The 144,179-nt window shown below is 43.4% G+C and overlaps 3 protein-coding genes and 1 long non-coding RNA gene across 6 annotated transcripts; 3 read left to right on the forward strand and 1 right to left on the reverse strand.

The window, feature by feature from the left end:
• The first annotated feature begins 1,503 nt into the window (after window positions 1-1,503).
• Window positions 1,504-9,862, forward strand: LOC124007959 (ras-related protein Rab-1B). Its single transcript, XM_046318863.1, has 6 exons — window positions 1,504-1,824; window positions 3,274-3,346; window positions 3,476-3,571; window positions 4,262-4,357; window positions 5,192-5,323; window positions 8,443-9,862. Exons 1-6 carry the CDS (start codon window positions 1,811-1,813, stop codon window positions 8,635-8,637), a joined length of 606 nt encoding a protein of 201 aa, XP_046174819.1. The 5' UTR covers window positions 1,504-1,810; the 3' UTR covers window positions 8,638-9,862.
• Window positions 9,863-14,531: 4,669 nt separating this feature from the next.
• LOC124007624 (E3 ubiquitin-protein ligase pellino homolog 1-like) lies at window positions 14,532-35,897 on the reverse strand. Of its 3 annotated transcripts, none has more exons than XM_046318260.1 (8): window positions 35,521-35,897; window positions 29,827-29,869; window positions 27,422-27,622; window positions 26,250-26,379; window positions 25,884-25,994; window positions 24,921-25,172; window positions 20,281-20,469; window positions 14,532-15,364 (listed from the first exon to the last, which is right to left on the reverse strand). In XM_046318260.1, the coding sequence occupies exons 3-8, from the start codon at window positions 27,592-27,594 to the stop codon at window positions 14,762-14,764; spliced, it is 1,458 nt and encodes a 485-aa protein (XP_046174216.1). In that variant the 5' UTR covers window positions 27,595-27,622; window positions 29,827-29,869; window positions 35,521-35,897; the 3' UTR covers window positions 14,532-14,761. The 3 variants fall into 3 exon arrangements, with proteins under 3 accessions (XP_046174216.1, XP_046174218.1, XP_046174217.1); XM_046318262.1 differs by having other exon boundaries at window positions 25,884-25,985; window positions 35,521-35,896; XM_046318261.1 differs by lacking the exon at window positions 29,827-29,869.
• LOC124007626 lies at window positions 19,898-21,401 on the forward strand. Its single transcript, XR_006833980.1, has 2 exons — window positions 19,898-20,509; window positions 20,993-21,401. It is a non-coding gene; the product is annotated as an uncharacterized LOC124007626 (long non-coding RNA).
• Window positions 35,898-41,575: 5,678 nt separating the features above from the next.
• On the forward strand, window positions 41,576-53,504 carry LOC124008544 (CAAX prenyl protease 2-like). Its single transcript, XM_046319899.1, has 8 exons — window positions 41,576-41,917; window positions 43,201-43,303; window positions 48,235-48,318; window positions 48,394-48,472; window positions 48,792-48,959; window positions 49,292-49,363; window positions 49,503-49,565; window positions 49,784-53,504. The coding sequence occupies exons 1-8, from the start codon at window positions 41,748-41,750 to the stop codon at window positions 50,011-50,013; spliced, it is 969 nt and encodes a 322-aa protein (XP_046175855.1). The 5' UTR covers window positions 41,576-41,747; the 3' UTR covers window positions 50,014-53,504.
• The last annotated feature ends 90,675 nt before the right edge of the window (window positions 53,505-144,179 follow it).

Here is a 144,179-nt window from a genome sequence, read left to right on the forward strand (position 1 = left end):
CACCGTGCTTCTACACCTGCATTGCTTGCTGTTTGGGGTTTTAGGCTCGGTTTCTGTACAGCACTTTGAGATATCAGTTGATGTACGAAGGGCTATATAAATACATTTGATTTGATTTGATCACTAAGCTAAGGACCCTGGGACTAAACATCTCCCTCCGCAACTGTATCCTGGACCTCCTGACGGGCAACCCCCAGGTGGTAAGGGTAGGTAACAACACATCTGCCACACTGATCATCAACACGGGGGCCCCTCAGGGGTGCGTGATCAGTCCCCTCCTGTAATCCCTGTTCACCCATGACTGCATGGACAAGCACGACTCCAACACCATCATTAAGTTTTCCGATGTCACAACAGTGGTAGGCCTGATCACCGACAACGATGAGACAGCCTATAGGAGGAGGTCAGAGACCTGGCAGTGTGGTGCTAGGATAACAACCTCTCCCTCAACATGATCATGACAAAGGAGATGATCGTGAACTACAGGAAAACTACAGGAAACGGAGGGCCGAGCACACCCCTATTCTCATAAACGGGGCTGTAGTGGAGCAGGTTGAGAACTCCAAGTTCCTTGGTACCCACATCACCAACGAGCTATCATGGTCCAAACACATCAAGACAGTCATGAAGAGGGCACTACAATGCCTATTCCTGACAAGATTTGGCATGGGTCCTCACATCCTCAAAAGGTTCTACAGTTGCACTATCGAGAGCATCACTGCCTGGTGTGGCAACTGTTCGGCCTCCAACTGCAAGGCACTACAGAGGGTAGTGCGTACAACCCCAGTACATCACTGGGGCCAAGTTTCCTCCCCTCCAGGACCACTATACCAGGCGGTGTCAGAGGATGCATAAAAAATTGCCAGACTCCAACCACCCTAGTCACAGACTGTTCTTTCTGCTACCTCACGGCAAGAGGTACTGGAGCACCAACTCTTCTTAACAGCTTCTACCCCCAAGCCATAAGACTCCTGAACAGCTAACAAAATGGCTACCCAGACTATCCCCCATGTTTACGTTGCTGCTACTCTCTGTTTATTATCTATGCATAGTCACTGTACCTACATGTACATATTACCTCAATTACCTCGACTAACCGGTGCCCCCGCACATTGACTCTGTACCGGTACCACCTGTATATAGCCTCGTTACTGTTATTTTATTGTTGCTCTTTAATTATTTTACATTTTTGTTTTTTCTTCTTCTTTTCTTTTTTTTCTTATTGTTTACGTCAGTTTATTTAGTAAATAGTTTCTTAACACTGATTACATGTTGTTTTCGGCGCATGTGACAATATTTTTACTTAATTTATTTTTACATTTTAATCCCAGCCCCCCAGCCTTTTGGTAGGCAGTCATTGTAAATAATAATTTGTTCTTAACTGACTTGCCTTGTTAAATAAAGGTTAAATAAATACAAAGTCCCCCATGTCTAGGCAGACTTTGAACTACAACTTCCAGCATTCAGACACATTCTAGATTTCTCCGTAGTGCCACGTCATTTGATGTCACTGCCGCACCTGCGCAGCCATCTTGTACTTTGAGCGAAGAGCGGACACATAAAGAAAGAAAAAGAAGAAAATAACCTGTCAAATCAGACGAAAATAGGAATGTCTGTAAACGTTATACAGCCTCGTAACGATTAGACAGCCAAGAAGGACAAGGGGAGTTAGAAAATACGGTGAAAGACATCCAAGTGCCTTGGATATTGAGACCGACAATCCATATTTGCCTGTGAAAGCGGAGTGAGAGAGAGGAGGAAGGAACAGTGAAATCGCCGATAGAAACATATCCCGAACGTCAGTCAAATCATGAATCCAGAATAGTGAGTAGACTCTACCGCCAACACAACAACTCGTATATTTTACACTCCCTTTCCTTTTGTAATCTTATATGCATATAGATCGAACACGTTATTGTAGTTTTATTGTATTAGGGCAATTCCTAAAATGCGAGTCGAGCGTTATTTAACTAATATTCAGCCAACGTCAGGTGATCGCTTGTTCGTGCCACATTGTCGGATAACGATAGATGGCTAGCTAGCATACGTTTTACATACAAATAGCTAGCTAGAATGTAATTGTTGTCAATGGGCACATCTGTCACGTGTGTGTGTGTGTGTGTGTGTGTGTGTGTGTGTGTGTGTGTGTGTGTGTGTGTGTGTGTGTGTGTGTGTGTGTGTGTGTGTGTGTGTGTGTGTGTGTGTGTGTGTGTGTGTGTGTGTGTGTGTGTGTGTGTGTGTGGCCCTGAAATGAGAGAACGTGCGCACAGATCCCCTGCTCTGTGCGGTAGCGACCGGAGGAATAGGACGTGGTGCTGAAACGTCATACCGGCCCACTAACTTACAGTAGCAAAGCTGTCTTGCTGCTTTTGGAGATCTAGCTAACAAACACCAATGCTTGCTTTGAGATTGCTTTGTCATTAACAAACACACACCCTCCGTTCTGTGATGGCGCTCTCTCCTTTGTCTCTAACGTTGGTGTGTAACGTTAGCTAGCTAGCTAACTAACGTTATGTTAGGGCCAAAACATAGGTTTCTACTTGCTAACTTTACGAATAGATTGGCTATGTGCCGGGTGATAGCAATTTAGCCAGCATATGCCGTCTCGGTACATAGAAAGCTGATGGACGCCGACTCAGAAAGCATAGGTGATTTGTTGTAGAAGCCTCTGAATAACGTTAACGTTACCTATCTTCGTGAATGTGGGAGACATCGCCACATCACATCAAAGGCTGCGTTTGGGGAAGAGATTGCCACATACATGCAGCCTGTTAGTTTCCATAGCATTGGACGTTCTTTGGCAGAAAAACATGCCACATCTCAATTTCAGTAGACACAAGAATAGCTCTGTCATTGCGCCACTTCTGTGCAGTGGAAGTGTGTCAAATGCATGTGACCTTGTTTTGCTGAGAGAGTTGATGTGAAAGTACTACAGCATAATATTTACTTGCTCACAAACATTTCTGAGAGTTCCGTATTGGTGAATGAGTTCACCGTGTACTGGCTGTGGCCCTGCTAAATGTCCTATTTAGAAGTAGTTGCTTGAACACAACTTGATATTGGTCAATCGGTTGGTTGCCTCGGGAGTGTTTCTCCGGCGTGTATTTCCCCACACTTCCTCTCTTCCTCTCTATTGGGCCTTAGCCTAGAATTCTGTCCGAAGTGGAAGAAACTGACACAACATAACATCAGTAGGGCTTATGACTGGAGTTAAGTAGCAACACTGTTTAGTATGTCTAGTCTTTGGTCTAATGCTGGATGCTTTAATTTCAGTGACTACCTGTTCAAGCTCCTCCTTATTGGTGACTCCGGTGTTGGAAAGTCCTGTCTTCTGCTCCGGTTTGCTGTAAGTATCTTCACCGTATGCTCTGAATGTACACAGTTATTTAGTAAGTGTCGTGTCTGGGGCTTTTGTCAAAATGCAGCTTCCAGAATCTCTCTCTTCTGCCATCTGTAACTCCTTCCTCTTCTTCAGGATGACACCTACACGGAGAGCTACATCAGCACCATCGGCGTGGACTTCAAGATCCGCACCATCGAGCTGGACGGCAAGACCATCAAACTGCAGATTGTGAGTCTGACACGATCAACACTGCAATGTGCCGCTACCCACACCACCAACTACAAATAAGGGGTGGCTGTTGGGAACGCTTCGTTTTAATTCGGAAGCGCCAGCTATTGCTGTTATGATGAACATTTGAGGCTTTTGCACCGCTCACAGCCGTGTGATCTATTTTGCACCGCTCGCGTGATTGTGTGAACAATTATAGTCTAATAGGATGTAATCGGATACTGTTTTGGTAGGAGAAAAGGCTGTACCATTCCAAACGAATACATCTGGTAAAACAGGAGGAGCGGCTCCCACCCCCCCCTGCCAACTCCTGATGATATAAAGGCTTGATTAGATTTGAGAAACGGTTCAGTAACCTAGTTATGTTGCTTAGTTTTACGTCCTGTGTTTGGTGTGTAGTTTAACACCTCGCCCTAAGGCTAAACAGGCCTGGGATCCAGTTCTGTTCCCACCATGGCTCTTTTAATGCAAGGAGTCGAACTATAGATGTTAGTGTGGTATTCTAATGTCCATAGATGCCTAACTAGTGCTATTCCAAGTGTTTTCAAGACAGGAATGAATGGAACTTGGGTGATGACAGGTGTGTGTGTGTGTTTAGTTATTTAAATGAGCCTGTTTCGTTGGTTTGCATTAAACGACTATCTCACCCCTCCTGCTCTCTTTCGTAATTCTCCACTCCCTCTCTTCCAGTGGGACACTGCTGGTCAGGAGAGGTTCCGCACCATCACCTCCAGCTACTACAGGGGCGCCCACGGCATCATCGTGGTCTATGATGTCACAGATCAGGTGGGTTATTAGTTCAAGGGGGATTAATGTTTAGAACTAAGCTTAATACTCTGTGTGTTTTTGTAGTCAAATATTGTACTTCCCAAGTTCTTTTGACTTTCTAAAAGGTCTAATTGGCCTAATAAAATAAGAAATCCCTATAAAAAATCTTTCAATTTAAGCTAGCATTGGATGCCTCTCAATCCACCGCATCCGCCGATGTCGCACTTCCGCATCTGCGGTGAAAGGTGATACGGAGCTAGAGCGGTGTTTGTCAGACCACGAGAGGTCCCCGAAAATCAGTCATTCTTACAAAGTCAACTGTATCGTCCGAACGGTTTCGCCCACACTCTTTTACAAGACTCTTTTGAATGTCTCCCTGTACCAGTTGAAAAATGAATGGAAGTATATATGGAAACTGTTTAGTGCCAAAAACAAGGGTTAAATAAATTAACAAAAAAAAGTATATAAAATGTTTCCTGATCTTTTTTAAAATGTCTCTCAGATATAAAACAGACACTTCAGAACTAAGTTCCTTTTTTTGGGAGACTGTGTCTGTTGTTCTATGTAGTGAATATGTTATTCAATGCATTTGTATGGGCTAATAGCAGTAAGGACAAATACAATTTATTACATTTGAAAGAGAGGTCTTACATTTCAAAATAAAATATCAAAATGATCATTGGTATGACCTTCTTAAAACAATTCCATATAGCTTAGTAGAACCCTTCCCTAGACAGGGCTTAGACTCTTATGGGTAAAAATCACAAAAAAATATCCTCTGTTTATCACCTGCCTGTAGGATAGGCAGCCATACACTGTGTGACTAATCTCATTCTGTCCTGTGTGCTGTAGGAGTCCTACAACAACGTGAAGCAGTGGCTGCAGGAGATCGACCGCTACGCGAGCGAGAACGTCAACAAGCTGTTGGTGGGGAACAAGTGTGACCTCACCACCAAGAAAGTGGTGGACTACACAACAGCCAAGGTATGGCTACAGGGGCATTTCTATGATTTGAGGACATTGGGGGCTTACCCCTAAGCCAGAGGGGGAACCCTAATAGAGGGTTCTGGAGGCATCCCCCAGAAGAAAAATGTAATTTCAACTGCTGCATGAATGCATCCATCAGGTGCACTTTGGGATGAACATTAAGAGATTAGATCTACTCAGAATTGTGTGGGGGGGGGGAAGACACACATTTTAAAATAATAATGTGGGTGAACAATCCCTTTAAAAATAGGGCTTGAAGAAAGTCCTGTAGGGAGGTGTGTTTCCCAAGTGGAAGGGATTTTAAAATATTCACGCTATAACAATGAATTACTTCAAGTCGCCTCACTTTCAACAAACATCTAAAGGTGGTTGAGGCTGACATGTTGTGTCAAAATGTGTCATCTTACTGTATATAGGCAAGATATTTTACTTTTACGAGCTTTTGAGTTCCCTTACCATATCTGCATAGCAGCTTGTGCACACGACTAAAATGACAGAATAATTGTGGCAAGGGACATTTCAGTATAGCCTATTCTCCTTTTTATGACATACAATCAACACGAATGGCAAAAAAATGCATAGTAGATTAATAGATTTCAAAGAAGTAGCTACATCAGCAAAACAGTGAAGAAGTGACATACTAAAAAGTAAGGAATAACAGTACCGTTCTTGCTGATAAGCACACTAATTATCCTATAATAGGATATCCCATCGTAAGTCAATGGAACATCTATTCCTTATATCAACTAATGTGAAGGAAATCCATTCAACAGAAAATCTCCTGAAGACAACATGGCATAGCCTAAGTCTTTCCAGGGCTACACCCTACCCAAATCATGTTTATTTATTTTATTAGAATAAAAGGGATACTTTTGGGTTCACAATCTCTTTGTGCCATCTTAAAACAAACGTGTGCCTGTCCAGTTACCAGATTGTTAGCTAATATGGTAACATGACTGAACAAGCTCGTTTGTTACACTACCTGGATACAAAAGTGTGTGGACACCTGTTTGTCGAACATTTCATTCCAAAATCAGGGGCATTAATGTGGATCCCCCCCCCCCCTTTGCTGCTATAACAGCCTCCACTCTTCTGGGAAGGTTTTTCACTAGATGTTGGAACATTGCTGTGGGGACTTGTGCGATTAGGCCTGGCTCGTAGTAGGCTTTCCAATTCATCCCAAAGGTGTTCGATGGTGTTAAGGCCAGGGCTCTGTGCAGGCCAATAAAGTTATTCCACGCTGATCTCGACACTGATCTCATTTCAGTATGGACCTCGCTTTCTGCATGGGGGCGTTGTCCTGCTGAAACCGGAAAGGGCCTTCTCCAAATTGTTGCCACTAAGTTGGAAGCACAGAATCGTCTAGAATGCAATTGAATGCTGTAGCGTTAAGATTTCCCTTCAGTGGAACTAAGGGGTCTAGCCTGAACCATGAAACACGGCTGCAGACCATTATTCTTCCTCCACCAAACTTGACATTTGGCGCTATGCATTTGGGCAGGTAGCGTTGGCCTGGCATCCACCAAACCCAGACTTGCCCGTCGGACTGCCAGATGGTGACGCGTGATTTGTCACTCCAAAGAATGTTTCCACTGCTCCAGGGTCCAATGGCGACGACCTTTGCACTACTCCAGCCGACGCTTGGCGCTGCGCATGGTGATCTTAGGCTTGTGTGGGGCTTTTCGGCCATGGAGACCCATTTCATGAGGCCCCCGACGACCGGTTCTTGTGTTAACGTTGCTTCCAGAGGCAGTTTGGAACTCGGTAGTGAGTGTTGCAACCGAGGACAGATGATTTTTACATACTACGTTCTTCAGCACTCAGCGTTCCCGTTCTGTGAGCTTGTGTGGCTTACCACTTCGCGGCTGAGCCGTTGTTGCTCTTCGGCATTTCCACTTCACAATAACAGCACTTACAGTTGACTGGGGCAGCTCTAGCAGGGCAGAAATTTGACAAACTGACTTGTTGGAAAGGTGGCATCCTATGACGGTGCCACGTGAAACTCACAGAGCTCTTCAATAAGGCCATTCTACTGTCAATGTTTGTCTATGGAGATTGCATGACTGTGTACTTCATTTTGAACATGTGGCTGAAATGGCCTAATCCACTCATTTGAAGGTGTCCACATACTTTTGTGTATATATGGTGTATCAAACAAATAGGCTTCTCGCAGTCCGCTATTTTATTATATTTTTCTCCCCAATATCGTGATATCCAATTACGATCTTGTCTCATCGCTGCAACTCACCAACGGGCTCGGTCGTGTCATGCGTCCTCCGAAACATGACCCGCCAAACCGCGCTTAACACCGTTCAACTGATGACCGAAGCGCCTGCAGGCTGACATGGACCGCCTCAAGGAGTCGCTAGAGCGCGATGAGCCAAGTAAAACCCCGCCAAACGCTCCCCTAACCCGAATGATGCTGAGCCAATTGTGCGCAGCCCTCTGGGACTCTCAGTCAAGGCCGGTTGTGACACCGCCTGGGATCGAACCCGGGTCTGTGGTGACGCCTCAAGCAAAGAAGATATTATCTCCGGTCAAATGTATCATATCTTTTGAAAGGTTTGGGCGCACACAGTTTTCAGGAAAGTAATAGCGAAACCATATCCCGAAGGCATACTACCTAGCTTGTAAGTTATGGAAACTCATATCAGACGTACAGCCTGCAATTTTGGAATGATTCATCAATCAAAAGGTTCTGGGCACTTCACAAAACATACTACATTTCAGGCACTACACAAAACAGTTAATTTTGTTGTTTTGAGCAGTCGATTTCTCTAGAAAGCTTTTTCCTCATCAATGTGGGAATACAAAATCGAGTTGGCTCCTGAGGTGATCAATAGCGTAATATTGGATATTTAACTTTATTTACAATTTTCATTCATGCAAAATTACAGAACGTGCTGTTCACATTGAGACACTTCACACAATACCTACATTTAAAATCCTTTCTGTCCCTCCCTGCAGTATCATATTGCTTTATATTTAATGAACATAATACGTTTTTAAATTTTTATGATTATTTTCCACATGCCCAGCTGTTGTAGCAATGACCATTACCTTGTATGTTTTTATGTTTAACCCCTATCTATTCTCTTCCTGTCTGCTGCCTGCAGGAGTTTGCCGACTCCCTGGCCATCCCATTCCTGGAGACCAGTGCCAAGAACGCCACCAACGTGGAGCAGGCCTTCATGACCATGGCTGCTGAGATTAAGAAGAGGATGGGACCCGGGGCCACGGCCGGCGGGGACAAGCCCAACCTGAAGATAGACAGCACCCCGGTTAGGCAGTCTGGCGGGGGATGCTGTTAAACCAGACCCGGTTCTGGATGCTCACCACCTCCTCCCGTCCCTCTCTGCCCGGGGCTTCACCTCCTCTCCCTCCACTCTTCACCCCTCAGCCTCCCTTCCATCTCCCTTTGTCTTACCCTACAGAGAACCAATGGGAACAGGGTGAAGTGAGGGATGGGTGGTCAGGGAGAGGTTGAGAGAAAGGGATGAAGGGGAGGAGTTGAAGGGCTAGAACTGCAGACTGACTTAAACTCTCTCCCCTAACAAAGTGAATGGGGAAAAATAGTTAGGTAGGTAGGGGTGAGGGGGGGTTTGAAGATTATTATTATTTTTTTCATTTTTGTTGAGTGATGAGGCAGGAAGGTAAACAGATATGAGAAAAGATTGGTATTGATTTAGAGGGAACTGGGTGATAGAAGATTAGGTTTTAGATTCTGGCGAGCGCTTATCGCTCACACACACACACACACATTGAAAGTGGGTCGGAGTGATTCTCCCATTCGCGATAGTCACAGGTATGGGTCTCTTTCCTTCAGGCTATGTCTTTCATTGCAACCCAGTGGAAGTCATATAGCAAAATTAAGTTTAGTGTGCTACAGTAGTCATCTGTCTATTGGGCCTATTTTATATGTTGGGGGACCTTGTAGTCATCTTAAGTCTGTCTACAGCATAGATTGAGTCACGGGCACCGTCTGGTCCACGTTTTATTGCTCAAATGCAATAGTAACACTCATGTATTTATGACTATCCATCCGTTATACAAACTGAATTGGCATTGGAACAGAAAGCAGACAGTTGTGTGCCACTATCAGCGTACTAACATTATAGTGAGGCGGTGGTGAGTCATCGATGTTATTGAATGATGGGGATGCCCATTTGTTGTGCTTTCCCCCAAGCACCTCTAATCGTTCTCTTTTTCTGCCTCTGAATGAAGGCATCAGCAGACTGGGGGGGGGAAGAGACACATACACTGCAGTCTGTGTGAAGAGGGTATTCTGGGGGTGGTGGGACTTCTCGTAGGCTGACTGATTTAGGTTGATTTGACACTCCATGCAGATCATGAGAGCTTTTGGTCAAACTTGGAATCACTCCATTCCCTCTCCCTCCACATGCAGAATGGAGGCTGTAGTGAGCGAAAGGGAGCGCGCAAGACATTTCTTTTCGGTTCTGTAGTATATGGTGTTAGTTAGCCCACATCACTCCTGTTAGGATTTCACATATTTAAGAATAAAAAAATAACACGTGAGATACGCTTAGGTCATGTTTGTATGTCTTTAAGTCGTCATGACACTATATTTGACATTATAAATCAGCCCTGAATGCTGATTTGCTGACAGCTGTGGAGAATCAGACCGTCTGCCACGGGTATGACAAAACATTTATTTTTACTGCTCTAATTACGTTGGTATCCAGTTTTATAATAGCAATGAGGCACCTCTGGGGTTTGTGACATGGCCAATATACCACGGCTAAGGGCTGTGTCCAGGGACTCTGCGTTGCGTCTTGCCTAGAACAGCCCTCGCCGTGATATATTGGCCATATACCACAACCCCTCGGGCCTCATTGCTTAAATATACCCAAGTGGTTCTTCAACATACACAGACAGTACACACACACACAGATAACAGGGCATGACATACTGTAGTACTAGGTTAAGGGCGGGCGTAGATGGGGGCTTGGGCAATGCAACTGATATTCAACAACGATTTAATAGGACATTACTCTGACACCACAAATTGGCAATAGCCTACATTCTGTGTTCATCTTAATAGATTGTTAGTCATATTGTTTCATAGGTATTATTACAATGATTTTATTTGATATTTCTTTTTGCTTGAAATGCTGTCAAACTTACGTTATTGGGTGGGTGGGTCGGTTGGGATGTTTTTTGGTTGTTGCTCGGTTTGACCGGGTCGGGGGAGTTTGTCTATGAAAGCTACTGTTCCCTCCTGTGCCTTACTGGTCTCCTTAAAGATACTGACCGCATGCTTAACTTGTGTAGCATGTCACAGTCGCACCACAGGTTCTCTTTGCCTTGGCCACGACCGACTTCTCAGACCGTGTTTCCACCCCCCTCTCTGTCGTCACGTGTCCCACAGTGCATTTCCTTTCTGGTTGTCACGGTTTCATGTCAGTTCGTGTGGTTGTTAAGAAGCGTAGCCAGTGCGTGACTGTTTAAATGGCCCAAGGTGTCCTGACCTAGCTAATTATGTTCAAGTGGAGTCCCTACTCAGACCGAAGTGTCAATACTGCACTATGACCACATGTCAACTCATTACCTCAAGCGCTCTCTTTAGATCATTGCGCGAATAGTGTTCTTCATTGTCAACCGCTGGTTCCTGTAGCCTCTATATAGCCTAAGACATTAAGTGTTCCGCGAGTCAGAATGTGTGTTCATGGTTCCGGCTGTCCTGATCTCCCCCTCCTACAGTATCCTGCCCTGCGCCGTTCCCTTCCCAGTCTGTCCGCATGGTTCTCATGGCAGTGTGTTATTTTTCAGCGACATTCCTATGGAACTATGGGTCCTTGCAGGGATGTGGAGAAAACCCTTCAACCCCTGACCTTAACCAACACTGGTGGTTTTTAATTTAATAGCGCTGCAGTAGAGTGAACAAGGCCTCTAAGCGTTTGTGTTCTAGACAACAAAGGCAATTGGCATTCGTTGATTATTACAACCTCAGTTTTCAACCCTTTTTCTTTTTCAAGACCGTTTACGACTGTAGAAGTAGGCACGGTTACAATCGGACTTATGGAAAATCTATTCTCTGCCTTTGGTGGGAATTAGGGTGACATGCTGAGAACCTGGACTAGACCTGGAAAGTGATATTCCTTTTGTCTTTATGGTTTTCCCTTGTCTTGGTCTTGACAGTCTGAAATCATCCAGTAGTTGTGTGTGTGTGTGTGTGTGTAACAGTTCTAATCTTGTACCTGTATAGCTTTATAGCTATGTAAAGTGCAGACAGAGGTTCTTACTTTTACGACAACTATATAAGCATGTTATGGTCATGCTATTTGGTCATTGGGTTTGATCGTGTTACGTCATCATGGTTACGTTCCTAGAGCACGGTCGCGGTCCTAGGTTCTGGTTCATTGGGGTGAAGTGTTCGACTGTGTGCTTGAGCGTTCGGGGTTAAGAGGGACTGACTGGTCTTGCCATGCAGACCGGATATGAACTCCCATCAACCTCTTAAAGCCAATCCATTTATTCAAACTCAATGAATCCAACGATGTTCTTAGTGACCCGGTTCCAGCTACTCATCATTGATAACGGAATCTCGCTTGGACTTTGGGAGCATTCCTGGTGTTCCCGGGTTGGTCTTCGAGAGAGACTTGAAATTCCTCAGCACTTAAGGTGGCACGGCCTTGTCCTCCGGGCTCAGAGCTCCAGGTAGTGAGGTATGCTATGCATTCCCCATGCAATTGCAAAGTGCAGTTTCAGCCTCTACAAACGGCGATGTCCAATTAATACCGATGAGGTAGTGAGCTCTTGCTGTCTGCAGCATATGGCTACCAAACCAGTCTATGGCATTCATGTCTAGAAGAGTGATGTTAGGGCAGAATGCAGAATCTGAGTAAGTGTGAACAGCAGGTTTAGAGAAGTTGTGACTCTTTTTATATGTAGGGTAGTAGATACAGTAGCCTTAGCCCTTGTATTTTTAGAAGAGCCCTTACAGATAGGGTGGGAACTAGGCTAAACCCCCGTGACACAATGCAAGACTCAACCGGACTGGATTGTGCAGGCTCATTTTATGCTTAGGCAGTTTGGTGTGATGAATTTGAGAATCTGGTAGTAATCAGCTGACTGTCACTGGTAGGAAGGGAGGGAGGGATCAGTAGTAAGTAGGTGAGGGGGGTTGTGTGTGTGTGTGTAACATTCCTGCTCTCTGAACACAGGCTTGCTTTCTGGCTTTTCCCTCAAATCTTACATGAGCCTTTCTGCGATTGAAACGATTGTTTGAAACTCCACAAACAAGACGCACGCACACTTGGTCACACGGACATGCTAAAATGGACATAAAATTGACTTGATTTGGTCTGAATGTGCTTTTTCCTTCCACGACGTCTTCATATTCTACTGATTTTAATATATGAATTGAAAATATACTGTGGTAATATTGTGTCGTCTGGTCTGTCGAAAGATAAGAGGGTTTAGGAAATGTGGGTGGGACAACACATGGGGTGTGGAGTTAGGGGCGGGCTCTGGTTTGGAGCTTGCTCGTGAATGTGATTATGCCGGAACTATAATTCCTAGAATGTTTTTCCATGTCATTGTCACACTACTTTGTCGCTCTTCCGTGGCTTAATAAAAGAACACGCGCTGTTCTTTTTAATACCGAGCATCGTGCGGGTCCTCTCCTGGTCGTCTGCACTTTTTTTTTTTTTTTTTTTTTTCCTTTTCTGTTTTTCGCTTGTCCACTTTGGTGCTCTGTCTCACTGCTGATTTTCATCGCGTTTTTTTTCTTCTGTACATATTATAAATATATATATAATAATAATAATTAAAAAAAGATCAATGTCAACATGGGTAAACTGTCCCTTTTTTTCATTTCCCACATGTACTCTGTGTTATCAGCGCACTGGTGTTGTTAGGTGTGAATGTGTACGTGTTAATACATAAGTCCATGTCTGCTAGTGTGTGTCTCCTCTGCATGTGGTCGCTCAGTACCCTGAACACATCCAGTATCTGCCTCGCAGCCTGCCTGTCATCTCTACTTTGTCCTTGACTTGTATCATATATACACCCACACACAAATAAACAGTCAGACTGAAGAAGACCCAGGCAGCTTCTCATCTAAAGGTGTACTCTACTTTAACACTGCATGAGTATGAAGGAATGCGTTCAATATGGAGATGCTTCAAATGGAATAATTCACATATTGCTGGGGAGGAGTGTTTGCGCTGTGGGCAGGGAAATGCTGGCTCTTTTATTTTAGTTGGTCTAATATAAAGTACTGCAGACATCCCTCTTAGGACTACTGCTGCAGTCGGCAGTGTCTGCAGTAAGAAGACCCTCTCAGCAAAAACATACCAGCTAATCCCTTTCCAGCGCTATTTGCATCACATAATGATAAAGCTAGAAGTCATTACAGTAGAGAATTGCAGGAATGTGTGTACAAAACTTCATATTGTATGTTGAATTCAATGACGCTACTGTATGGTTGTGTGATATGGCAAATGCATCATTTTCACCCAGACATTGGTCTAAATGTATAGGATTTCAGGCTTAGAATTAGTCCATTATTTAAAATAATTCTAGTGCAATTTGTACTGATTTTGAGCGTGATGTGCTCAGTGACCTGACCTACAGTATGTGGAATCTCATTACTAAACTGACCCATTGTCCTTCGTCCTCCCCCCTCCCTCCATCCATTCCTCCCTCTCTTCTCCTGACGTGGCCCTGTGGTGGTGGGGCGCTGGTGACCTTGAGTGAGTTATTTATAGCGTTGGTGTTGGTGGCGGCGCTGCAGACTGGGAGCTGGGTACCAGACGCTCTTCAGGGGAGACAAAGAGAGATGGACCCTGGCGAAGGTTAAAATCAAACCTCACTGGATGGCAATCACGTCATCAATTAGCTGATTTTGGTGACCTGGAGTAGGAATTCAGATGAATCCGATCTAAGGAGTCAATCAGCAGGATATAAACAGTTTGCAGATCGAGCTCTAACATGGAGTCAATGGGGATTCAAGTGCTTTAAACCCATTGTTTTAGATCTGTAAACACTGATACAATGGATCGTTTTATCATGAGATCTGATTCATCTGGATTAACTGAAACAAAAGCTAGTTCACCATCAATTTCACATTTTCAAATTTTGAAATCTCATCTAATGATGAAACTATGCGTCGGATGACAGTTTTTTTTAACCTACAATCAGTATTCCAAAGATCACCAAACACCAGTCACGTATTCATTTCAACACCTTTTATTTACATCCCCCCCCCCCCCCCCAATACAACTCAAATGCCATTTATGCATCATCTACTTCCATCACGTTTGCCTCTCTTCTTCCGTTCAGGCCATCGTCATTTCGACAGTCTTGGCTATTTTTGTCCCTTCACGTTTCCTTACAGACAGTCCTTTTAGACATTTCCCCAGTCCACCTTCCCTCTAGCCTGCCCCCTATCTCAGCCACTCAGCTCCGGCCTCAGTCGACGGGCCCCTGAAAGATGAGTTTGATGTGCCCCTGCTCGCCCGTCAGCCAGGTGCCGCAGAAGGGGCATGCGGCATGGAAGGCGTGCGTTCCGTGCGGCAGCGGGATTTGGCTCCAGCCCGCCACAGTTTTTTCAGAGCACACGTGGCCGCAGGGGCAGAAGGCGTGCGTCGGTGGCCCAGCGTCCAGGTACAGCCCGCCCTCGCAGCCAAGCCACAGGGGCACGTAGGGGCCCACGCGCCGGCACATGGGGCACTCCCTCTCCCCGGTACTCGCCGGAGCCGTCCCCCCGGGGCCCACGTTGTGGCCCTTGTCTTTCCGGTAGCCCCAGTTGTGGTAGCCGTGCACGTGACCACAGTTGACATAGACCCAGGGCTGCTTCTTGTCAACAATCTCTCGCCGGGCCAGGCTGGGGAAGGCCAGGGTGTTAAAACCCACGGGGCACTGGGGCCGGGCGGCATTCAGCTCCTGGCGGAGGGACTCCAGCTGCTTGAGGGTGGGGGTGCGGCGCAGGCCCGTCGGGGTACGCCACAGGAGGGTGGCACCGCACAGGTCAATCAAAGAGCCGTCCTGCAGGGTGTTGGACTCGTTCTCCACCTGGAGGGAAACGGGGTGGGGAGGAGGATTAAGAGGAGGATTCGTAAACAGGTACAGACAATACTGTAACTGTCAAACCATAATTATTTGCATACATTGTTTCCTTTTTCTGTGCCTTTGACTAATACATTTAGTTTTGTTTCCCTATCCTACGACCACTTTATGGCACTGTATTCATCCTACCCTGTCGCATACCATCAAGAATCGAAACAAACTTTAATGATTGATTCACAAAACATCATAACTCATAATTGGGAAACTCTAAAGCTCATCAGATGTTTAGCCTGACTGTGGAGTCCGTAATTTAACCACAAACACACACACACACATATATATATATATATATATATATATATATATATATATATATATATATATATATATATATATATATATATATATATATACATACATATATATATATATATATATATATATATATACATATACATATATATATATATATATATATATATATATACATATACATATACATATATATATATATATACATATACATATATATATATATACATATATATATATATATATATATATATATATATATATATATATATATATATATATACATATATATATATATATATATATATATACATATATATATATATATATATATATATATATATATATATATATATACATACAGTACCAGTCAAAAGTTGGGACACACGTACTCATTCAAGGGTCTTTCTTTATTTGACTATTTTCTACATTGCAGAAAAGTAGAGAAGACATCAAAACTATGAAATAACACATGGAATCATGTAGTAACCAAAAAAGTGTTTAACAAATTAAAATAGATTTTGAGATTCTTCAAAGTAGCTACCCTTTGCATTGATGACAACTGCACACTCTTGGCATTCTCTCAACCAGCTTCCTGAGGTAGTCGCCTGGAATGCATTTAAATTGACAGGTGTGCCTGTTCAATTGTGGAATATCTTTCCCTCATAATGCATTGGAGCCAATCAGTTGTGTTGTGACAAGGTAGGGGTGGTAGACAGAAGATAGCCCTATTTGGTAAAACACCAAGTCCATATTATGGCAAGAACAGCTCAAATAGGGAAAGAGAAACGACAATCCATCATTACATTAAGACATGAAGGTCAGTCAATCCAGAACATTTCAAGAACTTTGAATGTTTCTTCCAGTTCAGTCGCAAAAACCATCAAGCGCGATGATGAAACTGTCTCTCATGAGGACTGCCACAGGAAAGGAAGACCCAGAGTTACCTCTGCTGCAGAGGATAAGTTCATTAGAGTTGCCAGACTCAGAAAATGCAGCCCAAATAAATTCTTCACAGAGTTCAAGTAACAGACATCTCAACATCAACTGTTAAGAGGAGACTGTGTGAATCAGGCCTTTATGGTCAAATTGCTGAAAAGAAACCACTACCGAAGGACCAATAAGAAGAAGAGACTTGCTTGGGCCAAGAAACACGAGCAATGGACATTAGACCGGTGGAAATCTGTCCTTTGGTCTGATGAGTACAAATTTGAGATTCTTGATTTCAACCACCAGAGTAGGTGAACAGATGATCTCCGCATGTGTTGTTCCCACCTTGAAGCATGGAGGTGTGATGGTGTGGGGGTGCTTTTCTGGTAACACTGTCTGTGATTTACATAGAATTCAAGTCACACTTAACCAGCATGGCTACCACAGCATTCTGCAGGGATACGCCATCCCATCTGGTTTGCGCTTAGATCATTTGTTTTTCAACAGGACAATGACCCAACACACCTCCAGGGTGTGTAAGGGCTATTTGACAACGAAGGAGAGTGATGGAGTGCTGCATCAGGTGACCTGGCCTCCACAATCACCCAACCTCAACCCAATTGAGATAGTTTGGGATAAGTTTGACCACAGAGTGAAGGGCCAAAAGCGGCCAACAAGTGCTCAGCATATGTGGGAACTCCTTCAAGACTGTTGGAAAAGCATTCCAGGTGAAGCTGGTTGAGAGAATGCTAAGAGTGTGCAAAGCTGTTATCAAGGCAAAGGGTGGCTACTTGATTCCATATGTGTTATTTCATAGTTTTGATGTTTTCACTATTATTCTACAATATATACACACACACACACACACACACACACACACACACACACACACACACACACACACACACACACACACACACACACACACACACACACACAGTCGTGGGCAAACGTTTTGAGAATGACACATATTAATTTTCACAAAATCTGCTGCCTCGGTTTGTATGATGGCAATTTGCATTTACTCCAGAATGTTATGAAGAGTGATCAGATGAAGAGTGATCATAATCGCCAACGATAAAATACAGTACTGTGCAGCCATCTTCATCGACCTGGCCAAGGCTTTTGACTCTGTCAATCACCGTATTCTTATCGGCAGACTCAATACCCGACTAGCATCACCACCCTGGACGGTTCCGACCTAGAATATGTGGACAACTATAAACACCTAGGTGCCTGGCTAGACTGTGAACTCTCTTTCCAGACTCATATTAAACATCTCCAATCAAAAATCAAATCGGCTTTCTATTTCGCAACAAAGCCTCCTTCACTCGCACAGCCCTAATAAAATTGACTATCCTACCGATCCTCGACATCAGCGATGTCATCTACAAAATAGCTTCCAACACTCTACTCAGCAAACTGGATGCATTCTATCACAGTGCCATCCGTTTTGTTACCAAATCACCTCATACCACCCACCACTGCGACCTTATTGCTTTAGTCGGCTGGCCCTCGCTAGATATTCATCGCCAGACCCACTGGCTCCAGGTCATCTATAAGTCTATGCTAGGTAAAGCTCCGCCTTATATCAGTTCACTGGTCACGATAACACCCACCCGTAGCACACGTTCCAGCAGGTATATCTCACTGATCATTCTCTGCTGCCAGTGACTGGAACGAATTGCAAATCGCTGAAGTTGGAGACTTATATTTCCCTCACCAACTTTAAACATCAACTATCTGAGCAGCTAACCGATCACTGTAGCTGTACATAGTCCATCTGTAAATAGCCCACCCAATCTACCTTCCTCATCCCCATACTGTTTTTATTTTATTTACTTTTCTGCTCTTTTGCACACCAGTATCTCTACTTGCACATCAAAATCTGCTCATTTATCACTCCAGTGTTAATCTGCTAAATTGTAATTATTCGCTCCTATGGCCTATTTATTGCCTACCTCCTCATGCCTTTTGCACACACTGTATATATACTTTATTTTTTCTACTCTGTCATTGACCCATTTATTGTGTTATTGGCTTGTTTATTGTTTACTCCATGCGTAACTCTGATGTCTGTGTCACACTGCTTTGCTTTATCTTGGCCAGGTCGCAGTTGCAAATGAGAACTTGTTCTCAACAAGCCTACCTGGTTAAATAAAGGTGAAAAAAAAATAATAATTTGCAATTAATTGCAATTTGCAATAATTTGCAATTAATTGAAAAGTCCCTCTTTGCCATGCAAATGAACTGAATCCCCCCCAAAACATTTCCACTGCCTTTCAGCCCTGCCACAAAAGGACCAGCTGACATCCTGTCAGCGATTCTCTCGTTAACACAGGTGTGAATGTTGACGAGGACAAGGCTGGAGATCACTCTGTTATGCTGATTGAGTTAGAATAACACACTGGAAGCTTCAAAAGGAGGGTGGTGTCTTCCTCTGTCAACCATAGTTACCTGCAAGGAAACACGTGTGGTCATCATTGATTTGCACAAAAAGGGCTTCACAGGCAAGGATATTGCTGCCAGTAAGATTGCACCTAAATCAACCATTTATCGGATCATCAAGAACTTCAAGGAGAGCGGATCAATTGTTGTGAAGAAGGCTTCAGGGAACCCAAGAAAGTCCAGCAAGCTCCAGGACCGTCTCCTAAAGTTGATTCAGCTGCGGGATCAGGGCACCACCAATACAGAGCTTGCTCAGGAATGGCAGCAGGCAGGTGTGAGTGCATCTGCATGCACAGTGAGGCGAAGACATTTGGAGGATGGCCTGGTGTCAAGAAGGGCCGCAAAGAAGCCCCTTCTCTCCAGGAAAAACATCAGTGACAGACTGATATTCTGCAAAAGGTATGTACTGGGGTAAAGTGATTTTCTCTGATTTAATCCCCTTTCTGATTATTTGGGGCATCCGGAAAAAAGCTTGTCCGGAGAAGACAATGTTGAGCATTACCATCAGTCTTGTGTCATGCTAACAGTAAAGCATCCTGAGACCATTCATGTGTGGGCTTGCTTCTCAGCCAAGGGAGTGGGCTTACTCACAATTTTGCAGAAGAACACAGTCATGAATAAAAAATGGAACACATCCTCCGAGAGCAACTTCTCCCAACCATCCAGGAACAGTTTGGTGACGAGCAATGCCTTTTCCAGCATGATGGAGCACCTTGTCATAAGGCAAAAGTGATAACTAAGTGGCTCGGGGAACAAAACATCGATATTTTGGGTCCATGGCAAGGAAACTCCCCAGACCCTAATCCCATTGAAAACTTGTGGTCAATCCTCAAGAGGCGGTTAGACAAACAAAAACCCACAAATTCTGACAAACTCCAAGCATTGATTATGCAAGAATGGGCTGCCATCAGTCAGGATGTGGCCCAGAAGTTAATTGACAGCATGCCAGGGTGAATTGCAGAGGACTTGAAAAAGAAGAGTCAACATTGCAAATATTGACTCTTTGCATCAGTATCCATAGTAACATCTGACAAAAATATCTAAAGACACTGAAGCAGCAAACTTTGTGGAAATTAATATTTGTGTCATTCTCAAAACTTTTGGCCACGACTATACACACACGTGATTATCAGATAACAGATAACTGCAGATATAACAGTAGTCCTGATAACCAGACAGGTTTGAGGCTTTATTCCCCCCCCCACCCCCACTGATGACGACCTCCCCCTCACCAATTTTCCCCTCTGTTGGGCCGAGCGCGTCTCCCGCAGGGCGAAGACGTTCCCGCACACCGAGATCTCCCGCCACACGCCTGGCGCCGGCTCCGACTCAAAGTCTCCCGCCGGGTGCATCACCAGCACGCCATTGGTGGTCAGGCCGTCCATCAAGCCGTCTGACGTTCGCCATTTGGCAGCCCGCTCCTGAGAGACCCACACACAAACAGACAAACAGAGAGCCAAGGTGAGGGACAGTGATGGATAAAAGCAGAGACAGATAAAGAGAGAGAGAAGGGGGTAGAAGGAGAGGAAGAGGCAGAAAGAGAGTAAGGGAGAGGGAGAGAGAGAGATGGGTGGGGGAGAGAGAGAGAGAAAATAAACAGCTAACATTGCTTTTCTGCACTGCTATATTTAGACCAGAGTAGGACCACTATACGGACGAACACACAGCAATGCACACGCACACAAACATTGCAGGGCATTCAGTCCCTGCAGTGACAGTGTTATGATATTTTCTGTCAGTGGGCATACCTTTCAAAGCAGGCTTGACGACAAGCCATTCAACCAGTGTTATTGTATAAGCCTTTCAGAACATTTATGTCCTAATATTTTGAATAAACTTCCTTTCTGCCTTTCTACCTACCTCCATCCATCCATCTATCTCTCTCTCCCGCTCTCCATCCCTCCCACTCTCTCTCCATCCCGCGCTCCCTCTCCACCTCCACAGTAGCAGTGGGCCGAGCTGCCTGCCCGACTCCGCTGTCTGCCAAGGACATTGTGTGTGTGCCAGTTGTAGAGGAGGGAGCCGTGCGGAGGTTATTCAGCCTTCGCTTCATTGACAGCAGCTAGCAGCTATTGAGGGCTCTGAGGTTTCTCTCCTGTATGTCTTGCACCGGCCACATGCTACGATGCTACGATGAATTACGCAAGTCTATGTGGTGGGGTTAGGTTAGTCATCTGGATGTTATCGCATGATGATGTCACGACGTGGACACATTGTCTTATTTGTTTGTCCTTTGCAGTGTCAAAAGGTCGCATGTGGTGTCATGCTATCGTTGTCATCGATGCCATCGTCTGTAGTCAACGAAAAGCATTTAAAAGAATAAACACTTATTTCTTGTGTGATATCCACTAAAGCATATGTAAGTATATCATAACTCTGTCTGGTATATGAACTATCCTGTCATTGCCCTTGGTCACTGTTGGCACGCGACGAACATTGACCAGTTAATCGTTTCAAAAACATTACCACCTTCCTTCATCTAATCCAATATGGCCGCCATTCCTGCCCCTCATAATCAAATGCTAGTAGAGGTCAGTGGCAGACTGGCGGTGTGGCAGCACAGTGTGTCTGACTCTGACCCTAGGGCCGACTCCCATCGATGGAGATGAGTACAGCTGGACTCCTGCCTCCAATGTCTTCCACAATGACAATGGCCCCTCTCCCTCCCTCTCCCTTCACCCCCCCCCCCCAAATGGCCTCCCCATCTCTCCCGTGCCAACTCTCTCTCTTTCTCCATTTACACTCCATGTTCATCTCGCAGAACCCCTTCGATAACTCATTCCCTGTATGGGCGAGGGGGATGGGGGAAGACAGGGAGAAGGGGGGGGAACTGAGTGCCTCTGCCAGAATGGATCAAACACAAGCAACCCCCCTCTACTTCACTGCACTGGACCACTGCACTGTAATTTTAATGCAGTGTATTGTTGTGTTTGCTGATTGAAGTGGTTTTCAGCAAACACTCACACTCCCATGCACACGTGCGGGCAAGCACACGCACACACACAAACACAAGCGTATGTGCACATACTTGCACGGAGATATAGACAGAAGTGTTTGACGGATACAGTTACATATCAGGATATTATTTTTGCACTAGTTGGCTGTAGCGGCACCAAAGCTGCAGCATTTTTCCTTCATAGCTTGTTCTTCATCTTCTTTTTAAATTAGGGAGCCAATTTGTTTTCAGCACTTTTATATCCGTGACTGATCAACACTAGTTTTCTAATGGCTCTCTCTTGTCCCCCTGCAGCGGAGGGAAATAGGTTTGGGACATCAGATCGCAATAATATCACAGTATTGAATCATAACACAGGACATACAGAAGTGTGAGAGTCGTGAGCATCACAACACATAACGTATCGGCGCCGAAGTACCGTGATTGTATTGTATCGTGAGGTCGCTGGCAATTCCCAGCTCTAACACACACGTCACTCACATACCCCAATAAACGACTTACTGCATGTGCGTATCTGTACTTAACTATTTATATTTTGGACAACTTTTTACTCAACTATATTCCTAAAGAAGATTATGTACCTTTTTATTCCCATACCTTTTCTTGACACTCAAAAGTACTTGTTACATTTCAAATGCTCAGGGAGGACAGCAATATTGTCCAATTCACACATCTATCAATATAACACGTTGTCATCCCTACTGCCTATGATCTGGCGGACTCACTAAACACAAATACTTCATTTGTAAATGATGTCTGGGTGTTGGAGTGTGCCCCTGGCTGTCCGTAAATTAAGACAATTGTGCTGTCTAGTTTACTTAAAACTTCTTCTTTTCACTGTTGGATGAATAGCGTGCCCAGAGTGAACTGCCTCCTACTCAGTCCCAGATGCTAATATATGCATTTGAATGATGTCTGTGAGTATAACAGAACTCATATGGCAGGCAAAAACCTGAGAAAAAGTTTGTAGTTTTTGAACTTATCCCTATCGAATACACAGTGAGATATGGTTAAATTGCACTTCCTAAGGCTTCCACTAGATGTCAACCATCTTTAGAACGTTGTTTCAGGCTCTTACTCTGAAGTGGGACCGGATGAGAGCTCTTTGAGTCAGTGGTCTGGCAGAGTGTCACAGGCTCAAGACGCCCGGTCACGAGAGAGTTAGCTCTCGTTCCATGGCTTTTCTACAGACGATGGAATTCTCTGGTTGGAACATTATTGAACTTTTATGATAAAAACATCCTAAAGATTGATTCTGTACTTAGAATCTGACAAGTTTCTTCGACCTGTAATATAACTTTTTGAACGTTTCGTCCGAATGGACCAGATCGCGCTTTGGATTTGTTTACCAAACACCCTAGCAAAAGAAGCTATTGGGCATAAATGATGGACATTATCGAACAAAACAAGCATTTATTGTGGAACTGCGATTCCTGGGAGTGCATTCTGATGAAGATCATCAAAGGTAAGTGAATATTTATAATAATGTTGACTACCCAACATGGTGGATATTTCTCTGGCTGGTATGGGCTCTGAGCGCTGTTCTCAGATTATGCTTTTTCTGTAAAGTTTTTGTTGAAATCTGACACAGCGGTTGCATTAAGGAGAAGTGTATCTAAAGTTCCCTGTATAATAGTTGTATTTTCATCAACATTTATTATGAGTATTTCTGTGAATTCATATGGCTCTCTGCAATATCACTGCATGTTTTAGAACTATTGAACGTAACATACCAATGTAAAATAAGATTTTTGGATATAAATATGAACTTTACCAAACAAAACATACATGTATTGTGTAACATGAAGTCCTATGAGTGTCATCTGATGAAGATCATCAAAGGTTAGTGATTCATTTTATCTCTATTTCTGCCTTCTGTGACTCCACTCTTTGGCTGGAAAAATGGTAGGGTTTTTCTGTGAGTTGGTGGTGACCTAACATAATCGTGGCTGGATTAAAGAGAATTTTATCTTTAAAATGGTACCTAATACTTGTATGTTTGAGAAATTGGATTTATGAGATGTCTGTTGATTTGTATTTGGCGCCCTGCAATTTCATTGATTTGGCGAGGGATTCCGGCTAGTGGAACAGGGTTCCCCTGGAATTTGAAGTCTAGCATTTACTTTTACTCTAGTATGACAATTTAGTACTTTTTCCACCACTGTACATTTAAAACCAGATACTTCTATACTTTTACTCAAGTAGTATTTTACTGGTTGACTTTCACTTTTACTCGACTCATTTTCTATTAAGCAATCTTTACATTTCCTCAAGTATGACAATTGAGTACTTTTCCCACCACTGCACACATACACTGTATCAATTTAATCACGGCTCTTTGATTCCCATAATTCCCATTTCTCTGCAGTTTGTGGGAACGTGTGTGTATAGAATCCAACAATGCTGTCATAAATCCAATCCATTAAAAAAGCTGTGGCCCTCAGAGCCTGAAAGCAAATGCGGCCTGGCAGTCCAGGACGTGTGTCTATTGATATTTACCATTGATAGTCTTATCTCTAAACAAAGTGAGGCTAGGGCTGTTTTTGTGGTTGGGTGCTGGGCCAACCAGCCAATGAGAGGCAATAGCCCTAAGGCGAAGAAGACGCACCAGTGGTGTGTGTGTGTGTGTGTGTGCATAGGATGGGGCCAAGAGATTTCTAATTTGTTTGTCCAGTACAGACGGGTAATTTGTGTATGAATATACACCTCGAATAAATATTGCCCAAGAAGCAGACCACATGGTGAACATTCACACACCCACTAACAACTCCTACACACCACACCACCATTTCCTCCCGGACTTCAAGCAACCTCCACAGTATATCACACGTGGTGACGCTCATCACTGCGATGACATGGTCGGGGTGTGATGTCGCCCATGCTGTCACTCACACTGTGGCCATCACCGCGACTCACCCCCAGGAAGATGTTTTTGGAGGAGTCGAAGCCGGCGGCGTAGATGCGGGCCGTGTAAGGGGCGTTGCGCTCGCACATTATGCGGCACGCGTAGCGGGAGATTGTGCTCTGGGCCGACTGCCCCCCTCCTCCTCCTCCGACCCCCTCGCCTGCCGCCCCCTGGACCTGCCACCCACCGCCACCACCACTGGTGCTGGTGCCCGCTGTGTCCGTCACCACAAAGTCAATCATGCTCTCTGTAGATCGCCCGATCTGTAGGGCGAGGTAGGCCATAGGAGATAGAGGGAGATTCATGGTTAATAGAATTATAGAATAAAGTACAGTAGAATAGAATAGGGTATATGAGTGGAAACATGTCTTTGGGGAGGAGGGTGGTAGAAAAACTCAATTCCATTTCAATCCCACTGAAGGGATCAGGGTATCATCTGGAGTGTTGTGGAGAAATGCCCACAACATACCAGCAAACAAGTTTTGTTTCCTCCCAGGCTGCCAGGAGATAAAATGGCAGCCTTGTCACAGCCCCTGGTTGGAGAGAGAGAGCAGACAGATGAACAGATGGGACCGCAGCCCTGGAGCCTGCAGCACCTCAGATCCATTCTTCCCGCAGGAGTTTGGACTCCTTCATTCATCACTGGGATGAGAGATAGACAGCTAGAGCAGTCTGTCGCTGTCCGAAAGGAGAGGGGGAAGGGAGAGCGGGAGTCTGCTATCTAACACACAGGAAATAAACCCTCTCCTCTCTCCTCTTCTGACGGTGTGCGCCCCCAAACGGTACCCTTATTCCTTATGTGATGCACAGACGTTGACCCCAATGGGCACTGGTCAAAAGTAGAGCACTAAATAGGAAATGTCATTTAGGATGCACACACTCGGCTGACGGTTTCCAGGTCATTGTCGTGCTGAAGTGTTGGGGCTCTGGCTGACTTGGCATGTCATGTGTAGGTAATATAAAAGAATACTCACCTGAAACATGTCTGTGTTGGTGTCATGAGTGTACTCTACAATGACCGAGTGACTCCTGGACAGGGTGTAAGAGATGCTGTGCTGGCTTTTGTTGCTGAGGGCCTGTCGATGCAGAACACACACATACACAGGAACCAGGTCATATAGCCAGCTACTCAGGAAAGGGCATCCCAAAAGTTTTGCCTGCTTGGGAATGTATTAGTACCATATGTGGTAAGCGTTGATATAAACAGAGTCGTACATACAGTTTGTACTTTTCATTCCTGCACACAGAACATTTCTAGAGTTAATGAGTAAACATTTCTAGAATTATTAATTAGTGTTTCAAACTGTGAAAGACTGTCTAAATCGAGAGTCACCTCTCACCTTTGACACCAGAGGGGTGGAGACATTGTGGATGACATCAGGTTTGACCCCGTTGGCTTTGGGTCTCTTGTAGAGGGCCAGGCGACTTCTCCTTCGCCCCTTGTCCCCATTGGCCAAGGAACCATTGTGCCTGAGTAGAGTATGGACCATCATATAAAACACTTTTTCAATATACAACCAAATATACTTTACATTTGTATTAGTTGGCAGCCTATCTTCCCCATTCAGTTGGGATTGAGGCTTGCATGTATTGTCCTAATACATATAGTTGGATCTACACAACAAATTAGACAAAAACTTTAGATTACCTATGAGATGTGAACATGTGACACACTTTGGGGTAAACTATTCCTTTAAAACTGGACCAAATGGCTTGAATCTCAATCCATAAAGATTCATTTGGTTCTGAGGGGAATATTCCCTATATGGGTTAGTCTGCCTATTACCTGCCCATGTCATGATTGGATAGGGCTCATAAAATGTCTGCAGCTGGCATTACACTCCCTCTTAATAAAATCCATAGAATAGTCAGCCTTACTCGTTATCCACAATTATTATATACCATCACTGTATGAGTGAGTAAGACGAGTCTACAATTCTCTCTCTCTCTCTCTCTCTCTCTCTCTCTCTCTCTCTCTCTCTCTCTCTCTCTCTCTCTCTCTCTCTCTCTCTCTCTCTCTCTCTCTCTCTCTCTCTCTCTCTCTCTCCCCCTCTCTCCCTCTCCCCCCCCCTCTCTCTCCCTCTCTCTCTCTCTCGGCAGTTGAGGGTGTAATTTGCCTATTCTGCCCCAAGACTCTTACAATGGCATCATTGTAAGGGAGTCAAATGAGCTCTTTTTTTATGAGCCACTGAAACGGAAAGAAAGATACTGTGTGTGTCTAGGAGCTGCAAGGGCTAGTCTTTTTGGCTTTATAAAGAAGGTAGGAAGGGGGGTTTCTTCTAACTGACAAGGATAGCTTAAGAGTGTACACACAACCACTGAGACTTATGAGTCCATATAAATAACGCTTCTTCAAGGCATGGCGTGTATAACACAGTCTGGGATGAGATGAATGGTATGGGCAACTGTTGTACATATTAACCACTGTTGAAGACACATAAGCAAACACGCACAGAAACACCCACCCACCCACCAACACACCAACACACACACAGAGGGACAGGTAACCCACCCTAAGACGATGAGCTCCCCGTATTTGACGGGCTCCTTGTCCCCGGGGAAGAGTCCGTCGTGGGGCGTGGAGCATGAGCCCAGGGGAGGCGAGGGCTGGCTCTTGTTGCAGGACGGGCGCAGCTCCAGTGAGGGCGGGGGACACAGGGCCTCCGAGCTACCCTCCAAAACCATGCCCGCCGGCCACAATGTGGGCTCACAGCTGGGAGGGAGAGAAGGGGGAGGGAGCGAAAGGCGAGGGAGAGAGCGAGAGAGACAGAAAGAGATATAAGAGACACTCAAGACAATCAGTGCACCAAGACAAGGATACAGCTGTAGGCAGTCACCAATGTATCATCAGCGCATCAAAGAGTTCAATATTCAAATATACATGGCCTTTAAACAAAGACGCAGCATTTGTGGTCCTACTCAGACAGTCATCATGATGATGTCGCTATACTTAGAAGTTTATTTGTCATACTGCATTATGTGACAAAACAGAAGTACTCTCTCTTCTTTGCTGACTTGGTGCATTTGCAGAGTGTGTGCGTGCGGGCGTGCATGCCTGTGTGTGTGTGTGTGTGTGTGTGTGCAGGCGTGCGGGAGTGCATGCCTGTGTGTGTGTGTGCGTGCATGCCTGTGTGTGTGTGTGTGTGCAGGCGTGCGGGAGTGCATGCCTGTGGGTGTGGGTGTGTGTGTGTGTGTGTGTGTGTACGCGCACGCTAGACAGGCAAAATGAATAGGACTAGATGGGTACAAGTGAGCCAAGCATTTTCACGCAGGCAGTTAAATGCCTAAATCTACAGCCTCAGCTTGTACCACATTGTGTCTCTGTCTGACATATCCTACCATTGTTAAATGAACTCAAGTTCTATGGCCATTGGCAAGTGTTACTATAGTCCTTTGTAGGGCCAAGAATCACTCAAAACAAGAGAACATGTTTCCCAAAGCTTTTAAAGTTAACAACCAGATAACCATCAATCGATGTTCTGTCGTGTCCGAGATTCTTAACAAACCCTGTGAGAGCTGCAACTTTTCTCTGGGTTCAACATGATTGGTTTTCAGTTTTTACAAAAGGTTTATGGCTGCCTGGCTGGCTGTGGCATTTCAGTGGTTCGATTGGGAGCACTGTCAAATGAAAATAAGCACTTGGCATTAAAGGAATTGGACTAAAGATATGTTTTTATGATAGTCTAATGCAATTGTATAATAGCACAGGGATACATTCCAGTGGTGCTTTACAGAAACAAGCATCACATCACATGAATTGTGAATAAAGGAAAGATGATTATCTCCTCAAACAGTGGGTGCACATATACAGTAAAATGTCTATTTACATTTAAATCCCTTGACATTTGCAAATGTACACAAGTCAAAAGAATCTCTGCATTCCCTGTCTGTGTTGGCAATGAGGCAAACACAGGTTATATGCCAATGTTTATTCTAAATACCCTATTATCAATCAAAAGTGGGCGAGACCACCTACACCACGAATTCCAATGAAGCCAGTGACATCACACAGCCAGCCATAATAGACCAATGCCTTGTTCACTCTTTATGGATCATGAACATGACATACCTACACAACAACAAAAAAACATGTTATGGTTATAAACAGACTGGAATTCCAACTCCAGCTATATGTTATCTTCCCCCAGAAGTAAAAATAGTCTGATCACAGAAATAGATTAACTAGAACTGACATTATCATTCTGTCTATGTGTCCGATATCCTATATAATCTTGAGTTTGGGCAGTCCAACCTCAAAGCCCCATCCCTCAAAATGAACGGCCAGACCAGACAAGAGCATGGGGACCACAGCTGTTCCGGCGAGATGTCAATTGCATCACGACGTGAACATTAGACTTTATTCGATATAAACACGTCTAATCGGAGGCCAACACAGAGAACATCTCCTCGTAATGAGATGATGGACGACAGAGAGCAGATTTAGGCAGGCGGTCGCCATTTCATTACGGCTCTCCATTGCTATGGCTGGGAGATGGAGTGTTATAGGAGTAGGATGGAGAGAAAGAATGGACACAGGGGAGGTAAAGGGAGTGAAAGAAAGAGGGAGGGGAGGGGTTGAGTAGGGAGGGGAGGATGAGACTGAAATAGAAAAACCATGGCGGCATGGCCGGATGGATGGATGGAGGAGGAGGATTGAGAGGTGGAGAGAAACGAGAGGTGGAGATACAAGGTACCTTGCACTGATGTGTACAAGCACAGACAGACCTAAAGCATGACACTAAAACCAAAGGGCAAAATGGGAAACCAGAGATGGACAATGAGAATAGGAGGGATGGAGGCAGACAGACGACGGGACTGAGAGAGGGGACACACGGTGTGCGTGGGCGGTGTGTGTGTGAGACAGTGTGTGTGTGCGCATGCTCGCCGGTGCAGGGGTTTGGCAGGGTGATGGATTACCTGTTCTCTGCCACGCACTTTCTAATCAACCCACTGCCACAACCTGGGAGTGGTGAGAGACAGAGAGAGAGAGAAAGAGAGAGAGAGAGAAAGAGAGAGAGAGGTAGAGGGTGGGAGGGGGTTATTGAGAGAAAGAGACAGAGGAACAAAGAAAATCTGTGTGACAAAGGAAGACAAAGGGAAATGGAATAATAGAGAGAGAGAGATAAAGAGAGATAGAAATTCAGTCCACAGTAAAAGACTGGGATGGTAGCTATAGGGACCGGAAAGGAATAGCGACCACCGATAATACACAGGTCAACAGACACAAAGGAAAACAATGAAACATAGTGATGTGTTTCACGATTTCCATTGCAGTTATTACACAGGGTATCACAACGTAATCCAACGTTTGTTATATTATCTTTGGTTGGTTTCATTAAGAACATTCTTCAACCTTAGCTCCCCCTTTCTCCAAATGTCTCCCTCCCTCCCTATTCTTCACCACAATTCACCCACAATTCTCTCTCCTCCTACTGCAGAGGAAGGGTGAGTGTGTGTGGGTGAGAGAGAGAGAGAGAGAGAGAGAGAGAGAGAGAGAGAGAAGAGAGAGAGAAAATGAGAGAGAGAGAGAGAGAGAGAGAGAGAGAGAGAGAGAGAGAGAGAGAGAGAGAGAGAGAGAGAGAATATGAGAGAGGAGTGAAATGGTGGGGTGAAGCTCTTCTATCTCCATCCAGTAACAAATGAACAGAGAGCTAAATATACACACCAGGAAGTGATCTCAGGAATAAAATATGAATTCCTGACAACATTGATCACATTTTACTCCTTTCCAGACATCTTTTTGCTCTTATTTTTTTAAAATATTTTCTCCCATATCTGGAGGAATGTAGCCACCATCATATCAATTGCATACGATTATAGAGGCAACCATTTCCATTCAGTGATGGTTTGTGGTTTAACATTTGTAGCAGTGGTGAAACCAAAAAAGAGAGTTCTTCTACCTGGAACCAAAAGGGGTTATTCAAAGGGTTATCCAAGGGGGACAGCCAAATAACCCGTTTTGGTTCTAGATAGCACCTTTTATTCTCTCAGAGTGTACTGCAGTGAACTCCATGGTATTGCCTCGTGTCAGCTTCTTCCTGATACTGGATATCACTGGGAATACATTTCCGCTGCACATGACCGTACTGTCAGGGTAGCTGTGATACTATCTGCAACATTTTATCTTGGTATGCAACACGACGAAAACATGACAACGAGGGACTCAGATTTAGCACCTTGCTAAGAAAAGCAAGATGTTTTGGCAGGAGATAAACTGAGGTATGCCGTAACTCTACTCTACTGGTATGTTTAAATTCATATCACACACCACAATTCCCAAACATGCCCAATGCTAGCTGACAGAGGCTATCTAACCTACACAGTATGCACAGGCACATGAGGACATACGACTCTGTCGGAAAAACCTGAGTTATTGCATTGATTGCCAGTCAATTGTCGGTCATGGTCTATGGTGGCCAAGGTGTCACCTGTTATCGAAGCAGACACAAAGCCCGATAGCACTGGTGTTGTGTACTAATGGGCCTGCCTGATAAAGTCTGTGACCGGGCTAGTGCTGTGCAGTGCAGTGGGTGCTATGTTGCCATTAATGGAGAGGGAACAACATACTACCTCAGAGACTGAGAGAAAGTGTGTGTGTGTGTGTGTGTGTGTGTGTGCGCGCGTGTGAGATTGTGTGTGTCTTTCCAACAAACTTCAAGAGGGTTCCACCTTCACCAGGTTAGAAAAATCACTCACACAATATTCTACACTAGGAGACAAATATTCTGAGTAAAGAAATCCTCCTTTCACATCAAGCTGGCACACAGGCATAATAGAGCCTGTGGTATCCCAATAGAGTGCTTAGTCAAACTCTGAGACAACAACAACATCATCCATTACCAGGTTCAACCATCCATCCCATACTACATCTTAGTCCAAGTTTTTTTGTCTGTATCTTCTCGGAAAAGGGGCCCTTGTTCAGTGACAACCCATTGTATTCCCCCAGAGTCACATTGGGGTATCTTTGCCAGGTGCTATTTACATTTTGCCAGGTAATTGATTTTCGGTTCCAAACACCCTTTTTACATGTTCAGAGTTGAGGATGTTCTCTTCCTTTACTGAGACTACTTCTTGTCAGGTTCATATCTCAATAGCTAAAATGCACAGGTTAATATACGTATATCTCAATGGTTCAAATGGCTTCGGCCTACACTTGGCCTAAGGTTCCCCTTAAGACTTTATAGTATTTTGTCGGTAAGTATACGTTATGTAATCTCTCTGTGTTATTGCCACCTCCACCTACCTGCTTGACCCCTCTGGCTTTACAAGAAGACACACAGGTGGGCCGCTCAGTTACCTCATCACCTCTTCACCGGTACCACACACACTCTGACTCACCCTCTCTTTTTCTCCTTTCCTCATTACTCACCCTCTTGCTATCCCACTCTCCTCTCTTCCTCTCTCCCCCGTCACTCATCCTCACCGTCTTTCTCTTTCTCTATCCCTCCCTCTCTCTCTCTTTCTCTCAGTCTCTCTCTCTCTCTCTCTCTTTCTCCCACGTGTCACAGCAGACAACCAGCTTACGGACTGCCTGTATGAGTAAGCATCAGTCATGCAAGATTCATCTGTGCGACTGTAGACAGAAGTCCATTTAAGACTGAAGCACGCATTTTGAATGGGATTATGCTTAAGTGTGAGGAATTTACTCATTAGGATTGTCTGTATTTACTCTTTGAAGTTGTAAACAGTATTAATGAAGTTGTGTATTTACCCTATAGGGGGAAGAGGAAGAATAGGAGGAAGAACAGGGGCAGGCAAAAGAGAAACAAAACAGACAGATTCCCAGTAGGCTCTAGCGGGGACACAGCAGGAGAACATCGAGGCCTCTTTAACAAGCACAGCAAGACCACAGCAAAACTACAGTACATGATGGGGAATAGGAAACTGGTTATATGGAACATACAAATTGAGAATGAGATGCTGCAAACCTGTTGTTTTTGTGTGTGTGTGTCTCCATAATGTCTACTGTATACACACCATCATATACATGTAAACAGTACCAGTCCACCTTCTCATTCAAGGGTTTTTCTTTATTTTTATTATTTTCTACATTGTAGAATAATAGTGAAAACATCAAACTATGAAATAACACATATATGGAATCATGTAGTAACCAATGAAGTGTTAAAAAAATCTACAAATATTTTATATTTGAGATTCGTCAAAGTAGCCACCGTTTGCCTTGATGACAACTTTGCACACTCTTGGCATGCTCTCATCCAGCATCACCTGGAATGATTTTCCAACAGTCTTGTAGTAGTTCCCACATATGCTGAGCGCTTGTTAGCTGATTTTTCTTCACTCTGTGGTCCAACTTATCCCAAACCAACTCAATTGGGTTGAGGTCGGGTGATTGTGGAGGCCAGGTAATCTGATGCAGCACTCCATCACTCTCCTTCTTGATCAAATAGCCCTCACACAGCCTGGAGGGATGTTGGGTCATTGTCCTGTTGAAAAACAAATGATAGTCCCACTAAGCGCAAGCCAGATGGGATGGGGTATTGCTGCGGAATGCTGTGGTAGCCATGCTGATTAAGCGTGTCTTGAATTCTAAATAAATCACAGACCCCAACACCATCACACCTCCTCCTCCATGATTCACGTTGGGAACCACACATGCGGAGATCATCCGTTCACCTACTCGGCGTCTCACAAAAACACAGCGGTTGGAAACAAAAATCGCAAATTTGGACTCATCAGATTTCCACCGGTCTAATATCCATTGCTTGTGTTTCTTGGCCCAAGCAAGTCTCTTCTTCTTATTGGTGTCCTTTAGTAGTTTTTTCCCCCAGCAATTCGACCATGAGTTGACATTTTCCAGATTGACTGACCTTTATGTCTTAAAGTAATAATGGACTGTCGTTTCTCTTTGCTTATTTGAGCTGTTCTTGCCATAATATGGACTTTTACCAAACAGGGCTATCTTCTGTATACCACCCCTACCTTGTCACACAAATGATTGGCTCAAAGCATTAAGGAAAGAAATTTTACAAATGGACTTTTAACAAGGCACACCTGTTAATTGAAATGCATTCCAGGTTGAGAGAATGCCAAGAGTGTGCAAAGCTGTCATCAAGGCAAAGGGTGGCAACTTTGAAGAATCTCAAATATAATCTTTTAATTTGTTTAACACTTTTTTGGTTGCTATGTGATTCCATATGTGTTATTTCATAGTTTTGATGTTTTCACTATTATTCTACAATGTAGAAAATTGTAAAAAATAATGAATAACCCTGGAACGAGTAGGTGTGTCCAAACTTTTGACTGGTACTGTATTTATATTCCAGACTCTGACATTGCTCGTTCTAATATTTTTTTATATTTCTTAAGTCTATGCTTTGTATTGTTAGGTAGGCTATTACTGCACTGTTGGAGCTAGGAACAAAAGCATTTCACTAAACCTGCGATAACATTTGCAAAAAATGTGTACGAGACCAATACATTTGGATTTGATTTGTGTGTGAGTGTGTGTGTGTGTGTGTGAGTGTTTGTGTTATACTGTACACATAATACAGTATATGGCAAATGAACACAGATTTGTTAGACTGGGACCTTTGTTAATTTCTAAGATCTTTATCTATACAACTTATTTTATCTTAAACAATTATATATATTTTTGTGTATGTTGGACAAGAGGCCATAATGGAACCAAACCTGCTCAATAATATTTTTACACTTCCAGGTTCCACAATGTATACTTGCACTCCAAAGTCTGAGGGAGTTGTGAGCCATCTTGTTCCCCATTATCATCATGCGTATAGGATTTTGTTTTCTCAGCAAGCAGGCCTCCCCAAATAACATAATTTGCCAAACACCTAATCAGAATAAATAGGCTATGCTCAGAGTCCTTCAGCTATGCGATAAGGCTAAGCGAAACATATTTTGATATGTAATATAAACCAACGAAGCTACACACTGACTTGGGCACTGAGAACATGATCATGGCTGGTTCTGCTCTGTGCCTTCAAGGGCCAGATTGCAGAGGATTGCGTGTCCCTCTGTTATGCTCACGACGGACGCCTATGATCGCTATAGCCAAGGAGACGCAATCATTTTAATCAAGGACTTGTCATTTTGCTCATTATAATCATAGCCGATATAGCATGGAAGATGACATTTCAGTTGGATATAAAAATTGCAGCTATTAAAACCTTGTTTAATGTAGGCTTGCTGAAAGAATCATCGCAGGAAAAAAATATGTTGGGCTATATTAAAAAAATGACATGTTATGGTGAAAAGTGATTATGATGGGCAGGTAATTACAATATATTTGGGCCTACTGAGGTTAGTGTTTTTTTAATAGCCTACCCATTGTAATAATTGCTTATTTGTTTTAACGTTTCTCTGCTCCATAGCACAGCAGTCTTTGAGGCAGGGAAGTACACGAGGGAATCCACTGCACAGACAATAAATACTACAATAACAAGACATCGCCACGCACGCAAGCACACACGCAGAGACAACAGCATAGCCTATACGATCTGCTACCATGAATGTAAGAAAATAAAAAAAGACATAAGACGGGCCAATTGTCAAACCACTTCAGCACCGAAACACACATTGATGGACAGTAGCCTAATTGAACAGGTTGGCAAATGAATCAATAAATACCCGCTAATGTGTGCCGAAGGAGGTCCGTTAGATTTTTTTATTCCCTTTGGGATTGTGTCAATCCCCGTGCGGCCTCAATATCGGACGTCGTGCCGTTGTTAAAACACCACCTGCGAAGGTATGTTGGATGGAACAACCATTGGACCGGACAGTCGGCATTGCCTCTCCGTTGTCATCGGGTACATCGGAGACTGCGAGATGCTCTTTCCTCCCGGAGACTATTCGTGGTCCAGACAGCCCGTTGTCACGCCCATCTCTCTTTAGCACTCTACCTTGGAAAAAACACAGGAGTAACGCCGACACACCATCGCCCACATTATTGCCTCTCTGCGGTTGATCAGGATTCCGAGATTCTTGCGTAAGATTTGCACAATGTGCTGGCTCCACCTACCTGCTGATCCCAGCCCATGCGCATGATGCTTGTACATTACAGTTGGTAGGCTACTGTAAAGAGGCGCTGTTCAGGAAGGTACAGTTGCCAAGGCAGTGTGTAGATTATTCTGTGTGAATGATCATGTATTTTATTTTTTAAAGAAACACCTCCAGCTCTATATTATAGGGAGATGTGATAATAGAGGTTGTAAAATTGAAGAAAGAGCAATCTGTTGACTTGCTTAAAAACGTATGTGCTTCCACTTTCCAAGGAAAAATAACAGAAAATACACTACATGGCCAAAAGTCTACATTTCAACAAGTCAGTTCGTCAAATTTCTGCCCTGCTACAGCTTCCCAGGTCACCTGTAAGTGCTGTTATTGTGATATGGAAATGTATAGGAGCAACAACGGCTCAGCCCTGAAGTGGTAGGCCACACAAGCTCACAGAACGAGTGTTGAGTGTTAAAGCGTTTAGCGTGTAAAAAAATAATCTGTTCTCGGTTGCAACACTCACTACAGAGTTCCAAACTGCCTCTGGAAACAACGTGTTTGTCCTGACCTTCATGAAATGGGTTCCAGGTGAAGCTGGTTGAGAGAATGCCAAGAGTGTGCAAAGCTGTCATCAAGGCAAAGGGTGGCAACTTTGAAGAATCTCAAATATAATCTTTTAATTTGTTTAACACTTTTTTTGGTTGCTATGTGATTCCATATGTGTTATTTCATAGTTTTGATGTCTTCACTATTATTCTACAATGTAGAAAATTGTAAAAAAAAATAATGAATAACCTTGGAATGAGTAGGTGTGTCCAAACTTTTGACTGGTACTGTATTTATATTCCAGACTCTGACATTGTTCGTTCTAATATTTTTTTTTATATTTCTTAAGTCTATGCTTTGTATTGTTAGGTAGGCTATTACTGCACTGTTGAAGGTAGGAACAAAAGCATTTCACTAAACCTGCGATAACATTTGCAAAATATGTGTACGAGACCAATAAATGTGGATTTGATTTGTGTGTGAATGAGTGTGTGTGTGTGTGTGTGTGTTTGTGTTATACTGTGAACATAATACAGTATATAGCAAATTAACACAGATTTGTTAGACTGGGACCTTTGTTAATTTCTAAGATCTTTATCTATACAGCTTATTTTATCTTAAACAATTATATATATTTTTTTGTGTGTTGGACAAGAGGCCATAATGGAACCAAACCTGCTCAATAATATTTTTACACTTCCAGGTTCCACAATGTATACTTGCACTCCAAAGTCTGAGGGAGTTGTGAGCCATCTTGTTCCCCATTATCATCATGCGTATATAGGATTTTGTTTTCTCAGCAAGCAGGCCTCCCCAAATAACATAATTTGCCAAACACCTAACCAGAATAAATAGGCTATGGTCGGAGTCCTTCAGCTATGCGATAAGGCTAAGCTAAACATATTTTGATATGTAATATAAACCAACGAAGCTACACACTGACTTGGGCACTGAGAACATGATCATGGCTGGTTCTTTTGCTTACTACATGATTCCATTTGTGTTATTTCATAGTTTTGATGTCTTCACTATTATTCTACAATGTAGAAAACAGTAAAACATTAAGAAAAACCCTGAAATGAGTAGATGTGTCCAAACTTTTGACTGGTACTGTATAAAAAGCATACCAGTTTCATTTTATGGACCACAAAATGTACAGCTGTTTTTCAATTGAATTATTATACAATATTCTTGCAAACATTATAATGTTATTTATATGGGGGATACAACCATCCTGTCCTGAAGATTTTGCGGTGAAGAGACAGAATCATTAGATAAAGTCTTGTTTTGGTACTGTCCAAAATGTATGTAGCTTGTTTTTGGTCTCAGGTTCGGGAATGGCTGAAGAATTGCAACATTTACCTGGAGTCTTCTTGGGTATGACACTCCAAGCTTGGCACACCTGTATTTGGGGAGTTTCTCCCATTCTTCTCTGCAGATCCTCTCAAGCGCTGTCAGGTAGGATTGGGAGCGTTGATGCACAGCTATTTTAAGGTCTCTCCAGAGTAGAGGTCGACTGATTAATCGGAATGGCCGATTAATTTTTGGACACCTTTATTTAACTAGGCAAGTCAGTTAAGAACACATTCTTATTTTCAATGACGGCCTAGGAACGGTGGGTTAACTGCCTTGTTCAGGGGCAGAACGACAGATTTTTACCTTGTCAGCTCCGGGATTCTAGTCCAACGCTCTAACCACCTGCCTCTCAATGCACACCACGAGGAGCCTGCCTGTTATACGAATGCAGTAGAAGCCAAGGTAAGTTGCTGGCTAGCATTAAACTTATCTTATAAAAAACAATCAATCAATAAATCATAATCACTAGTTAACTACACGTGGTTAAAATAAGTGTTCATTCAGTATTGTTGTAATTGTCATTATTACAAATGCATTTAAAATTGTCCGATTAATCGGTATCGGCTTTTTTTTTGGTCCTCCAATAATCGGTATCTGTATCGGCGTTGAAAAATCATAATCGGCCGACCTCTACTCCAGGCTTAAGTCTGGGCTCTGGCTGGGCCACTCAAGGACATTCAGAGTCTTGTCCCGAAGCCACTCCTGTTTTGTCTTGGCTGTGTGCTTAGGTTCGTTGTCCTGTTGGAATGTGAACCGTCACCCCAGTCTGAGGTCCTGAAAGCTCTGGAGCAGGTTTTCATCAAGGATCTCTCTGTACTTTGCGCTGTTCATCTTTGACTCGATACTGACTAGTCTCCCAGCCCCTACTGCTGAAAAACATGCCCACAGCATAATTCTGCCACCACCATGCTTCACCGTAGTGATGGTGCCAGGTTTCCTCCAGATGTGACGCTTGGCACTGTAAAAATGTTTTTGGTACCCTTCCCCAGATCTGTGCCTCGGCACAATCCTGTCTTGGAGCTCTACGGACAATTCCTTCGACCTCATGGCTTGGCGTTTGCTCTGATATGCACTGTCAACTGTGGGACCTTATATAGACAGGTATGTGCCTTCCAAATCATGTCCAATCAATTGAATTTACCGCAGGTGGACTACAAACAAATAAAATGTTATTTGTCACATGTGCTGAATACAACAGGTAGACCTTACAGTGAAATGCTTACAAGCCCTTACCCAACAATAATTTCAGTTTAAAAAAGTGTTAAGTAAATTAAAACAAAAATAATAATAATTAAACAGCAGCAGTAAAATAACAATAGAGAGACTATATACAGGGGGTACCGGTACAGAGTCAATGTACGGGGGCACCGGTTAGTCAAGGTTATTGAGGTAATATGTACATGTAGGTATAGTTAAGATGAATATGCATAGATAATAAACAGAGAGTATCAGCAGCGTAAAACAGGGGCCTTGTTAGGCCTTTGATTAGCTGTTCAGGTGTCTTATGGCTTTAGGGTAGAAGCTGTTAAGAAGTCTCTTGGACCTATACTTGGCGCTTCGGTACCGGTTGCCGTGCAGTAGCAGAGAGAACAGTCCATGACTAGGGTGGCTGGCGTCTTGACAATTTTTAGGGCCATCCTCCGACACCGACTGGTATAGAGGTCCTGGATGGCAAGAAGCTTGGCCCCAGTGATGTACTGGGCCGTACGCACTACCCTCTGGAGAGCCTTGCGGTCAGAGGCCGAGCAGTTACCATACCAGGCAGTGATGCAACCAGTCAGGATGCTCTCGATGATGTAGCTGTAAAACCTTTGAGGATCTGAGGACCCATGCCAAATCTTTTCATTCTCCTGGGCATTGTCGTGCCCTCTTGAAAAATGAAACGCTAATTAGCTGCTAATGTGGCTATCATAAAGAACTACAAATGCCATGATGATCTGGACAAGACTGCCAAATTGAGGAAAAGGTAAGAATCTTTGGATGAACTAACGTTAGCTAAATGTAGCAATGAATACATTTGCTACGTTTTTTAAAATGCACAATTCTGTGAAGTGTCTTATGCAAGTTTTAAGTTGACACAATACCTGTTAGCAAAGGTGCCAGCTAGAGATGATGTGCAGGAGCTTGCAGGGATTTGTAGTTTTGCATGATGTCTGCTTTGATGCTAATTAGCATTTTTGAATCTGAGAGTAAATAAAAGTCACCTTGTCCGAGAGAGATTTACACGGTTATTAAAACATCACATTAGGGGAAGCCTACACTCGACACAGCCCTTATTTTAAGTGTTTCTAAAATACCATGTCGGAAACATGAATGGTGGAAAACATTTGGAACCATTTCCCTGTTTGACAGCTAGGTTTTATGGGTATTATGACATCTCAGTTGTGTTCGAATATTCATACTAACTGCACTAACCGTGCTATGTCTGACGTAATTTGAGTACATAGTATGCTTATTGGTCATAGAATGGATATAGTTAGTATGCCAAAAGTTCCCAGATGTCATAATTCATTCTCCAAAATATGAAGTACACAAGCAGTGGACACTATTTCTGTGCTTTTAGGGCCCATAATACAATTTTTCAGAAAAGGCGTGGCTTCACATCGTTTTCAGATTTGAAGAAAATGGGGAAAAATATGCAGCCAAAGTCTAACGAGAGAGGAATTCAATTGTATTAATTAATTATGATAAAATGTTAAGAAAATGTTGAGCAATGTAATAAATTAATGACTTTTCAAATAAGTTACCTTACACGTTATGTTGGCTGACAATTTGTTAGCTATGCTATCCTTGCGAACCATCCTAGCATATCATTACAGCAGTATGTACAGGTGTGTTAGCTAGCTACCTAACGTTAGTTGACTACTAATACATCAAACTTGCCAGTATATTAACTATATGCTATCTAATTAACTACCCAATGTTTATTGACTTGATTACTCCAGTCATTCTTCGCTAAGTGGTGTAGCCATCGTGCGTTCTCAATGGACACTCGGTGCTTCGTAAATTCACTTTTTCTAACACACCCAGTCATAAAATGTCTTGCTAGTAATTTGTTACGCTAACAAGCTAGCAAGAGGTTGCATAGCAACAGCATCAACTTCCGGTAGACAGGGGAAGCTGGTATGCTCAATTGAAAGCATCTCTGCATGTCTGGCAGGCATATCAGTGTGGATGACGGATCACCACCTCAAGCTTGCAAGAGGATACCGTTCGTTTACAGTATACCAAAATGAACTAATACTCATTAAGTATGTAGTATACCGTTTGTTAGTATGGGTATTCGAGCACAGCATTCCTCTGTGGGACTCGATGGGTTCGTTCATAAATTCACTCTGGCTATCTACTCCGATTTCAGAGCACTCGTCTGAGTGTACCAGAGCGCAGAATAACTGATGAATTTATGAACGCTCAACACCGGTTGAATATGGCCTGTGTCAGTAATCGTCAGCAAAAAAACGTAATTACAGTCACCAACGCTCTGGATAACATGAAAACTGCCTAACCAGCTCTGCCAAGGCGAGCAAAATGGTCAGGGTGAGGGAGATGTTCTCTCATATATGTCTGGAGTTATCTTGGGTGCTTGATTGCCGTTGAGATCAGAACCCTCGGATCAACCCTACTCCTCGGCCAGAGCGTCCAGTGTGCGCTCTGAATTTACGAACTGACAATCTGACAATGCTCTGAATGTACGAACGCCCAGAGCGCGCTCTCTAGCACTCCAAAGTGAATTTACGAACGCACCCTATGATTGATCCTCAGTGCATTGATAATGGGAAGTTGTGCAGCCGACGCAACGTGATGACGTTATATTATACCGCCAGGATATGTGATCGAGAACTGACATTTTTCTTATCTTGCTTTTATGAATCTTTTCACGAATTAAAGTGTTCAAGGAATTACTACACCACGACATAAACTCGTCGTTTAAACACAACCATTGACCCTGTCTCCTCGCCATGGTAGAGGATGACGATTTAACGCCAAATCTTATGTCAAACCAAGTGTGGCGTGGCAATGGCGAGTTTGTACCTCCAGACGGAATATGCTGGGTGTCTGTACTGTCCTGTTTGTTGCTTGCCTGCTCCTACGTCGGGAGTTTATACGTATGGAGAAGTGACTTACCCAGGTAAGCCTTGAGTTTATTACATTTCTTTACTTTCTTGATTCGTAGAAAATGCAGTAAAGGAATGTGGGAGCTGTAGTAAGCTAGGCTGTCGGCGCATGTTAGGTGGTAGCTAGCTAAATTAGGGAACTAAATAGCTAGCATGACTTTCGTGCAGCAGTCTGGGGGAAATTCCATCGTAACAGAATGACGCTGAGGCTCAAATGAAATGTTATTGGTCACATACACATGGTTAGCAGACGTTAATGCGCGTGGAGCGAAAGGCTTGTGCTTCTAGTTCCGACCATGCAGTAATATCTAACAAGTAATCTAACAATTTCACAACAGCTATTTTATACACACAAGTGTAAAGGAATAAATATGTACATACAAATATATGGATGAGCGATGGCCGAACTCCGATGTTTCACCTTGAAATGCATGCCAAACACCAATAACTGATTCCAAAGTTTAAAGAAGCCATACAACTCTATGCAGAAGGACTGCTTTTAACAATTTCCCCTGAACATTTTACAAAAACACTTAATTTAAGAACAGTGCAGATGCAAAGTTTTGTAACAGAATGACATAATCTCCCTCAGTTTGTGACCCACATAAAAAAAAACTCTTAAATATCTACTCTGAATTAAGATTAAAAGATGTCAGCAGAAATAATAGGGTGTCAGCTATAAAATGACACTGTGTGTTTAAAAAAGAAACTATTTTGGTTATATACTACAGTAAGTGAAGTGGATTAACACCCGTGGAAGGGAGGACAGTTGCAGGTGACCCAACTGGTTGGTGACTGTCATTCTATTAGGTGACTGTCATTCTATTAAAGATTTATTCAGTTGCGTATTTTGTAACAGAATGACGCATTTGAATCACTTAAGAAATCATAAACAAAATTGATAGTTAGACCTACCAACTAGTATTTTTTTCTATCATGTGGGAGAGAAATTAGGAAATATCTTCAAGACAGAACAGAATGACAAGACACTAGGCAATATTTCTTAAACTTACCGAATGCAAATCATTTAAGCAAAATTAAATACATGTTGATATTAGTTATCGGGGGTCTTAACTTCAACATTTATTCTGTTTTTACATGTTTTTAATAGGCCAATCTTAAGACTTTTTCTGGTAGATGTTATCTAAGAACCCTTTTACACCCTTTTTCATCTACATATATTTTGTTTCCTGCTGAACTACAGTGTTCTTGTACTAGCTTCTTGAGGAGTTTGTTTGTTTACAAAATGTAATTTTGACACATGTCTGTTTGTGTCCATCACATGCTTGCCCCCCAGAGACCACCCGGCCGTTATCAAGAGGCGATTCACGAGTGTCCTGATCGTATCTGCCGTGTCGCCTGTCTTCGTGTGGGCATGGAAAATGTACACTGGCGTGATGGTGAGTCACAGCACAGCACTGTCTCAGCAACCTTTATTTAACTAGGCAAGTCAGTTAACAACACATTTTTACTTACAATGACGGAATACCCCGGCCAAACCCGGACATCGCAGGGCCAATTGTGCGCTGCTTTATGGAGCCCAGCTATAGGCTGACTGATATACTGCCCTACAAAGGCAAAGTGCATTGACTACGAATTTGGTTAAAAAAATCTTTGATCTGTTTTAATCAGGGGAGAGCGACCCTTCTCGTTGAGTCCATGGAAGTTCAGGGCCGACCGTATTAATGCAGGCATTGTTTGCAGAAAACAGAACCCCCTCCCAAAAAAATACACTAAGATTGCAATTTTTCTTTTCACTATAATGGGGGAGGAATGATAGAACCAATAATTGCTTCTAATACACCTGTTGACCTTTTGAAAAAGGTCAAGGGAATGGAGGAGAGGGAAAGTGGACGAAAATACATTTGTTGGAAATGAGACTGCCCTTCTCCAATCGCGTGTAATCAGGCAAATAACGTTTACAGGGTGGAATCACAAAATATGTATAATGTAATAAAAAATAAAATTGCAAGTTGTAAAATACATTTTATAGAAGGATAAGTAGAATATAATTATTCAATGTTAGAGAAAACGGATTTCAAAACTTTTCTGCAAAGGACTCTGGTTGGAAACACTTCCTTGCCAAAAGGAGACTATCATGAGGGGAGGACCGTCTTCCATTTGCCTACTTAATGTATTGACACTCTCCTCAACCACTTATCGGTTTATGGGTCACATCTGAGGGAAACTGACTTTTGGCCAAATGAGAAAAGGCCCTGGAGTAGCTCAAACTGCACATGCTATGTCTCCATGAGTCGCCATTTCAACCGACTTAATTTGGCTTCAATGCGCTAATGAGACTTTACATAGGAATGAGTGGTGTCACGTGATCAATAGCTTTGTGTGTGTATATATGTATGTATGTACAGTTGAAGTTTACACACTTAGTTTGGAGTCATTAAAACTTGTTTTTCAATCACTCCACAAATTTCTTGTTAACATACTATAGTTTTGGCAAGTCAGTCAGGACATCTATTTTGTGCATGACACAAGTCATTTTTCCAACAATTGTTTCCGGACAGATAATTTAACTTAATTCACTGTATCACAATTCCAGTGGGTCAGAAGTTTACATACACTAAGTTGACTGTGCCTTTTAAACAGCTTGGAAAATTCCAGAAAATGACGTCATGGCTTTAGAAGCTTCTGATAGAAGAAATCAGCCAAGACCTCAGAAAATAAATTGTAGACCATCACAATTCTGGTTCATCCTTGGGAGCAATTTCCAAACACCTGAAGGTTTTGTCTCCTAGAGAGGACCTTACTTTGGTGCGAAAAGTGCAAATCAATCTCAGAACAACAGCAAAAGACCTTGTGGAGATGCTGGAAGAAACAGGTTCAAAAGTATCTGTATCCACAGCAAAACAAATCCTATATCGACATAACCTTAAAAGGCCACTCGGCAAGGAAGAAGCCACTGTTCCAAAACCGCCATAAAAAGCCAGACTACGGTTTGCAACTGCACATGGGCACAAAGATTGTACTTTTGGAGAAATGTCCTCTGGTCTGATGAAACAAAAATAGAACTGTTTGGCCATAATGACCATCGCTATGTTTGGAGGGAAAAGGGGAGGCTTGCAAGCCAAAGAATACCATCCCAACTTTGAAACATGGGGTGGCAGCATCATGTTGTGGGGGTGCTTTGCTGCAGGAGGGACTGGTGGTCTTTAAAGCTTGTTAAAGCGTGGTCACAAATGGGTCTTCCAAATGGACAATAACCCCAAGCCTACTTTAAAAGTTGTGGCAAAATTGCTTAAGAACAACAAAGTCAAGGTATTTGAGGGGCCATCACAAAGCCCTGACCTCAATCCTATAGAACATTTATGGGCAGAACTGAAAAAGCGTGTGCGAGCAAGGAGGCCTACAAACCTGGCTCAGTTACATCAGCTCTGTCAAGAGGAATGGCACAAAATTCACCCAACTTATTGTGGAAGGCTACCTGAAATGTTTGACCCAAGTTAAACCATTTAAAGGCAATGCTACCAAATACTAATTGAGTGTATGTAAACTTCTGACCCACAGGGAATGAGATGAAATAAATCATTCTCTCTACTATTATTCTGACATTTCACGTTCTTAAAATAAAGTGGTGATCCTAACTGACCGAAGACGGGGCATTTTACTATGATTAAATGTCAGGAATTGTGAAAAGCTGAGTTTAAATGTATTTGGCTAAGGTGTATGCAAACTTATATATACACACACACACACACACACATACACATACACACACACACACACACACACACACACACACACACACACACACACACACACACACACACACACACACACACACACACACACACACACACACACACACACACACACACACACACACACACACACACTGGGGAGAACAAGTATTCATCCTAGATCTGAATGAATTAAATATTCTTATGAAATACTTTTTTCTTTACATAGTTGGAATGTGCTGACAACAAAATCACACAAAAATGATCAATGGAAATCAAATTTATCAACCCATGGAGGTCTGGATTTGGAGTCACGCTCAAAATTAAAGTGGAAAACCACACTACAGGCTGATCCAACGTTGATGTAATGTCCTTAAAACAAGTTAAAATGAGGCTCAGTAGTGTGTGTGGCCTCCATGTGCCTGTATGACCTCCCTACAACGCCTGGGCATGCTCCTGATGAGGTGGCGGATGATCTCCTGAGGGATCTCCTCCCAGACCTGGACTAAAGCATCCGCCAACTCCTGGACAGTCTGTGGTGCAACATGGAGTTGGTGGATGGAGTGAGACATGTGAGACATGATGTGCTCAATTGGATTCAGGTCTGGGGAACGGGCGGGCGGGCCAGGTCTGGGGAACGGGCGGGCCAGTCCATGGGGAACGGGCGGGCCAGTCCATGGGGAACGGGCGGGCCAGTCCATGGGGAACGGGCGGGCCAGTCCATGGGGAACGGGCGGGCCAGGTACCTAATGGCAGTCAGGCTACCTCTGGCGAGCACATGGAGGGCTATGCAGCAGAACGTTCTCCACGGCGTCTCCAGACTGTCACGTCTGTCACGTGCTCAGTGTGAACCTGCTTTCATCTGTGAAGAGCACAAGGCGCCAGTGGCAAATTTGCCAATCTTGGTGTTCTCTGGCAAATGCCAAACGTCCTGCACAGTGTTGGGCTGTAAGCACAACCCCCACCTGTGGACGTCGTGCCCTCATACCACCCTCATGGAGTCTGTTTCTGACCGTTTTGAGCAGACACATGCACATTTGTGGCCTGTTGGGGGTCATTTTGCAGGGCTCTGGCAGTAATCCTCCTGCTCCTCCTTGCACAAAGGCGGAGGTAGTGGTCCTTCTGCTGGGTTGTTGCCCTCCTACGGCCTCCTCCATGTCTCCTGATGTACTGGCCTGTCTTCTGGTAGTGCCTCCATGCTCTGGACACTACGCTGACAGACACAGCAAACCTTCTTGCCACAGCTCGCATTGATGTGCCATCCTGGATGAGGTGCACTACCTGAGCCACTTGTGTGGGTTGTAGACTCCGTCTCATGCTACCACTAGAGTGAAAGCACCGCCAGCATTCAAAAGTGACCAAAACATCAGCCAGGAAGCATAGGAACTGAGAAGCGGTCTGTGGTCACCACCTGCAGAACCACTCCTTTATTGGGGGTGTCTTGCTATTTGCTTATAATTGCCACCTGTTGTCTATTCCATTTTCACAACAGCGTGTGAAATGTATTGTCAATCAGTGTTGCTTCCTAAGTGGACAGTTTGATTTCACAGGGTGATTGACTTGGAGTTACATTGTGTTGTTTAAGTGTTCCCTTTATTTTTTTTGAGCAGTGTATATATAAAATCGTCAGATTTAATCGGTATCGGCTTTTTTTGGTCCTCCAATAATCTGTATTGGCGTTGAAAAATCAGTCGGTCGACCTCTAATTAGAACAGGGATAGGGTAGGCCGCCTTCTCGTTGGAGTGTGCAGCTGCGTCTCCTGCACTGTGGGCACAGTTGTTATCTGACTTGTAGATCATTGTCATATGCATTTACATGCATACATGTTAGGCTGAAGGAGAGGACTCAACAATTCCGTCACTACAGATTCAAGTCATCTAAAAAAAAAGATTTCTAACGTTTGAATAATTTTTCTTAGGGCTGCATGCCTTTTATGGATTGGTTTAGGCGCCCGCTAACCGATGCACTGGCGTCTTAAACTTTGGATGACGTAATGGTGGAGTGTCGACTCAAGTAATTGATTCCTCGACTCCTTGCACAATGACTCCCATTTCTTTGTGTCCATATTAGATTCCACTAGGAATTCAGTATTTTTGAAACTGAAGCGACTGATTTAGTTGCCGTATTTCCGAGAACACACACTCGCATCTTTCACAGTGAGCGAGGGACGGAGATAGTGGGGCACAGTATAGGCAGGTCGGCCACCAGGCAGACTGAGTCAAAACCATGCACTAGTCCTATCATGAATCAAAAGCTGTATCTTGCAATTCTTTTGGCTTGTAATGTCTCAACCTCAGTAAAGCAGGGCCTAGGATACTGAGATGTTAGTTGTTGTGGAAATTGACCCACAATGCTGTTTACTTTTCTACCTTTAAATTACACAACTTTCCCCAGGCCTTAATAGCCTAGCGTCTAGTTAGGCTATAACACAGAATATAAGGTTTTGGGATTTACTGCACTGTGCTTTTTAATTTTTCGGGGGAAGAAAAACATCAAAGCTGTTTTTCGGGTTTGCGAATTTTCTTAACGTTAAGGATCCCAATTTTGTTTAAAACGTTTAAACGTTCACATCCCTAATACACATGAAAACAATTCCATGAATTCCATCAGTATGTCTCCTTTTGTTCTTCCACAGCCTGGTCCCTCGTTGCTGGCTCTGATGGGCATTCGCTTTGAGGGCCTCATCCCAGCCATCATACTGCCTCTGCTCCTCACCATGGTAATAGAAACTCGCTTTGATCAACCTCTGCCTATGGTCAGACCGTTAGTTGACCTCTGACCTTTGCTCTGGTAGGTGCTATTCGTTGGCCCCCTGATCCAGCTGGCTATGGACTGCCCCTGGGGCTTCATAGATGGGATACGGGTGACCTTTGGTGAGATACTGTCTGGAGATTATTATTCACCCAATATGTATATTACTGTGTTATCCTGGAGTGGAGATGATTCATTTCTGCTATATGTCAAATTTAGATTATGGCCTAAATCTTAACCTAAGATTTGCACGCTTAACTTGAGTTGTGTTCAAACTTCCCACTGACACCAATGCATGATTTATAAGTTAAGTGTGCCAATCTCAAAGTAGGATTCAGCCCTAAGTGCATCCATTTTTCCTGGACATGTACAGTATCTCTCTCACATGCACATTATCGCGTACATCATCATCATCTCTGAAGCTTTCTCTCCCTTCCACAGACCCGTGGTTCTGGGCTCTGTGCCTCAGTGACATGCGCTGGCTGAGGAACCAGGTGGTGGCCCCTCTGACTGAGGAGCTGGTGTTCAGGGCCTGTATGCTGCCCATGCTGGTACCCTGCACCAGTCCTTCCACTGCCATCTTCACCTGCCCCCTCTTCTTCGGAGTTGGTGAGTCCCACCTAAAAACAGCACAGGGGGATCTTCTAGATCTTTCCTTGATACCAACTGAAAGAAATAGCAAATCAATTAGAACAGCTCTTAAACTGTGTGTCTATGTAAGTATATGTCAGTGCCATGTACTCCATTTAAATTTGCAGTGTACATATGTGAAGATGAGCGTTTATAAGGGGAATATGATTGAACCTGTGTTTTGTAAACTGCTGGATGCAATCAATTGAGTTGCACTATTCTGAACTCTCATAGGATAATGTGCCCTTCTCATCTATTTGAAATATAATGGTTATTTTGCTTGTGCAAAATATCAACCGTTTTCTTCGCAGCCCACTTCCATCATGTGATCGAGCTGCTGCGTTTCAGACAGGGCACCCTGTCAGGGATCTTTCTCGCTGCAGGTAAGGACCATACGATATTCATTGTTCCTCTACCTTCACTTCCATGTGCTGCTAGTTTGTTATGCCTTTATTTTCCCATGCACCATTAGATTGTATAGGAGGGGTTAGTTAATGGCTTGTTGTGCTGTTTGCTTTGCAGTATTCCAGTTCTCCTACACCGCTGTCTTTGGAGCTTACACTGCCTTCATATTCATCAGGACAGGTGAGCCTACAGCTTCTCTCTTTCTGGTGTACAGAAAACACACACACGCCTAATATATGATTTATTTTAGGTGGTGAAAGCTCTACATAAATGCTGTGTCTCAAGGTGCTTCACATTGTTTGGGGCTAACTCACCCCATCCGCCACTACTGTGTACTGTAATACCAACCTGTATGCATTATATGCAGTCTTGTCATTCCCTTCCCCTCTGGTCATCAGGTCACCTGGTGGGGCCGGTGCTGTGCCACTCGTTCTGTAACCACATGGGCTTCCCTGCCCTTGGCATGGCCCTGGAGCACCCCCACCGTCTCACGGTCCTGTCCTGCTACTTGCTGGGGGTCCTCCTTTTCCTTCTTCTCCTCTTCCCCCTCACAGACCCCATCTTCTACGGCCTTCCCACCCCCGTCTGCACCCTGGCCTCCGTCCCCAGTTCCCTCTGCGTCTCCTGATCCCACCCCCACCAAACACCCCTCTGTATTAGATGGACCGATCCACTGAGCGGGTCGCCACCACCAGCCGAAAGGAGGAGCGGTCCAAGAACGAGGGGTGTTTTAGCTCTTCGGTCATGCCCGCTTGAGTCTGATTTCTCTGGTGGCATGTGGGAAGGTGAGCAGAGGTGAGGGTTTAGGGTATGTCAGGTATGGACACTCAATGCTATGGGTTGTCTCTACTATATATGCTGCTGGGGGGTGAGCAGGGTAACTTAAATAGCCATTCCTTATGTTCAGGTCGCATTGGCTTTCAGTCAGTCAGTTAGCCAGTCAGTCAATAGGCTGGCCTACGTGGTCTGTAGTGTAGACTCAACAAGGAACACTATCTGGCTGTGACGCGAGGCGCTGTAGTAGTAATACTCTAGAGATTCGTGGTGAATACATCAGTGTTTTCATAGGTCCTAGATGCTGTATACGAGTATTTATTTACACATCTGCATGTTCTATAATGTAATGTTTATTTGTTTTATTGGTGGGGGATGTTGAGGTTTGGGCAGGATTGTTACTGTTGTAAAGGGTTGGACGTGCAGACTTTTTCCCCCCCCATTACCTCTTCTATGACAGTTTAGCCATGATTCTCTCAGCTTTTAGCTTTTAGCTCAAGCTGATATGTGAATTGGCTGCAAAGCCTTTCTATCCAACTGTTTAAGACGCCAGACAATTCGTGTTAGGCGACATCACAAAGTCTTTTACCCAGCCCCGTGTTCAATCATTCACTCTAGTTGACGCTCATTCCAAATATCCATTCCAAGTCATGCAGACAGAAGCCTATAATCACTAAGCTAACAATACCATTGCTCATTTGTTGGGCCAGGAGTATTTCCCTGACCATGTGAACCTGGTCAGGAAAAACTCTGGGCCCCTACCATTCGCTTCACACACAGTTCTACCCAGGGTTATCCATGTTAATTTTATTTGAGTGTTTAAAGGGGGAATAACCTTAAGCTGGGGTGCGATGACAGACCGTTTCCCCCTCAAGGGACTCAAACCCTCTAGAACACTCAGGTGTTTTCATATATATGTAGTTTTGAATGCTATCTACCCACTACTTAGCATGCTGCTACACGGTGCAATACGGATGTCAGACAAGACGGCGCGTTTACATTCTTCGCGCACACCGAGCTATACTCCAAAAGAAGATAATGTACAGACTATGACAGTGTTACATCGCAATGTTTATCCACTTACTCACTCATCTCAACTGAAACTTTGCATAGTTAAAAAAATGCTTTACTTAATTGACCAGGCTGTGAACATTGTAGTCCATTTCACTGTATAGACAGCTGGTTTAGGTGAAAATGTTGCTTTTATTATTTTTTTAAATCAAATTTTACACTTATTTAGCAGATGTTACTGCGGGTGTAGCGAAATGCTTGATGGTTTGTGGATTTTTACGGGGGAACGCTACTGGACTTTTTCCCCTTTTTATGAACCCGGCGCAATACTATGTAACAACTCCAGTTGACTAGACCAGAAGTGTAGAGTGGTTTATAAACTAGAAGATTGCATCACACTGAATGTATTGAAATGTGATGTCAAGGTAAATGGATTAACTAATAATTTTGTAAACCGACTCCACTGTGTAAATTGGATCCATATTTTTCAAGAGGCCCTTGCAAAAGGCTCTTAACATTCACTGACAGAAAGATGGATCTGTGAAGCTTTCTACCACAGCAGCGAGGAGTTGTCAGTCAGCATGTGTACTGTATAATCTATGAAGTAGTTACATTACGCTCTTCAGCAATAACTTAGTGGATGGAAAAGGACCAAAATCAGGGAATTATCTGAAATAGCTGTATATATGTGAATAAAAAAGTAGATATGCCCATTTCTGTTGTTTAGAGATGAAATGTTAAATACTATGGTGCTTGGAGGTTTTGACATCAGAATAATGATCAGCCAGTATTTTGAGTAGATTGTTTGTTTAAGCCGACCTCAGATGGGCCATATATCCCCAAGTTGAAGGTTTTAATATACATTCTCTTGAATGAACCTACAAGGTGCATGCATCCAGACCAGCTGTAATGATCTAAAATGTACGCCAGAGAGCGCCAGAGTACCATGTCTGGGTGTTGTGCTGTAGAAATGTGAATCACAGGAACCTGGGCCCTTCGCACATCTGTTCATTAAGTTACTCTGATGGGTGGTCATCCGTCACTTGAAAAACCAATCAGTTATTTTTTTATTCTGTTATTTCCTCTTCCTCTCATCAGACGGCTCCCCGTCCCAATAGAGAAGTTGGATATAGTCCTAGAGAGGAAAGGGGAGTTTGACCCGAAGAACTTAGATAGCTACCTGTCTCTCTGTTGCGCATTCTCTCTGATAAATTAAACAAAGACTCTAGCCTTTCTTTTTCGAGTCAAACTCTAAACTATCTTGCTGTCTGTCTCACATCCAAAATGATGCCCTTGAATGTTTTGGCCTGAGGCGTTGGCCTAGCCCCTACAAAACCATTTTGGGAGTTCAATCAATCACCGGTACGCAGAATCAGAGATGTTTACCCCTACAGAGACAGGCTTGTCAGGTTGAGGTAGCTGATAGGTTTACTTTGTTGTCGAAATTCACACATTCACGCCTCAATGTCGAAGCTGTGTTGAATTTGTATTCGGTAGGGTCAGAAGAAGCACACGTAGAGAGATGTTTCAATACAATCACGTTTCATCTGCGCTCAACCGTTGTTTATCATTCTCCCACATCATCAACATTGTCCCCTTTTGGAAAATAGATTTTTCGTGACGATTGTCCCTGACTCGTATTGTATGGATCCTGCCTTAGGATTCACACTTCAGGCTACTTCTCACCACTGCTTTTACTTCCTTTTCCTGTCATTGACTTGACTTGAAATCCGGTAGACATAACTAGGCTTCAGAAATGTTGACTCCACTTTCCTGCTGAAAAAATTGTCACGTTGTATATGTTTTTTTTCTTCATTTTTCTCTCAAATGTCCTAGCAAAACAATCGTATCAACAGTACTCTTAAGTAGTGACTTAGAGTATATGCATAGAGCAGAAATACAGCAGTGGATACAGGAATATATATATATATATATTTTTGTAACTGAATATGTAGCTCTGCTATTTTAGTAAAACCACACAACAGAATGATTTTGAAGCTTGGATTTTTCACTCGTCGAATACGTGCTGTGACTCTGACCTGGTTGTAAAAAAAACACACACACACACAAAAAAAACAATATTCAGATGTTTTTATTGAAGACTTTATTTTGTAAATCAAATCTATTTTGGTGACATGGACTTGAATGTACTGATATGTGCATGTGTATTTTGTGTGTGCAATGCCATTTTATTTTTTTGGAGACTTACCAATCTTGAATGGCCAGTGATTTTATGATGACAATCTTTTATGAGATCTTATAGAAATCGCACACTGCAACAACAAAAAAAATCTCAGCCATTCAGAAATAAACTAGCTAATTTTATAAATCCTCTCTGGGTGTTTTGTCGTGTTTTTGTGCCCGATGTTGTGCTTTTCACTTAAATCAATGACTGAATGGTTGAATTCCTATATCTGTCCCAAGTCGTTGAGTGCTCTAGGTACTGAGTAATGATTGTATTGAGTCTGTTTCTGATGTCAGATTTCCTAACGTCCTTTTGGGTGCTAAAAGTTAGCCAACCATATAAGCTCGACCTATAGTCCATATGGTATTGATCATCAAATTTAATTTGTCTTGATTTTCTTATAATGACCAGGTAAGACATCTTTCCTCTCAGTCCTTATACAAATACTTTAGTTGTGTAACTAAAATCTATGTGTATATTGTTCCTGGCATACTTAATAACACACTTGTGTCATCACAAGAACAGCCCAGCAAATGATTGAATCATTAGTTCAAGGCCAGGCTCCATTCAGTGGTGCTGCAGACACTTTTACACGATGGAAAGTTGTTGTCGCTTTGTTATAGTCATCCTGGGGATGAGTAGACGCATAGACGGCCTGAGGTTTTGAGCATGGTAATCAGCCATTGCAGAAGGGGGATGTGAGGACACCTTGTTGGCTGAAACTATAGCTTGCTGAAAGTAGTATCCATTATACTGTAGTAGCTCCCCTGAGAGTGTGTGTGTATGTGATGGTGTGTGCGGTATGCTGATTTATTTACTTTGTCATCCCCACACAGTTATTTTGAATTTAACAATATGTCCAATATGTGCTGGGAGGAGGATTCCCTATCTTTATTTCTGTGGTCTGGATCCATCAAGCATGGATTCTTTATGTTTTCTGATGGTGTTCTAGTTATTCCACCTGCGCAGTTTCTGCGCCACACTCAAGTCCCCCGTGGCCTTTATCGTACTGTGCCTCACCCATTTCTTTATCTGTTGTCGTACACTTTGCACAACTCTATTTCTCTAAGGCTGCCCATGTTCAAGGGCTGTGAATCAGGCATCGGGAAAAACGTCTCAAGGGAGAGCGAACATTACTCGGTCTCTACATTTTAAAAATGTTTTTGTTTGTTTTTAAACGGATCTGAATGGGGCGGTGTGGGCGCAAGCAAGCAGCCTCTCTGACGCAATCAGCACTGCGTCCTCCAACGTTGATCTCTATGTTAATTTTAATCTAAATGAATTAGCGCTAGAGGCGAAGCTAGCTGGCTGTAGAGTGAGTGTGTGTCATACGCGTGGATGTAGGCCTACATGAGACTCCCATCATGTTTTTATTTATTTTTATGATGTCTGTGTCACATTCAATTCCACATACTGTCTCTTATGAAAGGAGCTGATTATGGAGTTGCCAGCATTACTCCAATAAAGCTTGATATGTTCGCCTGTTTGTCATTTAGATTCGTCCTCACCAGAATATGGGTACGACTATGAAATAACCCCGTGAATTACGACGTATCAATACTGAAGGTTTTTACACCAATGATTTGAGTCTTGGCAGCCATTGGAATGCCATCTGTAGGTTATCATTCACACTGTATGGGTCTGGTTATTTTTAAATTTTACGGGCCTTACTTCTGCAGCTTCCAGATGTGGTGGTTCTTGTTCTCTAAATCCTAACCCCTCTTAACTGTACTCTCAGATTATTGCAGTGAGACAGAGGGTGATAGCTCAGTTGCTCAGAAACCATAGAGAAGTATTACTGTAGATTGGCCCATAACCTTCATAACACCCAAGTTCCTAGTACTTCAAATCCCATGGTGAATAAGCTAGTCATCCTGGTTAGATAAAGTAATCCGTGGAAATGCGATAATCTACCCTGTGTTACAGGCTCTTCAAACATACAGCTTTGAAAGTAAATTTCATGAAGTTCCTCCAGTTTGTGACTGAATTGTTTAGATCAGGGGCAGTGTGGGTTGATGACTACCAGAACCATATCCCTCCATTCTGCCCCCCCCCCCCCCCAAACAAAGTGGCCTCTTCAACCCAGACTACCTGCCTATTGATCCCCTCCTTCGCAATGTCTCTCTTCCTCAATTTTTTTGAGGGCCGTGGCTTAGTGACAATGTTGAAGACAGACTGGGGAAAGTGAGAAGAAAGAGCGAGGGAGATGTGCCCGGTTCCACGAGAGGGCAAAAGGGGCCTTAGCCCTCTACTTACTTACTTACTGACTTTATTGTCCCCGTGGGTAAATTTTGTTGCAGTGTCATGTGGCTTTTAAATACATTTTTTTTTTGACAATACCACTTTCATAACAGTTACGCACCAATAAAAATAATAATAGTAATAAATAAAACAAAGAAAAGACTAGCCTGCTGGCCTTACGGAGTCAATGGGAACATTCGCCCGAGCTATTTAGGAGGGATATCACACCTGGCACAAATGATTGTCTCGTTCTGTTTTTCCTGCTGAGGGGTGCCCTATACCTGCGCCCAGAGGGGAGTAATTCAAAGTCCAGGTACAGGGGGTGACTTGGGTCTAAAATGATTTTGTGAGCCTTACCTTAAAGATCTCATCCAGGCCTGTCTGTTTGACTCCAAGAACCTTGCTTGCTGTGGTAATAATCCTTCTCAGCATGTTTCTCTGGCTGACAGTGGCATTGCCAAACCAACAAATAATGCAAAAAGTTAAAATACTCTCTCAGTTGAGACTTGTGCCAACTCCGTTTTAGTTTTATGTCCCTATTTAAAAAATAGCAAAACAATTCAAGTGAATGAGTGACAGGTTGGCGCCAAATCTGTATCTCAGCTGCAACGTGTCGGTACCATGGAAAGAGCGCGCTGCAGAGTTTGTTTGTGTGTAGGGGGTTATGGAAAACCACTGGGCGGTTTGGTAGGACTCCTTTGGGTTTTTATAAAACGCGGGGGGGAACACTGCTCATCTATGGTAGGCTCTGTGAATAATGAGATACGCCTCCGCCTGTATTATTTGATTTATAAGGACGGGTCAGGCTTACAGTTGAAGCTGCTTCACTCGACTCTGCCTCGCCCCACCACTACATCGTTTCGTTAGCTTCTTAGCTAGCTATAAAAGGCATTCGTGTTATTAGCCTATTTAGCTCTAACTAACTAATTTGCCACTGCCACCATGGATATCGGAAATGAAACCACCAAGGCCGCCGCCAAGCACAGCAGCGTCGATGCTGTCGAGCTCGTTCGGCGTGAAGACCCCCCCCCCCTTCCACAAGTGCCACCGGTATGATGGCTTCATAGTTCCCTTCATCCCCGAATGTTCCTGACAATCTTGGAAGAGAGGAGCCAGCCCAGGTTAGCCTTGAGTCCTACAGCTGCAGGTTTTCTGTCCAAAAACTGAATTTATTAGCAACTGGTTATAGGAAGAGTGGCTGGAATAACGTAGACCAGGCCTTCGCCCACGGCGGTTATTCTAACTGGTAGCATGCTATTGATAAAACCAAAGGATTCGCTAGGCACTCATCAAGCAAGTAGCATTTGAAATGCACTGCACTGTGGGGGGGGTGGTTTATTATGCTGCATTCACATAGGCTGTTTTGTAATAGGTGAATTACCCGTTATATCTTGTAGTGTACCTAATATCCATTGCCGAATATGCATTGCTTTACTGTGTAGGGCGCTGTCATTGTGCTGATACTGTTTAGCGGAGATGGGTTAGAGATTTTGCGTCAACCTGTCACTTCAAAAGCTCTCAATGGTCTCGGAGTCTCTGCATTTGAACTTTGTTTATTGTGGTATAGCGTGAGTTTGATGTTGAGTGTTAATGGCATTAGATAGTGTGGGCGAGGGCTTACTGTAATGTGTGTGTGTGTGTGTGTGTGTGTGTGTGTGTGTGTGTGTGATGGAAAGTGTGTGCATTCTCACCTTCTCAGGGGCACCTGGAGCTGTTTACCGCTAAACATGAATGTTTAACCTCACTGTCAATGCTATGCATCATGAGTGCCTGGGAGGACGATTTTCTCTTCCAATGGAAAATGTCAGCCCTCTGTTTGAAAAGAGAGACCAGGAGACATGACCATGCGCAGGTCAACAAAGAATTTGACTCTCGACATTTGACGTTTGTCTGTTTTTCCAAATGTCTATGGGTGAAGTCAAGTAAATGTCGGTTTTTAACATTTTAAGTTGAGACACTGTTACCTAACTCTGTGTTGGTCTGTTTCACATCTATTAAGTCAAGGGTTAAAGGGAAACTCCACTCAAAACTATATTTTTTTGTTATATTTGTTACTCCATTAGTTCTCTGTTGATACATTCCCAAAATGTTTTGCATGTCAGCAGTCAAGTTTTCAAGATATTGGACATTCAAGAAACAAAGTGTCACCGGCCACACCATTATGAGATTGCAAAATTCATCCAACTTGACTGCTGACATGCAAAACATTTTTGGTACTGTATCAACAGTGGACTAATTGTTAAAAATACAAAACCAACATGTTTTTGAGAGGAGTTCCCTGGGATAGGGGAAAAAATAGTGTTACGTTTAGGAATGAATTCAGATTGGTTAAGTTAACCTTTTAAACTCGTGCGAATTGACCTGTATGGATAGAGCTACATGTAAATGTATCTTACAGAAGAAATATGAAAAAGCATATGCATAACCGTGGTAGCAATTGAAAGGGAACAGTTTGTAGATTAGGGGGAAATTATTAAACCTACATTTGAGGACGCAACAGTTCACCTGACACAAGACTGAATTTGAACATCACACTGTTGATTGTAATGTGCCTTTTACATTTACTGTACTTTTCTCCGCATTTGTTGATAACGAAATCTGAAAACACTCTGGACACATTCAGTAATATGGAAAATGTGGTGTAGTGTGCAACATAAGACACAGACATTACAAGGGTTTGAGTGAGAGGAATACGTGGTGTCTGCAAGTGGCCACACACCTCTTCAAAGTGTGCACAGTTCCTATGTAATATCAATGCACTTTCATGACTCGAAGAGTCCTCCACGATGTTTTGTTTGGAACACAACATTGCATCTCCGCCATCACACAATAACTGTTATTGTTTACGCAATACAAAAATGGCCCATTTATGCATCTCAATCTGGGTCAGTTGGACATAATTTGAAGAGTGGTGTTGTATTCTTGGATGCCAAGGGAAGCCAGGCTTGTCTGGTCCAAACGAGTATGACATTGTTGCCACCTGTTTTTATAAAAGTTATTTTAAATTTGACCTTTTATTTAAAACAGGGAGTCGCAATTGAGATTAAAATCTCTTTTACAAGAGAGCCCTGTACACCTTACAATAAAAACAGAATATTAAAACAACATACACGTGTATAAAACAATAAAATTCAGCAAAATAAAACATGTATAAAAGCAATCACATTCAACTACATAGAGGTCCTCAATCTATAATGTAAACTGCCTGAGTGGCACCAGCACATATAAGATGCAGTGAACTTTGCAGATTATTCTACAAATTTGGGGCATAAAAACAAAATGCAGATTTTCCCAAATCTGTGGAGACTGAAGGGACCTCTAGTGTTGTCCATTCCTGTGAACGGGTTTGATAAGTTATGATTTTTATCTTAATTAATGATGTTACATATCGAGGGAGTTTCTGTCAGATTGCTCTGTAAATAAATCAAAGAGAATTCAGCTCTCTTCTCGCCGACAGAGGTCCATCCCACATTTTTGTACAGACTACAAAGATGAGTCCTAAAATGAGTCCCCTGTGATAAAACGTATTGCTGAATGGTAGACTGTGTCCAAGGGTTTTAAAACAGAGGTTGTGCCGCATGCATGTAAACAATATCACCAAAATCCAATACAGGGAGAAGCGTTGTTTGAACAATCTTTCTCCTATTTTTAATACTAGGGCATGATTTATTTAGATATAAAAAAACTATCTTGGATCTTAGCTTCTTAGTCAGATTTTTGTATATGCGTTGTGAAGAACAACTTGTCGTCAATCCAGACACCCAGATACTTGTATTGAGAAACAAGCTCAGTTTAGGCTCCATTTATAGCGCAAATATGCAGGTCCTCAGGGTAAACATTTTGTGACCTAGAGAACAGCATGTTGTTCTCTAATTGTTTTACTTGTATTTAACACTAATTTAAGATCTCTGAATCAAATTCATGCTGAAGTTCACGAATGGCCTGCTGCACTGAGGTGGCACAGGAATACAAAACTCATCTGCATAGAGATGAATATTAAGTGTTTCCTATGTCATTAATATACAAAGTGAACAATAATGGACCCAAAATCAAACCCTGAGGAATATCTTTTTGAATCTCAAGAAATTCAGATTTAACATCTATCACCATGGCCTGAGTTCTGTTGCTAAGATAAATCTGAAACCATAAACGGGTTGTATATCTCAGGCCTACTCTTGAATTTTTTTCCAGTAAAACAAGATGAGTACACCTTTGACAGGTCAATGAACAAGGCATTGACAAGATCATTTACAACTAGCATGGTTGCTGTGGTAGTACTATGCCCAGGCCTAAACCCTGATTGGTTTATATTAAGAATACAAGTATCAGATAAAAAGGAACGAAGTTGTACATTAACCAAGGATTCAAGAATCTTAGCTAAACAAGTTAGTCTTGAAATGGGGCGATAGTTGTCAAGATCATTTGTATCCTCACCCTTATGGAGTGGCAGCACATATGCAGATTTCCATGCTTTTTAAATATTTCCTGATAACAATGTTAAATAAAAAATGTGCGTTACCGGGCCAACAATAAGGGGTGCTGCACCAAACTACAAATATTAACATGTAAAAATGTCAGCTTTTCTGCATTTAAAATCATACAGAGTTTCAATACAAGTCAGATTACTTTGAGATTTCAGAACAACAGGAGACTCAAATATTGGATTATACCTATTAGGAAATGAAATAGCAATTACATTTCTCTGGTTAGCACCATTTTGCATGTCACCATTTTCGGATACAATATGTGAAACTCATAGAGACCAAAGACGGGATGGTAAAAACTGAGTTACATGTAATGCTAATAATATTGTCCTCACTTGTAGCATTGAATGCAAGAGAAGCCAGTGAGCATTTGGCATCCCTTGACAAAAAATAGTTAAAGTATCAACATGTTTTTCTTCTTGCACGCACACACAAACAGAAATCAGAAGCTTGGACAGCCACATCATATTTAGCTTGGACTAAATTGTTTTTGGTATCTTTTAGTTGTGACTGTATTAGACTGGGCAGAGGTGATTTGATGATGTTGAAATGGTGCTGGAATAGTTGAGGCAGCTCCTGTTTTCTTTGTGACTTGTGGTAACACTCTGTGGTTTTAAATCAATAGTTGTTTAGTGTTCCGAAAATGTCGGAAACATTACTTTGCTTGACTATGCTGTAGGTCAACTGTCTGTTTCATGCAATATTTTTTTTTTTATTTTTTACCTTTATTTAACCAGGCAAGTCAGTTAAGAACATTTCAATGACGGCCTGGGAACAGTGGGTTAACTGCCTGTTCAGGGGCAGAACGACAGATTTGTACCTTGTCAGCTCGGGGGTTTGAACTCACAACCTTCCGGTTACTAGTCCAACGCTCTAACCACTAGGCTACGCTGCCGCAATATGCGTTGTGGACTTCACCAGACAGAGGTTGCTATCCATTTTTGTGATAAAACAAAGGTGTGGTTGAATTTATTCTGCCACTGTCGTATTATTGTCTCGGCCTTGAGGCCTATACATCACGGTCGCAAGGCATGTGAATGAACAGGTTGTAAAGCAAACAACGCAATTATCACAACACATAGTTTGTAATATGGGGGGTGACGTCTAACTTTGACTTCAACTAGAACTATCTTCCTGGAGCAAGTAGTTACTGTACTATGGAAGGCTAGTGGACAGGCTTCCCACTCTGTATCAAATGATCCATAGCCTATGCCAAATGCCTCTAGGGTCCATAGGGCAATAGAGGAGGGATTGTTGTTGGGGCATTTCAAGTCCACCCCCCCACACACACACACACACCCGCCTCCCTCTCCCTGGGGATAATGCTGTGTGAGGATAGAGCCTCATATCCACCACACTGGATGTCTCTGACCTGCTGGCTAATTACAATGGCAACACCGGCTCACTGTAAAATCAGACTCATTAATCCGAGGCGCAATCCAAATTCGGCTGACCGCAGTGCCCTCATGCAGGGGATATTAAATATTATCACACACACACACTGTCTCTCCCTCATGCAGAGGATATGAGATTCCATTAGTGTTGGCATCTTTTATCGGCTCAGAGGCAACAGCTGTTAAGGGAATTAAGACATGCATCAAGGAAGACACAGATTCCTACTCAGGTAATAACTCTGTCTTTCCTCCCTCTGTTTCTATTGTATAATATGCTTACATCACATATTCTCTTTGTGACATTCTAGTCCATGTTATCAGTTGTCTCAGCATCTGCCATTTAGAACTTGTGTCATGATTAGGTTTAAGTTGAAATGTCCAGAGTTTTTCCTGCTAGGGATTATAGTCAAGTCAGGAAAAACTCCTGGCCCTATGATGTAATTACATAATTATCTGTCCTTTTATTATTGAAATGAAACTACAGAGTCAGATGAAATGGCTTAGTACTTATATAGCCAGTGACTCACTCGTATGGAGTTCAAACTCACACATCTGAGTCTATAAACGTGTCTATAAACTTGACAAACAGCTCTCCTGCGGCCTTGAATTAGCAGAATGGACAAGAGCTGCAAGAACCTGGCACAAACTCATTCATAACTTTAAACAGGTCAATTCTCTGTAGCTCAGTTGGTAGAGCATGGCGCTTGTAACGCCAGGGTAGTGGGTTCAATCCCCGGGACCACCCATACGTAGAATGTATGCACACATGACTGTAAGTCGCTTTGGATAAAAGCGTCTGCTAAATGGCATATATTATTATTATATATATTATAGTGGCCTTTTATTGTCCCCAGCACAAGCTGCACCTGTGTAATGATCATGCTGTTTAATCAACTTCTTGATATGCCACACCTGTCAGATGGATTGATTATATTGGCAAAAGAAATACTCACTAACAGTGATGTAAATACATTTGTGAGCAAAATTTAACAGAAATAAGTTATTTTGTGCAGATGTACATTTTCTGGGATTTTTTATTTCCACTCATGAAACATAGGACCAGCACTTTTCGTGTGTGTGTGTATGTAATGTATGTTTTGCTGTACACACTACCGTTCAAAAGTTTGGGGTCACTTAGAAATGCCCTTATTTTTTGTGCATTAAAATAACATCAAATTGATCAGAAATACAGTATAGACATCGCTAATGTTGTAAATGACTATTGTAGCTGGAAACTGCTATTTAAAAAAAAATGGAATATCTACATAGGCGTACAGAGGCCCATTATCAGCAACCATCACCCCTGTGTTCCAATGACACGTTGTGTTACCTAATCCAAGTTTATCATTTTAAAAGGCTAATTGATCATTAGAAAATTGTTAGCACAGCTAAAACTGTTGTCCTGATTAAAGAAGCAATACAACTGGCCTTCTTTAGACTAGTTGACTATCTGGGCATTAGCATTTGTGGGTTCGATTACAGGCTCAAAATGGCCAGAAACAAAGAACTTCCTTTTGAAACTCGTCAGTCTATTCTTGTTCTGAGAAATGAAGGCTATGAGAAATGAAGGCTATTAGAAATGAAGGCTATTAGAAATGAAGGCTATTAGAAATGAAGGCTATTAGAAATGAAGGCTATTAGAAATGAAGGCTATTAGAAATGAAGGCTATTAGAAATGAAGGCTATTAGAAATGAAGACTATTCCATGTGAGAAACTGAAGATCTCATACAATGCTGTGTACTCCTCCCTTCACAGAACAGTGCAAACTGGCTCTAACCAGAATACAAAGCGTAGTGGGAGGCCCTGGGGCACAACTGAGCAAGAGGACAAGTACATTAGTGTCTAGTTTGAGAAACAGTCACCTCACAAGTCCTCAACTGGCAGCTTCATTAAATAATACCCGCAAAATACCAGTCTCAACGTCAACAGTGAAGAGGCGACTCCGGATGCTGGGGCCTTCTAGGCAGAGTTCCTCTGTCCAGTGTCTGTGTTCTTTTGCCCATCTTAATATTTTATTTTTATTGGCCAGTCTGAGATGTTTTTTTCTTTGCAACTGCTTAGAAGGCCAGCATCCCGGAATCGCTTCTTCACTGTTGACGTTGAGACTGCGTTGAGTAAAACAATTGTAGATTGCTAAATTAGTGTCGTTAGTATAGCTAGCCATCTAAACTTGTAGTAATCATGGCTGAATTACCGACTGGGCACGCAGGGCACACTCCCAGCGGCCCTGACCTCCAGGGGGCCCTCATTCATTTTATTAGTCACTCTCACGCAGATAAGTCATGGCAAAATGTGTAGTATTGTAGGAAATTAGCTTTAAAACAACACATTTCTCCCTACCCCATGACTAAATGTGTAGAATTGCAGGAAATTTGCTATAAAACTGCAACAAAAAAAGGCTACCTTAGTTGTTTGCCATTTGTTCATAAAATACTTTTTCAGTTAACAGATCCCGATGTACATATTCAATTATCGTTTTTAATCCTGGTGCTGAGTTGATGTGTAACGGCGAATTAATGTGTAGTGGTATGATAATGGCGCCATTTTACAGGCTCCGAACCAACTGTGGCAAATATTTTTTTTGTTGCATTGTTTGTAACTACTTTTGTACATAATGTTGCTGCTACTGTCTCTTATGATCGAAAAGAGCTTCTGGACATCAGAACATCAATTACTCACCTCAAACTGGACAAAGATATTTTCTTTAATGAGTCCGACGCGAAGGATATACTGCTTTGTCGAGAGAAGGCCCAAATCCCGTCATCAGCGTGAAGAGAAGCTAGACAAGAAGAGGGAGGAGGGTGGGGTGCCGTGTAAGAATTTGCAGAGGAGTAGGTAAACCACCAATACCGTCGGTATTATTGGCCAACGTGCAATCATTGGAAATCAAACTGGACGATCTATGATTAAGACTTACCAACGGGACATTAAACTGTAATGTCTTATGTGTCACCGATACCGAGATAATATTGAGCTGGCTGTCTTCTCCCTCTATCGGCAGGACAGAGCAGCTATGTCTGGTAAGACAAGGGGCGGGAGTGTGTGTCTATTTGTCAATAACTGCTGGTGCGCAATGTCTAATATTGAAGACGTCTCGAGGTATTGCTTGCCTGTGGTAGAATACCTTATGATAAGCTGTAGACCACACGATCTACCAATAGAGTTCTCATCTATATTATTCGTAGCTGTATATTTCCCACCAGAAACCGATGCTGGCACTAATACCTCACTCAGTGAGCTGTGTAAGGCCTAAAGCAAACAAGAAAATGCTCATCCAGAAGAGGCGCTTTAATGCAGGCAAACTTAAAGCTCTCCCTCGCCCTCCATTTGGCAAATTGGACCATAATTCTATCCTCCTGATTCCTGCTTATAAGCAAGAACTAAATCAGGAACTACCAGTGACTCGCTCAATACGGAATTGGATTACCAGGACATGCTCTCAAAGCATGCACGGACCAACTGGCAAGTGTCTTCACTGACATTTTCAACCTCTCCATGACCGAGTCTGTAATACCTACATGTTTCAAACAGACCACCATAGTCACTGTGCCCAAGAAAGCGTGCCCAAGATAACCTGCCTAAATGATTACTGCCCTGTAGCACTCACGTCGGTAGCCATGAAGTGCTTTGAAAGGCTGGTCATGGCTCACATCAACACCATCATGCCGGAAACCCTAGACCCACTCCAATTTGCATACCGCCTCGAGATCCACAAATGACGCAATCTCAATCACACTCCACACTGCCCTTTCCCACCTTGACAAAAGGAACACCTATGTGAGAATGTTGTTCACTGACTACAGCTCAGTGTTCAACACTAGTGTCCTTAAAGCTCATAACCAAGCTAAGGACCCTGGGGTCTTAACACCTCCCTCTGCAACTGGATCCTGGACTTCCTGACAGGCTGCCCCCAGGTGGTAAGGGTAGGCAACAACACATCTGCCACGCTTATCCTCAACAAGGGGGCCTGCTTAGTCCCCTCCTGTACTCCCTGTTCACTCACAACTGCGTGGCCAAACACTACTCCAACACCATCATTAAGTTTGCCGATGACACAACAGTGGTAGTAGACCTGATCACTGACAACGATGAGACAGTCTATAGGGAGGAGGTCAAAGACCTGGCAGTGTGGTGCCAGGACAACAACCTCTTCCTCAATGTGAGCAAGACAAAGGAGCTGATCGTGGACTATTGGAAAACGAGGGCCGAACAGCATCCTGACCTGTTTCTATCACCGCCTGGTATGGCAACTGCTCTGCATCTGACTGTAATGCGCTACAGAGACTAATGCATACGGCTCAGTACATCACTGGGGCCCAGCTTCCTGACAACCAGGATCTATATACTAGGCGGTGTCAGAGGGAGGCTCCAAAAATGGTCAGGCTCCAGTCACCCAAGTCGTAGACAGTACCGGAGTGCAAAGTCTAAGACCAAAAGGCTCCTTAACAGCTTCTACCCCCATGCCATGAAACTGCTGAACAATTAATCAAATGGCCAACTGGACTATTTACATTGACCCCCCCTCTACCCCACTTTACTTTGCTGTTTATTTTCTATGCATAGTCACTTTACAAATTACCTCGACTAACCTGTAACCCTGCACATTGACTAAGTACCGGTACCCCTGTATATAGACATATGTAGACATAGCACAAAATAGGAAAATTCACAAAAATCTGTTGAAGTTACATAAAAACACTTAGGAGTTTAGAAAAAAGTAACAATGTATATAAACTAATTATTTTCTCTTTACTGTTATGTAAATATCTTGTTACTTTTTATTTGATTTTTTAAAAACTTTGTTTATTTAGTAAATATTTTCTTAACTCTATTTCTCGAACTGCATTGTTGGTTAAGGGCTTACAAGTAAGCATTTCACGTTAAGATCTACACCCGTTGTATTCGGCGCAAGTGATTTAATTTCATTTTATAGCTAATAGGCTGTGTGTTTGTAGATCGATTGAGGTGAATGAAGCAACAGTAACCAATGCTTGTTTTTGCTGTTCTCCAAATAGCATTTTTAGAGTGTTTTAAATTGTATAGAAGCGCGGTAAATGAGCTTCAACTTTTAGTGAACCCCTCACTAAAACTCAGAACTTGGCTACGGCCCTGGATGACTTAAAATTGAGGTCTTTAGCCAAGCAGTGTGAGGGAGTCTGCCTGCCTTCCAGCCACCCGGTCTTTCTCTGTCTATCAGTCTGACACCAATGAATCACCAATTTGCCTGCTGCAGCTTTAGACTAGAGTGCAATGTATTGACTTATGCGTCATGTCTCGTGGTGCATATATTTTTGCACAAGCTCCACAGACTGAGCATCATAGCCTCCAATGGGCTCATTCATCCCCCCTCCTCTCCCCTGTAACTATTCAACAGGTCATTGCTGTAAATTCTCAGTCAACTTACCTGGCAAAATAACGGTTACAAAAAAATGTATGTATCAATGATATCACGATGGTACATGTTGGTACTGTGTGGCTCAGTTGGTAGAGCATGGCACTTGCAACGCCAAGGTTGTGGGTTTGATTCCCATGGGGGACCAGTACAAAAATGTTGGCACCCACCACTGTTTATGATTTTATTTTACATTTAACCTTTATTTAACTAGGCAAGTCAGTTAAAAACAAATTCTTATTTACATTGACAGCCTACCAAAAGGCAAAAGGTCTCCTGCGGGGATGGGGGCCTGGGATAAAAATAAATATAATACAATACTGTAAGTTGCTTTGGATAAGAGCCTCTACTAAAGTGTGTGTGGGTATTGTGTATGCGTGTGTGGGTTTTCCCCATGCCGACCTCCCCTATCCTGTCCCAGCTGAGAGATGTCAGGTCAGTGTTATGGGGGTCTGCAAACTCCTTAGGCTTCACATGACTTCTCTGTGTGTCTTACTGACAGGCTAGCGTTCTCTCCCTCCCCCCAGGTGAAGAATATGTTGAAGGAATGTCTTGCTGCTTGGTTAAGGGCCTCTGTCCCCCCCCAAGTGCATGCTGTCATCAAGGCAAAGGGTTGCTAATTTGAGATTTTTCAAATATATTTGCATTTGTTTAACACTTTTTTTGGTTACTGCGTTATTCCATATGTGTTATTTGATAGTTTTAATGTCTTCACTATTATTCTACAATGTAGAAAATAGGAAAAATATAGGAAAAACCATGGAATGAGTAGGTGTTTCAACTTTTGACTGGTACTGTATATAAAACACAGGAACATCATGTTGTTGACTGCACTGGGTCTTTTAAAGGACACAGAGAGGGTTTTCACTCTGCAAGTGGGAATATTAAATAAATAATTACATCTTTAAAAACACACAGAATGTGTATGGTTTGATGTAGTTGTGTATTTGGACGTGCCACATGTTGTCTGTCAGTGCGTTTTTGTGTGAAAGCCATCTGGTTTGTATGGCTGGGTAGATGTGCACGGCCACATAGATATGGGGTCCTGAATTACATTAGCGCAACAAAAAACAGTCAAAGTATAGATAACGGGAACGTCGCAACCCTTCGGTGATCTGGAAATGAGATAAAGACACTAAGTGGTTTGCAGAATGTGACCCCCCCCCCCCAGCTGTCATCCCAGTCACGCTAATAAACAGGCCCAATAAATGGTAACCAGAGAGGGAAAACAAAGACCAATGTTTGGGCTCCCTGGGTCAGTGTACTCATTCCTCCCAACTCAATTTGAAGGGAAGCTATGCAGTAAGACGACCCCTAGCCCGGCCTACTACCCCGCTCTTGGTCGTCTCTTCGAAGTCGTCTTTCAGCCAATAGGAACTCATGATTCCTAGCTTCCTTTTGTTATGTTTGCCGGGAGGCATTGCTGGGGAGCAGTTTGCGAGGGGAACGGAGCACACAGTGGTGGGCAGCCTCTCTGAAGGTCGAATTCCAGTGATTCTCTGGAGGCCCTGAGTACACAAACGGAGAAGACGGGCTTGCCTTGACGGCTTCTTAACGCAGTAATATAATCCACATGGCCAAAGCTGAAACCCTGGATTACTGCTCAGTATCGAGAGAAAGTGTGAACCATAACCTAAGCAATGAAACAAATTCTGTACAACCAGTAAAATGAACTATAAATCTATCAGACTTTCCATACATTTTTCCTGAACACGTGGCCTGCCAGGAAAGACTAGGCCCTAGTGATGGCTATCACTAGGGCCTAGAGCAGAGCTCTCCGATCCTGTTCCTGGAGAGCCATGGTCCTGTAGGTTTTCACTGCAATCTAGCGCACCTGATTCCAACAGTTAACGGGGATGATAAGCTGAATCAGGTTAGTGACAACTGGCGTTGGAGCTGAAACCTACAGGAGGGCAGTGCTCCAGGATCAGGGGTGAAGAGACCTGGCATAGAGCTTATTTCTCGTCAGGAAAAATGTAAGGCCTTCAATCCCAGTTCATTATAATGGATTCAATGGCTGCTAACACACTCTTTAGCTCAGCTACGAGGTTCATTGCAAGGTGTTTTGTGTGTGGGCATTAACTCCATTAGAACCAAACTTCCCACAGCAAAACTTCCCTCATATTTAGCCTTACAAGGGTTTTTACAATTTTTAGGACGGTTGCATTCATGAGTTGTAGTAACAAATGTAAATAAATAAGGTCCGTCATACAAAATACTGACCCCAAAAAATGCTAATGATTGGTATCAGTGGGTGCAGAATAAATAGACACATCCTGTGCAAAATCCCAGAATGTGTAAAAACGGTAGAGCAAATATCCTTTATTGCTGTTCTTGTCGTCATTGCCTTAATGAAACTCTTAAGGAAGTTGACATTCAATTGAATGGAGAAAATAACACTCCTTATGTACAGCACCAGTAAAAGGTTTGGACACACCTACTCATTCAAAGGTTTTTATTTTTTTACTATTTTCTACATTTGTGAAGATATCAAAATGAAAATGAAGTTGATATCAAGTGGGCTATGAAATAACACATATGCAATCTAAATGCATATATTATTATTATTAAATAACACATATGCAATCATGTAGTAACCCAAAAAGTGTTAAACAAATCAAAATATATTTTATTCAAAGTAGCCACCCTTTGCCTTGATGACAGCTTTGCACACGCCTGGCATTCTCTCAACCAGCTTCATGAGGAATGCTTTTCCAACAGTCTTGAAGGAGTTCCCACATATGCTGAGCATTTGTTTGCTACTTTTTCTTCACTCTGCGGTCCAAACCATCTCAATTGGGTTGAGGTCGGGTGATTGTGGTGGCCAGGTCATCTGATGCAGCACGCCATCACTCTCCTTCTTGGTTAAATAGCCCTTACACAGCCTGGAGGTGTATTGGGCCATTGTCCTGTTGAAAAACAAATGATAGTCCCACTAAGCGCAAACCAGATGGGATGGTGTATCGCTGCAGAATACTGTGGTAGCAATGCTGGTTAAGTGTGACTTGAATTCTAAATAAATCACTGACAGTGTCACCAGCAAAGCACCCACACACCATCACACTTCCTCCTCCATGCTTCATGGTGGGAACCACACATGCGGAGATCATTCGTTCACCTACTCTGTGTCTCACAAAGACAAGGCGGTTGGAACCAAAAATCTCAAATTTGGACTCATCAGACCAAAGGACAGATTTCCACCGATATACTGTCCATTGCTCGTGTTTCTTGGCCCCAGCAAGTCTCTTCTTCTTATTGGTATCCTGTAGTAGTGGTTTCTTTGCAGCAATTCAACCATGAGATGTGTCTGTTACTTGAACTCTGCAATTTCTGAGGCTGGTAACTATAATTAACTTATCCTCTGCAGCAGAGGTAACTGGTGGGAGCCAGTTTTATCATAGTGCTTGATGGGTTTTGCGACTGCGACTTTCAAAGTTCTTAAAATGTTCCTGATTGACTGACCTTCATGTCTAAAAGTAATGATGTACTGTCGTTTCTCTTTGCTTATTTGAGCTGTTTTTGCCATACCAAATAGCGCCATCTTCTGTATACCACCCCTACCATGTCACAACACAGCTGATTGGCTCAAACACATTAAGAAGGAAAGAAATTCCACAAATTAACTTTTAACAGTGCGGGTGATTCCCTGATCCACCTCTACTCAGACGACACCATTCTGTATAGTTCTGGCCCTTATTTAGGCTCTGTGTTAACTAACCTCCAAACGAGCTTCAATGCCATACAACACTTCTTCCGTGGTCTCCAACTGCTCTTAAACGCTAGTAAAAATCAAATGCATGCTTTTCAACCGTTCGCTGCCCGCACCCACCCGCCCACCCGACTAGCATCACTACTCTGGACGGTTCTGACTTAGAATATGTGGACAACTGGCTAGACTGTAAACTCTCCTTCCAGACTCATATTAAACATCTCCAATCCAAAATTAAATCTAGAATCGTCTTCCTATTTCACAACAAAGCCTCCTTCACTCACGCTGCCAAACATACCCTCGTAAAACTGACTATACTACCGATCCTCAAATTTTGGAGATGACATTTACAAAATAGCTTCCAATACTTTACTCAGCAAACTGGATGCAGTCTATCACAATGCCATCCGTTTTGTCACCAAAGCCCCTTATACCACCCACCACTGCGACCTGTATGCTCTAGTCAGCTGGCCCTCGCTACTATCTCGTTGCCAGACCCACTGGCTCCAGGTCATCTATAAGTCTATGCTAGGTAAAGCTCCGCCTTATCTCAGCTCACTGGTCATGATAACACCCACGCGTAGCACGCACTCCAGCAGGTATATCTCACTGGTCATCCTCAAAGCCAACACCTACTTTGGCTGCCTTTCCTTCCAGTTCTCTGCTGCCAATGACTGGAACAAATTGCAAAAATCGCTGAAGTTGGAGACTGATATTTCCCTCACTAACTTTAAACATCAGCTATCTGAGCAGCTTACCGATCGCTGCAGATGTACATAGCCCATCTGTAAATAGCCCACCCAATCTAACTACCTCATCCCCATATTGTTTAAAAAATGTATATTTTTCGCTCTTTTGCACACCATTATTTCTACTTAAGCCTGTCACGCCCTGATCTGTTTTACCTGTCTTGGTGATTGTCTCCATCCACCTCTAGGTGTCTCCTGTTTTTCCCATTAGTCCCCGGTGTATTTATCTCTGTGTTTTCTGTTTCTCTGTGCCAGTTCGTCTTGTTTTGCTAAGTCAACCAACGTTTCTACTAGCTCCTATTTTTCCCACTCTGTTTTTTCCTAGCCCTCCTGGTTTTGACCCTTGCCTGTCCTGATGCCGAATCCGCCTGCCTGACCACTCTGCCTGTTCTGAGCTCGAGCCTGCCTATCCCCCTGTACTGTTTGGACTCGGACCTGTTCACTGAACCCCTGCCTGTCCTGACCTCGAGCCTGCCTATTCCCTGGTACTGTTTGGACTCTGACCTGGATTATGAACGCTCGCCTGTCCCCGACCTGCCTTTTGCCTACCCCTTTTGATGTAATAAATATTGGAGCTCAACCATCTGCCTCCTGTGTCTGCATTTGGGTCTCACCTTGGGCCCTTATAGTACGAACTGGCCATGACAGACCCTGCAGACTGGGACCAGCTCCGTTACGCTGTCTCCCTGCAGGAAGCCACCATTGGGAGGCATGAGGAGCTACTGCTGGACCTTTAGGAAGTGCTTCGTTCCCTGACGGAACGTCACGACCAAGGGTTCAAGGCTATAATGGAGCAAATCAGTGAGTTAGCTCATAGGCAGCCCGCCACTTCTGAGACCTCCCAACCACCCAGTAATCTTTCTACTACTAGTGGATTTGTTCAACCTACCATGGATCCTCGAGAACCCCTCTTACCTCTCCCGGAGCGTTATACAGGCGATCCTGGTACCTGCCGGGCGTTCCTTTCCTAGTGCTCCCTCATTTTCAAACTCTAGCCCTCTTCGTTCCCGTCGGACCGATCGAAGATAGCGTCTTTAATCACGCTCAGTGGGAGCAGCAATCCACTGTGTGCCATAGCCTGGAGGAATTCATGGCAGAAGTGAAGAAGGTTTTCGATTCTCCGGTGCCCTGGAGGGAGGCGGCTCAAAAACTACTGCGACTACAATCTCCCAGCTTGGGAAATACCTCGATTCCCTCATCGCCCTGGCGATTAGGATTGATGGGCGCCTACGAGAACGCCGGTGTGAGAGGAGGTCGGGTCTCGGAAACAGTCGTTCGTCTGCTGATGCTGGTGCCCGTCCGAAGGAATCCGGAAATTCCCGAAGATGGTATTTCCGAGGAGAGCCGAAAACACCCAAGGTTCCCAGAGAATCATCGGCGACGGGTGAGTTGGATACTCCTGAGCCCATGCAACTTGGAAGAGCTAGGTTATCAGTTGGGGAACGCTCACTTAGGCTGCATTCTAACTGTTGTCTGTACTGTGGAGGGGCGGGACATTATATAGCCACTTTCCCAGTTAAGAAACCCTTTTTAGTGTCTACAAGTACTCAGGTGAGCCAGACTGGAGATCCCGTAACTTCCATCACCCATCCACCTTTTTTTGTGATTCTGATGTGGGGAGACCAATTTAAGTCTCTTCGGGGGCTCAATGATTCTGGGGCTAATGAAAGTGTTATGGATGCTACCATGGTTTCTGAATTAGGTATTCCCACTCAACTTCTCTCTGTCCCCATGGATGCAAGGGCACTGGATGGCCGCTCTATTGGAAGAGTCACCTATAGCACTGTGCCCGTTCATATACGGGTATCAGGAAACCACAGTGAGACCATAAAGTTCCTCCTCATCTGTTCCCGCATGTTGGGGTGGTTTTGAGATTTTCTTGGCTCCAGAAACATAATCCTGTTATTGACTGGACCACGAGCTCCATCCTGGGTTGGAGCCCATTTTGTCATTCTTATTACCTAAAAGTGGCACAGCCGTCCTTGAGAAAGCAAGGCCACGGATGTCTCTGCCGTCCACACTGAGTACCATGACCTCCTGGAGGTCTTCGGTAAGGCACGGGCTACTTTTCTTCCCCCGCACCGTCCTTATGATTGTGACATTGATCTCCTCCCAGGCACCACAACACCTCTTGGTCGGCTATATTCTCTATCTGGCCCGGAGACCAAGGCCATGGAAGAGTACATTGAGGATTCTCTGGCTACTGGAGGCATTCGTCCGTTTGCATCTCCTGCCGGCGCTGGGTTTTTCTTTGTGGAGAAGGACAAGACCCTGCATTCGTGCATTGACTACCGGGGTCTGAATAATATAGCGATCAAGAATTGTTACCCCCTACCACTCCTCTCCTTGGCCTTTGAACCTCTCTAGGGGGCCACCATTTTTTCCCAAACTGGACCTTAGGAATGCCTAACACCTGGTTCGGATACGTGAAGGAGATGAGTGGAAGACAGCCTTTATCACAGCCAGTGGCCATTATGAGTTCCAGGTCATGCCGTTTGGACTCTGACCAACAGTGGTAGGCTTGATTACCAACAACGACGAGACGGCCTACAGGGAGGGGGTGAGGGCCCTCGGAGTGTGGTGTCAGGAAAATAACCTCACACTCAACGTCAACAAAACTAAGGAGATGATTGTGGACTTCAGGAAACAGCAGAGGGAACACCCCCCTATCCACATCGATGGAACAGTAGTGGAGAGGGTAGCTAGTTTTAAGTTCCTCGGCATACACATCACAGACAAACTGAATTGGTCCACTCACACTGACAGCGTCGTGAAGAAGGCGCAGCAGCGCCTATTCAACCTCAGGAGGCTGAAGAAATTCGGCTTGTCACCAAAAGCACTCACAAACTTCTACAGATGCACAATCGAGAGCATCCTGGCGGGCTGTATCACCGCCTGGTACGGCAACTGCTCCGCCCTCAACCGTAAGGCTCTCCAGAGGGTAGTGAGGACTGCACAACGCATCACTGGGGGCAAACTACCTGCCCTCCAGGACACCTACACCACCCGTTGTTACAGGAAGGCCATAAAGATCATCAAGGACATCAACCACCCGAACCACTGCCTGTTCACCCCGCTATCTTCCAGAAGGCGAGGTCAGTACAGGTGCATCAAAGCTGGGACCGAGAGACTGAAAAACAGCTTCTATCTCAAGGCCATCAGACTGTTAAAAAGCCACCACTAACATTGAGTGGCTGCTGCCAACACACTGTCATTGACACTGACCCAACTCCAGCCATTTTAATAATGGGAATTGATGGGAAATGATGTAAATATATCACTAGCCACTTTAAACAATGCTACCTTATATAATGTTACTTACCCTACATTATTCATCTCATATGCATATGTATATACTGTACTCTACATCATCGACTGCATCCTTATGTAACACATGTATCACTAGCCACTTTAACTATGCCACTTTGTTTACTTTGTCTACACACATCTCATATGTATATACTGTACTCGATACCATCTACTGTATGCTGCTCTGTACCATCACTCATTCATATATCCTTATGTACATGTTCCTTATCCCCTTACACTGTGTATAAGACAGTAGTTTTGGAATTGTTAGTTAGATTACTTGTTGGTTATCACTGCATTGTCGGAACTAGAAGCACAAGCATTTCGCTACACTCGCATTTAACATCTGCTAACCATGTGTATGTGACAAATAAAATTTGATTTGACCTGGTTTATGAACTTTCATCTGTCCCCGACCTGCCTTTTGCCTATCCCTTTTGGTGTAATAAATATCGGAGCTCAACCATCTGCCCCCTGTCTGCATTTGGGTCTCGCCTTGTGCCCTTATAAGACCAACTTTTTTACGTCCAACTGGTGAAGGCACCAGTTCTACAAACAAGTAGTAATTATTCCTGGGCCTGAAGTCTTAGAATAAAACTGAAATGATCTGCTTGAAGGTAATTTTCACTTTTATATGTGTACATGATGATTGTTGGTAAAAGGCATGAACTTGGTATTGCAAGTTGGCTTTTGACTTCTTCATGCTACTTTACTAGCAACTGACAAGCTGTATCAGGCAGCTTTAGATTGGAGGGTCAAACGAATAGCTATATTTGATAAGCTATCCATCTGATTGATACAGTTTTTAAATGAGTTCGCTTGCTCGATTGAAACTGCTGGGGGAAAGCTATCTAACATTACCTAACTACCACTATCACCACCGTAGTTAGCTAAGTGGACTGTAGCTAGGTTTTTAGAAAAGAGCAACTATATATTTGCTTGCTTTATTACTGACTATTGTCAACACTTTTCTTTAGAACTACTTCGTTCCCTTGCCTGTTTATTGATGCATTGGTGAATAAAAAAAGTTGTCAAGAAAACTGCCCCTCTTGATTTCACTGCAAATAGGCTGTGTTGTTTTGGTATCATTTGGCTGAATAGGCTGGTGCACATTGCATTCTTGTTTCATCAGTTACTGACTGACAAAATTATTTTGAATGTTTTTTTGGCGTTGCTGCATATCAGATTGAGAGGGAGTGGGATCACTAGAAAGCAGCATGAAAACAGACCAGGGCCCGTGTTCACAAAGCATCTCAGAGTAGGAGCGCTGATTTAGGTTCAGTTTCGCCTTTTATATCACAATGAATGATCACATTGACAAGGGGGAGCTGGTCCAAGATCAATACTGCTACTCTGAAGACGCTTTGTGAATACGGGCCCGGGAAGAAAGCTGCTGCCCATTACCTTGCACAGCAATCTTTCACCACAGAAACCTAGAGGTATTACAGTCCATGATTATGAATTGGATATCTGTATGTGAACTTCCATATATCAATGATACTAACAAAAGGGTGGAATTGTTCATCAACATGTGCAGTAAATGCTGACATGGCTTTGGTGATGAAAGGTACATAATGCATGTATTGCCATCTCTCTATCAGGCCAATGCATGCTGTGACATGAGCCTGGATGATGACTCACATCTCCTTCAAGCTGACTGATTGAATACGGGGGCCTTCAGTGGTTCCGGAAGCAAGGGCCCTACCTAGGAGTACAGCAACAGTCTCTCAACATGTATTGTTTGTAACCACTGAAATTCATACAAACTGCTACGTAAGCAAGCACCGACTTATGTTCACGTTGTCCCATTCTTTAGTCTTGTCTGGGACACATATTTTAGTTGAGACACCTGTATGACATACAATAGTTATAATGTATTCACTCTGGACATTAGACCTGCATTTACTTTTGACCTTTTAAATCATAAGCTATAAGTGTATTTGTCTTGATGTATCAACTCTATTACTTAATTCAGAAAGTAGGCTTCACCTCCAGGCTAGCCATGAATCAATGTTTCTAACATGCCACTATCTTGCTTACATTACATCTGACAGATATTTAGCCACTGTAGCTAGCTAGATAATAATGGTTTATAATAGTTGCATTTTAGTTAATTATCTAGCTATCTAACTAGCTAAGTATAAAATGCAGTTATCTAACGAACTAGGCAGTTATCAAAGACACTCACTTGGTAACTTACCATACTTTTCTGACCAACCACACATTACTTTAGCCAATCTCAGCTGAATCCCACTTACCTTCTCCCGACCGTCTTCGAGGTTCAAAATGATATGGCTGTAGTCCGGTACTTCATTGTCAAAAGAAACCCACTCGCATACAGCCATGAGGTGCAGTCAATGGCTCAGCGTTCCAAAAGTATTCACCTCAATCTATGTCAAGCCTGGGCAACTTTCTATTTCCTATTTTTATGGTGTGCGTGCAGCCCAGAATGTATAATTGATTATATCTCCAATTTATAATGTCAGATTGAAAAAAAATGGACATATCAGATTCATACATACATTCACTACTCATTATTGTTATTATTACATTTTTTTTATGAAACACGGCCTTTAACCCCATAGACTATATACCCTAACATATGGGTACTGCACACACATGGTATTTACACACACCAAGAGGGGTAATCTCCTTGAGTGTTATCCTAACAAGCAGTCACACACATTGCTTTTCAATTGCAGTAATACATTTCATGCTAGATTACATTTCTTGTCTTGCTCCCAGGCAGACTAAATAACTTTTTTGCCCGCTTTGAGGACATTTACATAGAGTAGCCTACCTCCGATGTCTATTACGCAATGTGGTTGATCCTGGTTGATTTGACCATATTCATTCATAGTCAACAACTGCTACATAGATTCTGCTTAACCATTCTTGTCCAATCAAATCATGTTTTATTGGGGAGTGGGTGATGTCTGAACTGAGAGGCTGTTGTCACGGTTCTTTCATGTGGCACTAAATTCCTTCCTTACTTTCGGGGGTTTCCAGCCGTAATGCATTCGCAATGCGGTAGACCTTCGAGTAGTCCCTTTACGGTCCTCCTGCAGTTCTGTTGCCCTAGCTCCCACTGGTCCAATACGACCTTGATGCAGTTGATACAGTATGTGCCCGCCACCCGCTTAAGAGGAGATTTATCCATTTAGCCTGTCTTGTTCATGGGGCATAGTTCTATTTTGACAATTATATCCTTCTATAAGTGACCAGGGCTGAGAGAACAAACTCTAAACACAGCCTTAGTAACTGGAGAGTACTTTCCTATGGGATCTACACATTCACTTGGGGAGATACCTTGCATTCACTATACATACCTCCACCTTTAATTAGCAAGACAGGAGAATGGAGCTTCTGTGGGAATGGAATCTCTCCATCATATGATTGGTCAGTCAAGATGGTCAAGTGTTGACATGGGAATTGTTTTATTTATTTTTAAACATTTATTTTACTAGGCAAGTCAGTTTAGAACAAATTCTTATTTTACAATGACATTCTACCCTCCCCTAACCCGGGCGACGCTGGGCCAATTGTGCGCTGCCCTATGGGACTCTCGATCACGGCCGGTTGTGATACAGCCCAGGATCGAACCAGGGTCTGTAGTGACGCCTCTAGCACTGAGATGCAGTGCCTTGGACTGCTGTGCCACTCGTGAGTTAAAGCAATTTTTTTCATGAGGAATGATTCGGATCAGGAGTTTTCCCTGACCTTGTGAACTGACTGGAAAAATGCCGTTTTAAATGTCCTTCGTTATCTTATTTCTAGTCTAAGGTCTGTAGTGTTGTGTATAGGTTGTGTAGTCTTTCCAGGATAGATTCCTGCCTTAGGAGTAATATACAGGAGGTGGATATGTTTGTTTCTGTCTCTTACACTCTCCCGGGCACACTGTTCCTCCTGGTCTTGGAAGTCATTTTAGACAATTTGCGAATTCATCAGAGTGGAGACGTGTTTTAGATGCATCTCTGCGATAGTAGCTTTATTTGTTTATTGAGCATCTAAAAAGATAATTTATCTATACAAGGAAGGAAAACACTTTTGTCTCAGGACATCTATCAGAATGTGTGTCTGTGTGTGACACAATGAAGAGGATGTGCTATCTCTGTAGAACGCTGCAGTTACAGCCAATGTTTCATATGGGATGGAGATGCACCATCCAGGCAGTACTCGACAACTCAGACAATAACTCATCCCTTTCTCACGTCCGTTTCCCGAGGCGCAATTCATGACAGAATGTCATGAATTGTAAGAAAGACAGGAGGAAAATAAACAGGAAAACAGAAGCTGCATGCCGCACACACACATACACACACACATAGTTGATAATGCATGCCTGTGTATGTTAGCCTTTCTCACGCACTGCAATCTTAACTCCTTTGCAATATGGTTCCACCATCCGCCAGTAATGTGATGACATTCCTTTCCCTTCGTCTCATAGGAACTCAAATAGCAGAGATAATTGTAAAATCACTCCATCATTCATAAATTGTACAACCTACAGCTATGTACTTAATGTGTCAACCCCCATTTAGTGCTGATCTCATGCACAAGTGCACATATTCCTGGAGGCCAAACTGATGTCACCACTCATCTTAGATCAGTATTTTGTTTGATTCTATTTTCGCAATCCCACTACACTGCAAAACCCGCCTTGTGATAGCCTGAGTTACATGTGTTGTCTCCAAGCCGCTGGAGAATGTCAAAGTCCTTAGTCTTGGCATTGGCATCCCATACCCCCGGTTGAACAGCCAATGGGAAGTGCATTACAAAGAAATATCCAAAACTCATGTAGAGAGAAATGTCTTTGAGCAGATTTGGCATAGAGGTGATTCAATATCCTGTGAAATGTTTGACTAACATGGCGAGCGCTTCCAGCTTAGATGGAGAAGTCAGTATTAAAGCGGATTAGATCTGATGTTGAAATGTTCCTCTTTTCCTGAAGGAGGGAACATGCAATGCATACGTATTGTGTTAGGGGAGCCTGATGTTCTTGTTAGGTTTTCAGTGTGTGACGCACGCACGCACGCACGCACGCACGCACGCACGCACGCACGCACGCATTCCAGAGAGAGAGCGACAGGAACTTGCTAAGGCTCTTTGTCTTATTATGGAAGTGGCAAACGCCCAGACACTCTGAAAAACACAGGTGTCAGCACTGTGGACAAAGATTAATGTTTTTCTGGTCCAAAATGTTGTTAAAAGAAAATATATTAATCTAATTACAGACAACTCATAATAAGTGCACTTCAGATATGTGCAAACTCCTTTCAAGTTCAACTCTTTTATGGTCCAAATTCCAATATTAGTCTGTTTTTATTGCTATGATGCACGGGTCAATACTGAGAGCATTTACCTGTATAGTTCCATAACATTTGCTGCAACATGGTCTCAGGGCAGTTCGTATTATTCTGTAAATCTGTGACACTCATTAGTATTATATGTCACGTTAAGTTACATTATGAATAGAACAGCTGTCGTACAATATATTCTGAACAAACATATGAATGCAACATGCAACAATTTCAATGAGTTTCAGTTCATAAAGGGAAATCAGTCAGTTGAAATAAATAAATTAGGCCCTAAAATATGGATTTCACATGACTGGCCAGGGGTGCAGCCATGGGTAGGTCTGAGAGGGCATAGACCCACCCTCTTGGGAGCCTGGTGCACTCACTGAGAATTCGTTTTTCCCCACAAAATGGCTTTATTACAGACAGAAATACTCCTCAGTTTCATCAGCTGTCTGGGTGGCTGGTCTCAGACGATCCGGCAGGTGAAGAACCCGGATGTGGAGGCCCTGGACTGGCATGGTTACAGGTGGTCTGCAGTTGTGAGGCCTTTTGGACGTACTGCCAAATTTTCGAAAATGAAGTTGGAGGCAGCTTATGGGAAATTAACATTCAAATCTCTGGCAACAGCTCTGGTGGACATGCCTGTAGTCTGCATGCCAATTGCGCATGCCCTCAAAACTTGAGACATCTGTGGCATTGTGTTGTGTGAAAAAAGGGCACATTTTAGCATGGCCTTTTTTTGTCCCCAGGACAAGGTGCACCTGTGTAATGATCATGCGGTTTAATCAGCTTCTTGATATGCCACATCTGTCTGGTGGATGGATTTTCTTGGCAAATGAGAAATGTTCATGAACAGGCATGTAAACAAATTTGTGCACAACATTTGAGAGAAATAAGCTTTTTGTGCATATGGAAAAATTTGGGGATCTTTTATTTCAGCTTATGAAACACGTGTTGTGTTTTATATTTTTGTTCAGTATAATACGAATTAGAGGAAGTATAGTATCATACGTCTTACCTGGCCATACAATAGCATACAAATTGGATGACAACTTGTACATCTTGGAGGATGTTTAGTATTATGCATCTTTCTCTGAGACCAGGTGGCTGATTGTGTCAGTCTCGAGTTGCCATACCTCTAAAATCACATTGTCACACCTCCTTTAGTGGTCTGGAGTATTATGTATGGCAGAACCGTTCTGAATGGTTTGAATTGAATGTTACATTTCAAGAACCCTCTCCCCACACGCCCAAAGACAGGTTGCTGTGTGCTATGTGCATCACTGTTGTTTTCAGTCCAGGTAGGACCAGGGTTTGAAAAAGTACCCAACTGCCATACTTGAGTAAAAGTAAACATACCTTAATAGAACATTACTCAAGTAAAAGTCAAGTCACCCGGTAAAATACTACTTGAGTAAAAGTCTAAAAGTATATGATTTTAAATATACTTAGGTATCAAAAGTAAATCTATTTAAAATATATATACTTATGTATCAAAAGTAAAAGTATAAATCATTTAGAATTTGCTTATATTAGGAAAACCAGACGGCACCCATTTTTTGTTCTTTTTTTATTTTACAGATAGTCAGGGGCACATTCCAACACTCTGACATAATCTATAAATGAAGTATTTGTGTTCAGTGAATCCACCAGATCAGAGGCAGTAGGGATGACCAGGGATGTTCTCGTGATAAGTGTGTGAATTATACCATTTTCCTGTCCTGTTAAGCATTCAAAACGTAACTAGTACTTTTGGGTGTCTGGGGAAATGTAGGGAGTAAAAAGTACATTATTTTCTTTAGGAATGTAGTGAAGTAAAAATAAAAGTAGTCCAAAATATAAATGGTAAAGTACAGATGCACCCAAAAACTACATAAGTATTACTTTAAAGTATTTTTACTTAAGTACTTTACACCACTGGGTAGGACACATTTTGTAGAGCGTTGTTGCATATATTAGTTTCAAGAGTTCATTTTCAAGTTATCAGGTGTGGCCCGACAGTCTAAGATGTATATTTATTGACATTGAAAGAGGATTACACTGGTAAAGTCAAACGTCACAACACGTTCTAAACCGCTCTGGTGACAAACACACTTTTTTTCCTCGTCTCCATTCATTCACAGTGGGAGAACTTATTCAAGTAAGTAAATATATATGCAATTGTTCCCATAGTAGATAGAACCGGGTTATTCAACTCTTACCCTACGTGGTCTGGAGCCTGCTGGTTTTCTGTTCTACCTGATAATTAATTGCATCCACCTAGTGTCCCAAGTCTAAATCAGTGCCTGATTTGAAGGGAATAATGAAAAAAACGAACTGACTTCGAGGTCCAGAGTTGAGTTTGAGGGAGATAGACAGTACGTGGTTGATCTATGTATCACTAGGCCCTGGATAAGCTAAGATACTGGGCCAATACAACTAACCTTCTAGGTCAATAATATGCTGTTTTTATACTAAGTTTGTTAGCTTTATAATCGTAAGATAAATTTAACTAGCTAGTAACGGTAGCTAGTTATACCTAGTTAGCTTACAAGGTTAGCTGACCTTTCTCAAAACAAACCCCATTGTGGCTATCTACTTCTTGTCCCTCATGCTAGCCTGCCCTGCCAAACATCACCCCAGAATATTAATTTGGCCAGCATTGTAGACCATTTCACCCCTCTTGCTGCTGCTTTAGGCCATCTCAAAATAACAGAGAAATGCCATGAAAACCAGCATGCTGAAAACGTTGTAACGTGCTGTTTTGTTTACATGTTTTGTCCTCACACACTGTTGCTCTTAAGACACAAATCTGGTGAGCACCGTCCATGCGAGGGATTTGATTGGTTTGACTTGTTGCGAGGCGTAACTGATTTACACCGGGTTCCCACCCCTCTTTAGCTGATTTCTGCCATCTTGACGAGGCTACTTGTGTCGTAACAACAAAGGAGAATTACAGGGAGAATTGACATTGGTGGTACGGTGAACAAACAACATAGGTTAGGATCATTTAAGTGAAACGACTAAGGTTAGGTAAATTTATGTATCAAGTTATGTGAATTGGGTTACGTTTAGAATAAGGGTTAGGTGAAGGATTAGCTAAAATGCTGCAGTTGACGCGACTCAAACTCGCAACCTTTGGATTGCTTGACGGTCGCGGATTACGCCTACCCCATCCTAAACATAGTCTAATTACTGACCGGGGAGGGGCCTATTGGTCATCAGTTATCATATTAAAAACTGCAAACATTTGTCTCCACCCCATGGAAAAATTTGTAGAATTGCATGAAATTTGTTATAGAATTGCTAAATCTTCTCTCTGCCCCAGGCAAAATGTTTAGAATTGCAGGAAATTTACTTTAAAACGTTTTTTTCTTTTCGTGAGCCACCACCACCCCTCATTCCGTTTTTTTGTGGCCCCCACCCCCAGAGCCCATCCCTGAACTAGACCATTAGTAGATATCATACGTCTTGGAGGCACTCAGAAATGCGCAAAGAGTGTTTCGTATAGCTCTGAAGCAAGCCTGTAACGTTATGTGCTGATGCACACTGTCACAAAAGGAGATAATATGTACTGTAAGCACAGTCCACATGACATTTGAGTGTTAGCGTTTATCTCATCTTCCGTGTACTTTATTCTTCCCACATCAGTGCTTGGCTTTTGTAGACCGTGACAGCTTGTATTAAGATTCACGGAACACTGTCATTATGAAACACCATATGTTGATCCTTTCAGCGCTGATAACACTGCATGGCTGTGTGTATATGCATGCAGGGTTGGGGAGTAAATGATTACATGTAATACATTATTTAAAAAATACTAACTGTAATCTGTTACGTTACCAGCAAAAAAATATTGTAATCAGATTACTGATCTACATAGACTTTTGAAAAAGGGATGTTTGTAGAAAAAAATGTCCATGAAACAATTGCCTGTTTTCTTAATTACCTGTCATATTAACATCAGTCATTAAACAAAAAAGTGATACTTTGATCTTCCCATCTGAGCAACATACACATTCTCAAAAGAAAAAGGAATTGCGCACCAACGCAGTGCATCTTTTGGATGCCGTTTCAAAGACCAATTTGTGTTCAAAGAAGAAAAGGGCAGGAATGTAACAATTAAAGCTGCTGTTGACATCCAGAGACAACTTCGAACCTGAAGAAACACTTGGAGGTAAGGATGACGATTGGCAGGTGTGGCGCGTTAGCTTGCTTAGCTAGCTAGTCTCTGTAGACAGACAGGTTGTCTTCACAATGTTACCAATGTTCCAGCATAGGTCAGAGATTTCAAAGAGTACTAGCTAGCTAGTTAGTCAGATGTCTAGCTAGCTAGACTGTTTAGTTTGCTCATTTGCTTGCCAACTCTCCTACACTATGTGGTATGAGGCTCACTTAAGGTTGCTCTGTCGGTTGCTAGCTACTGTAGTTAGCAATATATCATAGTATGCTATTGTGCTAATTTGTTAACAATTTCACTAATTCAATCTATTTTAACTAAGATAAATCAGTTGTAGATAGTTGGGTGAGATACACTGGGCTACGTAGCCTAGCTAGCTAAATCAAAAGTAAAAAATATGTTTTGAAAGCTAGTTGCACTCAATAACCCAACATAAGATGTTCACTGTCAAGGTTGTTGCTAACTTAGTTAGCTAGCTAACTATGGTTTCAGAGTAACATGCCAGACCAGACGACCGTCGCAAAATAAATGTAGAAATTAAATTATTGCACCCACACTGCTCATGCGCGCCAACAAGCGTCTGCGATGCCAAGGTCTAAAATAGAACTCCTTTCTATGTCTGACGCAGATTGCGCTGAAAGTCCTACCTCTCCCATCTCCTCATTGGTTTATAGAAGCAGGTACCCACTTGCCATCTCATTGGTTATACCCACGTGGGTGATTGAAAGACAAAATGTTTTGCCGGTTGTCGTGGTAAAAGTGTAGATGAAAAATAACCATATAAATTCAAAGATAAAAAAGCCTGGAAGGAGGAGAGATGACTAGAAACGATTCGGTTGGCCGTTTTATGTGTGGATTAATTGTCGGAGTAGAAGACCTTGTGCATTTCAGGTAAAATAACAACTCAATGTTTAAATCCCAGGACAAATTACCTAGAAACAGCAAGCTAGCTAAATAGGACAAATTAGCTAGCAAGTGCAAGCCAACTAGCCATACATGTTTAATGTTTTTCAACCTGTCCACAAATTAATGTCATTGGTTCAGAGTTTGTTTTGACATTTTAACCTGCATGTCGTGATCGCGTTTGATTTATGCACGATGGCGCACGCACACAGCCGGTTTGGTTTCCGTGTAACACGCTACCAAAATCAATAAAGCCACACTGCAGTTTTCCTGTTGTTCAATTGTTTTTTTCAACCCAAATAAATGCCTGTATTATTCAAGCATAACTCAAAGTATAATATTGTATTAGTGCATTTATTAAAATAAAATAAAATGTATTTCTAGACTAACAATATAAACCACCATAGACATCCTTCCAACCTTCTCTATTGATCTTCTTCAGGGAGAGAAGAAGTATTTTCTTGGCTTTCTTATCCCAACAATCCTAAACTTGCAGTCTAAGCTCTCAGAGAAAATAACTCTTGCGACATTCTCTGCACACATAATCACTGCGGTCATTGAGGCTATTGACCACTGGTTTGGACCTATGCTAAGCACCTATGAAGCAACCCTGGAAAGAGAGAGGCGATGAGGAGAGCATTAGTTCAAGAAGCAGCTTCTATGGAGGCCACACACTCCGAAGAGTTTGATAAGGGAGTCAGAAGACACTTTTTTTTGTGTTAGGAGGTGCAACAAGGGTCAGTGGCACTGCAGAGGACGAGGTGAGGAAGTACCTCGAAGATAAAGACAAGTCTTTGGACTCCTTGAAATCCTTCCCCATAGTCCAGGACTTGTTTCTGAATTACAACTCTGCCCTCCAGTGCCCCAGTTGAGAGCCTTTTCAGCTATGGTGGAAACCTGTTTACCCCTTAGCGAAACAGGATGTCTGATGCTCATCTAGAGCATGTCCTCTTGCTGCAATACCACAACAATTTCTGCCTTCTATCATCTGAGTAGGCTAGTTCAGAATAGGCCTACTGCAATGCCATGTCTGACATGTGGGTTTATTGCACCTAGTTGCACTTTTTTTTGCATAAACTTTAAAAACTACTTGATGGACTAAATGTGTGATTACACTGTGCACGATGTTAAAAAGAAAAATTCATATTTCTATTTCTCATGATTAAAAGACACATTGTGGTCTGAATGTAATCAGATCTTATAGGTGTAAATGGACAAGATCAGGATGAAGGACACAATTTAGAGGCAGGTATACAGGGCTTAAATACATTTTGGTCACAATGTTCTGCGATAAATGTTATTAAATTGGTAATAATCTTCTTTTTCTTATGTGTTTTAGAAGTAATCCAAAAGTAACTGAAAGTAATCATTTTACGTTACTGGGTTTAGGTCATCCAAAAGTTACTTTAGTCATTACAATTTTAGACAGGCAACTAGTAACTGTAACGGATTACATTTAAAAAGTAACCTACCCAAATCTCTCCAGTAACATCCGACCTGTCAATGTCAGCTGGAGATATTATGTATTCACACCTCAACCACACCAAGACAGCCTGCAGTCCAATTAATATTGCTTGTGCACTCCTCCTATGTTTCTTGTTCTTATGGAGGTCAGAGACACCTGGGTCAAACCCTGAGTGAACACAGCAGCTTCCTTTAAACTCTGGATGATAAAAAACCAAAACATCAGTGGGGGCCCCATACGCTGGGGAATGTAGCGCTTGGAGGTGTCCTTACCACTCCTACGTGACATTGTTCTTCCCCAGACCTGAGCCTAGGGTGCCTGGGGAGGGGTGCAAATGGGGTATAGGAAAGGGGTCACTGGGGATCATCATCTGGAGTAGATTAGGTCCCGGCGATGGTCCTGTGTGTGTGTGTCTGACAGAAAACCAGACGTGTGCTTTCAGTCATCACCCTCTTCTCTACTGACAGCTCTAATGAGATGGATGGAAAGAATCCCCACCTTATCTATGAAAGGGCACATACCAGCACTCGACAGAAAATCACTAGCATCCAACATTGTAATAATTGTCCAGTGAAAATCACACTTTTGAAAGTTAATATTCTGTTAACTCATAGCCAAATTATGTTGTTGTAGTATTTGTGGTCAAGCATAAATTGGAGAATAATACTTAAAAAACACCACCTCAAACAGATTGTTTAAAAATGCTTCTAATAGAGGATGATCACATCGCATGAATATTTCTAATAACGGGTATATGCCCACACCATCCTGTGGATGAGGTACGTCCATACCATTCTAACACCGAAATTCTGCATTTTAAGATACACTCCGGGTCAAATGTTTTAGAACACCTACTAATTCAAGGGTTTTTCTTTATTTTTACTATTTCCTTCATTGCAGAATAACAGTGAAGACATCAAAACTATGAAGTAACACATATGGAATAATGTAGTAACCAAAAAAGTGTAAGACAAATTCTTCAAATAGTCATCATTTGCCTTGATGATAGCTTTGCACACTCTTGGCAGAAAATAGTAACAATAAAGAAAAACCCTTGAATGAGTAAGTGTTCTAAAACTTTTGACCGGTATTTCACTCAAATTGTAATTAAAAGATAGAAATATGGAAACTGGACAGTTTCTTTAAATGATGGTGTGTTATTGAAATAGTTCTCACCTGCTAACTGCACAGGAACTTGAGTACTGCTGTCTTTGAGGTTCTGTTAAGCTGAAATGAAAAACAGAATCATTTTTTATTTTTATCGCCATAGGATGCTAGATGGTTGGTGGATAGGATGATGACCTCATTGTAGCTATTGTGATAGGCTGGGGCATGTGACCCGGACCTCCATATATATTATATGACACAAACATTATAGGGAACTATATGTCTGTCATGTCTGCTGTTTTTTGTCATCGCAATGGTGATGGGGTCGGAAAACTGAATGTGATTCATCCATGTTGGAAACATAGCATTACATAGATAACATTGTTTCAGATGTGGCCTAATATTACAGAACTGCCTTTTATGGAATTGGCCATCACATTTTGGCACAGGATGATATAACTGAATTGAACCTGAGGCTAAGACACTGAACATAAGATGATTGTAAACGTGTGCTTTTACAGCAGCACACTAACAACTCAAACCTAAATCAAATTTTCCCCAATCATTGTTTCTGCTGATATTTGCAGAGAGTTCAATAGGAATTTCCTGACTGTTGATTTAATGTTTTCAGAATGTCTCCCTAACCTCGTTTTAAAAAATCTATAGAGATGTCTGCAGAGGTAATAGTTGCCCTCCTAACCCGCTCTCAGCAGAAATGCTGACACATAAGCAATGCATTTATATGTCTTTGAAATCTATACCAGATTCAGAACCTTGAGACCACCCAACAGTAAAACTGTAATAAGTAATAGTCTATCATTTCAAGTTTCAAGTGAAGTCCAGGATATGTATGGGGAGACATTCATCTCTACAAACTATTTCTGTATGGACCTCGCTTTGTGCACAGGGGCATTGTCATGCTGAAACAGAATCCTTCCCCAAACTGTTGCCACAAAGTGGATTGTCTAGAATGTCATTTTATGCTGTAGTGTTAAGATTTCCCTTGCCTGAACCAGGGGCCTTGCCTGAACCATGAAAAACAGACCCAGACCATTATTCCTCCTCCACCAAACTATACAGTTGGAACTATGCATTGTGGCAGGTAGCGTTCTCCTGGCATCCGCCAAACCCAGATTTGTCCGTCGGACTGCCAGATGGTGAAGGGTCATTCATCACTCCAGAGAGCGTATTTCCAGCTCCAGGGTCCAATGGCGGTGAGCTTTACAACACTCCAGCTGACGCTTAGCATTGCGCATGGTGATCTTAGGCTTGTGAGCGGCTGCTCGGCCATGAAAAACCCATTTCATGAAGCTCCCGACGAACAGTTCTTGTGCTGATGTTGCTTCCAGAGGCAGTTTAGAACTCGGCAGTAAGTGTTGCAACCAAGGACAGATGATTTTTACGCACTTCAGCACTCGGCGGTCCTGTTCTGTGAGCTTGTGTTGCCTACCACATGGCTGAGCATTGTTGCTATTAGACGTTTCCACTTCATAATAACAGCACTTACAGTTGACCTGGGCAGCTCTAGCAGGGCAGAGAAATTTGACAAACCGACTTGTTGGAAAGGTGGCATCCTTTGATGATGCCATGTTGAAAGTCATTGAGTTCTTCAGTCCGGGCCATTCTACTGTCAATGTTTGTCTATGGAGATTGTATGGCTGTGTGCTCAATTTTATACAGCTGTCAGCAACGGTTATGGCTGAAATTGCAGAATCCACTCATTTGAAGGGGTGTCCACATACATTTGTCCATGTAGTGTATCACTAATATGTCATTTTGGTGTGAAGTATAACCACTATGATTAAATGTCTATATTTTGATATATTTCTGATGAGAAATGTCTGTTTCAGGACATGAGTTAACCAGGACAAATTCCGGGTCCAAGTTAAACAATAAAACAGTGTCTCCATAGGCTGACCCAAAACAACGGCGGCGGAGAAGAGGAAGACGGAGAAGGAACTCAAGTCCTTTTGTTCACCTGACCTAGAATTCCTCACAATCAAATGCCAACTGTATTACCTCCCAAGAGAATTATCTTTGTTTATCCCCCCTCAAGCTGGTACTACAACGGCCCTCAAGGAACTTTACTGGACTTCATGCAAACTGGAAAAAACACTGGATCACTGCTACTCTAACTTCCGCTATGCATACAAGACCATCCCTGCCCTCCTTTCGGTAAATATGACCACAACTCCATTTTACTCCTCCCTTCCTATAGGCAGAAACTCAAACAGGAAGTACCCGTGCTAAGGACTATTCAATGCTAGCCTGACCAATCAGAATCCACGCTTCAAGATTGTTTTGATCACGCGGACTGGGATATGTTCCGGGTAGCCTCAGAGAATAATATTGATGTATACACTGATTCGGTGAGTGAGTGTATAGGAGATGTTGTACCCACTGTGACTTTAAAAACCTACCCTAACCAGAAACCATGGATCGATGGCGTCATTTGCGCAAAACTGAAAGCGCGAACCACTGGGACTGGGAATCAAACAAAAAAAGTGACTGGGAATCAAACAAGAAAAGGCAATCATACAAGGTAATCAAACAAGCAAAATGTCAGTCATGTCAGACAATCACGTACTACAAAAGGAAAACCAGCCACGTCACGGACACCGACATCTTGCTTACAGACAAACTAAACACCTTCTTTGTCCACTTTGAGAATAATACAGTGCCAACGGCAAAGCCCTATACCACGGACTGTGGGCTCTCCTTCTCCTTGGCCGGCGTGAGTAAGACATTTAAACGTGTTAACCCTCGCAAGGCTGTTGGCCCAGACGGCATACCTAGCCGCGTCCTCAGAGCATGCACAGACCAGCTGGCTGGTGTGTTTATGGACATATTCAATCTCTCCCTGTCCCAGTCTGCTGTTCCCACAGGCTTCAAGATGGCCAACATTGTTCCCGTACCCAAGAATGCAAAGGTAACTGAACTAAATGACTATCGCCCCGCAGCACTCACTTCTGTCAACATGAAGTGCTTTGAGAGACTGGTCAAGGATCATATCACCTCCACCTTACCTGTCACCCTAGACCTCACTTCAATTTGCTTACTGCCCCAATAGGTCCACAGACAATGCAATTGCCATCCCACTGCACACTGTCCTATCCCATCTGGACAAGAGTAATACCTATGTAAGAATGCTGAACATTGACTAAAGCTCAGCATTCAACACCATAGTACCCTCCAAACTCATGATTAAGCTTGAGGCCCTGGGTCTCAACCCCGCCCTGTGCAATTGGGTCTTGGACTTCCTGAAGCGCCGCCCCCCCAGGTGGTAAAGGTAGGAAACAACATCTCCACATCGCTGATCCTCAACACTGGGTCCCCACAAGGGTGCGTGCTCAGCCCCCTCCTGTACTCACTGTTCACCCATGACTGCTTGGCCATGCACACCTCCAACTCAATCATCAAGTTTTCAGACGATACAACAGTAGTGGGCTTGATTACCAACTACAACGAGACAGCCTACAGGGAGGAGGTGAGGGCTCTCGGAGTGTGTTGTCAGGAAAACAACCTCTCACTCAACGTCAACAAAACACAGGAGATGGTCGTGGACTTCAGGAAACAGCAGAGTGAGCACCCCCCTATCCACATCGATGGGACAGCAGTGGAGAAGATGGAAAGTTTCTCGATGTACACTTCACGGACTAACTTAAATGGGCCACCAACACAGACAGTGTGGTGAAGAAGGTGAAACAGCGCCTCTTCATCCTCAGGAGGCTGAAGAAATTAGGCTTGTCCCCTAAAACCCTTGTAAACTTTTACAGATGCACAATTGAGAGCATCCTGTCGGGCTGTATCACCGCCTGGTACGGCATCTCTCTCTCTCTCTCTCTCTCTCTCTCTCTCTCTCTCTCTCTCTCTCTCTCTCTCTCTCACTCTCTCACTCTCTCACTCTCTCACTCTCTCACTCTCTCTCTCTCTCTCACTCTCTCATATTGACCAATAGTCACTTTAATAATGCATTTTATACTATCTATTGCATCTCGCCTATGCCGCTCTGTCATTGCTTATATTTATATTTATATCTTCTTCTTATTCCTTTACTTAGATTTTTGTGTATTAGGTAGTTGTTGTGGATATGTTGATTTACTTGTTAGAGATCGCTGCACTGTCAGAACTTGAAGTACAAGCATTTCGCTACACTGGCAATAACATCTGCTAACCATGTGTATGTGGCACATTTTTTATATTTTTTATTTTGATTTGAATAGGTTCCTCCTCTGCTTGGGGAGTTAATTGAGATTCATTCCCTGTTGTTATTGTCGCCTGTATCAGAGAGAGTATATTTTCTCTGTGAGATTTTCAATGGCTTTTGGGGAGGTAAGTCCCCTAGCAGTATTTTCCAGTAAATCAGTGTTTTTCTTATGACATTGTCACTGCTCCCTATGGACCGATACAAATGCATAAGGAAGACCAATATATTGTAAATATATATCACTACTGCTCTAGTGTAATGACAAAGGTAGCATATGCTGTAAGTTTCTCCTTTAATGAGGCATAAATCTTCCAACTGCGTCTCCATTTTGGTTTATTACCCTCTTTATCATGAATTATGTATACAATGTTCAGATCTGGTGAATTAAGCAATCCATTTTTGAGAATGGCTAATGGATTTTATGCACCATCCATATTAGGTCATGATAATCCATAAATCATCTACTGTTTTGGTAATAACGGTAATGGCGTACAGTGTGTACAATTTCGTTGGAAACACGTCAACACTTAGTTCCGTAGTACAAACAGCTGTTGCTGACTGCCACGGTTTGTTAAAAGTCCTGTGATAGACACATATGCATTCATTAGCTGTCCTCTCCAAGATACGAGTCGGTCGGTTCTGTTTTCCGATCAACCTTTAAGTCATAATGACTCTGGCTAATGAACGGAGATTGCCATTATGTGTCGCTCTAAAGAACAGGGACAAAAATGACTTCAGGGCCAATATCCACACTCACTAAGATAAAAGACTGATCAGTGGCTTTTTGTGGTTTTGAAAATCTTTTAGTTATCTTGGTAAACGGTGCCAGTACTTAGGCTGTGTTTGCCATTATCATGACCTGTGTGTTTTGAAATCCTGTCAAAGTGTGGGAACATGAGAGTTGATAGTATAGTCAGTGTTGACTTGTTGAAAGCTGTAGGTAGCCTAGCAGGTTAGAGTGTAGGGCCAGTAACCAAAAAGTCTCTAGTTTGAATCCCAGAGCAGACAAGTTGACACATCTGTCAATGTGCTCTTGAGCCACGCATTTAACACTAACTGCTCCAGGGTCGCCATTTATAATGGCTGACCCTGGCCATGACCCCACTCTCCAAGGTTGTCTCAAAGGGAGTGGGATATTTAAAAAAAACTATTTAATGCGTATAATAAATAGGACAAATATAAGCACCCATTCAATTATTATTATTATTATTATAGTTGAAAGTCTCCATGTATCACTCATCATGAGATCCAAAATGTCTGCTCACTTTCCTTACCTTCTCCCTTAGGATCAGCAAAGCTGAGTTAGAATGATTGACAGTGTCGTGACTTGAACATGAATCTGAAGACTGTTGTTTATCTAATTACCTAAATATGTTTAATTGTTACCCGAGTAATTTAATAATGTAACAATTAACTCCTTAGGATCTGAGGCACCACGAGAGTGGTTCTTTAAAGAGTTACCATCTCCCGAATTAAACTCTAAAGGTGTAACGGCTGATGAAAGGAGAGGACCAAGGTGCAGCATGGCAAGTGTTCATACTTTTACTTGAACTGAACACTAAATAACAAAATTAACAAAGAGAATGAATGAAAACCGAAACAGTCCTGTCAGGTGCAGAAACACAAAACAGAAAATAACTACCCACAAAAAAGCTACCTAAGTATGGTTCCCAATCAGAGACAACGGTAGACAGCTGTCCCTGATTGAGAACCATACCCGGCCAAAACAATGAAATACAAAACATAGAAAAAGGACATAGAATTCCCACCCAAATCACACCCTGACCAAACCAAAATAAAGACATAAAAAGCTCTCTACGGTCAGGGCGTGACAAAAGGTATCACATCTATAAACAGTAAACTTATTAATCATAACCTCGTATCATATCATCATTCTGAACGTTTCCAACCTCCTTGCATCTGCACAAACCCAAGGCTTACTTATGATTTAGTACTACACAAATTGGTTTAATTTATTTCACATCTAATTAAATGACGAGAGAGAGACAGACACAAACTTAATGTTGGTACATTTAGAAACTACTCTCACTTACAGTACTCCTATACTTTGCACACAAAACCGCCGCCCGCTTGGAGTAAGTTCTAAAAAAGAAAAGAAAAGAAAATAAAAAAAGAAATCATGAATGGATTTACATGAAATGCCTTGGTTTGCCATGTATCTCTCTCGGAACCGGGGCCGCATTGGAAAGGAGGTTGGTCATTTTCGTGGCATGCTTATAAGCATCTGATTGTCCAAAAGGGTGTTCCAGAAAGTTCTGTTGTTCTCCTCTGCGCTTGTCCCTTATCCAGTGATTTTCCTTCCATTTGCTCCTGAAGATGCCTCTTTGAAGATAGGCTAGTCAGCCGTGACGATAGGTTCCCAGTGGGGTGATGAGAGGAGCGTAATATGATGGTTTGAGCAGAATAGTAGAATAGTTCCAGACACTTTACTTAGGACAGCTAATCAGCCGTACCAGTGATTGTCTGTGAGGTGACTTTATCGTCTCTACCTTGTGTTGAGATTCAAAGTTCAGACCACTTTAAACATGCAGTTGCAGCTCAACGCTTTTCTGGTCTGGTATGTTAATTCTTAACCCATCATTTTTATACAGTTTGTTCAAAAGAGGCAGTTCCATCAGGCTGACATGCTCTCTGACCTCACTCAGGGGAGTGATTTGTCACTGTGCAAAGTTTATGTAAAACAATTATCTCTTATGGCTCCTAAAATCACATCCCTCTCTTAAAAACACTCATAATTGTTTATTTCATGCACAGTGCATAGAATGGACACGTCATACATGTAGTGTGTATACTTTCCAAGTTACAGTATTTATTTTGTAACATTTTTAATGACCACAAATTAACAAACTAAATGACATTAATGTTCTATAGATCACCTCTGACCATTCCCCATGTTCCCCACTGTCCACGTTCTATGTTAGAAATATTGTTAATGTTTTCGCGTGCGTGAAACCAAGAACATTCCTCTGGTGAACAATGGAGAGGGAGAACTGAATCGTCTACCTTGATTTACAACAGGGCGTGAGTTGTTAAGAGAGCGGATCTGGTTGTTGAAATCATTGCAAACCTGATCTGACCTATTTGAATCCTCACAGGACAGTCATGACAATAGCTTTGGTGACAACCTTAACATATCATGTGTCATCTGAGACATGATGAGAAACATGGAATCTCTCTAAGTTATTCAAGGTTAAATCTATAATTTAAAATCCAATCAATACATGTTTTCTGATTACTGGTATTGGGCAGCAATAACCTATAATGGCCAGTGGTGTAGTGCTACTGTTTTAGGTGAGGGAGTTCATTTAAAAAAAATGAGGTCTGCATTTCCTCAATCCAAGGTTGTACCGACAGATTTAGCCTATTGAATAGCCTATCATTATATAGAATATGCATAAAATGCATCCTTCAATTGCAATGTCTGCTTTTGCCCACACATATTTTATCAATAACATTTTTAATACCCTCAAACACCAAGTTAGGCATACCTCATTTCAAAATAGGCCATCATCACTTACAATCGTGAATTCTAATTATTTAAGCTTTACCCGTGATACTGCATCTGCATGACAATCATTTGATTGATCTCAAATCAGTTTCATGGAAATAGCCTATGCATTTTGATCTTCTTGAATTACTGTTTCATGAGCGAATTATAGCAGATGGTGTTAAAAAAAACATGTCTTGTATTTTGCTTCAAATCAAAGCATGTATCCTGCCTAGTCGCTCATTCTGTTGAGTTTTTGCACATGAGAAACAAAAAATGACTTTTCAGCTTCAGTTAACCATCACAAAATCTCATTAGAAATGTTATGTTTTTGGTGTAACAGTAACGTTAAAGAGCTACCATGCCATTATATTTGGTTCTGTTATGCAAAATACTAATTAATCATGATGTGATATTGCAACACATTGATTCACGTTTGATCTAATGTTATAAAACGAGCACCATTGTGAGAAGTGATCATATTCTATTTGTAATATTATTTATTATTATTATTATTATGTGATGAGTAGGAGTATTAGGCGTAGGCAACATTTTAAATGATTGGAGTGCCCTTCGTGGTTCTGAAAGTACAGTGTCAGGATCATTCAATGTTAAAGAAGTTGAACCAACTTGTAGTGCAGAACTATAGCTGAATGATCTGTTATTTTGCCAGTTCAAGAAAAACAAAACAATTAGCAGTTTAGCCTAAGAGGCCTATGACTACGTGGTACAGCTATTTGTAGGCTATAGCCTAATGTAAATGCAAATAGCCTACATATAGTTTAATATCATTGCACTTTTTGCGAGGAGAGCTTCTTGGATATAGGGGGCGCTATTTTAATTTTTGGATGAAAAACGTTCCCGTTTTAAACAAGATATTTTGTCACGACAAGATGCTCGACTATGCATATAATTGACAGCTTTGGAAAGAAAACACTCTGACGTTTCCAAAACTGCAAAGATATTGTCTGTGAGTGCCACAGAACTGATGTTACAGAAAAACCCCAGATAAAATCCAATCAGGAAGTGCCGCATTTTTTAAAACCGCCTCATGCCAATGACTCCTTATATGGCTGTGAAGGAGCTAGGAGTCTGCTTACGTTTTCCATGTTTTCCCCAAGGTGTCTGCAGCATTGTGACGTATTTGTAGGCATATCATTGGAAGATTGACCATAAGAGACTACATCTAACAGGCGGTCGCTTGGTGTCCTCTGTCGCAATTATTGCGTAATCTCCAGCTGCAGTATTTTTCTGTTTGCTTCTGATGAGAAGCTAACTGCCACCACTGATAGATTATCGAATAGATATGTGGAAAACACCTTGAGGATTGATTCTAAACAACGTTTGCCATGTTTCTGTCGATATTATGGAGCTAATTTGGAAAAAAGTTTGGCGATGTAAGTGACTTTCTTTTTGGAAAAAATGAACATTTGCTATCTAACAAAGAGTCTCGTCATTGAAAACATCCAAAGTTCTTCAAAGGTAAATGATTTTATTTGAATGCTTTTCTTGTTTTTGTGAAAATGTTGCCTGCTGAATGCTAGGCTTAATGCTATGCTAGGCTATCAATACTCTTACACAAATGCTTGTGTAGCTTTGGTTGAAAAGCATATTTTGAAAATCTGAGATGACAGTGTTGTTTACAAAAGGCTAAGCTTGTGTTTGAATATATTCATTTCATTTGCGATTTTCATGAATACGTTGAATACGTTCAGGAAACGTTGCGTTATGGTAATGAGCTTGAGGCTATGATTACGCTCCCGGATACGGGATTGCTCGACGCTAGAGGTTAAGTTGTGAGTAGGAATTTCATTGTATTGTGTAGCTGACACTGCGCTGTATCATAAATCAACGTTGATTTGATTAGCTTGAACATACGTGTAAAAACGGCTAGCTGGAGACCGTCTGAGTGGTCATCTGTGAATGCTCTCACCTACTAATACTTGGTAGGTGAGAGCACTTTACAACATGTAAAGTGTTGGTCCCATGTTTCACAGAAGCTGAAAAAAAGAAAAATCCCAGACATTTTCCGTACGCACAAAAAGCTTATTTCTCTCAATTTTTGTGCACAAATGGTTTTCATCCCTATAAGTGAGCATTTCACCTTTGCCAATATAATCTGTCCACCTGACAGGTGTGGCATATAAACATCATGATCATTACACAGGTGCACCTTGTGGTGGGGACAGTTAAAGGTCACTTTAAAATGTTCAATTTTGTCACACAACACAATGCCACAGATGTCTCAAGTTTTGACGGAGCGTGCAGTTGGCATGCTGACTGCAGAAATGTCCACCAGAGCTGTTGCCAGATAATTTAATGTTTTATTTCTCTAGGTAGCCTGGCGGGTTGGACCTGTAACTCAAAGGTTGCTGGATCGAATCCCTGAGCTGACAAGGTAAAAATCTGTCGCTCTGCTCTTGAGCAAGGCAGTTCCCCAGGCGCCGATGATGTGAATGTTGATTAAGGCAGCCCTTGCACCTCTCTGATTTAGAAGGGTTGGGTTAAATGCAGAAGACTCATTTCAGTTTAATGCATTCAGTTGTACAACTGACTAGGTATCCCCCTTTACCATAAACTGCCTCCAATGACGTTTTAGAGAATTTGGTAGTATTTCCAATTGAGGAATATTTCTGTCTGTAATAAAGTCCTTTTGTGGGGCAAAACTCATTCTGATTGGCTTACCTGAATCCCCAGTGGGTGGGCCTGGTTGCCAAGTGATGTGGCTATGTCCTCCCAGGCCCACCCATGGCTGCACCCCTGCCCAGTAATGTGAAATCCATAGATTAGGGCCTAATGAATGTATTTCAATTGACCGATTTCCTTATATGAACTGTAACTCAGAAGAAACCTTTGAAATTGTTGCATGTTGCATTTATATTTGTGTTGGTAAGAACAGTATGGATGCTTCCTAGACCAGGACATCTTCACCACCAACACAAACTATAGTATTCACACACAGAAATCTTCAGTTTACACAGGATGGACATGTGGTTTTGAAAGGTAAGAACTAATATGTTGTAAGCTATGCAATACGAATATTTACACAGGAAAGAATTGCATAGACATCTATACAGGGATATTCACATAACAGCACACACATCTACAGCAGTATGTGTGTAACATCTCGCTGGAGAGAGAGAGAACTAATTACTTAGACAGGCAAGATTTATGTCAGGTGCCACAGAGTCATAAATCTTATTGCGCATGCGGGAGCATCAAGGACAGTCTATGAAACTTCTAGAATCTCTCCCCATTGCTTAACAGGAGTGTCACGTCTACTCCCGATCCTCTCCTCCGGCGTTCGCCGTCGCCTGTATACTAACCACCGGTCCTGGGATCTATCATTACACACACCTGGCATCAATCATTACACGCACATGTATGTCATCATGAGCACACCTGGACTCCATTGCCTCACTTATTACCTCCCCTATATCTGGCACTACCTAAAGTTCCTTCCCCAGACAGTATTGATCCTGTGTTTATACAAAGACGCTCCTGTCAAGTTGTCTCGTTCCATGTTTGTTGTTTTATTAAACATTTCACCTGCACCTGTTTCTCGACTCACAGCATCTTCGTTACAGAATACTGATTCAGACAATGGAATCAGCAGAAGAACAAACTATCTCCCAGACGGTTGACGAGCAGGGATACATTCTACATCAACACCAGGACTAGCTGGCACAACTGGGGACGGCTACGGGAGAGGTTCTTTGCAGTGTGCAACATCTCGAACATACACGGGAGGCGTTACCGTCAACTAGTGGAGGATACTCTATAACCAGTCGACCCAGCGAGCAAGCACAACAGCCAATTCAGCAACCCGTAAAGGGCAGCGATGCCCGTTTGTCCCTCCCGGATAAATATGTCGGCACCCCATCTAACTGCCGTGGGTTTAGAAGAGAGAAGAGAGCCCCCACCACCGAGAGGTCCAAGGTTGCCACGATTATTTCTCTGCTGACTGGGCAGGCTTTGGAATTGGTCACAGCCATCTGGGAGAGAGGAGAGGAGAAGCTAGATTCATATGAGGCGTTCATGGCTCTGTTCAAGTGCATCTTCGATCATCCCTCAGTGGGCAGAGAAGGGGGTGAGCGCCTACTCCGGCAGGGGGACCAGACTGCTGCCGAGTACGCTCTCACCTTCTGGACAATAGCAGCATCACGCTTATGGAACGAGCTGGTGATTCATACGCTATTCCGAAGAGCTCTGCGTGAGGAGGTCAAGATGGAATTGGCCTGTCGAGGCGACAACCTCTTTGAATGCACTCATTGCGATGGCCATCCGTCTGGATATGTCACGCATTGATTTGGTTCACCTGTCCTTGTGATTGTCTCCAACCCCTCCTGGTGTCAACCATCTTCCCCATTATCGCCTGTCGATCTCCAATCGAAAATCAAATCAAGAGTCGGCTTTCTATTCCGCAACAAAGCCTCCTTCACTCACGCCGCCAAGCTTACCCTAGTAAAACTGACTATCCTACCGATCCTCGACTTTGGCGATGTCATCTACAAAATGGCTTCCAACACTCTACTCAGCAAACTGGATGCAGTCTATCACAGTGCCATCCGTTTTGTCACTAAAGCACCTTATACCACCCACCACTGCGACTTGTATGCTCTAGTCGGCTGGCCCTCGCTACATATTCGTCGCCAGACCCACTGGCTCCAGGTCATTTACAAGTCCATGCTAGGTAAAGCTCCGCCTTATCTCAGTTCACTGGTCACGATGGCAACACCCATCCGTAGCACGCACTCCAGCAGGTGTATCTCACTGATCATCCCTAAAGCCAACACCTCATTTGGCCGCCTTTCGTTCCAGTACTCTGCTGCCTGTGACTGGAACGAACTGCAAAAATCACTGAAGCTGGAGACTTTTATCTCCCTCACCAACTTCAAACATCAGCTATCTGAGCAGCTAACTGATCGCTGCAGCTGTACATAGTCTATTGGTAAATAGCCCACCCATTTTCACCTACCTCATCCCCATACTGTTTTTATTTATTTACTTTTCTGCTCTTTTGCACACCAATATCTCTACCTGTACATGACCTTCTGATCATTTATCACTTCAGTGTTAATCTGCAAAATTGTAATTGTTCGCCTACCTCCTCATGCCTTTTGCACACATTGTATATAGACTCCCCCTTTTTTCTACTGTGTTATTGACTTGTTAATTGTTTACTCCATGTGTAACTCCGTGCTGTCTGCTCACACTGCTATGCTTTATCTTGGCCAGGTCGCAGTTGCAAATGAGAACTTGTTCTCAACTAGCCTACCTGGTAAAATAAAGGTGAAATAAATAAATAAATAAAATGTAAAAGTGTATTTATTCCTGTGTTCTCTGTTTGTTGCCAGTTCATCTTGTTTGTCAAGTCAACCAGCGTTTTGTATCATCTCCTTCCCCAGTCTCTCTTTTCTCGTCCTCCTGGTTTTGACCCTTGCCTGTCCTGACCCTGAGCCTGCCCGCCTGACCACTCTGCCTGACCCTGACCCTAAGCCTGCCTGCCATCCTGTACCTTTGCTCATGTTGCTGTAATAAACATTGTTACTTTGACACGATCTGTATCTGGGTCTTACCTTTATCCTGATAGGATAACCTACTACGGGAGCATTGGTACTCTTACCACTTTCCCTCCCTCCCCCTCCCTCAGGGAACACTCTGGATCAGAGCCTGAACCAATGTAGGTACGGGTCTCACGTAGACAGCTGGGGCTATGTTTGTATTGTGGTCAAGGAGGGCTCCAGTTTTAGCGGTGTCCGGTTCTTCCTAATCAGGGATCCACAAGAGCAGAGGGACGGTTACGTGATCTTCCACCTCATAGGGCAGGAGTGAGTATTCCATCTTCATCACTTTCTGCTAAACTCTTTTTGGTGTCCATCGCACTAGTTGACTGTCCCTCATGTACAGTACTGTGACTACAGCATTAGTGGATTCTGGTGCCACGGGGAACTTTTTTTTGACCAGCCCCTTGCCTCCATTCTTAACATCTCATACCAGCTCTCCTCTCCTTTCCCGGGTCAAGGCCTTGATAATCGGCCACTATGATCCAGAACCATCACACACCACCCAACCACTCACCCTCACCATGGAGTCCTTGGCTTCAAAGCCGTAACCCCACCATCTCATGGTCGAGGATGAGAATCACAGACTGGTCACCCGAATGCCGGAGGACCTACTTCCCCATCCCCTGTGGTTCCACATTGATTGAGAGTCTTGGTTTCACTTCAGCCCAACATCCCAGAGGTATACCAGGACCTGGGGGAGGTATTCTCCAAGACCTGCGCCACCTTTCTTCTCCTTCATCGCCCCTGGGACTGTGCCATCGACCTGCTACCAGGGTCTGCACTTCCGCGTGAAGGGACCCGACAAGGTGAGGTCCAGTCCTACTGTGCATCTGGCCGAACTAGATGGCCAGCTGTTTACTACAGTCACTTTAGAGGACCATGGGGGCCAATAGGGTGCTGGCTCTGGTCCTTAGGGGATTAGGGGATGCACCATTAAGAGGGGGCACAGAGACGCCGGGACAGTCCTGGGCTGCCCCAGGGAATGCCATGGGTGTGGTGGAGGATCCTCTGGCTCAGCTGGTACAGGGCATCTGGGGCCCATTTGTGGGTGCTGGAGGCTGGCCACGGCTGGAGAAGGTGGCTCGCCTAATGTGGCGGAGGAATGTGGCACGCCTGCCACAACTATAACAGCTCACTGGCTACTGCTCGGGTTGGTGACACTCTCATCACTGCCGGCTCCCCTGGTGGAGTAGGTGGGGACCCCTGGTCGAGGCCCATCAGGGATCTGAAGGCAGGGGAAGGTAACGAGGTCAGGTGGTTCCCCAGGTGCGTGGACAGGGTCTTCCAGGGCAGGACGCGGGCGGCTAAGGAATGGTTAGGGAGCTGAGGGCTGAGACTGAGGACTGCAATCCAGGTATGGTGGGAGGCTGGTTTGGCGTGTAGCACTGAGGGAGCTGACTGTTTGCAGACTGAGGCTGGGGGCTGTGGACCAACTGAGGTCAGAGGTTGCAGACCTAATGAGGAAGAGAACCTATAGCCTGGCGGAGCAGTGGACTGAGGGCTGACTAGAGCTGGAGACAGCAAAACTAGAACGGCTGAAAGCTGGGATCCTAGTGCTGATAACTTTGGGCCCGACAGGGATACTGACTCTGCACCTGACAGGGAAACTGACTCTGAACCTAAAAGGGAAACTGATCCTGGACCTGACAGGGAAACTGATCCTGGACCTGATAGGAAAACTAACTCTGGACCTGACATGGAAACTAAATGAGGGCTAGGAGAGCAGTTGAGCTCTGGGGCTACTGGAGAAACTGGTATCTTTGACTCTAGTGGGGAAGGAGCCTGATGATCCACCTGGGCTAGGGACTGAGGACCCAGTGCTAGTGACTGAGGGCAGAGTGACTTTAACTGTGGCTAGTCGAGGAGCTGGCAGAAGAGGGTGCAGAATTTGGTGTTGTGGACTGTGCACACTAGAGTTGCCTTGATCTGATGGGAAGCTGGGCTGCTCTGGACAGCAGAAGCGGACCCGGCACTCTGTTGGCCCAGGTCGGGGGGAGGGGGAGGGGGGGGGGTGGCTAAGAAAGCAACTGGACCACCACGGGGGGAAGTGGCGCTCCCGATGCTCTGGTAGGTATGACGTAAGCTCCAGGGGGTCGCTAACGCTCAGGCTGGAGTACTCTATCTCAAGGGAGTACACGGGCCGATTCGGGGAATATCGGCTGTGGTGGCGCTCCCGTGGTGGTGATGATGGCTCTAGCCGGGGGAGGCCTAGAGCGGTGGTGGTCAGGAGAGTAACAGCGGTGCCGGTGCTCCTGCATCGGTGACTCAGGCCTGGAGGGCCTAGAGTACGCCCTCCTGATCTCTTGCTGCTCAGGACTCAGGTACTCCTATTCACTCAGCAGCTCCAAACTGGTGAGGGTGTTGTCACTCCCTGACCACTGAGTAGACTTGGAGCAGGGCTGGTCGACTGTAGGATGAGAGAGGTGCATAAGTTTAGCAGCTCATCTTCTTCTGGGAAGCAACGGCTTCGTGTGTGTGTTGTGGGTGGTGACAGCAGCCCCATACGGCTTAGGATTGCAGGATAACTTGTCTGCATCCTGGGGCGCAGAAATTACTCCTCATTTGGGTATTGGAACATCTTCACTGTAGCCAGGTCAGAATCCGATGATACGAAGGACCATGCAAAAACTGTTGTTCTCTAAATCCGGCTTGAAGGATCATGTAAAAATAGCTAGCTGGAGCCCGTCTGAGCGGTTGGCTGTGAATGCCCTCACCCGCTAGTACTTAACTTCTTGCGTCGAGCAATCCCGTATCCGGGAGCGTAATCATAGCCTCAAGCTCATTACCATAACGCAATGTTAACTATTCATGAAAATAGCAAATTAAATGAAATAAATATATTGGCTCACAAGCTTAGCATTTTGTTAACAACACTGTTTTCTCAGATTTTCAAAATATGCTTTTCAACCATCGCTACACAAGCATTTGTGTAAGAGTATTGATAGCTAGCATAGCATTAAGCCTAGCATTCAGCAGGCAACATTTTCACAAAAACAAGAAAAGCATTCAAATAAAATCATTTACCTTTGAAGAACTTTGGATGTTTTCAATGAGGAGACTCAGTTAGATAGGAAATGTTCAGTTTTTCCAAAAAGATTATTTGTGTAGGGGAAATCGATCCGTTTTGTTCATCACGTTTGGCTAAGAAAAAAAAACGAAAATTCAGTCATTACAACGACAAACTTTTTTCCAAATTAACTCCATAATATCGACAGAAACATGGCAAACGTTGTTTAGAATCAATCCTCAAGGTGTTTTTCACATATCTATTCGATGATAAGTCATTCGTGGCAGTTGGGTTTCTCCTCTGAAGCAAATGGAAAAATACACGCAGCTGGAGATTACGCAATAATTGCAACGGAGGACACCAAGCGAACACCTGGTAAATGTAGTCTCTTATGGTCAATCTTCCAATGATATGCCTACAAATACGTCACAATGCTGCAGACACCTTGGGGAAACGACAGAAAGTGTAGGCTCATTCCTTGCGCATCCACAGCCATATAAGGAGACATTGGAACACAGCGCCTTCAAAATCTGGGGCATTTCCTGTTTGAAATTTCATCTTGGTTTCGCCTGTAGCATCAGTTCTGTGGCACTCACAGATAATATCTTTGCAGTTTTGGAAACGTCAGAGGGTTTTCTTTCCAAAGCTGTCAATTATATGCATAGTCGAGCATCTTTTCGTGACAAAATATCTTGTTTAAAACGGGAATGTTTTTTATCCCAAAATTAAAAGAGCGCCCCCTATATCGAAGAAGTTAATGCTGATATAATTGGTATTGACTCGCTACAGGCAGTCTGGCAAGAACAGTATGGATGCTTCATAGTCCAGGACTTTGATTATCTTCACTACCACCACACACTATTATTCACACCCACACACAGAAATCTTCAGGTTACAAAGGATGGACTTGTGGTTCTGAAAGGTAAGAACAAATATACAATGTTTTTAAGCTATGCAATAGGAATATCTACACAAAAAAGAATGGCATAGCATCTATACAGGGATATTCACATAACAGCATACACATTTACAGCAGTATATGTATAAACATCTTGCAGAGATAGAGAACTAATTACTTAGACATTCAAGATTTATGGCCCTCTCTCTCAGGACTGGAGGAGATCTTATTTGATCTGTGTTTGGTGCTAAAGAGTTATAAATCTTACTGAGCATGTGGGCAGTAGCGGTGTGTGGGTTAAATCAGTGGGCAAGCCAAGCCAGTAAAAAAAGCCATATTACAACCTATGTTATGATAACTCGTTCGTTCATACCCACCATGATATACAATAAGGCTGAGACAACAAAAAAAAAACAGTCACACAGTGGAGGAATAAATTCAACTGCACATACATTTCTTTCATCACAAAACCGGAGAACAACATCTGTCCGGTAAAGTCCACAAAGCAAATATTGCATGTAATAAACAGCTATATGACCTGCAGCATGGTCAAGCAAGTTAATGTTTTCAACTGTTTACTAAACAACTACTGATTTAGAACCACAGGGTTACAGCAAGCACAAAGACAACAGGAGCACTATTCCTGCACCATTTCAACTTAAACACTTAAACATCATCAAATCAGAGCAGCTTACCGATTGCTGCTGCTGTACACAGCCCATCTGTAAATAGCCCATCCAACCAACTACCTACCTCGTCCCCATATATATTTTTTTTCTGCTCTTTTACACACCAGTATTTCTGCTTGCACATCCTCATTTGCACATCGATCACTCCAGTGTTAATTGCTAACTTGTAATTACATCGCCACTATGGCCTATTTATTGCCTGCCTTACCTCCTTACTTCATTTGCACACACTGTATACAGATTTTCTATTGTGTTATTGACTGTATGTTTGTTTATCCCATGTCGCACTGCTTTGCTTTATCTTGGCCATGTCGTAGTTGTAAATGAGAACTTGTTCTCAACTGGCCTACCTGGTTTAATAAAGGTTAAATAAAATATATATTTTTTAAACAAGGCTATGCATTGTATTCGGAAAGTATTCAGACTTTTCCACATTTTGTTACGTTACAGCCTTATTCTAAAATGTATTAAATCATTTTCCCCCTCTTCGGTCTACACACTCTACCACATAATAAAAAAAGCAAAAACAGGTTTTTGTTTGCAAATTTATTTAAAACAAAAAACTGAAATATCACATTTACATAAGTATTCAGATCCTTTACTCAGTACTTTGTTGAAGCATCTTAGGCAGCGATTACAGCCATGAGCCTCAATTCTGTCAAGCTCTCTCAGGTTGGATGGGGAGCATTGCCGCACAGCTATTTTCAGGTCTCTCCAGAGATGTTCGATTGAGTTCAATTCCAGGCTCTGGCTGGGCCACTCAAGGACATTCAGAGACTTGCCACTCCTGAGCTATCATGGCTGTGTGCTTCGGGTCGTGAACCTTCACCCCAGTCCTCTGTGTTCTGGAGCAGGTTTTCATCAAGGATCTCTCTGTACTTTGCTCCTTTCAGCTTTCCCTCGATCCTGACTAGTCTCCCAGTCCCTACTGCTGAAAAACATCCCCACAGCATGATGCTGCCACCACCATGCTTCACTGTAGGGATGGTGCCAGGTTTTCTCCAGACCTGATGCTTGGCATTCAGGCCAAAGATTTCAGTCTTTGTTTCATCAGAGCAGAGAATCTTGTTTCCTATGGTCTGAGAATCATTTAGGTGCCATTTAGGAGCCTTTTGGCAAACTCCAAGTCAAATAATCTGTCACGTTCTGACCTTAGTTCCTTTATTTCTTTGTTTTAGTATGGTCAGGGCGTGAGTTGGGTGGGTTGTCTATGTTCGGTTTTCTATTATTTGGGATTTCTGTGTTCGGCCTAGTATGGTTCTCAATCAGAGGCAGCTGTCAATCGTTGTCCCTGATTGAGAATCATACTTAGGTAGCCTGGTTTCACTTTTGAGTTGTGGGTGTTTGTCTTCCGTGTCAGTGTTTGTTACCACATGGGACTGTTTTGTTTATTAACGTTTATTGTTTTGTTCCAGTGTTCTGTTGTGTTTGATTAAACATTATGGACACTTACCACGCTGTGCATTGGTCCTCCAATCCTTCTCGCTACTCCTCCTCAGAAGAGGAGGACGAGATTCGTTACATAATCAGTCACATTTATTTTTAAAGCTCTTTTTACATCAGCTAATCAACTCCCTAGAAAGGCACAAACCTAAGAAGAAACCTAGAGAGGAACCAGGCTCTGATGGTTGGCCAATCCTCTTCTGGCTGTGCCGGGAGGAGATTATAAGAGTACATGGCCATTAACGCCAGATTGTTCAAGATGTTCAAACGTTCATAGATGACCAACAGGGTCAAATAATAATCACAGTTTTTGTAGAGTGTGCAACAGGTCAGTACCTCAGGAGTAAATGTCAGTTGGCTTTTCATAGCCGAGCATTCAGAGGTCAAGACAGCAGGTGCGAGAGAAAGAGAGAGTCAAAAGCAGCAGGGCCGGGACAACGTAGCACGTCTGGTGAAACAGGTCAGGGTTCAATAGCCGCAGGCAGAACAGTTGAAACTGGAACAGCAGCACAACCAGGTGGAATAGGGGCAGCCAGGAGTCATCAGGCCAGGTAGTCCTGAGGCATGATCCTAGGGCTCTGGTCCTCCGGGAGGGGAGGGAAAGAGGGAGAGGGAAAGAATTAGAGGGAGCATACTTACATTCACAGGCACCAGATAAGACAGGAGAATTACACCAGATATAACAGACTGACCCTAGTCCCCAGGCACATAGACTATGCTGTAATAGTCTATGTGCCTGGTACAGTGGTGGGTCGAGGGACACTGTCCGACGATACCCCCATACAGAGCAACCAGGCAGGATATAACCCCACCCACTTGCAAAAGCACAGTCCCCTCACCACTAGAGGGATATTAACAGACAACCAACTTAATACCCTGAGATAAGGCTGAATATAGCCCACAGAGATTTCCTCCACCACCCGAGCCCGAGGAGTGTGCAAAACTGGACAGGAAGATCACGTCTGTGACTCAACCCAATCAAAAGACGCACCCCTCAGAGGGGCGGCATGGAAGAGCACTAGTAAGCCAGTGACTCAGCCCCCATAATAGGGTAAAAGACAGAGAATCCCAGTGGAGAAAGGGGAGACAGCCGGGCAGAGAGATCAAGGGCGGTTCAATGTTCCAGTGCCTTGCCGTTCACCTTCGCACCCCTGGGCCAGACTACACTCAATCATAGGACCCACTGAAGAGCTGAGTCTTCACTAAATACTTAAAGGTTAAGACATGGATTGGCAGACCATTCCATAAAAATGGAGCTCTATAGGAGAAACCTCTGCCTCCAGCTGTTTGCTTAGAAATTCTAGGGACAATAAGGAGGATTGCGTCTTGTGACCGTAGCGTACGTGTAGTTATGTACGGTCGGACCATATCGGAGAGATAGGTAGGAGCAAGCCCATGTAATACTTTTTTAGGTTAGCAGTAAAACCTTGAAATCAGCCCTAGCCTTAACAGGAAGCCAGTGTAGAGAGGCTAGCACTGGAGTAATATCATTCATTTTTTGGGTTCTAGATTCTAGCAGCAGTGTTTGGCACTAATTGAAGTTTATTTAGTGATTTATCCAGGTAGCCGGAGAGTGGAGCATTGCAGTAGTCTAATCTAGAAGTGACAAAAGCATGGGTTAGCTTTTCTGCATAATTTTTGGAAAAAAGTTTCAGATTTTTTGCTATGTTACGAAGATGGAAAAAAGCTGTCCTTGAAATATTCTTGATATGTTCGTCAAAAGAGAGATCAGCGTCCAGAGTAACGCAGAGGTCCTTCACAGTTTTATTTTAGACGACTGTATAACCATCAATATTAATTACAGCAGGTCTCTTTGTTTCTTGGGACCTAGAACTAGCATCTCTGTTTTGTCCGAGTTTAAAAGTAAAAAAGTTGACGCCATCCACTTCCTTTTCTGAAACACATGCTTCCAGGGTAGGCAATTTTGGGGCTTCACCATGTTTTGAATGTACAGCTGTGTGTTGTCCACATAGCAGTGGAAGTTAACCCTGTTTTTCCGAATTACATCACCAAGAGGTAGAATATATAGTGAAAACAATAGTGGTTCTAGAACCTGCAAATGATTTGTCAGAGAACAAACCATCCACAGAGACAAATCTTTCCGACAGATAAGATCTAAACCAGGCAAGAACTTGTCCATGTAGACCAATTTGGGTTTCTAATCTCTCCAAAAGAATGTGGTGATCGATGGTGTCAAAATCAGCACTAATGTTTAGGAGCACGAGGACAGATGCAGAGCCTTGGTGTGACGCCATTAAAAGGTACTTTACCACCTTTACAAGTGCAGTCTCATTGCTATGTTGTGGTGTAATACCAGACCAAAGCATTTCGTATGCATTATTTGTCTTCAGGAAGGCAGTGAGTTGCTTTTTGTAACATTTCTGAGAGGAATGGATGATTCGATATAGGCCAACAGTTTTTTTTACATTTTCTGGTTCAAGGTTTAGCTTTTTCAAGAGAGGTTTTAATACCACCACTTTTAGTGAGTTTGGTACACATCTGGTGGATAGGGAGCCATTTATTATGTTCAACATAGAAGGGCCAAGCACTCCTGTAGCTCTTTCAGTAGTTTAGTTGGAATAGCATCCAGTAGGCAGCTTGGGGGTTTAGAGGCTATGACTATTTTCATGTATGTGTCAAGAGATACAGGATTTAAAAAAGCTTGAGTGTCTCCATTGATCCTAGGTCCTGGCAGTTCTGTGCAGACTCTGAGCTTTGGATAAATAAGCAGGTTCAAAGAGTTCATCAATACATCACTGCTGAAGTAAAAGCCATCCTCTCTTGTTGAATGCTGCTTTTTAGTTAGCTTTGCGACAGTATCAAAAATACATATCTTATTCTCATTAATTATTCTCATTAATTAGATTGGAAATATTGGATGATCGAGCTGCATGGTATTGTCTTTCCAAGCTAGTCGGAAGACTTCCAGTTTGGTGGAGCGCCATTTCCGTTGTTTCAGGGCTCGGGTATTTCCTGTGTACCAGGGAGCAAATTTCATGTCAAATGCTTTTTGTTTTTAAGGGTGCGACTGCATCTAGGTTATTCCGAAAAGTTAAATTTAGATCCTCAGTAACGTGGTTAACCGATTTTTGTACTCCGACGTACTTGGGTAGGTGGAGGGAGTCTGGAAGGGCATCTAGGAATCTTTTGGTTGTCCAAGAATTTATAGCAAGGCTTTTGATGATCCTTGGTTGGGGACTGAGCAGATTATTTGTTGTTATTCCAAACGTAATGAAATGGTGGTCCGATAGTCCAGGATTATGAGGAAATACATTTTGATCCGCATGATTTATTCCACAGGAAAAAATAGATCCAGGGTATGACTGTGGCAATGAGTAGGTCCGGAGACATGTTGGACAAAACCCACTGAGTCAATGATGGCTCCGAAAGCCTTTTGGAGTGGGTCTGTGGACATTTCCATATGAATATTAAATTCACCAAAAATGTGAATACTATTTGTTATGACTACAAGGTCGAATAGGATTTCAGAGAACTCAGTGAGGAATGCTGTATACGAGGCTTGTAAACAGTAGCTATAAAATGTGATTGAGTAGGCTGTGTCACACCCTGATCTGTTGTCCTTGTGATTGTCTCCACCCCCCTCCAGGTGTCACCCATCTTCCCCATCATCCCCTGTGTATTTATACCAGTGTTCTCTGTTTGTCTGTTGCCAGTTCGTCTTGTTTGTCAGGTCAATAAGCATTTTTGTTCTCAGTTCCTGCTATTCCCAGTCTCTCTTTTTCTCGCCCTCCTAGTTTTGACCCTTGCCTGTCCTGACTCTGAGCCTGCCTGCCACCCGGTACCGCTGCCCCACCTCTGGTTTACTGACCCCTGCCTTCCTTGACCTGACTATTGCCTGCCCCTGTTGGAATATGAAACCACTGTCAATTCGACGTGTCTGCATCTGGGTCTTATCTTGATTCCTGATAAGGCTGCATAGATTTCATAACTAAAAGCTCAAAAGACAAAATCGCAGTCAGGATTAGAGGCCTCATTTAACACAATAAATTAATCAGGCTTGAGCCATGTTTCAGTCAGTCCAATCACATCAAGATAATGATCAGTGATTAGTTCATTGACTATGACTGCCTTGGAAGTGAGGGATCTAACATTAAGTAGCCCTATTTCGAGATGTGAGATATCACAATCTCTTTCAATAATGACAGGGATGGAGGTCTTTACTCCAGTGAGATTGCTAAGGCGAACATAGCCATGTTTAGTTATGCTCAACCTAGATCGAGGCACAGACACTGTCTCAATGGGGATAGCTGAGCTGACTCCACTGACTGTGCTCGTGGCAGACTCCACTAAGCTGTCAGGCTGGCCAACAGCCCGCTGCCTGGACTGCACCCTATCTCATTGTGGAGCTAGAGGAGTTAGAGCCTTGTCTATGTTGACAGATAAAATGAGAGCACCCCTCCAGCTAGGATGGAGTCTGTCGCTCCTCAGCAGGCCAGGCTTGGTCCCATTTGTGGGTGAGTCCCAGAAAGAGGGCCAATTATCTACAAATTCTATCTTTTGGGAGAGGCAGAAACAGTTTTGAACCAGGGATTGAGTTGTAGAGCTGTTCACTCCCCCTAACTTGGAAGGGGGCCAGAGACAATTACTCGATGCCAATACATCTTTCTAGCTAATTTACACTCTGAAGCTATGTTGCTCTTGTTGACCTCTGACTGTTTCATCCTAGCAACATTGGTGCTGACATGAATAACAATATCTCTATTGTTACGGTTTTCTTCTGTCGAAGGAGAGTCGGACCAAAATGCAGCGTGGTAATTTTCATACATGTTTAATGACGAAGAAAAACGAACAATACAAAAACAACAAACGGAACGTGAAAACCTATACAGCCTATCTGGTGACAACTAACACAGAGACAGGAACAATCACCCACGAAATACTCAAAGAATATGGCTGCCAAAATATGGTTCCCAATCAGAGACAACGATAATCACGTGACTCTGATTGAGAACCGCCTCAGGCAGCCATAGACTATGCTAGACACCCCACAAAACCCCATGACAAAAACGCACCACAATAACCCATGTCACACCCTGGCCTGACCAAATAAATGAAGACAAACATACTATACTTCGACCAGGGCGTGACAGAACCCCCCCCCCTGAAGGTGCGGACTCCCGGACGCACATCAAAACAATTAGGGAGGGTCGTCCGGGAGGGCGTCTGTCCATGGTGGCGGCTCCGGCTCGGGACGTGAACCCCACTCCATCAATGTCTTAGTTCCTCCCCCTCGCGTCCTAGGATAGTCCACCCTCGCCGCCGACCATGGCCTAGTAGTCCTCACCTAGAACCCCACTGGACTGAGGGGCAGCTCGGGACTGAGGGGCAGCTCGGGACTGAGGGGAAGCACGGCACTGAGGGGAAGCTCGGCACTGAGGGGAAGCTCGGCACTGAGGGGAAGCTCGGCACTGAGGGGAAGCTCGGCACTGAGGGGAAGCTCGGCACTGAGAGGAAGCCCGGCACTGAGAGGAAGCCCAGCACTGAGAGGAAGCTCAGGCAGTTAGTTGGATCCGGCAGATCCTGGCTGGCTGGCGGATCTGGAAGAGTCTGGTTGACTGGCAGATCTGGAAGAGTCTGGTTGACTGGCAGATCTGGAAGAGTCTGGCTGACTGGCAGATCTGGAAGAGTCTGGCTGACTGGCAGATCTGGAAGAGTCTGGCTGACTGGCAGATCTGGAAGAGTCTGGCTGACTGGCGGATCCTGGCAGACTGACGGATCTGGCTGCTCCATGCTGACTGGCGGCTCTGGCTGCTCCATGTAGACTGACAGCTCTGGTGGCTTCTTGCAGACTGGCAGCTCCTTGTAGACTGGCAGCTCCTTGCAGACTGGCAGTTCCTTGCAGACTGGCAGCTCTGGCTGCTCCATGCAGACTGGCAGCTCTGGCTGCTCCATGCAGACTGACAGCTCTGGCTGCTCCATGCAGACTGACAGCTCTGGCTGCTCCATGCAGACTGACAGCTCTGGCTGCTCCATGCAGACTGACATCTCTGGCTGCTCCATGCAGACTGACAGCTCTGGCTGCTCCATGCAGACTGACAGCTCTGGCTGCTCCCTGCAGACTGGCAGCTCTGGCTGCGCTGAACAGGCAGGAGACTCCGGCAGCGCTGGAGAGGAGGAAGGCTCTGGCTGCGCTGAACAGGCGGGAGACTCCGGCAGCGCAGGAGAGGAGAAAGGCTCTGTCAGCGCTAAACAGGCGGGAGACTCCGACAGCGCTAAACAGGCGGGAGACTCCGACAGCACTGGAGAGGAGAAAGGCTCTGGCAGCGCTGAACAGGTGAGGCGCACTGAAGGCCCGGTGCGTGGTGCTGGCACTGGTGATACTGGGCCGAGGACACGCACAGGAAGCCTGGTGCGGGGAGCTGCCACCGGAGGACTGGTGTGTGAAGGTGGCACAGGATGGATCGGACCGTGAAGGCGTACTGGAGAGCCTGAGAGCAGGACTGGCACAGGACGTGCAAGGCTAGGTAGGTACACAGGAGGCCTAGTGCGTGAGGCTGGCACAATTTTCACCAGCCGACTAACACACACCTCAGGACGAGTATGGAGCGCTGACCCAGGTGCCATTAAATCCCTGACACGCTCCGTCAGGCAAATATCGTACTTAAAGCACCAAACTAGCAACTCCCTCATAACTCTCTCCTCCACTTTCCCCATTAACTCCTTCACAGTCTCTGCTTCACTCACCTCCAACACCGGCTCTGGTTCTGGTCTCCTCCTTGGCTCCTCACGATAAACAGGGGGAGTTGGCTCAGGTCTGAACCCTGACTCTGCCACACTCTCCCTGAGCCCCCCACCCAATAAATTCATGGGGCTGACTCTCGGGCTTCCATCCGCGTCGCCGTGCTGCCTCTTCATACCAGTGCCTCTCCGCTTTCGTCGCCTCCAGTTCGTCTTTGGGGCGGCGATATTCTCCAGGCTGTGCCCAGGGTCCTTTTCCGTCCCAATATCTCCTCCCAAGTCCAGAAGTCAATCAATCAATCAAATTTATTTATATAGCCCTTCGTACATCAGCTGATATCGAAACCCAGCCTAAAACCCCAAACAGCAAGCAATGCAGGTGTAGAAGCACGGTGGCTAGGAAAAACTCCATAGAAAGGCCAAAACCTAGGAGGAAACCTAGAGAGGAACCAGGCTATGTGGGGTGGCCAGTCCTCTTCTGGCTGTGCCGGGTGGAGATTATAACAGAACATGGCCAAGATGTTCAAATGTTCATAAATGACCAGCATGGTCAAATAATAACAAGGCAGAACAGTTGAAACTGGAGCAGCAGCACAGTCAGGTGGACCGGGGACAACAAGGAGTCATCATGTCAGGTAGTCCTGGGGCACGGTCCTAGGGCTCAGGTCCTCCGAGAGAGAGAGAAAGAAAGAGAATTAGAGAGAGCATATGTGGGGTGGCCAGTCCTCTTCTGGCTGTGCCGGGTGGAGATTATAACAGAACATGGCCAAGATGTTCAAATGTTCATAAATGACCAGCATGGTCGAATACTAGTAAGGCAGAACAGTTGAAACTGGAGCAGCAGCATGGCCAGGTGGACTGTGGACAGATGTTCAAATGTTCATAAATGACCAGCATGGCCGAATAATAGTAAGGCAGAACAGTTGAAACTGGAGCAGCAGCATAGCCAGGTGGACTGGGGACAGCAAGGAGTCATCATGTAAGGTAGTCCTGGGGCATGGTCCTAGGGCTCAGGTCAGTTGAAACTGGAGCAGCAGCATGGCCAGGTGGACTGGGGACAGCAAGGAGTCATCATGTCAGGTAGTCCTGGGGCATGGTCCTAGGGCTCAGGTCCTCCGAGAGAGAGAAAGAAAGAAGGAGAGAATTAGAGAACGCACACTTAGATTCACACAGGACACCGAATAGGACAGGAGAAGTACTCCAGGTATAACAAACTGACCCTAGCCCCCCGACACATACTACTGCAGCATAAATACTAGAGGCTGAGACAGCTGCTCCTCACGATAAACAGGGGGAGTTGGCTCAGGTCTGAACCCTGACTCTGCCACACTCTCCCTGAGCCCCCCCCCCCGATACATTTTTGGGGCTGACTCTCGGGCTTCCTTATGCGCCGCCGTGCTTGTCTCTTCGACTCCATTCTCCTATAGCCCTCTTCGCACTGCTCCAGCGAATCACAGGCGGGCTCCGGCACTCTCTCTGGGTCGACCGCCCACCTGTCTATTTCCTCCCAAGTCGTATACTCTAAACTTCGTAGCTCCTGCTGCCGCTGCCAGGTCACCACGCTGCTTGGTCCTGGTGTGGTGGGTGATTCTGTTACGGTTTTCTTCTGTCGAAGGAGAGTCGGACCAAAATGCAGCGTGGTAATTTTCATACATGTTTAATGACGAAAAAAAACTAACAATACAAAAACAACAAACGGAACGTGAAAGCCTATACAGCCTATCTGGAGACAATTAACACAGAGACAGGAACAATCACCCACGAAATACTCAAAGAATATGGCTGCCTAAATATGGTTCCCAATCAGAGACAACGATAATCACGTGACTCTGATTGAGAACCGCCTCAGGCAGCCATAGACTATGCTAGACACCCCACAAAACCCCATGACAAAAACGCACCACAATAACCCATGTCACACCCTGGCTTGATCAAATAAATGAAGACAAACATACTATACTCCGACCAGGGCGTGACATCTATACTCTCTACACTCGCCAGGTTTAGCTTTAGCCACCATCATCTTCAGATTAGCCTTTACGTTGGTAGCCCTTCCCCCTTGTAAACAGTGTAAACAGCTGGATGCTCTTTTAAAAGTCTAATATTGCGGGTAATGGAGTCGCCAATGGCTATTTTCAATTTACCGGGGCTAATGGTGGGAGGCTTCGGCCACTCAGACCTCGTAAACGTGGAGGGAGAGACCTGAGAAAGCTCGGCCTCTGACTCTGACTCGTTGGTCAATGGGGAGAACCGGTTGAAAGATTCTGTCGGCCGAATAACCCTTTCCAAAAGCCTTGAGAAAATTATCCGCCTGCAGGGACTGTGCGGAGGGACTTATACTAGTATCTGTACTTACTGGAGGCACAGACTCTGTTTCATCCTTTCCTACACTTAAATGGCCCTTGCCTAACGATTGCATCTGAAGCTGTGCTTGCAACACGGCTATCCTCATTACAAGGCGATAGTTCTCCTGTATATTACAGCGACTGCAATTGGATGGCATAGTGATAATGTTACTACTTAGGAGGTCCTGTAGAACCATGTCCGGTTAAAGTGTCCGGGTGAAAAAGTTGATAGAGGAAAAAACTAAAACCAAAATGTTTGGCAGATAGCCAAGTAGCAACATACAGCACAGCAGCACTGAGACAAGTCCGGAAGTTAAGGGCGGAGCTAGACTCTGCTTTTAACATCAAATAATATTTCACATCATATATATATATATATATATATTTGTCCGTGTTGGATAATGGGCTGTCATGTGCCTTTTTACTGAGGTGTGGCTTCCGTCTGGCCACTCTACCATAAAGGCCTGATTGGTGAAGTACTGCAGAGATTGTTGTCCTTCTGGAAGGTTCTCCCATCTACACAGATGAACTCTAGAGCTCTGTCAGAGTGACCATCGGGATGTTGGTCACCTCCCTGACTGGTGAATTTAAATTTTTTAAGCCTCCAACGGGCCTCCGCAGTGCACACACAGCCTACAGTTCTTCATGTTTCTCGCCACCGTCAGAGAGAAGACAGTGAAGAAACCACCATTTACATACCTCTAAGCTGCTATGCATATTTATTTTGTTTGTCATTCTATTGTTTTTCATGGAATTTTTGTGTTATCTGTGTAGAATCTATGTAGAATATATCAGAATTTTCCAGAAATAGTTTTACCAGCTCCGTGTATTCTCCAATTAAAAAGGTGAGGGACCAGCGCTCCCCCACACTTCGGCAGCACTACAACCCCAATAATAGCCCAGTTTGACATTTGTGTCATGCGGACTTCCATCACTGATTACAAATGGTGAAATACGAAACTATGCTACTACTCCTCTTCTTGATGGGAGCCATAATGGTTATAATTCCATTTGAAGACAAAGTGATTTTCACCTGGATGTAATTGGCTTTTTCTAATCAAACCATGCTGATGAAAGTAAGAAACATCAGAGCGAAGTGACCAAGGAGAGATGCTTTGGTCTGTGTTATGATAAGATCTCTTTGGGTTACCCATCTGTTCCCCTCAGTGACGGGTACAAAATGTTCCCACTCAGTAAAAGAATGACCATCTATTAATATCTGAGTTCACATAAACTCTAAAACATCTCTACTCTGACTGACTGTCCTCAAATTCCTCTGGTGGTCACAGTTTCACACAGAGTGGGATGGGGGCAAGAAGGGGGGCCTCTTAGGGAGACTGTAGAACCCTCTCTCTCTCTTGCTCTCTTGCTCTCTCTCCATCAAGGATGGAGCTGAGAAACAGGCAATGTTCCACAATCATTCATCCTCTCAAAGGGTATTTTGCAAATTTGTGTTGCCCTTTTATGATTTCCCTCTTCTTCGCCTCTGCTTCTTCGGTTTGACACAGAGAAATTCCACAGATTCTCTGACAGTGACAGCGAGAGTCATAGAGTCCCATGCTGCATTGGCTTGGAGGGGTGTGGGGCCTGTCATATTCTTTAATTATATCATGTGTTTCCCTTTTAAGGCGTACAGCGTTGACTTCGAATTAGTGACAGACTTGAAGATGTGACTTTGGCTCCTCTCTCCATGTGTTCTGCGCTTGATCTTCTGGCCTCCTATTTGGAATGGGGTGCTCAATCATTTGTTTGGGCTGGAAGACTAATTTGGGACCCAGGGGAGACATATGGATAGTTGAGGGGAGTTTTGTTTCTCAATATAGAAGAAGGCTATTGCTTTCTCATGCTTTCTTGTTTTTTAAAAGTTTATTTCTGTAGAGTACAGGACTGGAATGGCTTAAATCCAAGTGTTGGCGGCATGGTTGAAATATCAAATCTATTTAATTAAAAAATCTTATTAAGCAGAGGCCAAATTGATGTTTTTCCGCCACAAGCTTCCGTCAATGTTTTTTTGTAGAAACGTCTCCCATCGTCCCTTAACTCAAGGTCTCAAGACATCCCTTGGATTTCTTTTTGCGGCAGTTTGGTCTCAATTCCCCCTAACTGTGGGAGTTATAGCATATGGAGCATCTCCTTTCTCACACAAACATCTCAGACATGGGCCATGATGAGTGTGTAGGTTGGGTAATAAAGGCCCCTGCTCTTCCCTTTAATCACACTAACATGCTGAAAGCACCCGATGCCGGCAGATGGATCATGAGGCCCGTCTATAAAACCGTGCGTGAATGACTCACGTTGGAATGCAGGCTCTTTCCGCTCCTCTGTCTATATAAGCCTAGATTTGTCCCATCCGTCTTACCGTAATTATGTTCCATAGTCATCCATTTACATTTGTATAGTATAAATGTTAATGGAACACACTTGGACTGGATTACTAAAGTCATATACATCATTTGGATGTTTGGGTTAATAATGCTATTATTACACATTCATGAAGACAGACAATTTCATTGAATATGTTCTGTGGCTTGAGAAGCAATGGATGTGTTCCTCACTCCAAGGACCTTGGCTGGTTTTCCTTGAAAGTTGCTTTGAATGTTCTCCCAGAGTACTATAATTCCTTGTGGAGAATGCAGTGCTCATTCCTCTGCTCAATTTATAGCCTAATAGATGGTATTAAAAACGGCGGTGCGGTGGGTCAAAGCTGTGGTCACGGTTGGGTCGTGTCGTCAGGGCTCTGTGTGGGTGGGTGCTGTTGTTTGGTGTTTATGGAGCCCTAGAATAGAACTAGCTGGATCCGGATGGACTCAAAAAATACCCTGCAGTGACACACATAAAGTACAGAGACACACACATGTAAAGTACAGAAAGCATTCAGACCCCTTGAAGTTTATCCTCTCAAGCTCTATAAGGTTGGATGGAAAGCATTGCCTTGCAGCTATTTTCAGGTCTCTCCAGAGATGTTCGATTGAGTTCAAGTCCGGGCTCTGGCTGGGCTACTGACTCCCCATCCCGCATGCGGAAGCGTAATCATCGCCTGACACTAATTAGCATAACGCAACGTACATAAATATCCCTAGAAAATATTCCTAATCATGAAAATCACAAATGAAATATATTGAGACACAGCTTAGCCTTTTGTTAATCACCCTGTCATCTCAGATTTTCAAAATATGCTTTACAGCCAAAGCTAGACAAGCATTTGTGTAAGTTTATCGATAGCCTAGCATAGCATTTTGTCCAGCTAGCAGCAAGTAACTTGGTCACGGAAATCAGAAAAGCAATCAAATTAAATCATTTACCTTTGATGAGCTTTGGATGTTTTCACTCACGAGACTCCCAGTTAGCTAGCCAGTGTTCCTTTTTTCCCAAAATATTATTTTTGTAGGCGAAATAGCTCCGTTTGTTCTTAAACGTTTGGCTGAGAAATCGCCCGAAAATTGCAGTCACAAAAACGGTGAAAAGTGTTCCAAATTAGCTCCATAATATCGACAGAAACATGGCAAACGTTGTTTATAATCAATCCTCAAGGTGTTTTTCAAATATCTATTCGATAATATATCCATCAGGACAATTAGTTTTTCAGTAGGACCGATTGGAGTAATGGCTACCTCTGTATTTTACGCGTAAGCTGGTTGATAGCGCATTCACAGCTCAATAGGGACTCATTGGAACGCAGCGCTTTCAAAATGTGGGGCACTTCCGGATTGGATTTTTCAGGCTTTTGCCTGCAACATCAGTTCAGTTATACTCACAGACAATATCTTTACAGTTTTGGAAACGTTAGAGTGTTTTCTATCCTAAGCTGTCAATTATATGCATATTCTAGCATCTTGTCCTGAGAAAATATCCCGTTTAAAACTGGAATGTTTTTTTTCCAAAAATGAAAATACTGCCCCTAGAGTCGCAACAGGTTATTAAGGACATTGAGACTTGTCCCGAAGCCACTCCTGCAGTCTTAGCTGTGTGCTTAGGGTCGTTGTCCTATTGGAAGGTGAACCTTCCCACCAGTCTGAAGTCCTGAGCGTTCTGCATTAGGTTTTCATCAAGGATTTCTCTGTACTTTGCTCCGTTCATCATTCCCTCGATCCTGACTAGTCTCCCAGTCCCTGCCACTGAAAAATATCCCGACAGCATGATGCTGCCAACACCATTCTTCACTGTAGGGATTGTGTCAGGTTTCCTCCAGACGTGATGCTTGACATTCAGGCCAAAGAGTTCAATATTGGTTTCATCAGACCAAAGAATCTTGTCTCTCATGGTTTGAGAGTCTTTATGTACCTTTTGGCAAACTCCAAGCGGGCTGTTATGTCCCTTTTACTGAGGAGTTGCATCCGTCTGGACACTACCATAAAGGCCTGATTGGTGAAGTACTGCAGAGATTGTTGTCCTTCTGGAAGGTTCTCCCACCTACACAGATGAACTCTAGAGCTCTGTCAGAGTGACCATCGGGATGTTGGTCACCTACCTGACCACGGCCCTTCTCCCCCCATTGCTCAGTTTGGCCGGGCAGCCAGCTCTAGGAAGAGTCTTGGTGTTTCCAAACTTCTTCCATTTAAGAATGATGGAGGCCACTGTGTTCTTGGGGACCTTCAATGCTGCAAAAATGTTTTGGTAGCCATCCCCACATCTGTGCCTCGAAACAATCCTGTCTCGGCGCTCTACAGACAATTCCTTCGACCTTTTTGCTCTGACATGCACTGTCAACTGTGGGACCTTATATAGACAGGTATGAGCCTTTCCAAATAATGTCCAATCTATTGAATTTAACACAGGTGGACTCCAATCAAGTTGTAGAAACATCTCAAGAATGATCAATGGAAACAGGATGCACCTGAGCTAAATTTTGAGTCTCAAATCAAATGGTCTGAATACTTAAATAAGGTATCTGTGTTTTTGTTTTTTCCATAATTAAAAAATAAACTGTTTTCATTTTGTCATTATGGGTTATTGTGTGTAGATTGCCGAGGATTTAAAAAAATAAATAAATCCGTTTTAGAATAAGTCTGCAAAGTAACAAAATGTGGAACAAGTCAAGGGGTCTGAATACTTTACTAAGGCACTGTACATTCACACAGATAGATGCATCCATACGTATACACTCAAGTATGCGCGCAAGCATGTACTTTTGAACACACACACACAAACAAACATTAGGCCCCCTTTCCATGCCCCCTTTCATCCCCTTGACTGACCCCTCTTTCCACTGACTGACCCCCTAACTTCCTGTTGTTTTTGGGGAGAATCAGACAGAGCGTGAGAATGGTTCGGGCCACACACACACACACACACACACACACACACACACACACACACACACACACACACACACACACACACACACACACACACACACACACACACACACACACACACACACACACACACACACACACACACACACACACATTGTATCTTAATGTGCCATGGCCATGTCAGAAGACCTCTGGATGGAATCCATTTGTAGAGTGCCATCATCACCTGTCCACTATCCTAATCTTTACTTAATTCATAGGACATTGGGAATTCTTGGAACAAAGGACCGCATATGTTATGAGAACAATCTAAGAGCATTGGTTGCATTCCTGTGAAAGCATCTTAATGACCGGAAAAATAACAGCTCCTCTCGAGGGATTTCAATTTGTTATCCCCCCCACCAGAGAATCCTGCATGTTTAAAACAAATACGTGATGGAACATGTAATGCCTGTCCATGCAGACATAATGAGATTGGAATATAAAAACAGTCAAGTTTGTAACAAAAAAGAAGAAGAAAGGAAATGTGTTGAGTGTTTTTCCCCGGTCTATGATTTTGTCAAGAGAAAAAAAGCTGATTTTATTCTCACAAATGACTTAGCTACATGAGTTAGGCTAATGGCTTCCGTGTGTGCAGGGAGAGAGCCAGAGATGGTGACATGATGCCGTATGCACACAGACGGGCATGAAGGGAAGCTCCCCGTGAGACAGAACCAAAATGGCCCCCGTCATTACATCCTGTCAAAGAGCCACAGCTGTCCATCATCATGCCTGAAGAAATATGCCTCCCACAAACAGATTAAAAGTGGGTTCAAGAAAGGAAAGACTCCAGATTGAATGATTTAAAGTGAGGTTTAATGACCTGTTGGTCTGAGAATAAGCACTGTCGAGCTCCCTGGGGTGGTTTGTTAGGTAAACATCCATCTCCCACTCTGGTCCCACAGCCTGGCTGGCTGAACTCCAGGACTCCCACACTATAGCCTTGAATCATGCCCCAGAACCCTCTTCCTGAGCTGGGTACGGCCTGACCGGTTAACCCTTAGAAGCTCTGGAAGACTCATATGCTATATCCTGTGAGTTGTAAGGGTTTCGGGGTTTGAGGCTGAGATTCTTGGTGGTGATTAGTGGTTTTCAGTATGATGGCTACGCTAATTAGTGGTTGTGTTCTGTGGATGGCTGGAAGTGGTTGGGCAGAGCGATATGTCTCTCCACTCTGTAATCTGAGTTGTTTGTGGTTGCGCCGCACCAGACACACTCATCGAGCAGTCTCCCCACCGTTTTGCATCTTTGTATCAGACGGGATAATTCACAATTAATTGGGAACAGCTAAAGTCTCCGCTAGGACACTTTCTCAACAACAGAGTCAAATTAAAAATGTTCTAACGACAGTCAATAGTTTATTTTGTAAATGGAAAATAAGTTGGGCATCATCTTACTATACTGAACAAAAATATAAACGCAACACAAATTGTTTATCACAGAAATGTTCCATACGCACAAAAAGCTTATTTCTCTAAATGTTTTTGCACAAATTTGATTACATCCCTGCTACTGAGCATTTCTCCTTTGCTAAGATGATCCATTCACCTGAAAGGTGTGGCATATCAAGAAGCTGATTTAACAGCATTATCATTACACATGTGCACCTTGTGCTGGGGACAATAAAAGGCCACTCTAAAATGTGCAGTTTTGTCACACAAAAGTTTCGAGGGAGTGTGCAATTGGCATGCTGACTGCAGGAATGTCCACCAGAGCTGTTGCCAGAGAATTGAATATTAAATTCTCTGCCATAAGCCTCCTCCAATGTCTCTTTAGAGAATTTGGCTGTATGTCCAACTGGCCTCACAAACGCGGACCACATGTAGCCACGCCAGCCTAGGACCTCCACATCCTGCTTCTTCACCTGCGGGATCGTCTGAGACCAGCCACCCTGATGAAACTGCAGATTTGCACATACAAAGAATTTCTGCACAAACTGTCAGAAACCGTCTCAGAGAAGCTCATCTGTGTGGTCGTTGTCCTCACCACAGTCGTGACTTGACTGCAGTGGGAAAATTCTAATTTTCGATGGTCACTGGCATGCTGGAGAAGTGTGCACTTCACATATGTTTCAACTGTACAGGGTAGATGGCGTCGTGGGGGCGAGTGGTTTGCTGATGTCAAAGTTGTGTACAGAGCGCTCCATGGTGGTGGTGGGGTTATGGTATGGGCAGGCATAAGCTACGGACAATGAACCCAATTGCATTTTATCGATGGCAATTTTGAATGCTCAGAGATACCGTGACGAGATCCTGAGGCCCATTGTCGTGTTATTCATCCACAGCCCTCATCTCATCTTACAGCATGATAATGCACGGCCCCATGTCACAAGGATCTGTACACAATTCCTAGAAACTGAAAATGTCCCAGTTCTTCCATGGCCTGCATACTCACCAGACATGTCACCCATTGAGCATGTTTGGGATGCTCTGTATCGACGTGTACGACAGCATGGTCAATTTCCCGCCAATATCCAGCAACTTTGCACAGCCATTGAAGAGGAGTGGGACAACATTCCACAGGCTACAATCAACAGTCTGATCAACTATATGCGAAGGAAATGTGTTGTGCTGCGTGAGACAAATACTTTTTAAAGCTATGTGTGACCAACAGATGCATTTCTGTATTCCCAGTCGTGTGAAATTTGATTAATTTATTTAAATGTAATTCATTTATTTCAATTGACTGATTTCCTTATACGAACTGTAACTCAGTAAAATCGTTGAAATGGTTGCATGCTGCGTTTATATTTTTGTCAGTGTAGATTCGTGAGATGTTTTATCTCACAAAAACTGTTGTATACACTCCTGCAGTCTGATACATATTTGAAAGGAGAACAAATGTACACTTCCTGTCCTTGCTCAGTTCAATAAACAAGCAGCTGTTCTCAAGAGCATAGGACCAACAACAGAAAACTGAAAAATAATCAGTCAAATTTGGATATTCCTGCAGAGCACTACACCCATGATGTATTCATACATTCTAAATGAATTAAACACCCTGAAACTAGGGACCCACTTATGAATATGGATTTAGAATTCCTGTAGTGTGACATGGTGGAAATCTATCTGATTATGATTCAGAGTTAGTTTTGGCAGAATTTCAATACCAATTGATTTATCCAGAGGTGCCTGTCAGACAGTGTATGTCGGGGAGGCTGCTCTAGGTTGTTTGCCTACGTTTATTTGTTGAGCATGTGCCCAAGGAGCATCTTACTCTCTCTGTGCATGTGTGCTCGTCTGCCAGGCCGAGACTGGCCGTGCTCGGTGCAGCCTCCAAACAACTCAGATTACCGTTATTATAGAAGAGGACCTCGAAGCCTATTTAGTTCGTATAAATCAGCAACAGTTGAATCAGTAGCTCAGGTGCAACAATAGGTGGTATGTATTTACAGTGCAGGTAATGTAGAAGACTGGATCCAGAGTTGTATTTTGAAAAATGTGAGAAACTATAAAAATGACGTTGGTCACAAAAAGGTTGAGCGAAACAATGAACTTAGTTGACCAAAATAGCGATACTCTACTCGAGCACAAAAGCAAAACATCCAATAACGGATTAAGCGTCAATATCCAAACTCACACATCTGAGTCTATAAACGTGTCTATAAACTTGACAAACAGCTCTCCTGCGGCCTTGAATTAGCAGAATGGACAAGAGCTGCAAGAACCTGGCACAAACTCATTCATAACTTTAAACAGGTCAATTCTCTGTAGCTCAGTTGGTAGAGCATGGCGCTTGTAACGCCAGGGTAGTGGGTTCGATTCCCGGGACCACCCATACGTAGAATGTATGCACACATGACTGACTGTAAGTCGCTTTGGATAAAAGCGTCTGCTAAATGGCATATATTATTATTATTATTATTATTAATTCACTATAAAGGCAATGCTATTGCACACTTCACATTACACTGGTCAATACTTAACACGTTTCTCAAAACAAAGACATCATTTACATAAACGTTACAGTTTTTGATGGACATTAAAAACAGCCCCAAAACGGGAGAAACCAAATAACGAAAGGCGTTAAACTTTTGCCTAAGCCGTGAATTTTATGGGTGGTGCTCATCGACAGCCAGTTCACAGCAGTGGTGAGTGGTGAGTAAACAGGTTGGCGTTTACCGAGAGAGAAAAACTAATGTAAACATTTCCAAATAAAATTATACGTCTGTGATTACCAGACTCTGCTGTTTGTAATTAAACACATTACAATACACGATAGAGTACCAAAGTATGAGTCATCATACCCATAAAACCTAGCGGTCAAAGAGGGAAATGGTTTCAATCGTTTTTCTACTATTCATTTTTCCCATAGGGGATTTGAGAAAACGAAGGGTCCATATTCCAGTGAACATTATAACGATTTTAAACTCTCTCTCCATACCAGCCAATTAATACCGTTGACGAAGTTGCATGTGATCAAATGCTACATGCTATATGTTCCCATTAGAAAACCTATCACATTTAGCCCTGCAGAGCTGGCCATGATCATATCCGGTAACCTTGTCAGCTCAGGGATTCAATCCAGCAACCTTTCAGGTACTGGCCCAATGCTCTAACCACTATGCTAAACTCAGTCCAATTCTACAATTTCAGTTCTTAACATGTATTTTAAACTTAACCCTAACATGAACCACTCTACTAACCTTATGCCTAACCGTACATTAAGGCCAAAAAGCACATTTTGTTTGCCAATTTTGGCTTTGTGGCTGTGGAATTTGACTTTGTGGCTGTGGAATTTGACTTTGTGGCTGTGCTATCTAGTGGAGACCCTTAACAGATGTCCGACGGCCCGTCCTGATAATCAAACCAACTCGATCAGTGGTTCTCAACTGGTTTTACATGAACCAGGTTGTCTCAGTTACGATCCAATATTGACATAGCACATTTTCGTTGTTGCCAAAATGCAGTCTGGGAAACTACTAGAGTGATAGTAAATGTACCAATTATATGACAAGGGAACAATAGTCCCACCTTTTTCATCGTAAATAATTACATTTGGTCCATATTCTTGGATATTTATATATTTGTTTACTCAGACACTTTGTGGCTCCTTTAGGAGAATCACTGAACTAGATCACGTTTGTTTGACAGACTGTTCAAATAGCTCACAGTGTAGATCACCTATCTCCTCGTTGTTGCTGAAGATGGTGGCAAGGGTTTGAATCCCACATTTGTTTATTTCCCCCTTCTGGAATTTTGAGTTATATTTATTGTGTTAGCGCGTTGAGGAGAAAAGTGCACCTAACATATTGAGAATGAAGATTACGAATACATTTAATGAGGAGCTGCATATTTCTTATGGACAAAAATTCAGATGCATCTGGGCACACACCTTCCACGTTGTGCATTATTTTCCATAGGCTCTTGTTGATTATCCCGTACATATATTGCATAGATGTGAAGGCCTACACTTACCTGCACGTGTAACGTTTTCTACGCTTTTTGAATGAACTGGGTTGTTCGGATACTGGATGCTCGGATACTGGATGCTCATTGGCTAAAACAGCATTCAGCCATGTGTATGTGAGACTGTATACCATGACTATGACGTTTAACCTTTTCACCTTGATAAAATGGCTACATCAACAGCTTGACATGCCCATGTAGAAAATAAGTGTTTTGGATGAAATCTGTGGTATATGACACAAAACTACTTATTTACTGTTCTAATGACCTTGTTAACCTGTTTATAATAGCAATAAGTCACCTTGGGGGTTTGGATACAGCTAAGGGCAGCTACGGGCTGTATCCAGGCACTCCGCATTGTGTTGTTCTTAAGAACAGCCCTTAAACATGGTAAATTGGCAATACACCCTGCCCGACTCCGGCTGGGAGTCGGGGCACTCGGCTGAGAGTCATTTGGCCTGTGTCTGGGCTGATTCTGGTGAGAGTTAACTGGCCCATGTATTACTTGGGGCTCGGGTCAGTTGTGGCTTCTCTCTGGCAAATGATTACACGGGCTGCTTTATATAATTAACATTTCATTATTTATTTTTCCATATCTTCACATTGTTTCTGTGATCGAAAAATACAATTAACATTTAAATTAAATTATTTAAGAGTCCTGTGTAGTATTTTAGTATTTTCATACTTTGTGCAGGGCAATTGATAAGCATTAACAACTTTGTGGCTGGAGCCTCCTGAGTGGCGCAGCGGTCTAAGACACTGCGTCGCACTGCGTTGTTACCTACAGATGCTGGTTCGATACCCGTGCCGGCCGCGTTCAGGAGACCCATGAGGCGACACACAATTGGCCCAGGTTCGTCCGAGTTAGGGTAGGGTTTGGCCAGCCGGGATGTCCTTGTCCCATCGTGCTTTAGCGACTCCTGTGGCGTGGCGGGCCAGGTGCATGCACGCTGACACGGTCCCCAGGTTTATAGGGTTTCTTCCGAAGCAAAACTTTATTTTTTGTGGATGGGTATAATTTGTATGTATAAAATAGTCATAGTCTGCTGAATTCCGGTACTTGGGCCGATTCTGGGCAGTCAGTCATTTTAATTCCGAGCCGAGTCCGATACCCGATTCCGGGCCATTTCAATCAGTTCCGGCTCCCAGGAAGAGGGCCACTTCTGGGCCAATTCCTCATTGCTAACTGGGTACACCCTCGGGCCTTAATATTAAATTATAAATCATCCACTTCATCACATATGCGTTGAGTCGAGCATCAAGGACCAGCAGTGAACAGTGTTTTCATTAACAAAAAGGCTTGATGCAAGGGGGGCTCAAACCCAAGGTTAATGTGTGCTGTCATTTTAGAGTTAGCCGCTTTAGCGGTGTGCACCACCAAGAAGCAATTATGATCACGGTACATGACAGCTATTTAACAAGCCCATAAGGCTCTTGAACTTTTTTTTGATGCTGTTTGATAATCTTCAATAGACCTTTTTCTTTTTTTTCTGTAAAAAAGCACATGGATGTGTTTTGAAATGGATGAACAAGAAACGTGTCATTTTGTCATACAGTATATGCGAAAATTGAATTTTGTCTAAAGTTAGTAGCTGGTAGTCTAGTCAAGAATGCAACATGCAGTATTGGCACTCTCCACTTGAGACAGATCAAGTGGAACAAAAGTAAACCTTGAATGTGGAGGTTTAAAATATCCTTCTGGTGGCCAAGTTGACCTATTGTAAGAAATCAATTGGTTGGGGCATATAAAGTATAAGATTTTTGATAGGCTGATGCAGAATTTGCTACAGGAAATAATCACTGCCACCTGCTCAGGTTAGCTTAGGGCTAAATGTGCCAGGTTATGTAATGGGTACAGCTAACATGTAGCATATTATCATATGCAACTACGTTGATGATTTTAATTGGCTGATGTGCATTTTGAGACAGAGGAAAAGTTTAAACTTAAACTTTTTAATGTTCGCAAGTATGGCCTCGAAATGTTCACGTGAGCACCTCAATGGCCAACACACAATTGACAAACAAGGAACTGTTCAGGATGAATTTGATGTCCATTCATGGCAAAAGTTTTAAGAATGGTTTAGATGTAGGCCTAACAAAATAACAAAATGTTTTAGGGAAGACATATTTCACATTTTGTTATGTTACAGTCTGAAGTCAAAATGGATTAAATATATTTTTTTCCTCACCCATCTACACACAATACCCCATGATGACAGTGAAAACATGTTTTTAAAATGTTTGCTAATCTACTGAAATTGAAATACAGAAATATCCCACTTATAGCTTTTATAGTAAATTCAACACGTTTGGGACAAAGCTGACACAGCATGTCTATGAGAGCTGTCCTTAGGGACTGTTTACCTACGTTGATTTGTTGAGCTTGTACCTGAGGAGTTTGTGTGTGTGTGTTTGTGTGTGTGTCTGTCTGTCTGTGTGTGTATCTGTGGTGTTTGTGTCTACACGTGTATATGTGTGTGTGAATTTACAATGTGGGTGCGTGTGTGCGGGTGTGTTTGACAGAGACAGAAATAGATTCCTGGAAAAAGGCTGATTGTCACCCTACAGTCAAGACTCCCCATTGGGAAGGTACATTGGCTGTATGGTTTATGAGGTTAACCTGTTGTCCTATACTTGCTGTGGTTAAAGAGATATGATGTTACATATGTTACTTCAGATGTACCTTCAGTTGTCCATTTCCTGAAGAGGCAAGGCAATAATGAGATTAGTGCTCACATCAACTACTACAATATAGGATAAAACTTGATTGATGTCATGTCCTGTGTATTAGACTAGTATTTCGCTGTGGTTGCACTATAGGCGCTCTGATCCACTGGCTAATGGTACATCATTTAGATGCATATGACTGGGCCTTGAAACATTGGACATATAGAGTGGGGATGAGGAGCAGTCTACCGTGACAGTTATATCTGATTTCAGGATTTGCTCTCCTTAAATGTTAGTCGTCTGATTTATCCGTTTCAGTCTCTGAATTGTTTAATCAAACGTATTGCCGCCAGTGCCTGATATCAGGGCATAAAACTACAATCTGCCTCTTAAATTGGCCGCACATGCGCACTAGGCCCAAGCTCGTTTTCCCCAGTTTCCCCTGGCTAAACTAGCTGAACTATGCCAGTTTTTGTCCTCATTGCCAAACGTCTTAAATACTCCACCCTCAACTTCAAAACTCCTTGCTAGTTCTACGGTCCTGTAACTAAATAATATGCTCAAAAGATATTTGAATTGTCATGACTGGTACGAGATATCTGTCGTAAGATGACGTGGTGAAGGACATCATTGCTACTTAACGTGGATCCAAGTTCAGTTTTGAGATCCACCGGCGTTTTTGGTGTAGGGTTAGCTGGACGTTTCTGACTGGTCTTGGAACTGTGACAATGGGCAACTTCTCCCTTGCTTGACTCGATGGGATATGTGGTGATTTTGCTAACACACCCAGGTATGTGGCAGTGTAGCCTAGTGGTTAGAGCGTTGGACTAGTAACCAGTTGCGAGTTCAAACCCCTGAGCTGACAAGGTACAAATCTGTCATTCTGCCCCTGAACAAGCAGTTAACCCACTGTTCCCAGGCCGTCATTGAAAATAAGAATGTGTTCTTAACTGACTTGCCTGGTTAAATAAAGGTAGAAAAAAAAATGTACACAGTCTTGCACCCTTAACCTCTTTTCAACTGACCTTACTGTGAAATGCTTACTTTACATTAGCCAACAAAGCAGTTCAAGAAACAGAGTTTAAAAAAATATTTACTAGATAAACTAAAGTTTAAAAAAATCAAATCAACACAAGAAAATGACAATGACAGAACAATAACGAGGCTATATACTCCTCACTGCCATTATTCTGTTTTGATGACAAAGTGATTATCACCTGCATGTAAATGCTTATTGATTTTAAGAGGGCATTATCATTTAAAGGTAAGCACATGCTCGATTTAGACACATTTGTCATTCACGTGCTTACTAGCCTCGGATTTAATTGCGATTCAAAGGAAGATGCCCCTGGGGATGTGAAGGTACATCGATTATACAGAGTGAGTGTGCGCAGAGACAGACGGGCCCACGTGGCTGGGAGCTGCTGTATCTACAGGTCTGTGATATTGCAGGAGCATAATTACACGCCTGATGCACTTTAATGCGTCTCTGCCTGACATGAATCAGCTGCTCATTACACAGTCCAATTGGAACACCCACATTAATCCGTGCAGGTGCCTCTTGAGCAGAGCCATCATGTCCTCCATTACGCACGTAATGTCCTCTTTATAGCAGGCGACTGGAACACCTACAAAGGCATGGCAGCCATTGATCGATCCGATTCTGGCCAGCCAAATGTATAAAAAATAAAGCAAAACTTCGCTGTTGTTTATGATTCTTAAGGCAGCACACATACTGTTTTGACTTCTATGAATGGTGGGTGAAGAAGTCAAGCGCAGAGAGCAGGTAGTTCCGTACGTGGATCTTTTATTCCAATGACAGCGAAAAAACGGACATACAAAACGCAAAGGTGCATGAAACAACCCTTCCAAATAAACAGGACTAAAACTGTCCGGAAAAATAGAGATCACAATAATCAACCAACATCATAAAACAGAGAACAAGCCCGCACAATAACCAGCGGGCCTAGTGCCCTTAAATAGCTTACAAACAACACTAAACTCAAAACAGGTGTACCCAATTAGACCCAACTAACAGAAACAAAAGGGAAGGGAATTGATGGCAGCTAGTAGGCCGGTGACGACGACCGCCGAGCGCCGCCCGAACAGGAAGAGGCACCATCTTCGGTGGGATTCGTTACATTTACATTTACATTTAAGTCATTTAGCAGACGCTCTTATCCAGAGCGACTTACAAATTGGTGCATTCACCTTATGACATCCAGTGGAACAGCCACTTTACAATAGTGCATCTACATATTTTAAGGGGGGTGAGAAGGATTATTTTATCCTATCATTCCTTAAAGAGGTGGGGTTTCAGGTGTCTCCGGAAGGTGGTGATTGACTCCGCTGTCCTGGCGTCGTGAGGGAGTTTGTTCCACCATTGGGGAGCCAGAGCAGGAACAGTTTTGACTGGGCTGAGCGGGAACTGTACTTCCTCAGTGGTAGGGAGGCGAGCAGGCCAGAGGTGGATGAACGCAGTGCCCTTATTTGGGTGTAGGGCCTGATCAGAGCCTGGAGGTACTGAGGTGCCGTTCCCCTCACAGCTCCGTAGGCAAGCACCATGGTCTTGTAGCGGATGAAGCTTCAACTGGAAGCCAGTGGAGACGGAGCGGAGGAGCGGGGTGACGTGAGAGAACTTGGGAAGGTTGAACACCAGACGGGCTGCGGCGTTCTGGATGAGTTGTAGGGGTTTAATGGCACAGGCAGGGAGCCCAGCCAACAGCGAGTTGCAGTAATCCAGACGGGAGATGACAAGTGCCTGGATTAGGACCTGTGCCGCTTCCTGTTGAGGCAGGTCGTGAGAACAAACACCTGTACTCTGCGGATGTTGTAGAGCATGAACCTACAGGAACGGGCCACCGCCTTGATGTTAGTTGAGTCCCACAGGGTGTTGTCCAGGATCACGCCAAGGTTCTTAGCGCTCTGGGAGGAGGACACAATGGAGTTGTCAACCGTGATGGCGAGATCATGGAACGGGCAGTCCTTCCCCGGGAGGAAGAGCAGCTCCGTCTTGCCAAGTTCAGCTTGAGGTGGTGATCCGTCATCCACACTGATATGCCTGCCAGACATGCAGAGATGCGATTGCCACCTGGTCATCAGAAGGGGTAAAGGAGAAGATTAATTGTGTGTCGTCTGCATAGCAATGATAGGAGAGACCATGTGAGGTTATGACAGATATCTGACTTGGTGTATAGCGAGAATAGGAGAGGGCCTAGAACAGAGCCCTGGGGGACACCAGTGGTGAGAGCGCATGGTGAGGAGACAGATTCTCGCCACGCCACCTGGTAGGAGCGACCTTCAGGTAGGACGCAATCCAAGCGTGGGCCACGCCGGAGATGCCCAACTCGGAGAGGGTGGAAGGAGTATCTGATGGTTCACAGTATCAAGGCAAAACTCCTTAGGTCTCTAGAAGGATGAGAGCAGAGGAGAAGAGTTAGCTTTGCGGTGTCGGAGCGCCTCCGTGATACAGAGAAGAGCAGTCTCAGTTGAATGACTAGTCTTGAAACCTGACTGATTTGGATCAAGAAGGTCATTCTGAGAGAGATAGCTGGAGAGCTGACCAAGGACGGCACGTTCAAGAGTTTTGGTGAGAAAAGAAAGAAGGGATACTGGTCTGTAGTTGTTGACATCGGAGGGATCGAGTGTAGGTTTTTTTCAGAAGGGGTGCAACTCATTCTGCTCTCTTGAAGACGGAAGGGACTGTTCCCAGCAGCGGTCATTGGGATAAGAATTGATGAGCGAGGTGAGGTAAGGGAGAAGGTTTCCGGAAATGGTCTGGAGAAGAGAGGAGGGGATAGGGTCAAGCGGGCATGTTGGGCGGCCGGCCGTCACTGGTGAAATGCTTACTTTGGGCAACAAAGAAACGCGAGATTTCATCTGGAGAGAGAGGGGAGAAAGAGGTCAGAGCACAGGGTAGGGCACTGTGAGCAGAATCAGCGGTGTTGATTTTGACTTAGCAAACGAAGATCGGATGTCGATTTCGACCTTCTTTTCAAAATGGTTGACGAAGTCATCTGCAGAGAGGGAGATGGGGGATGGGGAGGAGGATTCAGGAGGGAGGAGAAGGTGGCAAAGAGCTTCCTAGGGCTGGGAGGCAGATGCTTGGAATTTAGAGTGGTAGAAAGTGGCTTTAGCAGCAGAGACAGAGGAGGAAAATGTAGAGAGGAGGGACATGAAAGGATGCCAGGTCCGCAGGGAGGGAAGTTTTCCTCCATTTCCGTGCGGCTGCCCAGAGCCCTGTTCTGTGAGCTCGCAATGAGTCCTCTTTATAGCCACGGAGCGGGAGGGAGGACCGAGCCGGCCTGGAAGATAGGGGACATAGAGAGTCAAAGGATGCAGAAAGGGAAGAGAGGAGGATTGAGGAGGCAGAATCAGGAGATAGGTTGGAGAAGGTTTGAGCAGAGGGAAGAGATGATAGGATGGAAGAGGAGAGAGTAGCAGGGGAGAGAGAGCGAAGGTTGGGAAACGATACCATCCAAGTAAAGGGGCAGTGTGGGAAGTGTTGGATGAGAATAGAGGGAAAAGGATACAAGGTAGTGGTCGGAGACTTGGAGGGGAGTTGCAATGAGGTTAGTGGAAAAACAGCATCTAGTAAAGATGAGGTGTAGCCAATTGCCTGCCTTGTGAGTAGGGGGGGAAGGTGAGAGGGTGAGGTCAAAAGAGGAGAGGAGTGGAAAGAAGGAGGCAGAGAGGAATGAGTCAAAGGTAGACGATTCGTGACATATACTAAACGTAGATGTTGTTTGAAATGCAGCTATAGGACTGTGAATGGTCCTGGCACACCAATGTGTATGTATATTACTGTGAATATTGATCACATTCCTTGTGTATGATCATATATTTTGATACATTGAATGTTAATATTGTGAAACTATGTTATACATTTTTTACCTCAGGTTTCGGGAAGTGATGTCACTTAGTACTTCCCCTGTATATAGGACCTTCCACCCCCACCTGGGATATGGATGCCTGATGAAGACCTAAGGGTGGAAACGTTGTTATAAATAAATATCACCTGGGAGCATGAGCAGCAGTGATTGGGGTATTCCTTTCTTTTTTCCAACTAGCTAACATTGCCCAAGCATGGAAGTTAGGCTAGCGAGAAAGCATTTTAGCCAGGTAGCCTAGTACAACAAAAAATAAAAACGCGTACTGTTTGACAGAGATAGACCATTTCATCAACAGAGGAAGAGGATGGCATTAGCGTTTCTCTACAAGTAGGGCGAGTCAACATGTTTTTATACTTGCATGTACACACACACACACACGCACACGCACACGCACACACACACGCACACACACACAGAAATCAGAACCATGGACAGCCACATCATATTTAGCTTACGTTGATTGGACTGAATTGTTTTTGGTACCCTTTAGTTGTCACTGTATTAGAATAAGCATATGTGATTTGATGGTGTTCAAATGTTGAAGTTGAAATAGTGCTGGAATAGTGGAGGCAACTCCTGTCTTGTTTGCGACTTGGGGTAACTCTGTGGTTCTAAATGAGTAGTTGTTTAGTCGTCCGAAAATGTTGGAAACATTCATTTCTTTGACCATGCTATAGGTCATGTACAGTGGGGCAAAAAAAGTATTTAGTCAGCCGCCAATTGTGCAAGTTCTCCCAATTAAAAAGATGAGCGGGTTTTAGCTTGAGAAAGTGTCGGTGTTGTGTATTGCATCTGATCATCCAATTTGAAGGACAGATGCTGATGCTGCAGACACTTTACACGTCCAGGATGTTTTGTGTCTACAGTCTTGGAAAGACATAACTGATGTTAAAGGATGGGAACTGTGGTTATTGCTTGTTTTCCCGACTTTGTTGAGAGCAATAAGGTGGGAAGGCGAGGGTTAACTTCAGAGAGTGTTGTGGGTTGTGTATTGCATTTTTAGTCATTTAGCAAAAGCTCTTACCCAGAGTGAGTTACAGTTAGTGCATTCAGGTTAAGATAGATACTGTAGGTGAAACAACCACATATCTCAGTCATAAGCTAGGTTTCTATCCAATGGTGACAGATATTCATGCAAAACAATCAAAACATGATGCCCATTTTCCCTCTAGAGATGTGTCCACATCATATTGACTTGTTGCAGATAACATAATGCACATAAAAACAACTTCTTGTGTCTGGATAAGAGCGTCTGCTAAATGACTTAAATGTAAATGTTCACTTCCCATGTACATTTTGAATTCTCTACTGATGGTTTTCTCACAGAGAAATATGGCGTTATATTGTGAGTGTGCCCACTCAGGTAGCGAATTTGGCTAGCGGGCACCTATAGCCTATATTATTGTTATGGACATTTTTAATTTGTCAAATAACAGCCAATCAGTCAATTATCATGTTTTTGTTTTGTTTTTTGTTTTACATTTCACCTTTATTTAACCAGATAGGCCAGTTGAGAACAAGTTCTCATTTATAACTGCGACCTGGCCAAGATAAAGCAAAGCAGTGCGACAAAAAACAACAGAGTTACAAGTGGGATAAACAAACGTATGGTCAATAACACAATAGAAAAATATGTATACAGTGTGTGCAAATGAAGTAAGGATGTAAGGCAATAAATAGGCCAATAGTGGCGAAGTAATTACAATTTAGCAATTTACACTGGAGTGATAAATGTGCAGATGAGGATGTACAAGTAGAAATACTGGTGTGCAAAAGAGCAGAAAAACAAAAACAAATATGGGGAGGAGGTAGATAGTTGGTTGGATGGGCTATTTACAGATGGGCTGTGTACAGCTGCAGCGATCGGTAAGCTGCTCTGACAGCTGTTGCTTAAAGTTAATGAGGGAGATATAAGTCTCCAACTTCAGTGATCTTTTCAATTCGTTCCAGTCATTGGCAGCATAGAACTGGAAGGAAAGGCGGCCAAAGAAGGTGTTGGCTTTGGGGGTGACCAGTGAAATATACCTGCTGGAGTGCGTGCTACGGGTGAGTGTTGCTCTTGCGACCAGTGAGCTGAGATAAGGCGGAGCTATACCTAGCAAAGACTTAAAGATGACCCGGAGCCAGTGGGTTTGGCAACGAATATGTAGCGAGGACCAGCCATCGAGAGCATACAGGTCGCAGTGGTGGGTAGTACAGTATATGGGGCTTTGGTGACAAAACGGATGGCACTGTGATAGACTACATGCAATTTTCTGAGTAGAGTGTTGGAGGCTAATTTGTGAATGACATCGCCGAAGTCAAGGATCAAATCAAATGAAATCAAAATGAAATCAAATTTTATTTTATCACATTTTATCACACTTCTAGTTCCGACAATGCAGTAATAACCAACAAGTAATCTAACTAACCATTCCAAAACTACTGTCTTATACACACAAGTGTAAGGGGATAAAGAATATGTACATAAAGATATATGAATGAGTGATGGTACAGAGCGGCATAGGCAAGATACAGTAGATGGTATTGAGTACAGTATATACATATGAGATGAGTATGTAAACAAAGTGGCATAGTTAGTGGCTAGTGATACATGTATTACATAAAGATGCAGTAGATTATATAGAGTCCAGTATATACGTATACATATGAGATGAATAATGTAGGGTATGTAAACATTATATTAGGTAGCATTGTTTAAAGTGGCTAGTGATATATTTTACATAATTTCCCATCAATTCCCATTATTAAAGTGGCTGGAGTTGAGTCAGTGTGTTGGCAGCAGCCACTCAATGTTAGTGGTGGCTGTTTAACAGTCTGATGGCCTTGAGATAGAAGCTGTTTTTCAGTCTCTCGGTCCCAGCTTTGATGCACCTGTACTGACCTCGCCTTCTGGATGATAGCGGGGTGAACAGGCAGTGGCTCGGGTGGTTGTTGTCCTTGATGATCTTTATGGCCTTCCTGTAACGTCGGGTGGTGTAGGTGTCCTGGAGGGCAGGTAGTTTGCTCCCAGTGATGCGTTGTGCAGACCTCACTACCCTCTGTAGAGCCTTACGGTTTTGGGCGGAGCAGTTGCCGTACCAGGCGGTGATACAGCCCGCCAGGATGCTCTCGATTGTGCATCTGTAGAAGTTTGTGAGTGCTTTTGGTGACAAGCCAAATTTCTTCAGCCTCCTGAGGTTGAAGAGGCGCTGCTGCACCTTCTTCACGATGCTGTCTGTGTGGGTGGAACAATTCAGTTTGTCTGTGATGTGTATGGTGAGGAACTTAAAACTTGCTACCCTCTCCACTACTGTTCCATTGATGTGGATAGGGGGGTGTTCCCTCTGCTGTTTCCTGAAGTCCACAATCATCTTCTTAGTTTTGTTGACGTTGACTGTGAGGTTATTTTCCTGACACCATACTCCGAGGGCCCTCACCTCCTCCCTGTAGGCCGTCTCGTCGTTGTTGGTAATCAAGCCTACCACTGTTGTGTCGTCCGCAAACTTGATGATTGAGTTGGAGGCGTGCGTGGCCACGCAGTCGTGGGTGAACAGGGAGTACAGGAGAGGGCTCAGAACGCACCCTCGTGGGGCCCCAGTGTTGAGGATCAGCGGGGTGGAGATGTTGTTGCCTACCCTCATCACCTGGGGGCGGCCCGTCAGGAAGTCCAGTACCCAGTTGCACAGGGCGGGGTCGAGACCCAGGGTCTCGAGCTTGATGACGAGCTTGGAGGGTACTATGGTGTTAAATGCCGAGCTGTAGTCGATGAACAGCATTCTCACATAGGTATTCCTCTTGTCCAGATGGGTTAGGGCAGTGTGCAGTGTGGTTGAGATTGGATCGTCTGTGGACCTATTTGGGCGGTAAGCAAATTGGAGTGGGTCTAGGGTGTCAGGTAGGGTGGAGGTGATATGGTCCTTGACTAGTCTCTCAAAGCACTTCATGATGATGGAAGTGAGTGCTATGGGGCGGTAGTAGTTTAGCTCAGTTACCTTAGCGTTCTTGGGAACAGGAACAATGGTGGCCCTCTTGAAGCATGTGGGAACAACAGACTTTGATAGGGATTGATTGAATATGTCCGTAAACACACCAGCCAGCTGGTCTGCGCATGCTCTGAGGGCGTGGCTGGGGATGCCGTCTGGGCCTGCAGCCTTGCGAGGGTTAACACGTTTAAATGTTTTACTCACCTCGGCTGCAGTGAAGGAGAGGCCGCATGTTTTGGTTGCAGGCCTTGTCAGTGGCACTGTATTGACCTCAAAGCAGGCAAAAAAGTTATTTACATTTACATTACATTTAAGTCATTTAGCAGACGCTCTTATTTAGTCTGCCTGGGAGCAAGACACCTGGTCCGTGACGGGGCTAGTTTTCTTTTTGTAATCTGTGATTGACTGTAGACCCTGCCACATACCTCTTGTATGTAATCATTACAGACGCAAAAATTTCCTACCTTGTCTAGCATATTTTGTTTTGTCGACATTTAGAAAGTTTACCGAAAAAATGTTCTGTGTCCAACAGGCCTGTCATGACATTTTTTTCCCAACATGCACTTAGCTTGCATAAAAAGGTTGGATGGAAACCTGGCTATCTAGAGCATATGAAGGATAAAGATCCCTGGCCCAAAATGATGAACAGAGGCTGAGGTGGCATCTCATCATCCAGTTTAGAGAGCAGAGTGATTCTGCAGACACTGTATGCATCTAAGCTGTTTAATGTCTAGCCTGGGGAAGAAATGATTGATATAAAAGGTGGAAATTGTGCTTATTGCTCGTGTTCTGGGTCTGTTCTATCCGTATGGTTGTGCAGCTACATTATTATATCATAGTATGCATTGGTTGAAGCTCAATGTGAAATTAAAATCTCCCTTACCATCATATCTAAGCCAATATGGCAGCAATGTCGACGTTTAAAATATGGTTCATTTTCGGTTCTGAATGAATGTTGGAAATACATTATTTTCTTTTTGTTTTACTGTACTGTAGCACTCTGCTGTGCTCTACTTCAGTATCTGTCAAACCTCTCCTTGGGGACTCCAAGACATGACATTTATTTTTGCTGTAGTGCTAAACTAGCTAAGCAACAGTTGAGGATCAGTTGACAAGTCGAATCAAGTGATTCTAGCTCTGGAATAGATCAATTAAATGGAACGGCCTTGTGTCCCCATGGAGTGATGTGAGAACCAGTACTCTACTGCACTGTGCTGTCCAAACGTGTGAAACAAAAATGTCTATGATTGGTTCAGATTTGGGTCGGACCAAATCTTGAACCAATTATAGATGTCTATGTTTGCAAAAATGCATCATGCATTTCTGTATTTGAAAAGTTATATATCTTTAAAACGATTGCTGACATGCAAAAACATTTTGTGGCTATATCAACAATGGACTAATGTAACAAATACCAAAAGATAGTTTTTGGGTGGAATTCTCCTCTACACTTCTGAGTGTTTTAACTATGCATTGTTTCTATAATGGTCGAAGAACTCACACGTGTTTCCTAAAACACCACGTACTGTAGGGATAACTTTCAATAAGTGCGTCGTTAGAGCATGTGTCAATACTGATAGAATCAGAAGAAAGTCAGCGGTGCTCTCAGATCAGTGTTCTCCATTCAAATCGTACCTTAACATTAGATACTAACAACGGATCAGCTCCTAGAAATGGCTGAAAATATTTGCTTAGTCTATGCAGAAAATCAAATATTTGGCACATCATTGCGCACATGTTGTTAGACCTCCACATCATACAATTCTGGCTAAAATGACAGACAGTAGCCTACAATTAGCAAAATAGAACTCAATTAAATCGATTTCAATATGATTATAATATATAGGCCCATGTAGCCTACGGTATTTATCTTTTAATGCAGTCATCTCGGGTTTCATTTGAAACATATTTGAACCCTTTGCTTTCCCATAACAATCTCAAAAGACACTGGCAACGTTTTATTGTAGTGAACTTCGTTCTGAAGTCATCGGCTGTCACGGAGAGACAGATAAACATCTTGATTCTATGTTTAGTGGAGATCTTCTGTTTCCCAAACTCGGTCCTCGGGACCCCAAGCGGTGCACGTTTTGGTTCGTGCCCTAGCACTACACAGCTGATGCAAATAATTGAAGCTTGATGATTAGTTGATTAATTGAATCAGCTGTGTAGTGCTAGGGCAAGAACCAAAACGTGCACCGCTTGGGGTCCCGACGACCGAGATGCAATAAAGAATCTAACCACCCAGTTAGCCGTTTTACGAGTGGTCTGAGGCAGTCGGTAAATAAGAAGTGTTTTCAAGTGCAACTTTAGTAACAATGGTTTTGGAAAACAGCTCTTAGATTTAACAATTTGACAAAGGTTCTTAACGATGAAGCGAGTCTTAAGATACTTTTGGGAAACCGGGCCCTGGACAATAAATAACGTGAGACAGCATTTTTTCTTTCAACAGAATTTGAAGCGCAAATTACATTTTCGAAAGACACTTTTTGGATGTGGAGATGTTGTATAATTGTGACCGACCGCCTTTATTCGGTCTTATGTAAGCAACATTTAAAATGTTATTTTTCACATGGGATAAAAGTAGAGAGGAACAATGGGAAAATAACTATGTGTTTCATAATCGAATCCCAGAAGCTAAGGCAATTATGACTAAATTTACTCAAAATGCTGGCCATACAAAACACAGGTTTAGATTTGGTCTCTGAATGAAAAGGTGACATTTTTATTTATCTGTAATTTTACCAGGTAAGATGACAGAGCACATTCTCATTTGCAGCAACAACCTGGGGAATAGTTACAGGGTCGAGGATGGGGATAAATGAGCCAATTGTAAACTGGGGATTATTAGGGGACCGTGATGGTTTGAGGGCCAGATTGGGAATTTAGCCAGGACACCAGGGTTAACACCCGTACTCTTACAATAAGTGCCATGGGATCTTTAATGACCTCAGAGAGCCAGGACACCTGTTTAACGTCCAATCCGAAAGACAGCACCCTACACACTGCCCTGGGGCATTGGGATATTTGTTTAGACCAGAGGAAAGAGTGCCTCCTACTGGCTCTCCAACACCACTTCCAGCAGCATCTGGTCTCCCATCCAGGAACTGACCAGGACCAACGCTGCTTAGCTTCAGAAGCAAGCCAGCAAATCAAATCAAATCAAATCAAATTTTATTTGTCACATACACATGGTTAGCAGATGTTAATGCGAGTGTAGCGAAATGCTTGTGCTTCTAGTTCCGACAATGCAGTGATAACCAACAAGTAATCTAACTAACAATTCCAAAACTACTGTCTTATACACAGTGTAAGGGGATAAGGAACATGTACATAAGGATATATGAATGAGTGATGGTACAGAGCAGCATACAGTAGATGGTATCGAGTACAGTATATACATATGAGATGAGTGTGTAGACAAAGTAAACAAAGTGGCATAGTTAAAGTGGCTAGTGATACATGTGTTACATAAGGATGCAGTCGATGTTGTAGAGTACAGTATATACATATGTATATGAGATGAATAATGTAGGGTAAGTAACATTATATAAGGTAGCATTGTTTAAAGTGGCTAGTGATATATTTACATCATTTCCCATCAATTCCCATTATTAAAATGGCTGGAGTTGGGTCAGTGTCAATGACAGTGTGTTGGCAGCAGCCACTCAATGTTAGTGGTGGCTATTTAACAGTCTGATGGCCTTGAGATAGAAGCTGTTTTTCAGTCTCTCGGTCCCAGCTTTGATGCACCTGTACTGACCTCGCCTTCTGGATGATAGCGGGGTGAACAGGCAGTGGTTCGGGTGGTTGATGTCCTTGATGATCTTTATGGCCTTCCTGTAACAACGGGTGGTGTAGGTGTCCTGGAGGGCAGGTAGTTTGCCCCCGGTGATGCGTTGTGCAGTCCTCACTACCCTCTGGAGAGCCTTACGGTTGAGGGCGGAGCAGTTGCCGTACCAGGCGGTGATACAGCCCGCCAGGATGCTCTCGATTGTGCATCTGTAGAAGTTTGTGAGTGCTTTTGGTGACAAGCCGAATTTCTTCAGCCTCCTGAGGTTGAATAGGCGCTGCTGCGCCTTCTTCACGACGCTGTCAGTGTGAGTGGACCAATTCAGTTTGTCTGTGATGTGTATGCCGAGGAACTTAAAACTAGCTACCCTCTCCACTACTGTTCCATCGATGTGGATAGGGGTGTTCCCTCTGCTGTTTCCTGAAGTCCACAATCATCTCCTTAGTTTTGTTGACGTTGAGTGTGAGGTTATTTTCCTGACACCACACTCCAAGGGCCCTCACCTCCTCCCTGTAGGCCGTCTCGTCGTTGTTGGTAATCAAGCCTACCACTGTTGTGTCGTCCGCAAACTTGATGATTGAGTTGGAGGCGTGCGTGGCCACACAGTCGTGGGTGAACAGGGAGTACAGGAGAGGGCTCAGAACGCACCCTTGTGGGGCCCCCGTGTTGAGGATCAGCGGGGAGGAGATGTTGTTGCCTACCCTCACCACCTGGGGGCGGCCCGTCAGGAAGTCCAGTACCCAGTTGCACAGGGCGGGGTCGAGACCCAGGGTCTCGAGCTTGATGACGAGCTTGGAGGGTACTATGGTGTTAAATGCCGAGCTGTAGTCGATGAACAGCATTCTCACATAGGTATTCCTCTTGTCCAGATGGGTTAGGGCAGTGTGCAGTGTGGTTGAGATTGGATCGTCTGTGGACCTATTTGGGCGGTAAGCAAATTGGAGTGGGTCTAGGGTGTCAGGTAGGGTGGAGGTGATATGGTCCTTGACTAGTCTCTCAAAGCACTTCATGATGATGGAAGTGAGTGCTATGGGGCGGTAGTAGTTTAGCTCAGTTACAAGTGTATTGGTCGTGTACAAAGTTTAGCACATGTTATAGTGGGTGCAGCGAAATGCTTTTGCTGGTAGCTCTTAACAATGCAGTAAAATGTTGAACAAGTACACAACTAATTCAAATTACAACAACAAAAATAGAGATCAAGAACATCAGAATCAATCCAATTAACAACCCAAATAGCAATATAACAGTAATCAAAACGCTATATATATGTATGTACACCAGAATAATTTACACAACGGGGAGTACAGGAGGGGGATGAGCAAAAACCCCAAAAGCCCCGCGTGGTTAAGATGTTGTTGTCTCCCTTTGATATTCTTGTCACCTGGGGGTCAGCCAATCAGGAAATAGAGGACCCAGTTGCACAGGGAGGAGTTCAGACCCAAAGCCCCGAGCTTAGTGATGAGGTTGGAGGGAACTCTGGTGTTAAAAGCTGAGCTATAGTTGATGAACAGCATTCTCACATACAGTTGAAGTCGGAAGTTTACATACACTTAGATTGGAGTCATTAAAACTTGTTTTTCAAACACTCCACATATTTCTTGTTAACATACTATAGTTTTGGCAAGTCGGTCAGGACATCTACTTTGTGCATGACACAAAGTAATCTTTCCAACAATTGTTTACAGACAGATTATTTAACTTATAATTGACTGTGCCTTTAAACAGCTTGGAAAATTCCAGAAAATGATGTCATGGCTTTAGAAGTTTCTGACATAATTAGGGTCAATTGGAGGTGTACCTGTAGATGTATTTCAAGAATTACCTTCCAACTCAGTGCCTCTTTTCTTGACATCAAGACCTCAGAAAAACAATTGTAGACCTCCACAAGTCTGGTTCATTCTTGGGAACAATTTCCAAACGCCTGAAAGTACCACGTTCATCTGTACAAACAATAGTACGCAAGTATATACACCATGGGACCACCCAGCAGTCATACCGCTCATGAAGGAGACGCGTTCTGTCTCCTAGAGATGAACGTACTTTGGTGCGAAAAGTGCAAATCAATCCCAGAACAACAGCAAAGGACCTTGTGAAGATGCTGGAGGAAACAGGTATAAAAGTATCTATATCCACAGTAAAACGAGGCCTATATCGACATAACCTGAAAGGCCGCTCAGCAAGGAAGAAGCCACTACTCCAAAACTGCCATTAAAAAGCCAGAATATGGTTTGC

This window comes from Oncorhynchus gorbuscha, linkage group LG21 (assembly GCF_021184085.1).
Source record: "Oncorhynchus gorbuscha isolate QuinsamMale2020 ecotype Even-year linkage group LG21, OgorEven_v1.0, whole genome shotgun sequence".
Classification (NCBI taxonomy): Eukaryota; Metazoa; Chordata; class Actinopteri; order Salmoniformes; family Salmonidae; genus Oncorhynchus; species Oncorhynchus gorbuscha.

What these genes read in the sequence shown, in the direction of transcription:
- LOC124007624 (XM_046318261.1), bottom strand. Translation starts at nt 27,594, where the DNA reads ATGGTTTTGGAGGGTAGCTCGGAGGCCCTGTGTCCCCCGCCCTCACTG. An exon ending in CCACCCCTCTGGTGTCAAAG is followed by an intron (nt 25,995 to 26,249) that starts GTGAGAGGTGAC and finishes GTGTGTGTTCTG; the next exon opens with CATCGACAGGCCCTCAGCAA. An exon ending in CCCAACAGAGGGGAAAATTG is followed by an intron (nt 15,365 to 20,280) that starts GTGAGGGGGAGG and finishes GTTTCCCTCCAG; the next exon opens with GTGGAGAACGAGTCCAACAC.
- LOC124007959 (XM_046318863.1), top strand. An exon ending in GTCTTCTGCTCCGGTTTGCT is followed by an intron (nt 3,347 to 3,475) that starts GTAAGTATCTTC and finishes CCTCTTCTTCAG; the next exon opens with GATGACACCTACACGGAGAG. An exon ending in TGGACTACACAACAGCCAAG is followed by an intron (nt 5,324 to 8,442) that starts GTATGGCTACAG and finishes TGCTGCCTGCAG; the next exon opens with GAGTTTGCCGACTCCCTGGC.
- LOC124008544 (XM_046319899.1), top strand. Translation starts at nt 41,748, where the DNA reads ATGGTAGAGGATGACGATTTAACGCCAAATCTTATGTCAAACCAAGTG. An exon ending in TGCCTCTGCTCCTCACCATG is followed by an intron (nt 48,319 to 48,393) that starts GTAATAGAAACT and finishes TTGCTCTGGTAG; the next exon opens with GTGCTATTCGTTGGCCCCCT. An exon ending in CCCCCTCTTCTTCGGAGTTG is followed by an intron (nt 48,960 to 49,291) that starts GTGAGTCCCACC and finishes TTTTCTTCGCAG; the next exon opens with CCCACTTCCATCATGTGATC.